This window comes from Microcaecilia unicolor, chromosome 4, assembly GCF_901765095.1.
Source record: "Microcaecilia unicolor chromosome 4, aMicUni1.1, whole genome shotgun sequence".
NCBI classification, from domain to species: domain Eukaryota; kingdom Metazoa; phylum Chordata; class Amphibia; order Gymnophiona; family Siphonopidae; genus Microcaecilia; species Microcaecilia unicolor.
Window position 1 is genome coordinate 286,053,888 of NC_044034.1, and position 130,033 is coordinate 286,183,920.

Here is a 130,033-nt window from a genome sequence, read left to right on the forward strand (position 1 = left end):
TCATAGCTACCTTTCCTTTTTTTTTTTTTCTTATCTCTCCCTGCCTCTCTTCTACTGTATCTTATTTTCTGCCTGCCCCACCCCCTCTTCTCTCTCTGTTCCGGTGCTGCCTTCCCCACAAACACTTCACTCGTCTCACTTACTACTGAGAATAACCTCAAAACCACTTTTTGAAAGTGCTGATTTTCTGGAGCTGGTTCTTGATCTGTGGTCCAGTACTTAGAGTATTGTCATGGTAACTCTCATCTCAATCAATAGAGTGGGAATCACTGTATGAACAATAAGTGAACAGGACAGACAGACCTGGCAGGCTTTCCTCTCATTTCTGTATCTCAGGGGGCTGATGAATTCTATAGTCTTAAGCAGCCAATAAGCTTGAAGAGAGAATGGATTTTAGTTACAACAGGGGGATGTTCCCAGTTTAGGTGCCTCCCAGGATGCTGGGGAGATCCTCAGAAGCTCCCAGTAACTAGCAAAGGAGTCAGCACAGCTCACAGGACACAGCTCACCTTAGCTTCTGTCTTCATATTCTTCCATACATTTGCTAGATGAGACTGCAATTCTGAAGGAGTGAGTGTCGCCTGGGGTGCATGGGCATGGCTTGAAACATCTCCATAAAATCTAGCCAGCACTTCCAGCAGTCGGGGATCCTAGGATTTGCCCAGTGTTTCGGACAAGACTGTGAAGACCTTGGGGTGAGATTTCTGAGCCAGCTCTGGAGATGTGATCTCCCTGCAGCACACTGACAGGATACAGCAGAGTTCCGCTGCTTGGGCAGCCCGCAGCACGGTGTCTCACATGCCCACACCCAGGGACACCGGTCGGCCATGGGAATCCAGGGCATGGAACTGTTTGCCGTGGCCGTGGTCATTGTGCTTTTCATAGCTGTGCTTAAGCAGTTTGGAATTCTGGAGCCCATGTCCATGGAAGGTAACAATCTCACTTTTCCTCCTTTCTGCCCTCCACCCCATCTTTGTCTCTGTTAGAATTATCAATCATATAGCTCAACTGCTTTCTATAGGGAGTGATTGAGCCATTCCTGGTTTTCATCTCTAAGCATGTTGGGTCTTGTAGTCCTGCATTTGTGCTATGAGCAGCTTCATACATCCCAGCACGCTTAGGAAAGGTGTTCCCTAGTCTGCACGGGCTCAGAGCTAGAGGGCAGGTTAAGTGGGTCTGACAGAGAGAGAGATTCTGTTCTGGCTTCCTTTCTGTGTCCTTATGGAGCTCAGTGATCCTTCCTCATTCATTTTATTCAGCTTTGCTTAGTTACCCAGTTCCAGGAGTGTGATGCTAAGCCAGTCCTGAATTTCTGACAACCATATCCAGATGCATTGTGGGCCCTGCAGCATTGATTTCCATTAGTAGAATCATACACTTCAAAGACTTCAAGTGCCATACTATATTAGAACTTGTTTAAAACTTGGACTGGCCAAAAAGTTTCCTTTTTAGAACTGAGTAGCTTGGTGGCTCTGCTTGATTCTAAATAAGAATAAATCACTCATCCTAAACCCACCCACTCCTCACTATAAAGCCCTGCTTTCCATAGCAGTGTGTGACTTATTTTAAATCTCTGCTCTTTCTATAACTCAGTCTCACCTTCCAGTACACCAGGGCTTCCATATTATCCAGTTCAAGGAGAGAGATCGTAAGCTAATCCAGGATTTCTTACAATCTTATCCTGGTGCATTATTGGACTGGCAGCACTGATTTCAATGGATGGAATCAGGGACTACAAATCCCACACTGCTTGGAGATGTATAAGTAAAACCAGGACTGGTCAAAAAGTCTCCCGACCTGAACTTGGTGACTTGGCAGCTCCAGTCTCTGTAGTACAGGGATTCTCAGCCCAGTCCAGAGGACACACCCAGCCAGTTTGGATTTCAGGATATCTGCAAGGAATAAGCTTTAGATAGATTTGCATACAATGGCTTCATTTTCTTAGGGCAGTTTTTCCAGGCCTGGTTTTATTCTATTGCTTGGACATGTAGTTCTGATTTTATTAAAAAATATTAAAAGTGCAGGTTTATGTATTCAGTGTGGTAAAACCCAGCCTGGATTAAGTTGTTTTGAAGAAATGGAGCCTGTTAATCCTGTTTTTTACTCTCTGCATGTGAGCTCTTCATGTAAAGCAGGAGTTCTCAATTCAGTTCTCAGGACATACCTAGTCAGTCAGGTTTTCAGGATCTCCACAATGGATATGTATGAGATAAATTATCTCATGCATAGTCATTGCAGGTAACCTGAAAACTTGACTGGTTAGATGTATCCCAAAGACTGGGTTAAGAACCACTGGTATGAAGCGATGCCCTTTGCAACAGCATTTGACTTCTTAACATAAAGCCAGGCTTTCTACAAAAGGGACAGTCCCAGTACCTGTAAAATGAAACTGTAAACTGCTTAGGTTTAAGCAGTATATAAATACTTGAATGAATGAAAAGTCCCTCATCCTCAAGTATAAATCTATTATCTGTATAACAGCACTTCTGTTTTAATAATGCAGAAGTTGTCCTGACACCTATAAAACATGAAAGCTTCCTGGAGATGATTTACGTCAGGTACAGCGTGGTGCTGACTAATATAAAGCATGTGGCAGACTAGTGTCAGCAACGTTTCTAAGGTACCCAGTTCCAGAGGTCAGGCCAGCCCTGGATTTCTGACAACCCTGTCATGATGCATTAGAGAAACTGCAGCAGTGATTTCAAGAATCTGGGGCTATAAATACCACATAGCAATGGCATAGCCACGGAAGGGCCTTAGAGGCACTCCAAAATTGAAACGCTGTCTGCTGCTTTGGCTGGTGGGGGTCACCAAGCCCCACCAGATAAAGCCCTCCTCTATCCAAAGCCTAGAATTGGCAAAGCTTTTCCTAGGCTGCTGCTGCTACTACAACGCCCCCTCCGCGCATAAACTTGTTTTTTGTGTAACTGAGCATGTGCAAAAACTGAGCATGCACAGGGGGCAGGCCTATCCCATGTATGCTCAGTTTTTTGAAACCCAAGTATGTGCAGGGATGGGAGGTCATTGTGTGAGAGCCCAGAAATAGCACCACCAACCACCAGGCTTTTGGCTAGAGGAGGGCTTCCGCTGGTAGGGCATGAGGCCTCCTACCATCTCAGGTATGTGGGGGTCGCAGAGGGGCAAAGAGCAGGGACAGGGCAAAAGTTTGTGTCTCCCCCCCCCCCCCACATTTCTGACACAAATGAAATGGGTGCTAGCAAGGTTTTCCTCGGCTCCCCTGCAGCCACCCATGTCCAGCGACCCTCCTCTCCCCCTGTGCCCACTGCAGCTACCCATGTCCAGTGACCCTCCTCTCTCCCTGCGCCCACTGCAGCCACCCATGTCCAGCGAGCCTCCTCTCTCTCCTGCCACCCATGTCCAGTGACCCTCCTCTCTCCCCTGCCCCCCTCCAGCCACTATGTCCAGTGACCCCTTGCTCCCCCTGCAGCTGCCCATGTCCAGCGACCCTCCTCTCTCCCCTGCCCCCCCTCCAGCCACCCATGTCCAGTGACCCTCCTCTCTCCCCTGCCCCCCTCCAGCTACCCATGTCCAGCGACCCTCCTCTGGACATGGATCAGCTGTGAGGCATGTCTCCCCCCCCCCCCCCCCCCCCGGGTTCTGAAGTTGACATCATAATGGCTACGGTGATGTCAGCCTGATCTACAGAGCCTAGCAGACCAACTCGAACTGAGCCACGGTCCCAGGCAAGTCAGAACACTGGAGGTGAGAATTATTATATAGGATAGTATAGTCCAAGGATGTGATCTTGCCTTTCCCTGGCTAAGTACTGCACTAGAATCTTTAGTAAAGGAAAACATTCTTTTATAAAAAAAAAAAGGAACATCAGAACTTTAAGACAAGAAATATAGCTAAACAGTAAAATCTGAAATGAAAACACTTTGCACTTCTTTATATTACTTGGGTGTTTCACAGTAGTCTTCACTACATTCTTTAGGCTGACTATGCCAAAACTCTACATGGATCAATATTTAAACTTTGCAGTCGGCATATTTTTAAATGCCAACTGTGGCATTTAAATTAATAATAGATATGTAAAACCTGAGGCTGCCAACTGAATCCAGATTTGCAGGACAAGGTTGGTCCAGTCTTAGGTTTACCCCAGTGCATGCTGGGATTTGCTTTTCTTGGGGAATGTAATGGGGAAATCAGAACTACAATTCCCTGCATGCAACAAGGTAAACCCAGGACTGGATCAACCCTGTCCAAATCTGTATCCAGTTGGCAGCCTTCCAAAACCACTATCTGGCTAACGGTAATTATTTGGACAGCAGGTTGAGTATTGCCGCTCTCCAGATAACTTCCTTTACCCAAACTTCACCCCTGTACCACTCCATACCTAGGCAGAATGGAGAATACTGAGCAGCTCTATCCATACAGTGTCACTGATCACAAATATCCAGATAACAATCACTGTTATCTGGATATTTGCTTTTGAATATTGGGTAGCAGTGTTGAGTAAGAGGATAAAGAAGGCCTCTGGAGAAGAAGGAGAAAGAGTTCTTTTGATTCTAACACAGAAGCTGAGGATCCAAAATAAATTTCCTGAATCCAGAAGCTCCAGAGTCCTAGAGAGAGAGGTGTCTGAATCCCATCTCCAGGTTAAAGGTAATTCAATGGCGTTAAATGCTTCTTTTCCTAAGCCGCGCTTGCAATTCCAGGCAGGGCAAATGAGAGGAAGTTCATTCAATTCCTATGGGCTTCTTTTCATTTGCAGCAAGGGAAACGCTAGTGCAGCTTAGTAAAAGAAGCCTTAACTGAGGAGGCAGAGAGTTTTTCTCAACAAGTTCTCAGGAAGTGGCCCTGGGAGATGGGGAGAAAAGAGGCCTAATAGGCAGAGGTGGTGGCAAAGGAGAATTAAATTGTATTTCTTTTATTTTAGATTGTACCTTTTTTGTCTAATTTTCAACCTGCACTGGTATTTAGGGGGGAAGTTATCAATGTGGGCTACCGTTAAGACAGGTTATTTTACCACAAGTTGTGCTATTTTAGCACATGATCCCATTTTATGCAATGAAACCCTGTGTGACAATAGCATGGATTGTGGTAAAATTAAATGTCTTAATGGCAGTCAATGTTGATAACTTCCTCCCTTAAATACTAAGGGGGACCTTTTACTAAAAGTGTGCTATGTTTTTGCACTTACCATGCTTTAACAGCACAAATTATCATGTGGTAAGTGCAAAGGCTGCATGGTAATTGTTGGGTTACTGCATGGAAATGTTCATTAGCACATGTTTAACCTGGTTTCAATTAGCCAAGGTGCACCTCAGTCCTTATTCTATAAAGGTTGTGTTCCTAAATTTACACTCCTAATATTTATGCTCCTAATTTATGAGCATAATTTATGCACCTAAATTTATGCTCCTAAATTACAAACAATCTATTTTGAAGCATAAAGTATGCTCGTAATTTAGGAGCATAAATTTTAGGAGCGTAAATTTAGGAGCATAACCTTTATAGAATAAGGCCTTTAGTGCCTCCCCTTGAGGAGACAGTACGCGAATCCACGTTAACTGCACAAGTTATAGTCAACATGCAGTAAGTACCGCACTCCATGCCCATTCTCCGACCATGATCCATCTAGCTCCTGCCCCTTAACACAACATGCAGGTAACGCATGTCAAGTCACTGCAATAGTAGTTAGTGTGCTTGTCCAGTAACAATCACCATACACCAATTTACTCATTAATCCCCGGATCCTATATAGTGCAACTTGAGTTGTGTACACAAATCAAAATTGGCCTGCATCCATTTTGGGTCTGAGACCTTACCGCCACCCATTCACTTAGTGGTAAGGTCTCACATGTTAACGAGCAGTAAGGTCTCACATGTTAACGGGCGGTAATCATCAGCATACGTACAATGCCGATTACCGCTCGGTTAGCGCCTCACACTGGAAAATAAAATCTATTTTGCAGCACTTGTAGTGGACATGCATAAAAAATGAAATTATCGCCCAGTAGTTCCGAATTGGTGCACATTGGGTGCATGTAGGCTCCTACATGGCTTAGTAAAAGAGCCTCTAAAAGTCTGCTTTACCTTTGAACCCTGTCTGCTTTCAGGTGCTTTTACCAAACCTGGTAATGGAGGCACCCCAGCTAGTTAGGTTTTTAGGATACTCAGAAAGAATATTTATGAGAGAGATTTGCATGCACTGCCTCCAGTTGGTGTAAATTTTTGCACCCAAAGTTGGGCATGCAAATCTCTGCTACGCACTATTCTATAAAGGGCATTGATCCTGGATCACCCTGTATAGAATAGCAAGGAGCGCTTGACTTTTTCCAGTGCCTATTTTTTTTGGTGCAATTTACTTAATCCAGCCCTAAGTCTGTACTTTCTCCTCACAGACAACGGTGATCCTGACTTTGAATTATGCACGGTTCGACATCAGCCAGAGGGGCTGGAACAACTCCGATCCCTAACCAAGTTCACCAAAAAGGAGCTCCAGTCTCTGTACAGAGGCTTCAAAACTGTGAGTATAGCAGATGTTTGCCTTCCTCCTCCCCCACCCCCTCCATCTTAGCATCATCACTCCATTTCCTCTCTATCCAGACTCTCAAAGTGAGTGATGATGGTGGTGGGAGTTAGGGGTAGTGATGACCAGAGTTCGGGTCACTGGCTGATGTAAACTAAGAGGGGAAAGAGATCACTGAGGGTGTCTTTTACTAAGGCATGTTAGCGTTTTTAGCATGTGCTAAAAATAGTCACACGCTAAACGCTAGAGACGCCCATAGGAATTGGTGTCTCTAGCACTTAGCGCATGCCTATTTTTAGCGCACGCTAAAAACGCTAGCACGCCTTAGTAAAAGACCTCCTGACAGTGGTAATGATGAAGTTAAGGGGGGGGGGGGCTGATCCTGGGAAGAGGAGCTATAATGGTGGAAGGGGTTTGGGGGATGGTGATGTTTGTTGGCAAGGCTGATACCAGCAACTGTAGTAATTGGTGTGACTAGGCAGCATTGCTATTTCCTGATTTCTTATAATTCTTTCTCAATACATTGATACCTTTCACGTACACATTTTTATTGCCCCTTTAAGGGTGTTTTCATACCTGTATGCACTGCTACTCTTATTGACAATAGTACTACTTGTTAAATGTAGCACTTTAACAAATTACACTGAAATGACAGGCCCTGCATGACAGAGTTTACAGTCTAATCAAGACAAACATACAAGACATTTTGGAAAATTGTGTACTTAAAAAAAATTGCTTTGAGCAAGTGAATTAGGGATTGAGCCTGCAAAGAGATGGGAAAAATGTGGGATACAAATGCAACAAATAAATAAATTAAGAATTAGGAGAATTGAAAAGGTAGGTTTCTAACCTGGATTTGAATATGGTTAAAGAAGGTGCAGAACACATTGTTTTAGGAGGTGAATTCCAGGTATATTGTATAGAAAGGTGAACGGCACAAAATCAGGAATTGGTGGTGGAAGTAGGGTTACCACAGTTGCCATGACATAAAATAAATTTCAGCCCCTCCCCCTGCCATGTCCCACCCACACTTTTCAACTTTCTTGTACTATTAACAAGCTGTGGATGTTAATAGTACAATAAAGTTGAAAAGTGTTTTGGATCCACAAAATGTTAACTTTTGGGGGGAGGTTTTTCTGACCCATGATTATAGATGGACCAACCACGTTTATGGAATGCTGGAATTTGAGTCAGCAAGGAGTGTGGGTTTGGGGCGTTATGAGGTCTTTTCCTACCAATTTTTTAAATAAATTGTATTTTTGAGAAACAGTATTTTTGAAATCATACTTGTTTCCTGCAATTGTGCAATAAGATTATATCGTATATACACATACCATTGGTGAGTTTAGATAGGTTCTACTACATTTTTGGTATACTGATCTTGAAGATCGTTGTTGTGAATTGGATAGGAAGCCAATGATTGAGAAAAGAGGTTACATGAGTAATGACATTGGTGAAAAATGAGTCACTCTTGAATTTGGATAGATAAGAGTGGAGAGTCTGAATTTAGTGGGAGATCTATGAGGAACAGTTTGCAATATTCTATGCAGAAGATGATGAGAGAGTAGATAAGATGCCACTAAATATAAAGGTAAGAGAAATGTAGCTAATTCTCTCAATTGAGGAAAAAACGCTACCAGGGCCCTCTATTAAGATGATGGAGCATTAGGTGAGTTGTCTGTCTCTCTCAAAGCAGAACTTTCACCTCCAATAAACATACTAACATAGTAGATGACAGCAGACCTGTCTGCCTAACAAGATAAAATCATTACATATGGTATGATGTGATACTTCATATGTCTACCTGATCTTGATTTATTCTTGCCATGTTTAGGGCGTAGACTGTAGAAGTCTGCCCGGCACGTTGCACAGGGTAGGGTGAAAAGGTCAGCTGTGGGTTACATGGGATTTGAACCCACTACCCATGCACATCAGATCAACTGTTCTAACCACTAGGCCACTTTATTTTTTTGATAGAGCCATGGTAGTGGGGGGGGGGGGGGGTTTCCCTCAATTGAGAGAAGTGGCTACATTGCTCTTACCTTTTATATGTGGTGGCACTGATTTTGAAAGAACAGAAGATATTATCCAGACTATATTACTGACATAATGCTGTCAACCCACTTTTGGAGGCCCATTGTGCTCTTTTGGCTTGAATATCTACCCTGACACGTTTTAGCAATATTTTGGATGTGTGTAGATGCGGAAAGAGAAAAGTCAAAGATAATCCCAATGTTGCAGGCTGAGAGGACAGGGAGGATGGTAGTATTTTTCATTCAATTAGAGAAGTGGAGAAAATGGAAAGCGAGTTTCAGGATGAAAGATAAGGGAGCTGTGTCCTGGCCAAGTTCCATTTAAAGTGAGAGTGGGACATCCAAGCAGAAATGATAGACAAGCAGGCGGAGATTTGGGGCTGGATTGCTGCCAACATTTCTAGTGTACTGGGGTACATATGATAGTCACGAGCATAAAAATAGTACTGAAAAACATGGGAGGAGATTAAAGCACCTAGAGAGAGAATGAATCCTGGATAGAGCCCTGAGGTGCACCAATTGGTAGTGGGATAGCGGTAGAGGAGATCTACTAGAAAACGCATGTGAAGGGAAAGTCTATAAACCAGGTGCTTAAATGTACACAATGCTGACAATTACATGCAAATGACATATCCAGGACAGATAAATATCAATAACTGGCCTTAGCACTATTCTGTAAATACCCAAAGCAAAAAAGTGCATACTATAGGACGCACTCAGACACTCGATGGTCATTTTTGCATGTGTGCGTGCTACCCACATCCTAAAAAATAAATTTTATTTTTTAGTGCTGGGGCGGGGCAGAGAATAGGTGTGTTCCTTGCTAATCTGTTAGCACAGTTACATCGCAGTGCGCTAACTGATTAGCACATGGTTAACGCATGAGCCCTTACTGCCTACAAAAGAGGTGATGGTAGGGGCTCACGCACTAATGGGAAAATTAGGGCATAGCCATAAATTTAAAAAAAAATAGAAAAATCATCCATTTTACCCATGTAGTAAAAATGGCCATAGCGCCTGGGAATGGCCTGCATATCCATGCACTAAGGTCACTTTTTACCGCAGTTTGGTAAAAGGGACTCATAGTGGGTATTTGCAGTGGGACATACACATGGGAGGAGCATGGGCTTTAGATTGTAAACTCCTTTGAGCAGGGACTGTCCTTCTTTGTGAAATTGTACAGCGCTGCGTAACCCTAGTAGCGCTTTAGCAATGTTAAGTAGTAGTAGCATACCTAGCTTGGTTGCCACCTGGGATGGAGCACCTCCCTCCTGCAGGCACTTCACTCACATCCCCCATGCCACCCCACTGACAGTTGCATGGCTGTCGACTCTGCAAGTCCCCTGTCATGGAACAGGTCACTACATTTCTTTATAGAATAATCTCCTATGAGGCTCCCAGTTATAGAATTGCCCTCAAAGTGCAGTGGGAGAGGTAAAGAAGAACCAAGACAAGACAGATCCTCAAAATTCCACAGAAAACAGAGCTTCATTAAGTAGGTGTTGATTAAGAGTGTCAAAAGCAGCAGATAGGTTAAGGAGGATAAGGACAGAGTAAAGGCCTTTGCTTTAGCCATGAACAAGTCATTGAAGATTTTGCAAGGGCTGTTTCTGTGGAATTTAGAGGAGGGAAGTGAATGTGGCAGAGTGAGGTGAAAGTTTTTGAGAGGTGGACATTGTCATATTTAGTAAATGCAAGAGAAGAGTGGAATGAGGTCAGCATGAAAATGAAATGTATAAGAACAGCATGGGTGTGGAAATTTTAGTCAGACACTCTGCAGTGCTCACAAAAGCATGGGGGTAAACCAATGTTGGAGTTTGGTGAAGCTTACATAGCGGATAAAGGAAGGAGCAAGAGTGTTCAAAAATAGGAGAGTATAGTGTTCCAAGAAGAAATCAGACAATATAGTAAAGGGAAGGATGTATGAGATAGCAGTGGAAAGGATGTGTGAGGGTTAATAGTCGGGAGATTCCAGGAGGTATGAGTAGTGATTGGACAAGATTGTGAAGGAGATTATTAAATTATCAAAAGTATCAGAAGACGATCCAGAGCAAGAAAGAATTGAAGTGGAGATATCTGAGAGACAGCAGTTAGGAGAAAGGACTAGGTCAAGCAGTAGCCATAGTGATGAGTAGAAGCAGTAGAACAGAGTTGAAGGTCAGGTTAGGAGGTTAAAGCAAGGAGCTTTGAGAAATAAGAGCCAAGGGATCATCAGCATGGAATTTAAAGTTTTCCAGAATTAGGGAAAGTAAAAATGAGTTAAAGAAAAATTAAAACCAGGAGTCAAATTCCCTTATTCCTCTCTCATCAATTTTATCAGGGAGTCAATAAAAGGAGTTGAAATCCATAGGAGGGGAGCAGCAGTCCAACACCACCACTGTGTAGCCTAAAGAGCGAGTACCATCATTTATACTACAATGCTCCTTCATTGGAAGCCAATGTAACTTAAATAATAAAAGTTAACTGCTCTCCAATCTCTTCTTCCCAGTAACTACCTAGCAGTCATATTTTGGAAGAATTGGCATTTCTTCATAAATAATAAACTTGATGGCATCATTCTGCAATAACTTGTCATTTTATTATAATAGCAGGCAAATCATGATATAGGGAATTACAATAACTTAGTCTGGTTAACACTAGAGAATATACCAACAAGACACAATGATCCTGGTCCAGAAAAGTACACAACCGACAGAATAGTCTAAAATAATTAAAAACACAATCTCACTACAGATAAGATATGTACATAAGTACATAAGTAATGCCACACTGGGAAAAGACCAAAGGTCCATCGAGCCCAGCATCCTGTCCACGACAGCGGCCAATCCAGGCCAAGGGCACCTGGCAAGCTTCCCAAAAGTACAAACATTCTATACATGTTATGCCTGGAATTGTGGATTTTTCCCATTTAGTAGTGGTTTATGGACTTGTCCTTTAAGAAACTGTCTAACCCCTTTTTACACTCTGCTAAGCTAACCGCCTTCACCATGTTCTCTGGCAACGAATTCCAGAGTTTAATTACGTGTTGGGTGAAGAAAACTTTTCTCCGATTTGTTTTAAATTTACTACACTGTAGTTTCATTGCATGCTCCCTAGTCCTAGTATTTTTGGAAAGACGCTTCACATCCACCTGTTCCACTCCACTCAATATTTTATACCTGCCGTACACCACCTTCAGTGAATCTTGTCATAAAGGTGGTTAACAAATCTCAACAAATAAGCATCTGCACCAAACTCACAACTCATCAACTGATTGGATAAACCCACTGGGTGACCTGATGTAGTTGGAAGAATTCTCAATTCTGTTTTCATTTCTGAAATTCAAATGGCTAGAGATTTCCTTGGATTTCTTTTCAAGTAGTTCTGCCACAGCCATGATGCAATCAGATCCAAACAATTATTTAATGTGATACCCACTAGGAATGAATCATAAGATATGTACATCCCAAGTTGAGTATCATCTACAAAACTTGAGTAGCAGTATGATTATGCTGCAACCAAAATTATAAAGCCACTCTTTATGTGACTGCTCTATCTGTGATGCCAGTATGTCATCCTAAAAGAGTGACAGGTGCAGCTCTGGCTGCCTTATTGGACAAAGTGGATGGGGGTCTTTATCTGCCATCATATGCTATGTTACTATGTTAAAAATGTGTTTTGCAATCTCAAAAAACAGAGAAGCCAGATAGAAATTGAATAAAATCAGGCCAAAAAGAAAGCCCCTAGCTATTTCTTCCTTATACAACTTATCTCTACAGATTGAACACTATTCTGGTCACAAGTAGAGTGACAGTAGTATTGAGGCTGTAGAGCTGGGAGTTAGAGGACCTAATACTAGAGCTGAAGAGGTAGTTGGCACCACCAACAATGGGAGTTAGATTTTTTTTTTACACTGGGTGTCAGGGGTCTGAAGCTAGAAGTTGGTAGGCCTGACGAAGTTCAGAAATGCCAAGTGGCTTGGTTCAGAAAGGACACTCTAGGTCAGTCCCAGATTTCTATCACCTGTAAACTCTTGCATAACTCCTACACTTGTTATACCAGCACAATACAAAGTCTGTAAATTTCTGGGTCTGTCTGACTTGAGTTTTAAGCTTGAAGGCTCTCCCCTTGTAGATATGTTTAGTGACCGGGGAGGCAAAGAACCAAAGACAGTTATTCTGGTACATGATGGATTTTATACTCGGAGGAATTTTCTACAAAATCTGTTCCCTCCCTTTGATTGTAATATAAAACACTGCTATATCAGACATACTGATGACTTTACCGTCTACCTGTATCTTGCTGTAGTTGCTTTCAACCGTATACCTCAAGTCAATCAAACAGTTCTAAGTGGCAGTGTACAATTAAGCTATCTAAGTTCTCACCATTCAAAACAAACCTATCTTGAAAAAGCAGAGCCAGCTGGCAACTGTAATTGTGGTCACTAGCACTGAGAGTTGTAGGCCACTGGTGGGATCTGCTACCACTGATGGTGGGAGTTGCTGAGAGTCCTGGTCACTGACTGTGGAAGTTCTCTAGGCTGACACTGAGAGATACTAGCATGTACATTGACTGTGGAACTTGCTAAGTGCATAATGTCTCCTTACAGGAGTGCCCCAGTGGTCTTGTGGATGAAGAAACTTTCAAGCTCATCTATTCTCAGTTTTTTCCTCAGGGAGGTGAGTGGTCATGATTTTGATGTTTTTGTTTTATTAGAATCCCGCAGTACTCTGAAGGCCTGATTAAAGTTCAATAAAATGTAACTTTTAGTCTTTGAATCTGTCCATTGACACTCTGTCTATGAGTTTTTTTTAAGAATTTTGACATTTATTGTTCTGTAATCAAAAAGGAATTATGGGATTTCTTTGCCATTATCAGGAGGCAATAACTGAAGGTAATAATTTAGAAAAATTGTGCTAATAACAGTGAATCTTTCTTTGTAGAAAAAGGTAAATATGATACCACCCTATTCTTCTATCTGTGGACATAGGACTCTGATCCCCCAAACATTTAGGGGGCCAGTTTTGAAGAGCCTGCAATGTCAGGTCTATGGGTACCCTAACAGTGGGCCTTGTAATTACATTTCAGAGGAAGACTACCCGGGTGAAAAATACCCACAGACTTTGCACCTGCATTTTGTGTGGGCAAAAGTTCATTCAAAACAACATATATAGATTTAAAAATCAAATCTTCAAACGTTGTTTCCCTAACATGCCACCTCCCCTCCCCCCCCCCCCCAAAGTATACCTCCTTTCTGCTTAGCTGAAAGTGCACATACTGACAAAGTCCACAGTAGTTTCAGCCATACAGAGAAGCATATCTATCACAGCAACTAATTTAGGGCTTTTACTAAACTGCATTAGCAATTCCTGGTGTGGCAAATGAGAGGACGCCCATAGGACTTGAATAGGCTTCCTCTCATTTGCCACTCAGGAATCGCTAGCGCGGTTTAATAAAAGAAGCCCTTAGAAGCCTATTTACTGAGCTTCATTGGGAGTTATTCGTTTGATATATCACATTACACCATAGGACACCAAAGTGGTTTACAGTGTAACAAACCATAATATAAAACACATCATAACTAAATACAATAAAATGCTAAAAAAAATAGCTTAATACATTAAAATAGTTCAATTTAAATTAATACAACATAAAGAACAAAAAACATTGGGCAGCTAAAAAATGAACAATTACCTAGATAAATCATAACAGTTAACAGATGGAAGACATGAAAAGTTTGGTCTTCAAAACTTTGCGAAACTGTGATTAGTCCTCTATATTCTTCAGATTATCAGGTAACTGATTCCAAAGAGCAGGACCAAAATGGCAAAAGGCACACTTCATCATAGTGGTTATTTTAACTAAAGACAAGGAAGGAAGTTTCAAAATAGTTCGCTGGGAAGATCGTAGCTGTCTTGTAGGAATATACCTATTATTAAGGGCAGCAAGATAACCAGGTACCTTTAGACTAAAAGTTTTAAAAACAAGGCATAGAATTTTAAACTCTATCCTTGTAGACACTGGCAACCATTGCAGACTAGCCAATACTGGTGTTATAGGCTCAAATTTCTTTGTGCCCGTAATTAACTGGGCAGCGCTGTTTTGCACTGACTGCAATCTCTTTAAGCTGACTTGGGTCAAACCCTGAAAAGTGAATTACAATAATCCAGTCTGCTAGTTACCAGTGCGCGCATAGCCTTTGTCAAATTTGCTCAGCTTAAAATGGGCCACAGCTGACGTATCAGCCTGATGTGAAAATAGCAAGATTTAACCACCTTGCTGACCTGAGGAGTAAATTTCAGTTGATCGTTGCAATGAAAACCCAATGTTGCCAGATCATGAACAACGAGAAACTCCTTACCCTGAAGAGAAGGTTTTAAAATTTAATGGATTGGATTTATGAGAGATCCACATTGCTACTGACTTATCTCTGTTCATGACAAGTTCCTGCTTATCTAACCATTCTCCCAAAACTACCAACTTCTGATTGAGATTAGCAATGACCTCCTGCTGATCATCTTTCATGAAGATTAACAACTGAATGTCATCAGCAAAAAAATTAAAATTTAAGTCTAAACTTTCCAATAGCCTAGCCAGTGGAACCAAATACAAATTAAAACAAAAGAAGAGATAGCAAAGATCCCTGATGGACACCTCAAACTAATCTCATGGGTTCAGGATTAACATACTTTCAGCTCACTAACTGAGAACATTCAGACAAATAGGAAGAAAAACAATTTAAAACTGTAGAGCCCAAGCCAAAACTCTTTCAGTAAACCCAGAAGTTTAGTAATAGACACAGTTCAGGTTAATACCTGGCAGTAACCACATGCACTAATTTCTATGTTAAATACCTACAGGGTAATTCCATAACTGCTGAGATGATTGGCTTTTAAGCTCGTATGTTCACTGCGCTCTATTCTATAAAATACCTGCAAGTGCATTAATGCACAACTGCAAAAGGGGCTTATTCTTAGTGATGCATAGGTAGGACATCCAAGTTAGGCATGGACTGCATCTAACACTGTGAGCATATCTTTGGACTTATGCCTGTATTCTAGAATGGGATCTGTGTGCATAGATACCATTGTATAATTGGCAGTCTGTGCCTCCTATCATGGTGCCTAACATGTGATGCCCAGTTATAGAATTACCCCCTAATGTGGCAATTCATATTAGTCTATAGGGAAGGAGTAGGGAGTGTGCCTTCCAGTTAAATGTGGGTGTTGTTGATGCCTGCTAACTGCTAATACAGCAGTTAATTCATAATATTAAACTGAGTGGAGGAGTTGCTTAGTAGTTAGAGCTCTGCGCTTGATATTCTGGCATGCCCAGTTCAAATCCCACTGTTGCTCTTTGTGATTTTGGGCAAGTCACTTAACCTTCGTTACCTCAGCTAAAAAAGATTGTGAATCCACCAGGGACAGGGAGATACCTAGTGTACCTGAATATAACTCACATTGAGCTACTACTGGAAAAAGGTGTGAGCAAAATCCATATAAATAAATAACTGCATTCTGCTTTAGCTACTGTTGTCTTTAAAGCATGGTAGAGACCATGGCCTTGAATCAGCAAGAGGGCTGCTTTCCCTAAAGTACCAGGAAGGCCTGAAAAACTTACTGTGGGACCTTTGCTTTTAACATGTTTAACTGCAAAACCTTAATGCAGTTTAGTAATGACCCCTTGCCTGGGTAAATGACTGAGAATTGCTCATTGTACTGTTAAGCAAACATACTGTGCATGCATGCAATGTACACACTGACCACAAGATGTCCCCATAAGATCATGTTCCCCATACTCTTCCTCCTCCTCCTCCTCATCAAGGGAAGAAGAGTTTTTGGATTTAGCCCATGCCTTTCTCAGTAGCTCAAGGTGAATTAGATTTCACTAGGTATTTTCCATCCCGAAAAGTAAGTTGGTACCTGAAGCAATGGAAGGATAAGAGATGTGTGCCCAAAAATACTAACATTCCAAAATTTATTTTGCTTGTGTGACACTTTTTTTCTGGCTTTAATACCTTTTTGATGATAAGGATGGTGACAGTCTGGAATAAGTGTCTTGCCCAAGATCACAATGAACAGCAGTGAAACCTGAACCTGACTTCCCTGGTTCTCAATCCACTACCCCAATCATTAGGTTGGAAACCAGTGTGTTATTTCCCTCTGTGCTCAACTTTTCTCTTTGCTTAGTCCATGTTTGCAGACTGAGACCATTTTTAATATTTACTAAACCAGCTGTAGGCATACAGTTTCTCCTTTTTATTACTTAACTGAGCACTATATCAAAAAATAGTAACCATAGTGGCCCTTGTCAGTAAAGTTCAGGAGAGACAAACTAACCACACTCCTATATTTCATAATAAATTTAATAGCCATCTCCATTATCCAAGATGCCCAGACACCCTATTCTGTTGCACTTGTAATACTACAGAATAGACCTTTTTAAACTAATAACCACACTCTCTTTGCACATAGTGCACACTCTTTAAGAAGAGTGCATGTTATTTTTGAAAAATGACAGCCCATCCCTAATGCCAGTGTCCTATGTCTATATAACCTGAGACATCCAGATTCTAAATACCAAAACCTCTGTATTCTGAAAGTTAGTTCATGGTTATACCAATTAATCATGCCTGCCCAGACTGGACACCAATATTACACCCACATACATATAGAAAACCACATAACAGTAAAATACAGAACAATATTCAGCAGGAGCTATGCTTGTGGAGGAGTGGCCTAGTGGTTAGGGTGGTGGACTTTGGTCCTGGGGAACTGAGGAACTGAGTTCAATTCCCACTTCAGGCACAGGCAGCTCATTGTGACTCTAGGCAAGTCACTTAACCCTCCATTGCCCCATGTAAGCTGCATTGAGCCTGCCATGAGTGGGAAAGCGTGGGATACAAATGTAACAAAAATAAATAAATACATTTACCACATGGCTTCCCTATTCATAGATGTTTTACAAATATATGGATAATGTTGGACCATTTAAATCACTAAATAGTAGGATATTGGCAGATTAACGTGATTGATTCAATTCTGTCTTCTCAATAATGTACTCAGAGAATCTGATTGTGACTTATTTCCACCTCCAAAAAATGGCTTGCCACCCCTCCGTCACTCCAGGTTCAGTATGTGTTTACTTGTTCAGCATCCCTCCCCCCCTCCCCCTCAGGTGGTCTGATATTTCTCACCATTCTCTCCCCTCCTCCCTCCCCTGTGCTACAGTCCTCCAACCTTTTGACAGCACAGTAATCAAGGCAGCCTTGCCTCCACTGGCACTAGGAGCCTTCTCTAGCCTGCAGCTTCCTGTTCCTACATAAGAAGGATGCAGCAAAGTGAAGACTTCTGGAGCAGGGCAAAAGCAAGGCTGCCTTGATCGCTGACACTGCCAGAAGGTTGGAGAATGACTGTGTAGAGTGGGGGGCAAAAAAGGAACTGAGATGCCACACTTGCAGGTGGGGGGGGGGAGAGGAAGGGAAGGGGAAAATGTCAGATTGAGGGGGGAGTTGGGGAGAAATGCCACATCATGAGGGATGGCGAGAGATGCCAGATCATGACAGGGGAGAGAGAAAAATGCCAGATCACAGAGGGGGAGATGCTAGTTCTTAAGGAAGAGAGATGCCAGTTCACAGGGAATGTGGGAGGGAAAGGCAAAAGAGCTTGGATGAGGGGGTAAGGAAGAGATGGGGGAGAGATGCTAGACCCATAGAGCGCTAGGCCGGTGTTATGGAGTGGTAAACAGGGAACCTCAAACCTGCTGCAAGCTAAAGGAGATATAGGGTGAAGGCCAGCTTTTGAGCTCCCTCCCTGGTTTCTGCCCTGGGCCTCTGAATGTCACACCAGCCCTGACATAGAGAGAGAGAGACATGCTGAGGGGTGAGCAGAGGGAAAAGAACAAGAGACTGGACCAGAGGGGAGCATGGACACAGGGGGAGGGACAGGGACATAGAGGAGAGATGAATGGAGAAATAGGGACACAGAATGATGATAGGCACAAAAAAAGAAACAAATATCAAATGGACATTAGACCCTGGAAAGAGCAGAAGCTGGATTGGACTAGAAGGTGGGGGAGAAGAGGGAACAGAGTAGAAGATGAATGGGACTAGGGGTGGGGGGAGAAGGGGACCTGAGCAGATGGATGGGACTGGAGGGGAGAAAGGGAACACTGAAGAAGATGAATAGGACTTGGGGAGCGGGGTGGAAACAGAGCAGAAGATGAGTCGAACTTGGCAATTTAATGGGAGAGTTTTGTGGAGCAGAGCAGGGAATTATGGATAGGAGAAATGGAGTTGGAATTGAGTGGGGGGTATGTTAATGGACTGGAAGAATAAGTGAGGGTTTGTAATGGGGGGTAAGGTTCAGACACAGTGACCTAGAAGAATGGACAGAGGATGAGTGACACAGAAAAGTGATGGAGGTACTGGGGAGGGATATGTGAGGAAGAGGATTGGTCTCTGAAGGAGGTAAGTGAAGGCAGAAATGTGGTTAAAATGATAGTGAAATAGAGTCAATAGGACATTGGGTAGACAGAGATGAATGGCCTGACTGCAAGGGAAAAAGGAGAGGCAGAGGTAGAGATTGTGAGGGGATGAGAAGCAGTGGAGGGTAGGTAAGGGCTGAGAGGATGAGTACAAAGGTTGGAAATGGGGGGCGGGGTGGGTGAAAGATGAGAGGAATACGAGTGGGGAAGGAGAGAGGCAATGCAGTGCTAGACAGGAGATGAGGGAAATGGGAAAACCCAATAGGTAGATGAGATATGAAAAGAAGGAAACTAAGGACTAGAGTGTGAGAGAAAGGGAGAATAAATGTAAAATCAAAAGGGCAGATATAAATGAAGAGAAAGGAAAAGGAAAAAAAACATAAAAAGAAGGATCGTTGGCAAAGAGAAGGAAAAGAAGAGGAGAGAGAAAAATGGAAATGCAAACCTGGAAAAGAGTTTAGAAGACTGACACAAGAAAAGTGGAAAAGAGACTGGAACCAGCCCCAATTAGAAAAATAGAATGCCCAGACAGCAAAGGTAGAAAAGAAAATGTTGTTCATTATTTTTTAAGGACCAGGATGTGTCTGCTTTTGGAAATGCATGTTTCGCTCAAATAAGAGCTGTCTCAAGGACCTCCCCTGCAAACAAAAGCAAGAAAGCAGACATAAAATTCTCTCCTTGCTCCCAAAAATCACCCTTAACATCTTCAGCAGCAAAGAGCATTTGAAAAAACAATTTTATCCCATTCTCTTACCTATGATCTAATCTAGCGCCAGCTCTGACAATTAAATTCTCATTCAAAGATGGCGCCAGCGTTTTTTCACCCTCCTTAAATATCCTCATCATCGATGACGATTTAGTACCACCCCCTGACTCCTATTGGGCGAAGAAAAAATCTTCAAACCAGCAATGTCCACTCCAGCTTGGCATTTAAACCTGCTGGCATCACTGTCTGTAAGGTGAAAATATAGAACTGTTCCCTATAGTTTAGAAGGTTTTTTATTGCTTTTGGAAATGGACATCTTTTCCGATTTTGTATTTTGCAGAGCCCAGGAGAAAATGCATTTCTGTTTCTCTTTTATCAGTATTGCACTGCTTATAGAGTCTGGCTTTGTTGGGTGAGGGTTGATGGTCTCTAATTTTTCTCTGCATGTTTTTTTTTGGGGGGGGGATGGGTTGTGGTTCCCTATTTTGTTTCAGGTGAGGGTCTGTCCCCATGTTCTGCATGTGCAACTGAGGTGAAGGATTTTGCTAGCATGTAGTGTCTGTGTAGGAATCTGGAATCTGTAACAGTACAGTTTGTTCTAGTTTCCCTGTACTATGTATATTGGTGCTCTACAGCCCAGTGTAATATTTATAGCAGTGTCTTTTCATAGGTGGGTTAGGGCTGTTATGGCTTGGTAAATTTGCTATTTAGGTTTTGAATGTCTTTTTGCAGGATTTTCTGTTATTTTGCACAGTGTCTGGCCCTATTTGAAAGCAGACTCCAGGACAAGGGCCACCAAAGGCAGTCCTCGTCACCCAACATTAAAAATGCTCAAGACTAGTTGTCTCCATATCCTGTAGAGCTGTGTTTCCCAAGTCTCTCCTGGAGTACCCCCTTGCCAGTAAAGTTTTCAGGATATCTACAATGAATATGCCTCCATTATATGCAACATCTCTTTCATGTATATACATTGTGGATATCCTAAAAACCTGACTGGCAAGGGGGTACTCCGGGACTGGCTTGGGAAACATTGCTGTATAGCAGCCATTCCCAATCCAGTCCTCAGGGCACACTTAGCCCCTTTGATCTTTTCAAGATATCCACAATAAATATTCATGAGTCAGATTTGCATGCAATTGAGGCAGGATATCCTGAAAACCCGATAGGACTAGGTGTGCCCTGAAGACTGGGTTGGGGTGACTGTCCTGTACAAGTTGTTGATGAGGCCCCACTTGGAATATTATGTTCAGTTTTGGAGGCTGTATCTCACTAAGGACATTAAAAGACTTGAAGCAGTTGAGAAAAGTGACAAAAAATGGTACAAGGTTTGTACCACAAGACATATGAGAAGAGACTGGAAGACCTGAATATGTATAATCTTGAAGAAAGAAGGGATGGGGTGATATGATACAGACATTTAAATATTTGAAATATATTAATATACAAGCAAACCTTTCCCAGAGGCAGGAATGCAGTAGAACTAGAGGACATGAATAGAGGTTGGGGGGAGGGTTAATTTAGTAGTAATGTCAGGAAGTATTTTTCACGGAAAAGTTCTTCGAAACCTGGAATGGCCTCCCACAGGAGGTGACGGAGATGAAAATGGCAACGGAATTGGGGAAATAAGGCCAGAGCCGGGCAGACTTCTATGGTCTGTGCCCTGATTATGCCTAGACAGATCTAGATGGGCTGAAATGAGGCTTTGATGGCAAGTCTAGTAGTTGGGGAATAAGGCAAGTGCCAGGCAGACTTCTACTTCTGTGCCCCGAAAATGGCAAAGACAGTTCAAAATCCGATATGCATATGTTAAACTCAAGCATATGGTATGATGTGATATATCTTGGGCAGACTAGATGGACAGTGCAAGTCTTTATCTGCTGTCATCTACTATGGTGACACATCTAAAAAAAAATAGTAATTCTGGACTCACTGAATTGGGGGATCTTTTGAATTGCAACTGGAGAAATATCTTTAGAATACTTGGAATATTTAAAGAGGAGAAATATCCCAAAACGATTGCTTATTTAGAGTTTACAGTTTACAACATCATTGAGATTGGGCACATGGGCTTCCCTAATATCCCTTACAGGAAGGATAATTTCATGGACTAGCGGTTATGAAATGTCTTTGTTAGCTGCAAGTTCTTTAAATCTTGCCTGTAGCTAAAAGAAAACATCTTTGATGTTGGGACAAAGTTTACTGCCATTTTGGCTTTTGAAGGACTAGTGTAGAGAACTGGATGCTCAATATAATATGCTACATCCAGGTCACATGTGAGTAATTATTTTTGCAACCCAACAGAAGTTGGAATGAATTACATATAAGGGATGAGAATGGCTGGTTGTCTGTCAGGGGCCAAAATAATTTCCAAGAATTTAAAATAATGGAAAAAAAATAGTATAAAGATGCATCAAATTCAAAAATGAGCCAGATTTTACTATAGGTTTCAGAAAAATAAGACCTCACCCCCATAAAAAAAGAATGTCCCAATACATTTCTCTGGGAGAAACAGCTTCAAATTATGAAGCATAGAAATTAGGGAATTTCCGTTCAAACTACTCAAAGTTCTTGCCCCCCTCCAAACAAAACTAGCCCAGAATCAACCCCAACTACCTGCCACACCCAAAACTAACTCCAAGCAACTACCTCACCACACCACAACTACACCACCACTTTCCCAAATACCCCACCTCCCAGCTACTGCCCCACCACAATTCCTCCACCCACAACTATGCTTCACCCTCCAAAACTATCCGCTGCAACTACTCTACCACTCAACTACCCCTAAAACTATACCCTGTATCTACCCCTACCCCAATCTCTTCTTACTAGAATTGCATTTTGATTACATTTTTCCCTCACGATTAATCACATAATTAAAGGTATGATATTTATTAATTAATCTGTTTCTTATTTATTTATTTATTCCTGCTGCAGCTCCTTGTGACTGGACAAGTCACTTAACTCTCCATTGCCCCAGGTACAAAATACGTACCTGTATATAATATGTAAACCACTATGATTTGTAACTACAGAAAGGTGGCATATCAAATCCCATCCCCCTTCCATTTCCTAAAGACTAATAATCTCCCTCCCTCCCACCCCCAAATTCAACATCTCTCCCTTCCTCTTCCCTCCCTTCCTCTCTTCTTCCTGCACGTCCATTATCTCTTTCTTTCTTGGGGTCCATCAGATCTCTCTTTCCCCCCCCCCCCTCCTCTCTCCTCCACCCCATGAGCAGCAACACAAACTTAGTGGTGGCTGCTGGAGCTCACCACCTCAGCAATAGCCTCCACCAATGGCCTCTACAGTTCTGCTCATGAGTCTGCAGCTCGAGCAGGCTGCAGGCAGCATATGTGCAATGCTGCCACTACCTTGGACCAACAGAAGACCACCTTTAAGGTAGACTGGTACACTGGGGGGGGGTGATGTTCAGTCACAGGAGGGGGGAGGGAAAGATGCTAGAGTGTGCTGATAGCAAGGGTTGGGGTTGGAAGAGAGCAGAAGAGATATTTGGAGGAGACAGGAGATTCTGCAAAATGATTAATTTTGTAATCACAATTAAACATTAATTCATTAATCAGTTAAATACAATTAACTTGCAGCCCTACTTCTTTACCCCCTATATATGCCCCAATCCCCATTTTGCAACTGCTCCTTTCCTTGCCCAAAACTATCCCTGCAACTACCTCACAATTATCCTACCACAGCATCATCTCCAACCACCCCCACCCTGCAAATTTACCCCTGCAACTACTCCCAGAAGTGCTGCACTACAACTCCCTACCCCCTAACTACCACATCACCCCCTAGCTATGCCTACCCCCAAAAGTACTCCCTGCAACTACCTCTACCCATCAAACAGTACTCTCTCTTTCCCCCATTTATGCCACCTTACCTCATCCCATGTATCCCTTATCCGCTACCTACAGTCACCCTGAAGTTACACCCAACTTGCAATAACAAAATTATATCCATTTCCCTGTCCTCTAAGGCCCAAATGCAAAAAAACTTAGCGAGTCAGTAAAGTGGTTTTTATGCCAGTTCTAGCTGGTTTGGTAAGCAAGGAGTAAAACGAGACATGCACAAAGGGGTTCTCCGAATTCTTTTCCTATCATGGTAGCAGCTAACAAAAAACTGAATGCAAAGCTATTATAACAAGCTTATTACTACTACACAAATTTGCATGCAAGGCGATGCACAGCCATTTTCCGACCCAATGCACAGAAGCATCCCTAGCTTTACTGTGGAAAAGTTAACGGGAGGTCTGGAGCTGTTGGTCCTGACAACTCCTGATCTCCTATTAAATTTGAGTGAGCTTCACACAACAAAATATCAGGGCAGAGGGACTGCTTTTAACCAAAACACAAACTGTGACAAAAATCCAACTTGAAAGGCTGTGGGGAGCTGGTGAGTCCCTATGGTAGGAGGAAAGAATCCTGCTTCAGCTGTCCAGGGCTAGACAGAGATGAGGGAGAGCTGCAGGAGTTCTTGTGCTACCGCTGCCCTGTCATGCCCCTGGCAAGGAATTGGGGACGGCAGAAGAGAGAACCCAGGAGCCCATGGCTCCTGGCGTCTGCGGACCCCCCCCCCCCCCCCGGCAAGAGAGTACAGGCTTCCAGCTTGTTTTTAAAGAAAAAAAAGTTACACGCTTGGCAATGGGCTGCTCTGTGCATGCTCAGCTGGCCGACTGGCTTCCCCCCTATTGCATGCAAATGAGCTGGGTTGCAAAAGCAACAAGCAGCTTATATGTATGTGATTCTCTTTGGAAATCCACTGTATTTCCACATTGGTAATTTTTACCGATTTGAAAATATGAATAGATTCTTAACAGGAATCTTAGTGCATCTGGGACTAAGTCAGATACCCCTCCTTCCCCCTGCCCCCCCCCCCCACCCCCCCACACACACACTCTCTATATGCTTTTTCTGCTTATCTCACTAGATACCTTCACTGCCCAAAGAGGTTTTCTTGAAATGTAGACAGATAATCATGGAATTTGTGCTTTTCTATAGTAGCATTGCTATAATAGCCTGTGAATGAGTTTGCTTAATATTTTTTCCCAAAAAGGTGTGGAGAAATCTGTCTGTCTGGAAGCAAAATAACTATGCAAAAATTTAAGAGAATGGGATCAAATTTGATATGCAGGATAAAACAGTGAAAAGATACTTCAAGTTTAAAAATGAGCTATATCAGATTTGGAGTTCTAGAGAGAGAAAAATGGTCCAGTGCCATAGAAACTTAGATACAGTCAAATACAGCAGTTAGGGAACTGATGCTTTCAAACTGCCTACTACTACCCGCACAATACGAACACACACTCACACACTTCTATGAGCTATGTTCAGTATGTTTTCCCTACTTGCTATTTATTTTTTGGTAGGCGTTCCATTGCCGGTCTTTTGCTATTTTCCCCCCACTTAAAGCAGTAGGCACCCTATAAAATTATTTTGTGCAGTGCCTCCAGGGATATCTTCACCTGCTTAGCAAGAAAACAACTACATATGTCATTTATGTTGTTTCTGTTACAATCAATTGGGTGGAGAACTGCATCCTATTTTTGACTATAACACTGAGGTATTCTATTCAAGTTCCATGCAACTTGTAGGCAGCATAGTAACATAGTAAATGATGGCAGATAAAAACCTAAAGACCCATCAGATCCTCCCAGCTAAGAATCAACCTCTTTTGATAGATGTACATATGAAATTCCCAAATGTATTCCAACATCAACTCATCACCCATGCTGTCCTCATGACCTCTCAACCCCTCTCTTATTTCTGTCCTAAGGAAACCCAAAATCCATCACAACACAAGAATCCCCATGCTTTCTTGGAATCCCAGTACAATTGTACCACTGCTACTTAGAGTTGTGGCTGCTGCTCCGTGCAGGTTATCTCCATGCTTTATTGATAACTACTGCTCCATGCTGGTTACCCCAATGTGCTTCATTTCCATCCTCTTGCAACAGCACCCCCAAGACACAGAGTGAGGGTCAAAGGCAGAAGGAACGAGGAACAAACACCACAAGGCACCAAGACAGGGGCAAAGCAGCAGAAATGATTGTACAAACACTGCAAAGCACTGAGAGAGGAGGAGGGAAACAGGAGTGGAATCATCAAGGCCCCAAGACAGAGTAAGGACCCAGGCAGACGAGCAGGGTGGATGATGGAGGATGATACGACTTAGGCTGAGCTGAGTGATGTTAGAACTTATGATCCTCTTTCTCTTATTTTGCACAGATGCTACTACATATGCACATTTCCTGTTTAACGCATTTGATTTGGATCGAAATGGAGAAATCCGCTTTGAGGTATAGTCCATTTTTTTAATTTATCTTTGATGTGGAAATTGTCTTTTATGTTGTAAAGTTGACTCAGCCTCGCTGTTCTGGTACCGTCTGCAGTATTACTATCATCCCTTCCCCTCTGGCAGTGTCTAGGGCAGTGCTGCTTAAATTTATCCAGCCATGACCCCATGATCACAGCAGCACCAATGCCCACAACCCTGTTGAGGTGTATCATAATGATACATCTACAATGGTGGAAATAAGTATTTGATCCCTTGCTGATTTTGTAAGTTTGCCCACTGACAAAGACATGAGCAGCCCATAATTAAAGGGTAGGTTATTGGTAACAGTGAGAGATAGCACATCACAAATTAAATCCGGAAAATCACATTGTGGAAAGTATATGAATTTATTTGCATTCTGCAGAGGGAAATAAGTATTTGATCCCCCACCAACCAGTAAGAGATCTGGCCCCTACAGACCAGGTAGATGCTCCAAATCAACTCGTTACCTGCATGACAGACAGCTGTCGGCAATGGTCACCTGTATGAAAGACACCTGTCCACAGACTCAGTGAATCAGTCAGACTCTAACCTCTACAAAATGGCCAAGAGCAAGGAGCTGTCTAAGGATGTCAGGGACAAGATCATACACCTGCACAAGGCTGGAATGGGCTACAAAACCATCAGTAAGACGCTGGGCGAGAAGGAGACAACTGTTGGTGCCATAGTAAGAAAATGGAAGAAGTACAAAATGACTGTCAATCGACAAAGATCTGGGGCTCCACGCAAAATCTCACCTCGTGGGGTATCCTTGATCATGAGGAAGGTTAGAAATCAGCCTACAACTACAAGGGGGGAACTTGTCAATGATCTCAAGGCAGCTGGGACCACTGTCACCACGAAAACCATTGGTAACACATTACGACATAACGGATTGCAATCCTGCAGTGCCCGCAAGGTCCCCCTGCTCCGGAAGGCACATGTGACGGCCCGTCTGAAGTTTGCCAGTGAACACCTGGATGATGCCGAGAGTGATTGGGAGAAGGTGCTGTGGTCAGATGAGACAAAAATTGAGCTCTTTGGCATGAACTCAACTCGCCGTGTTTGGAGGAAGAGAAATGCTGCCTAGGACCCAAAGAACACCGTCCCCACTGTCAAGCATGGAGGTGGAAATGTTATGTTTTGGGGGTGTTTCTCTGCTAAGGGCACAGGACTACTTCACCGCATCAATGGGAGAATGGATGGGGCCATGTACCATACAATTCTGAGTGACAACCTCCTTCCCTCCGCCAGGGCCTTAAAAATGGGTCGTGGCTGGGTCTTCCAGCACGACAATGACCCAAAACATACAGCCAAGGCAACAAAGGAGTGGCTCAGGAAGAAGCACATTAGGGTCATGGAGTGGCCTAGCCAGTCACCAGACCTTAATCCCATTGAAAACTTATGGAGGGAGCTGAAGCTGCGAGTTGCCAAGCGACAGCCCAGAACTCTTAATGATTTAGAGATGATCTGCAAAGAGGAGTGGACCAAAATTCCTCCTGACATGTGTGCAAACCTCATCATCAACTACAGAAGACGTCTGACCGCTGTGCTTGCCAACAAGGGTTTTGCCACCAAGTATTAAGTCTTGTTTGCCAGAGGGATTAAATACTTATTTCCCTCTGCAGAATGCAAATAAATTCATATACTTTCCACAATGTGATTTTCCGGATTTAATTTGTGATGTGCTATCTCTCACTGTTACCAATAACCTACCCTTCAATTATGGGCTGCTCATGTCTTTGTCAGTGGGCAAACTTACAAAATCAGCAAGGGATCAAATACTTATTTCCACCACTGTATGTAATGTCCACCCAGGTCGCGACCTTAAATGCTACATATCCAACACCGTTCAGGGTCACGACCCACATTGTGGGAAGCATTGGTCTAGGAGATCATTGGCAAAGCTTGCTTTCTGCCAGAATGGTGTTAGGGAACACTCCTTTCTCTGAACCAGTATAGTGGTAATGGATGTTATTCCTTGTCGGTACAACCCAGCCCCGGTATGGTGTTTGTGGCACTTTCCCATGCAGTTCTGAACCAGTAATCCAGTTGTTAGGCTGCTAATGCAATGTACTTCATTGCAAGGCCTGGGGGCCAGTGGCAGCCCCCATTGACCCTAAGCATGGCCCCTCTTTCCCCAGTACAAAATCTCCCCCCACCTTTTCTTCAGACGCACTGCAGACATATTTCTATAACAGTTAATCCTTTATTTATTTTGACTTAATGTACCGCCAATCATACAAGGATTATGTCTAAGCGGTTCACACATACAGGTTTAATAACATTATAAGTTTGGAAATAAATAGGGAAAAGCCAGAGGAAGAGGATCTAGAAACACAAATTTGTATATTATATTATATGACATGATATATGATATGATATGCTGCCAAATTACTTAACAGAAGCATAGGTGGAGTAGAATAGCCAAGTCTTGATCAATTTCTTAAATTTGAGAAGAGAGGGTTTGTGTCTCTGTTCAGGTGGTAAAAGTGTTCCAGAGGCATAGTCCAGAATAATAGAAGGCAGTGTCATGTAATAATGTCCAGGCAGAGGTGAGATGGTTGGAAAAGAGACAGTAAAGCTTGCTGAGAGGATCACAAATTGTAGGATGGGGTGTAGAGGTAATCTTGGGCTGAAGGACATAACCCCTTATACTGTACTTAATATTTGAACCACGCAGCTCTTGGTGAGTTTGAGCTATGTTCTTCCAAAATCCCACTCTGACAGCACCATGCAGTTCAAACAAACTTAATGTGTGATGATGGAAGAAAATAGAGTAGCTGTTCAAAAGGTGGCACCACAAATTAGCCTGCAGAAAAAGTATAGGTGGAGATTAATAACTGGAGGGGGGAGAGAGTCAGCTTTAAGGGGATGCGGGTGGAATTGGGATGGTGAAAGTTAACAGGATGTCTGCTGCTTTATTTGATGATGGTCTTGGTTCTCACATGCAAGATTTTTATGACAAACTGGCTCCCATTTGAAAAATAGCGAAGATCTCTGTGCTAGTGTGTTGTTTTTCAGACAAGATGGTCACCCAAGACCCTTTCAATTGAATAGGAAGCTAAAATTTCTAGGGAGGTTTAGGGATGTTATAGTACAACAGGTATCAGGATAAAATCACTGTACATATCCCTTATAAAAACAACTCAATAATACATCACATAGAAGCAAAGACTGGTGTCTTGGAATTAGACACCTCGATTGTTACCTTTAAAGATCTGTCTAGAATTGAGATGGCAATTCTGTGAAAGTTAGGTGCCAGTCGCATGCCCAACATCAATATCTGGCTTCCCAAAAGCCAGGAACATACTGAGCAGTATTCTATGGCAAAAAACAGAAGAACAGCTACCCTTGCAGTCAACACAGACAAGTCAAATACGCGAGGGTGACACACGATGGGAACTGCAGACAATGTGCACTGTATTAGAGCTTTATTACAACGTCCAAGACTCTACACGAGTTGTGTTTCGGCCAAAAAAGGCCTTCCTGAGGAGTCTTTAAGTGGATGTATCAAATTCTTAGATATCCTTTATAAAATACATATAATATCGTATACCTTGTTGTTAGAACTTCTCAAAAAAATCGTGAGCATAAACCGTGTCGAGTCTTAGACATTGTAATAAAAGCTCTAATACAGTACACATTGTCTGCAGTTCCCCATCATTTGTCACCCTTGCTGTGTCAGACTTGAGCAGTATTCTACAACAGCAAAGCAGACGCGTGCATGTGCAGCATGTCACATACAGGTACATGCCCTGAAAAGGGGGTATGTTAGGCTCTGAAAGTGGATGTGTGCTGGGTGAGACCAGCAGTCACGTGCGCTGGATGTATTCCATAAACATCAGGTACGTGAATGGTGCATATAAGATGCACCCAAATGTACGCCTAAATGGCGGAGTTGACCTACTGGTTGGCATCTCAGTGCATGGTCAGGCCTCACTCATCCTCAGACTAGCAATCTCATTGTCCTCACCTAATCCTCTACAACCCCATTAACACCCACTTAGTTCCATTTTGTCTCTTTCTACCAAACATTCTCTTCAACCCTCTAAATACCTGCCCTCCACCCCATCTTGCTGTGCAACAGCCAGTGTGTGTGTGTCTCTATGTTTGTGTGTGTGCACATTTGGTTGTGCATCTACCACTGTATCTGGCTGTGTCTGTTTAACCGTGTGTGTATGTAGTGTGGTACCACAACTGGTGGTGGGTTTAAGCATGAGTGGAAGCAAAATGTTAATTTGTAGGCCCCTTTAAGCAGGAGGGAGAGGCAAAAGAGAAGGAGGGCCTCTGTACCGAGGATATACAAGCCCTGAATGTAGGTCATGGACATGACAGAGAAGACATGCATGTACAGGTTCTGGTTTGATAAGAAAACTATAGTGTACCTGTCTAATCAGCTTGAGGAGGACCTAGAGCTCAATGCATGGAGGAGACAAGCTCTGCTAATGCACCTGAAGGTCATCACAGCCTAGCATTCTTTGTCACTCAAACCATTTAGCCACCCCATGGGACAATAGCAGGCATCAGCCAGACTTCAACCTGATGCTGCATAGCTTAACCTTGACAGGCCTTTCTCAGGGGAGACACTCAATACATTCTCTTCCCTGAACACAAGCAGCAGCAACACCAAACTATGATAAAATTCTTGAACTGGCACACTTACCTTTGATGCTAGGAGTCATTCTCTGCACATACATTGCCATTAGACCACCTGCTGAAAGGATTTCATTTATAGGAACCACAAGTCAAACCATTTCTTTAATATGCAGATAATCTGCAATGCCTTCAGCATAATAACTGATGTGTGTGCCGGATATCCAGGCTTCTATTTGGAACAACCTGCTTTGCAAGCCTCTGGGATCATCAATGCTGTGATATACCAACCCCCATGACACTAGGTACTAGAGCACTCATGTAGCCTATTCTTTCTCGCTTGCAGGTGACAATTGCCTAAACCTTGTCTCCCAGTGGAAGAGTGGCCTAGTGGTTAGGGTGGTGGACTTTGGTCCTGGGGAACTGAGGAACTGAGTTCGATTCCCACTTCAGGCACAAGCAGCTCCTTGTGACTCTGGGCAAGTCACTTAACCCTCCATTGCCCCATGTAAGCTGCATTGAGCCTACCATGAGTGGGAAAGCGCGGGGTACAAGTGTAACAAAAATAACAAAAAATTGAACATAAAGAAGATTAAGGATTTCCCCTGTAACTTTTCATCCCCTCCCAGGACATGGATGATAATGTCCATAGTCCACCCCGAGGATCCAGCTGAAGAGGCACACAGGAAAACCAAGCTTGTCATTGCATGGACATTTGGCATGTTGAAATTCCACTTCAGGTGCCTTGTCAGGTCAGGGAGAGATCTTCTCTGTACCCTTGGCAAAGCATGTGACGTCTTCCAGCTCCACAACCTCACCATCAACTGGCAGATGCCTAAACCGGAGGCACCAAAGCTGTCATAATCCAAAAGCAATAATGAGGGGGATGCTGTGCAGCTTAAAGTACAACATCTCCACAGGCCCACCACTGTGTAATGGCAGCAAGGAATGAACTCAACTTGCATAAGTGAAAAGTTTATTACAAGTACCCCAGCGTATATTAAAAAAGATCAAATAATAGCCCCCACCCATGTAGGTCACTTTGTACATGTGTATTTGGTGCCCCAATTCCTCAACCATCTCTGTGACCCATGCATATTTTCTGAGCCCATCTCAGTTCCTAGCTTTTTCCCTTATCACAGCCATGCTTTGGGGGAGCTGGTTGCAGGTGAGTGCTGCAGCACAAAGACTGTTGTGAGTCAGAGTCACACCTGGCTTCCTCACTGAAGTTGGGGAAAATCAAGCATTGATGACTCACACAGTCAGGCCAAGTCAGATTCAGGGGTGTGGGTGAGTTGAACTGAAGATGTTCAGAGAGTGCACAGGCAATGAGGTGTCAGGTGAGAGTGTACTAGAGGTTGTATGACACTCAACTAGCTGAGGAAACAAGGAGGCCAGGGTATGATTCAGGGTATGGAGCTCACCACTAATGACTAGCAGTTCTGATGCAATCCACCCATTTCCTCCTCCATAGTGACTTGCAGACCCTGAACATCCATATAAAGGCAACCGTTCTTTGCCCTGAACAGGGTATCATCCTGACAAATGTGGCTAGCTAGTTTTGATATTATATTATCTTCTTGCCCAGGGCCGCTGATCTCATGAGTGTGTATGTCATCCACTCTGACCGCCTCGGGCTGATGAAAAATGTCTTCTGATGACCTTGCCCTCCACCTCCTCCTCATCTGATACCATTTCTGCAAGTTCACATCAACTGATGTGCCCTCCTCACCCTCTTCAGAGTGGTGGTTCTCCTCTTTAGGCTCCTCTGCAGGGCCCACACATGCCAGTTCCTCCTGGTCTGGGACATTAAGGTGTTGTGCTGATGTATTCTGTTGAGCACTAATCTCTAATATGTTGGAAGGGCTAGCCCTCTACCCTCTTTCACTACCTGATGGCCCACCCCAGCAATTGTAGGATGGGCCAAAAAAATGCTTAGCCATGGACTGAAAAGAGACTTTGCTAAGTTATAGTTATGATGCCTCATGGATGTCAAGAACTGGCAGGAGTTGTGCACTACAAGAATAGGTAATAGACTCGTGGAAATAAATGAATAAATAAAACCAGAGCACTTGCATACTATGCAGACTTTAGACATAGTATATAAGTGCTCTGGACATGTGACATCCTTGTCCCAAAGGATATATAGCAGCTGGTGCTCAGGTCATGAAATACTAGCCATGTATGGGCATTTAAAACTTTGTTCTGTATACATGGTGAATGCACTCTGCTACACAGACTGTATTTGTAAATATTGAGTCAATGTGATACCTTCACTTGATAGATTTTGAAGGAGGTGAGGTGGATAGAATGCATGAAAAACCTTACCCCAATGTGTAGAGATATATGAAATGGCTTATAGAGAGGCTGGTGTCTGTGGCAAGGGGCATGTCCAAAGTGCAGTAGAATCACTAGGTGCCCCAGCTCTTAAGTGTAGAGGGGCATATGAGGGCATGAACTAGAGGGATGTGCATGTCAGGACCAAAAGCATGAGTGTTTGCAAATGCATACCTCATATGTGCATAGTGGAGGATAACACAGAGCAACTCTTAGCTGATCTCCCTCATTCTGTCTCTCATTGGTTGACCCCTGAGATGGTTTCTTGGTCATAAGTGGCTAGCACTTCCCTCTCTATGGAGGTGGGGATATGTTGTTTCCAGTGCCTTCACGATGTTGAGAAGCCTGCTTCTTGCGGGCATGGTCTTGCAGTCTCAACATTCTTTCTTCAAATCCTCAGCATCACAGTTCTAGTGGTAAACACCATTGAGGTGGTGATATACTGTATGCCTCACCAGATGGAAATGTTTTGATCAGTGCTGACTCTGGCCCCAGCAGCCCCATATAGCATATAGTGTCTTCTCACCTCCCACACAAGAAGTCTAAGCTCACCCTTACTGAAATTTGACTTCTTCAGTCCAGTTCTCTTTCTCTGTGACATGTTGACACATTCACTCATATTTTATAAGGACATGGCTAAATTAGTGGCAATCATGCATGAATTGCCTGGTGTTCAATTAACTTCTTTACAGAACTCATCTCTGCCCAAATTCACATGGCCCTGTGCATAGAGAGAATGACAAGGAAGCAATTCTGTATTCCCTCTCTATGCACAAGGCCATGTGAACTTGGGCAGAGATGAGTTCTGTAAAGGAGTGGAATGTAGGGTTTGAGTGACCACATTGGAGAGGGCAGGCCTACAGTACATTTAGATTGCTTATGTCCCATAGGTCTGTTTTCAACATTTCTCCTTTGGAGTAGGGGCTGTGTAGCAATGTGAGTGCACGTGGATATTGCAGAGGGAATGGGGAACCACTACATGCAATAAATTCACTTGACAACTGTGATTGTCAACGTTTATAGCTATTTATTTGCAAATTTTTATATGTTTTTTTTTATTATTCATTTTCAAGACATACAGTCCAAATTCAGGTTAGCATCATCATCATATCAAATAAAATCCTCCATATTTGGGAAGGGACTGGTTACAGAGAGAGGAAAGACAGGCACGCCAGGGAGAAGACGACAGGTATCAGGAGCTAATAGAGCTAATGGGCACTAGAGGAGAGCATTCAGAGGATGCCAGTGTGCTTGAAGGCAAATGTGAGGTCCACAAGTGACCCCCAATATGTGCCCTATAGCATGCTGAATCCTTGGTTGTGCTCCTTTATGAACTTTAGCCTCCAGTTCAGAACCTCCTGCTGCAAGGCCACCTCTTGCACCAATGCAGGTAGTGACTCATCTCCTTTAGCACCCAGGGTCGCAGACTAAGCTGCACCCCAGATAGCACAGGGGATGATGCGTTAGTTGCATGAGGAGCAAGAAATGGTGGGGTGATGAGGGACCTGGCCCTCCTTGCTGTCTGAAACAAGAACCACCGCCTAATCCTCATCCTTTTCTTCCAGGAATGGCACAGTGAGATAGCCAGGGATAGGTGGATGGAATGGAGGGATGTAGGATAAAGTGGAGGGAGTAATGAGCAATGGTTGGGAGGGAGGAGGTAGAGGGGCCTCAGCTGTCATTTCCACTTCCTCCACCTCAGGAGTGCTGGGGTTCCTTTTGGTTCCTGACTTCAGTTGTTCCTGTTTCAACTCGGTCGAAGCTTGTCTTGGTATAAGACTATCCCACGTACTCCAGTTGTTCCAGGCTCAGCACAGACGAAGCCTGTCTTGGGATAAGGCTGCCCCACGTACTTCAATTGTTCCAGGCTCAGCACAGACAAAGCCTGTCTTAGGATAAAGCTGTTCCATGTATTTCAGTTGTTCCTGTCTTAGCGCAGCCAAAGTCCGTCTTGGGATAAATCTGCCCCACGTACTTCAGTTGTTCCTATCTCAGTGTAGCCGAAGCCCGTCTTGGGATAAGGCTGCTCCACATACTTCAGTTGTTCTTGTCTCTGGGATAGACTGTTTTCTGGTGCTCCTGCTTGGTGTCCTACATGCAGTGGTGTGCTGGTAAATGTTTAACAACAGGCTCTCTCCCCGGTCCCCCTCTGCACCCCTCCCCCCAAATTGCAGAGCTGGCTATAGCCGGGGAGAGAGCCTGAGGGGGGGTAGCAATGCATTACTCCAGGAAAAAAAATTAAATGATCCCAGGTTCCAATCTAATTCATGTTTAATGTGCGATAAAATGCCATAAATAAGTAAATAAATATAAACTTTTAATGTTGAGCACCTGATTCTCAAAGTGAACATATTCCAAACACTATAATGAAAATAAAATGATTTTTTTCTACCTTTGTTGTCTGGTGACTGTTTTTCTGATCATGCTGGCCCAGTATCCGATTCTGCTGCTATCTGTCCTCTTAACTCCATTTCCAGGGCTTTCTTTCCATTTATTTCTTTACTTTCCTCCTTTCTTCTTCATTTCTGGTCCTCAGCTTCTGCCTATTTTCTTCATCCATGTGCAGTTTTTCTCCTCTCTTCCTTTTTCCTCATCTCATCTCCTTCCTCACTCTTCCCTCCCCTCCATCCATGTCCAGCATTTATTCTCTTTCCCCTCCCCGCCATCCACCCATGTCCAGCGACCCTTCTCTCCCCTGCCCTGCATGCACCCATACCCAGTGACCCTCCTCTCCCCTGCCCTCCATGCACCCATACCCAGCGACCCTCCTCTCCCCTGCCCTGCATACACCCATACCCAGTGACCCTCCTCTCCCCTGCCCTGCATGCACCCATACCCAGTGACCCTCCTTTCCCCTGCCCTCCATCCACCCATACCCAGCGACCCTTCTCTCCCCTCCATCCACCCATGCCCAGCGACTCCCTTCTTTCCCCTGCCACCCCCTCCCGAGTTGTTCAGCGAATTCTCCTCCCTCCCCCCTCCCTCCCTCCCTCCGGATCCGGTCCCTCACCGACTCCTTGTCCTTCGAATTCTTCGGGGCAGGCAGTCTTGCCTGCCCGCTGCCAGCGCTGACTCTCCCCCGCTGCCGGATCACGCTTCAAAATGGCCACAGAAGTCTCGCAAGGCCGCCTCTGGAAGTCTCGGCGGCCATTTTTAAAGCACGAACCAGCAGCGGGGGAGAGTCAGCGCTGGCAGCGGGCATGCAAGACTGCCTGCCCCGAAGAATTCGAAGGACAAGGAATCGATGAGGGACCGGATCCAGAGGGAGGAGGGAGGAGAGCCAGAGCTGGCTCGCGCTTTTTAACAACCGGCTCGCAAGTCAGAAGAAAATTTAACAACCGGCTCTTGCGAGCCGGTGCGAGCCGGCTCCAGCACACCACTGCCTACATGTGACCTCTCTACTGCTGGTTGGAACCCCAGGTCTTTGACTCAGGATGCCTTCCAGCGACCAACGGCTCAACCCCTCCGGTTTATGACATTTTAATTGTAATACTTTAATTTATATGTTAGCCAAATTGAACTGATAATCTTATTTTGGATAAAGTGGGATTTATATACCAATAAATAAATACTGGCCAAAGATAGATCTGCTATTGTTGTGGCCTAATTAGGCCACCAAACTTAGCCAGCGATGCACTGAAAATCGGTGGATAGCCGGTTGTATTGCACAATAGAACCGGCTATCCACTAAGCACTAACTGGGAATATTCAGCGGGAGACAGCCCATATGGGCGTCTCTAGCATTTAGCGCATGCTTATTTTTAGTGTGTGCTATAAATGCTAGTGCACCTTTGTAAAAGGACCCCCACGTGTTTTAGACTTGACCTTCCCTTTAGTAGAGAACAGTTGAAAAGAAAGTGGAACAGTTCGGCCCAGGGTTTCAGGCTCGGTCTTCCCAGACTAAAGACCAGTTACCTTTTTCCTGTAAAGTTTTTGTGCAGGATATCAGCCTTGGGCTTGGATTCTAATGATACGGCTTAGAGAAGAAGGGAAAATTTGTCCAAATTCCTCAGGTTGGTTATTCCCTGGCCCTTTAAATTTGTGGCATCATTGAGGTGTATTTTCAAAGCGCTTATTAAATAATTCCATAGTAACTTATGGAACTTTGTAAGTCTAAGTGCTTTGAAAATGAGCCTCAGTATAGCCTTCTAAGAGGGATCCTTAAGGACAAAGACTAGTTCACTCAAAACTGATACTTTACTACCCAACCAAAAATAGTGAACAACAAGATACCAAGGTACCCTTTTACAAAGACAAGCTAGCATTTTTGGTGCAAGCTAAAAATTCGTCTGCGTTAAATACTAAGATGCTCATTATATTCATGGGGGCACCTTAGTGTTTAGCGTATGTGAATTTTTAATGCACACTAAAAACTCTAGTGCACCTTTGTAAAAGACCTCCTAAGTAAATCATATCTTTGGAAAAAGAGAGGAAAAGGCCTCAGAAGTCTATAGTATGCAATACTTCATACAGCTCCCTACCGACAATATTTCTATCATCAGCCAAAAAAACTGTCATCCATCATCCCTTGACATTGAAACTACTTCCTTATCACTTTTAATTTTAATTCTATATATCAATATCTTTAAAACAGCACACTTATCTTCTTTGAATTTCCCCAGGGGTAATATGTGCTTAATTATTTATCTACAAAACAAAATTCAATCAATTACAATCTTTATCCAAACTCTTCAACTTAGCATCTTACTATGCCAATTAACACTTACTTTTTCCATGTTTATCGGCACCTTAGCCCCATTCAAACTAGTGCTTGCTTTTAACCAGAACACCAATACAACCACCAATCAAATTTGCTCATTTATTTAAAGAGCAGCAACCTAATTCACTACTTATGGAGAACAGCAAATCAATATACAGAGAGCTCTAAATCAACTACAAAAATGCCACTCATTCAACTGCTGCATTTAATCCAGTAGGCTCCAAAGAATTCAACCTAAGAATCCAACTTTGTTCGCGTTGTAATAATTTTCTTGCTCTATCACCTCCCCACTTCGTGGATAAGACCTCTAAGAGGGATGTAACAGGGGGCCATTCCAATTCATCTGGCATCAAGGATGACTGTCTTCCCATATCTGACCTTAATTTTCCCCAGACCCCTTACATCTAGGATTACTGTTTCACTCCAGTAAAGACAGACCTCCTCAAATATATAGACAGCATTTTTCAAAAGCCATTTATGCAGGCAAAAGAGCTGTCTGAAAATTGTCCGCTCCTTAACCCACTTAAAAGTACACGTGGGTTTCCATAAGAAGCATATTTTAGGCACATTAGGAAGACTTTTAGATTGTAAGCTCCTTGAGCAGGGACTGTCCTTCCATGTTAAATTGTACAGCGCTGCGTAACCCTAGTAGCGCTTTAGAAATGTTAAGTAGTAGAAGTTCCCTGGGTCATATTTAGGTTTGGAGAGGACAGTAATGCATATAGACTTGCATTTTCATATCCACATGTGTTCCACTGTAAATATAATTGCAATATCTGCAGGTAGACTGTGCATATATGACTACTGGAGTTGCCGAATTTTCCTAGATCAGCTGAACAAGCTGATTCAGTCCTGGCTGTGCCCCATTGCATGAACAGAGTTGTAGTTTTGTTTGTCCTATTGGTTTCCCTTAGTTAACCAGAACTGGAACATCAGATGTGCAACAGTACAAAATCAAGATTGAATCAGCCTGTACATTCATCCTGGGGTGAGCTGGCAACTCTTAGACTTGTCAATTTTCAAATGAAAACTGATACGAAGAGAGCAGGTAAAAAAATTATTCATGGATTTGCATCAATACAGGTAGTTTCAAAATTGTCTTTGAGTGCAGGGGAAATACTGATTATAATTAACAGTCTTAATCCACTGGATTACTACTTTTGTCTGGAGTAGCCTTGTATTGCCTGGTCTATTCATCCATGCCAAATCAGGAAAAAAGTACAATCTGTGTAGGGACAGTGGTACCCATCCTGTCCCTATTGGTTCTTAATTCTGGGCTTGGCACTGATATGTTGACACACTGGACCAAGCTAAAATCCTGTTTCCCTGGTACTGTGGACTCACCAGTGGGCTGGAATGGGTACTTTTTCTTTCCACTGCTATGGCCTCAGTGATATGGTCATGCCACCTCTTATTTCATTAGATCCATTTACTCTTTTAATATTAGGGTTTTTCTTTTTTAATTATATTCTCTTTGGGCTTTTGTTTCCATTAAATTAAGAGGACAGCACCATTCAGGAGACACTAGTTAAGGGCCACCACTGTCCTACAAGAATACCTGTGTAGACTTTGCATACAGGGAAGAGATATAATCCATTCTGTCATAGCTCTGGAAGTCTAATCTAAGCTCACATGGCTGAATGCATAGGGTCACCCTATGTCCTCTTTTAAGAGAACATGCCCTCTTTTTGGACTTCTTCAGATATGTCCTCCAGGATTTTTAATTTTTAGGGAAATGTCCTGTTTTTCTTTTATGTGCTTACTAGGAAAAAAGGCCCATTTCTCAGCGCAATGAAATGGGCGCTAGCAAGGTTCTATAATGGTAGGGGCCCCCTCCCTCCGAGCTACTTGCCTGCCTCCGTGTGACCGTTGTTCGTGGTTCGCTCTGTGTGGGGAGGGTTTTTTTTTTTTGCTGCACCTCCGTGCCTGTGCCGTTTCTGTTTCGGCCCTCGAGTGTCATTGCTCTGCCCTCGACATCATCACGTTTTGACGCGAGGGCGGTGCAGACACTCAGGGGCACACCGGATATCTCGGGCGCCTCAACTTCCGTGGAGGCTTCATTAGAACATTGGGGTTGCCTTTTATATAGAGAGATAACCAACACACCTATCCACATAATGAAAGAAACCATCTGTGACCTATTAGTCAATGGGGGGTGCTAAAGAGAGAGAAAGGCACTAATGATCTCCTATCCTCTCCATTTTCCTGCTGGTTGAATCTGTCACAGGAATTTTGTTTTGAGCAGCACAACTTTAAGCATATGACATGCAAAGATATCTCAGAAGCCAGCCAAAGTTGTTGAGGGATATGCGCTCTTCTGAAAAGTACACTTGGGCTCAGACTCAGTCAAACTCAAATCCTGACGTTTTGTAAGTCACTGTTTGATGTGTGTTCACTAACTAAAGGTTACAAAGGTAGCATCCATTTTAATTTTTTCTGTCCTCTTTTTTTTGTCTCCGCAAATATGGTAACCCTATGAATGCAGATACAAGGAAAGTACATTATCAGATTCAGCTGCCGTTTCTTATCACTGGTATCACATTCCTGTCCATCATCATCTTCATCATCTTCAAGGGTTTTCAGTGCCTGTTCATCATTAACTGAACTCAAAACAAATCCAGTTGTAACTGTGGGGCAGCCCAATCTGCACTTTCCCTATGTACCATAGTTTTTTCTTCAGGGTGGAACTTATATGCACCCTGTCTAGTCCCTGGAGGCGTTTTATTTGACCCCACTTTCAGATTCTGAAATTATACTCCCACCTAGTCTTTTGAGAAAATGTCCTTTGTATTAAGCTGTTGTCACATTTTTTTTCTCATCATGGAGTGGAAGAAATCACAATATAAACCCAGGCATTTCAGGACTGTTGTGTTTCAGTTTAAAGTGCTCATAAATTTCCTTTGCCTCTTCTCTCTCTTAGGCCCATATACATTCAGGTCATTCCACTTGCAACTTTCAAACTTTTAGAAAATGCTGCTGGATTCTTTCTAGGTTCCATTTTCTTCAACTCTTCATTAGAGTCGGCATTGCTGTTGCTAGAACTTCTTGTGTTTGCTGCCTTAAAGTTTGGGTTTTATCCATGGTAACTCCATGCAGATCACTCTGATGCTTTTGTACCACTTCTGTCTGTGGTAGTAACTACCATTCCATGCAGATAATGTTTTTTGGATGCCTAATACAATCATATCACTACTCTTTAGGATTGTAGCTGCTGCTCCATTCAAGTTACCCAAAGCTTGCTCTTTAGGTTATAACTTCCAGTCCATGAAGGTTACCCTAATGCATTCTTAGAAGCATGTATCAGTCATAGAACTGCTGTTATGGGTTGAGCTGCTTCTCTATTCAGGTCATCCAGTATTTCATTACTATCTTTTTGTCTTCAGGGATACTCTGTGTTTATTCTACAGTTTGTTTGTCTGTTTGTTTTAATTCTATTGCTATTTTTATCTCTGGAAGCATATTCCAAGCATCCACCCTCCTCTCTGGGGAAAAAAATCTCCCCAACATCATTCCTGTCTCTAAACCCTTGAAGCTCGATATTGCCTCTAATTCTACAACTTCTTTTTCCATTGAAAAGGTTGACTTCTTGTGCATTAATAGCTTTCAGGTATTTAAATATCTGTATCATATCCTCCTCATTTCTCCTCTCTTCTAGACTACACATATTGAAGTCTTTTTCTCTGGATCATCTCTAGCCTCTCTATACCTATTCTGAGATTTGGCCTTCAGAATTGAATACAGGTGAGGTCCCATCAATACCTATACAAAGATATTGCTTTTGTTATTTTTACAAGCCATGTCTCTCCCTATTCACACCAGCGCTCTTCAGCTTGGAAAAGAGACGGATGAGGGAAGATATGACTGTGGTCTACAAAATCCTGAGTGGGTGTAGAATGAGAAGAAGTGAATCGATTTTTTTTTTTACTCGTTCCAAAAGTACAGAGACTAGGGGACACTCAAGGAAGTTACATGGAAATACTTTTAAAACAAATAGGAGGAAATATTTTTTCACTCAACGAATAGATAAGCTCTGGAACTCTTTGCTGGAGGATGTAGTAACAGTAGTTAGCGTATCTGGGTTTAAAAAAAGGTTTGGACAAGTTCCAGGAGGAAAAGTCCATAGTCTGCTAATGAGACAGATACGGGGAAGCAACTGCTTGCCCTGTGATTGGTAGCATTGAATGTTTCTGCTATTTGGATTTCTGCCAGGTACTTGGGACCTGGATTGGCCACTGTTGGAAACAGGATACTGGGCTAGATGGACCATTGGTCTGAACCAGTATGGCTATTCTTATGTTCTTTTCCCTCTGGCTACCACTAGTTTGCACCTTTTAAGATCATTAGGCGTTATCTACCTAAGGTCTCTCTTCTGATGATGCCCTTGAGTCTTCACCACCTATTGCATATTACTTCTGCAGATTTCTGTACCGCACGAACATGACACTGCATATTTTGGCACTTAAATTTAACAGCTAAGCAACCCACTACTCCTCAGGTTTCCTTAGAGCAAGAGCAGGAGTAAGCAGAAACACAGTTCTTGAATTATTAATGCAAAATTCAATTCCTGTAAATCAGTTTAATTTTGAATTTCTGGAATGTGATGATGCCGATTTTGAAATTAGAAACACAGTGAACATTTTTCAGTCTGATCAATTGTGTCAGTTGTGTTTTATTCAGTTTGTTTCTAATTTTGAAGTGGGCATCATCACATTGCAGATGGTCAGTTGAAAAGTAAAAATAAATTAATACATGTATAAATTGATTACAGGAAAACAACAGCTAGCCACATGTATCAAGGTCTTTATGTTTGATTTTTAGTAAAACTTTATTTTTAAAAAAATCACATTTTATTTTCACTTCACTTGCTCCTGAATATTTCACTTACAAGAAAGGACTCCCCTGAAAAAAAAGTAAGAATGAAATAGTTTCTCTTAAAATTTCTTTAAGTTTAGTCAAAATATGGAACTTAGGGCTCCTTTCACAAAGCCGAACTAGCAATTCTGGCATGGCAAATTCAACGAGTCCTATAAGCTTTGTCGCATTTGCAGCAGCAGAATCGCTAGCGCAGCTTTGTTAAAGGAGCCCTTAGTCTGGTTGATTATCTTCACATGTGAAAAAGGAATGCTTTTCATCTTGAATTGTTCTTTTGGGAATTTTCTCATTAAACACAATAGAGTCAATATTCAGCCAACGGCACTCACCATTTTGCTGACCACCGCCGGCGTTATACCTGGAAATTCAATGCTGGGCCACGTCCAGACTTTGGTATTGAATTTCTGGGTTTGTGGAGCCGGTCAAAGCATAGCCAGTTAGGTGTGATATTCAGCACTGTCCTCCAAATTCTATATATGGCATCTTAAGTTGTGCACGCTAATTTGGGTGCACGGCCAAATTGTACACACAAGTTAACAAGCTAATCAGTGCCGATAATTGGTACTTAACCAATTAGCGGCACTAATTGGCTTTAATTAGAATTTATATACACAACTTTCTAGGTGTATTCTATAACGCGTGTGCATAAATTCTAATGTGCACAGTTGAAAAGGGAGCATATCCATGGATATGGAATTGATGTGTCATGGGCGTTTCAAAAAACTATACGCACTATTATAGAATACACCCAATCTGTACCTAACTTAGGCTCAGGTATTTAGGCCTGGTTGTAGGTGGCCTAAACGGGTGCACCTAAATTTTAGTTGCAAGAACAGCACATGAGCATATTCTATAACTTTAAGTATAGTTTATAGAACCACGCTAACCACGTGGTTTTACGGTGCCAATTTTTAAGGCACCATATATAGATATTCCCCCTTAAGCAACCAAGGGGCACTGCATAAAGATAAGACTGACTTTTTTGCAGTCCTAATTTATGCAGTTACCTTGGTCGGTTAAGTGCTAAATACCGGCACTTAACTGGCCAAGTGCTGACTCCGCCCCCAGAATGCCCCCCAAATAGTCAGTTTTGTGAATGGCCTAACCAGGCATTTTCAGTGGCACTAACTGGTTAAGAGCTGCTGAAAATGACCATTTAGCCCCAAACAAGCGAATTAACCAGCCAGGAGCCATTTCTGGCAAGTTAAATCACTTTCCAGCTTATTTTCGAAAGAGAAAGACGCCCATATTTTGACCCAAATCGGGAGATGGGCGTCTTTCTCCCATGGGCACTCAAATTGGTATAATCAAAAGCAGATTTTGGGCGTCTCCAACTGCAATCTGTCACGGGAATGGACAAAGTTGACGGGGGGGTGTCGGAGGTGTGGTGAAGGCGGGACTGGGACGTGTTCATCGGCTGAGGAGAGATGGGCGCCCTCGGCCGATAATGGAAAAAGAAGGGCGGCAGAAGTGAGAATTTGGACCGCTTTTTGTGGACCCTTTTTTCTCACAAACAAGTCCCCCAAAAGTGCCCCAACTGCCCAGATGACCACCGGAGGGAATTGGGGATGACCTCCCCTGACTTCCCCAGTAGTGATTAACCACCTCCCACCCCGAAAAAAACAACTTTACAAACTTTTTTTTATTTTTTAAGAGTATATCCTTCTCTATGCCTCTGTCCCTGCGACGGCAGTTAAAGACGTCCTTCCCTGCAATGGCAGTTGAGAACGTCCAAAATGCTTCTAACACCCTCTCTAGTTATTTAGATTGTGGATCACAAGTAGCAGCAGTGGGATTTGAACCAGCCACCTCTGAATTACCAGACCAGTGCTCTAACCACTAGGCCACTCTGTCACTCCTCCATGCCTTGAAATTTGGCCATCACTTTGGGGGGGGGGCAGTATGTAGGTTCCTGGGTAGGGGAGGTATGTGTGTGTCAGCAGAGGCATAACGAAGGCATGGATGTCCTTCTTTCAAACATTTTGGACATCCTGAACTGCCCCCCTACAGGGACAGCCAAATTTTAAGGCAGTGGAATGGAGGGGTGGCAGACTGGCCTAGTGGTTAGAGCACTGGTCTGGCAATCCAGAGGTGGCTGGTTCAAATCCCACTGCTGCTACTTGTGATCCACAGTCCAAATAAATAAATAAAGAGGGAATTGGAGGCATTTTGGATGTTCTCAACTGCCTTTGCAGGGAAGGACATCTTCACCTACCGACAGAGGCATAGCAAAGGACATACTCTAAAAAAAAAAGTTTGAAACATTGTTTTTTCAGGGTGGGAGGTAGTTAATCACCACTGGGGAAGTCAGGGGAGGTCATCCCTGATTCCCTCCGGTGGTCATCTGAGCAGTTCGGGCACCCTCCTTAGGAAGGAAATCGTGTGCAAATGAGCTAACAGCAAGCAGCTCATTTGCATTCAATTTCCTTCATGTATGCCCGTTCCTTTCCAGATTAGTAAGGGAAGGGCTTTTTCCATTCAGTTACTGGAACCAGTGCACTACGAATCCTGGCCCCTCCCACGACCAAATGCCTTGGAGTTATTCGTTTTTGAGCTGGGCGCCTTCGGTTTCCATTATCGCTGAAAAACGATTCCGCCCAGTTCAAATCCGCCCAAATCCGATGCATTTGCCCGGCACCAACCATATTATCGAAACAAAAGATGGACGCCCATCTTTTTCGAAAATATGGTCTGTCCTGCCCCTTCACGTATCCGTCCTCGGAGATAGACGTCCATGGAGATGGGCGTTCGATTATGCCCCTCTTTGAATATCAATCCAAACATTTTTTTGTTTTTATACGTGTGTTGTTTTTTTTCTGACCTATGATTACATAAGCTCAACCTGAACAGAGTTGCATAGTGGTTATGAAATTCTGAGGTCTTTTTTTTCTGTCCTTTTTTTTGTGGCTTATGTTAATTTGGTTAACACCTTGAGAAGATTCCCTAGCTTCGGATTTAAGCTAGTGATAAAGTTGATTTTCTTATTTCTCTACTCACTCTCAATGAACAGCTAACAACTGGGGTTAGTTGGCACTAATTTGGATTACACACAGATCTGCCTATGCACTACTCTATAATGCTGCATCCCAAAGTGTCTCACGTGCAGCCCAAAAGGGGACATGATCATGGGAGGGGTATGAATGGGTCAGAGGCATTCCAAAATTTCTGCAGTGTTTTAGAATACTGGGGTTATGCACCTAACTTAAACGTAAGGATTTACACCAGGTTTTAGCAGGCGTAAATCCTCGTGTCTAAAGTTGAGCTCAGGGATCCTCACTAGGTGCTAGTCTATCAAGGTGCCCAGCATGGTGCTTAGCACAGATTATTCCTGTCACCTAAATTTGAGCACTGTTTACTAAATCTGGCCCATAATGTCTGTTCATTTGCCCAACCTTGATTCAACACCATAGTCTAGCCAGTCTCAGGTGTTACACTCATATCTTCACACTATGGATCCTCTGACTTTATCCCAGGCTTTCTTGAATTCTTCTTGACAGTGTCATGCCCACTAGAGGCTGTTCAAGCATTCATCACCCTTCAAAATGTTACTGCTGAATCGATCCCCTTTAAGCCTCCTATAATAGCTCCATGTTCTAGAATTTTTTTCTAGAACAATGGCTCTTCTACATTATTGATAACTTTGAGGTATTTGAATGTCTCTTCCTCTTCTCTTCTAGTGTATTCAGTACATACATAGGCAAGTTCTTAATTCTCATTTTATACAGGCTTATAGAGCCAGATTCTGTAAATAGCATCTAAAGTCTAGATGCATCTGATTTACGTGCCTAGTGCTATTCTATATAACGCACCTAAAGTTAGGCATGGTGTATAGAATAGTGGATTGGACTGGGGACACACCAACATTTAGACACAGCCCTTTACACTACTGAAAACCTGCTGTAAATACCCATGCCTAAATGTATGTGCATTCCCCCAAATTCTATAACAACGCGTGTAAATTCAAGTAATGCCACCAACACACCCTCACTCCTCCCATGGCCACACCCCCTTTTCAGATACCCACGTTGGAATTCACATGCACCTCTTTTGAAAATACACCTAAAAGGAAGCGTGCATAAATTCCAATTATTACCAATCAGTGATAATTGGTTGTTACTGGCCAATTATCATCACTGATTGGCTCATTACTCAATTGAGTAGCATGGTTAAATTGACCGCATGTACAATTTAAACACGCACTACTCACCACGCCTTATATAGAGCCCGGCCCACAGTGTGTAAAAGATTGAGCGATCCTGTAATGTGTCCTGAGGAATGACTGGGTGTTTCTGCAACATATCTAACACGAAATATCAACATACAGTCAGATTGCTCTAAATTTTATCAAGCAGTCACAGACTTCTCAAAAGGTTAACACTGAGTCGCATACATCTCTAAAAGTAACCAAATGAAGTTAAAGTCTTAAGTTGTGGTTCTTTTAGCACCTTGACTACTTCTAACCCTTCCTCATTATACCCATTAAAGCAACTGACTTCAGCACTGCCTGACTGGTCACAGCAAGCAGCAGTCAGACAGGCCCTCAGTACTAAACGCTTCACTACTACTTTCAACTCTGAAAACTCACGACTGCAAGTGCATACCTGCATTCCTGTCCACAGTGGGCTCCCTCTTCCCCTAACCCTTGCCATGGATCTGTTTGTTCCTCAGTCCTTTTCCTTCCCTTCTATTCTGTCCTTCTAGAGAGCATAGATTCTGGTTCATATTTCTAAGATTTTCCAAGCCAGCTGCCATTCTATTTTAAAGTATATATGAAGTGGAAAATATAGATTCACTAGCACTTACCTGTAGCAATAGTAAAATAGGAGCCCCATTATAATTATCCTAAATAAAACAGTATTTCTCCATCTCTTTCTCCTCCCACTTTCCACCTCTCTTCCTTCCTTCCTTCCTTCTTATCATTCTCTCCTTATCACTCTTCCTACCCCCCATCACATTCTCTCTGTACCCCATTGTCTCTCTCCCTCTCTCTGGCAGGATTTTGTAATGGGTCTTTCTGTTTTGCTGCGTGGAACAGTTCGTGAGAAGTTAAACTGGGCTTTCAACCTATATGATATTAACAAAGATGGATACATCACTAAGGAGGTAAGTGGAAACATGGCACACATTGACAAGCCTTGTGAAGATTCCGGGTGAGAAAATGATACCTAGGGAGAAACCTGGGGATGGTGCAGGGTAACAGAACAAAATACAGTGAGGCTCTTGGCTTCATGGAAACTTGAGTAACAGCCCAGCACACGCTGAGGAACCTGGGAGAGGTGGAAAGCAAAGGCATAGAACACAGTGAGGTAGCTACAAGAGGCAGAATATGACAGCCATAGATCACTGTGAAACACCAAGTGGGGGAACAGGGTGACAGTAGAGCACACCAGTGAGGAAGCTGGGTGAAACACAGTGACAGCGTGCCAAACAGGAAGGAGGGCGCAAGACATAAAGGATAATAAAAAGTATGCCATGCTGGGTCAGACCAAATATCTATGAAGACCCTGTCTCCAATAGTGACCAATCCAAGTAACTGATAGATCCAAAGAATCAGTTTCTTCTATTTCCCTCCCTTTAGGGCCCACACCAAGAGAGGGCACTTAGGTTATTTATGTAATCTCTGTGGAACTGTGTCAAAAGCCTTGACGGAATCTAAGCATACAACATCTAACACTCCCCCCCCCCCCCCCCCACCTCAAAGAAATTGTTCACATTTGTCTGGCATGACCTATTTCTAGTGAAATCATGCTGTCTCAGATCCTGTAATCCATTGGATTCCAGAAACTGCATTATTCTCTGTTTTAGTAGAGTTTCCATTAATTTACTTACCAGAGAGATTAGGCTAACCAGCCTGTAGTACCCAGCCTCCTCCTCACTTACACTTTGGTGGATAGGAACTACATCCACCCATCTCCTGTTCTCTGTGACCACTCCAGATCCTAAAGAAGTACTATAAAGACCAAAGAGCAAGCCTCTAGAACCTCCCTAAGTTCCATCACTTTATCTACTTTATCTCCCCACAAACACATTCATCTGACAATTGTTCAAGATCTACTTTACTTCCATTCCTGTTTGTGTTTGTTCTCTTTGATCCTACTTCCAGTCCTTCGTCTGTGAAACAAAACAGATACATGTGTTAAGCAATTCCACTTTATCTTCATCAGCCTCTACATATTCCTCCCCTTCACCTTTGAGTCTCACAATGCCACTTTTGTACTGCCTCCTGTCACTAAATATAGCTAAACAAAGTGGTGGCTATTTTTTCTTCAGTTGGCATTATTGCTTTCCTGACTACTTTCCCTGCTTCTCTTAGCTTTTCCAGATATTGTTGCTTATCTTTCTTTTTCTGTGATCTCTTGTAGTTTATGAAATCTAACCAGGAGGAGTAGCCTAGCAGTTAGTGCAGTGGACTTTGATCCTTGGGAACTGAGTTTGATTCCCACCGCAGCTCCTTATGACTCTGGGCAAGTCACTTAACCCTCCATTGCCCCTGGTACAAAATAAGTACCTGAATATATGTAAACCGCTTTGAATGTAGTTGCAAAAACCTCAGAAAGGCGGTATATCAAGTCCCATTTCCCCTTTCCCCCTCCCCTTTTCATCTTGCTTTTATTTACTTTCGTAATAAAAAGGTTAACTGTCCTTAAATTATCTCCTTTTTGTTTTTGCCCCTGCTTTTCTGCCCTCCCTTAATGTTCCCATCCTGCTAACAATTCCTTGAGGTATTCACCCATCTTGACAATGTAAGCTTTCCTCTCTTTTGAATGAGCCATCTCTACCCGTGTCCTAGTCAGGGGTGGACTGACCATTGGGATAATTTAGGCACTGTCCAAGGACCCACACCAGTTTGGGACCCACTTTCCCCTACCCTTTATCTAGTGAAATCACTTTTGAAAGGGGTGGTTATAGGCCTATGACCCTTATTGGCCAGGGGCCCAGATTCCTGTCAGTCCACCTCTGGTCCTAGTACTGAACCACATTCTCCAATGATTACTGGATGCTAGATAATAACCAACTCTGACATCAGAAACATTATCCTCATTTGGAAGCATGATGTCCAGTATCACCTCCTCCCGTTTGGGTTCTGTTCCCAGTTGCTGTAATATTCTGCTCTAAACAATCAAGGATCCACCTAATTCTACATAATACTGCAACCACGGTATCCCAATCAGTATCTTACAAATTAAAGTCACCTTTTAATAGCACTTTCCCTTTCACAGCAATGTTGCTGATATCTATTTCGACATAAAACAATACTGACTGTACCTGTATCTGTACCTACAGATATTGCATTCCAGTTCCACAAAATTACAGTTTCCCCATCTGCCTAGCATAGGCCATATCTATTAACAAATCACAAGGACAAAAAAATTCAAAGTTGTAGGAGTACGCTGAGTACGTCTAGTAGCGCTATAGAAATGATAAGAAGTAGTAGTAGTATTAGTGGTAGTAGATTTCACATATAATTGCTTCAGTCATGGTCAACTATAGGTTACTACTTCAAGAGTTGAAATGGATACATTTTTATGCTCTTTTTCAAGGGGAAAAAATTAAAATATTGTTAATTAATTATTAGGCAATAAGTTAGTGAGACCATTTTACAAGGCTTAAGCACTGTTTACACGTGTAAATCAGGCACTGGCCAATTTTTTTGTTTTACTCAACCTTTTTTGAGGAATTAGGAAAAATGTAAAGTACCTTTGACCTTCGCCTTATTGCTCTTTATTAAATTTAAATTCAACATCACTGCTTATTCATGCCAAAGGGGTTTAAGTGTTGCCCTTGTGAACAGAAGATGGTGGCGGCAGCAGTAGCATACATGCAGTTGAATTGCTATCACTGTCATACCCCAGGCACAACACCAACTGCCTACATTGTGGCAGGATGACACCAAGAGTATGAAAAATAAGTGCTCTGAAGCTGGCAATGCTGTGAATCTTAGTATCATGCTCACCCACTACATCCAAAGACACTTTCAGAGCCAAGTCCTTTGGACAAAGCCTTTGGAAAAGTCTATACACAGTTTCAGTATTGTGACTTTTTCCAGTGAAAGGCCTACTCTGGACACACATTCTTTTTTTTGGCAGAGCTGTCCTTCCTTGAGGAAAGGTAGACCCACAAAAACTAGAAGTTTTTCCTCAGATAAGTCTACAATACCTCTTCATCACCTACTCATGTTAGGGTTAAAGGATCTAAATTGTAAAAAATCTACTCTTGATGAATCTAGGCAGGTTTCAGATCCCAATCCTAGACTAATAGTGCACACAGAATCCTTCATGCCAGAAAAGTCAGCACAGAAGCATTTCACACAGATATCTAATACCCTTCAAGTGTGTGCTTGGATATCAGTGCAGAATTCTTTGTTCAAGCCAGTATCAGCATATGAAAAGCACTCTTCTGAACCAAAATGTAATCACTTTGCCTACCTTTATACAGCAGAAATGTTCTCCTTTTGTACAGAAGTCCTCATTTTCTGCACTGAAAGAGATGTCATTACCACAGAAGTTAAGACCATTAGTGTAGTCTCTGGTGTCACTAGTTTTTTAGATGCTCACTTATACAGAAATGCTTTGAAAAGTTAATGAGCACATACTTCAAAAATTTGCCTCATCCCAGACTGAAGCAGAGGGAAGTAACCTTCCTCAAGAAATTTGAAAAATTCTCACCACTTCAATCTCTGAGTCAGAGTTTACCTATCTTATTGGTAAGAATAAAATGTGATGGCTTAGACCCTGCTATCCCTGGAGAAAGTGAACATCAAGCTCTGACTTCCTTAAGGGAAGGGTTATCACATTCTGAAGAACATGAGTATTCTAACCTGTCAAATCTTCAACTCTCTGAATATTCATCAAGCCAATCACCAAAAAGGTCAAATCAAGAAGAGTCCATGGGCTTACCATCAGATCTATCCCCACTTCTTATAAGGAGGGCTTCACCACCTAAGCATCTCTCATAACCTAATTTCATCAGAAAAAGGGCAAAGGATATCCTATTCCAAGTACAAAAACAGAAGGAACCCAGGTCCAAAGTATTTGGGATCTCAGTTTCACTGGTTCATGCTGTTCTGAAAAAGTGCAAACAAGAATATGGATACTTTCCTCTGTCATGTTCACTGGTAGCCAGGAAGTTGGACATCAATATCCTATTCCTGGATCCAACTTGGCTCACCATTCGGTATTTGTTGAGTAATATTCAATAAAGTAAACCAAATCAGGGAATATTCCAGTGTAGCTCCTGGAAAGAAGTTACAGATCTTGGATCACATGAGGAAGAAATTGTTTCAGTCAGCAATGCTAAACTCCAGCTCTGCAAGAGCCTTTTCTTGCATATGTATATGAGAAGTTGAAACCATTTGGAGCACATTAAACCATATATTGGATGTGGTTATAGTATTTAAAATTTTGAAATTAATGAAGATTTATTTCTTTGAGCAATGCTTGCTTGATATCTGTAGATAAAGTAAGCAGCGAATGAGAAAAGGGAGTATGGAGCTTTATGATAGGTTTAGGTTTATTAAGTTGATGTATTGTGTTTTTAATTTATTGTAACTGTTTTGGTGCTAGTTTCAATAAAAAAGTGGGGTATGAAGCATTTAAAATAAGAGACTGGCATACCTAAGGACTTCTGACTTGTAAGAAGATGCTCATATTAGATTGGCAAGCATTCCTCTCAAGAGGAAAAAATCTGGTCAGAGCAAAGGAGAGACAATTGATCTCATAAAAGATCACTGTGTCACTCTATAGAAACTATCACAACAATCTTCCCAACCAAGTGAAAAAGTATATAACAAAGGAAATAATGCTTCTTCTCCAGGAAAACTTACCAACACTTCCCTAGAAAAGTATAACAACAGAAGCGTGAACATTCATAGAGCCAATCACAAAAATGATCAGAAGCCCTCAGATGGGTCAGTAGAACCTCAGAAAATGAACACAAATAGGAATGGAAGAGAGGTAGACCTTGAATGATTTTCACAAGACTTTGTTCGTGAGGAACTGGCTAAACTGAAAGTACACAAGGCAGTGGGGCCAGACCAGATATATCAAACTGTATTCAAGGAACTTAGGGAAGTTCTGTCTGGTCTGCTCAGCTGACTGACTTTTTCAATGTTTCTTTAGAGTTGGGAATGGTCTCAGAGGCCTGGATATGGGCATATGTGGTTGCTGTCCACAAAAACAGAAATAAGGAGGAGGTTGGGAACTACAGGCCAGTTAGTCTGACCTCTGTGATGAGTACATTTAAATTAAGGGAGACACTACTAAAACAGAGGATAGTGCAATTTCTGAAATCCAGTGGCAGTACGACTTTACTAGAGGTAGGTCTTTTCAGATAAATCTGATCAATTTCTTTGAGTGATCAGAAAGTTAAATTGGGAGAAAACACTGTGATACCCTTAGATTTCAGCATGGGCTTTAATACAGTTCCTCATTGGCAACTTATAAATAAACTGAAAGCCGTTGGTATGGTTCCTAAGTTGACTGACTGATTTAGAAACTGGTTGAGTGGGAGGCAAAATGGATTTCACTCTGAAGATAGGGTCATTACCAGTGGCGTGCTACAAGGATCGGTCCTTAGTCCTGTTTGTTTTTGTTCTTTTTACATTTTCGTAAGTGGTATTGTGGAAGAGCTATTGGAAAAGGTTTACCTCTTTGATGACAATACCAAAATCTGCAACAGGGTAAATACCCTGAATAATGTGAATAACATGAAGAGGGATCTACTGAAGCGTGCCATGGACAGTACGACAAAAATGACCAAGCCAGGTGGTACTTTATAGACTAACCAGATGCATCTGGACTCTGGTCCTGGAAAGCTCATGCCTCAATAAATTGATTAATCTATAAGGTGTCATTTTTGTTACACCAGACTAACACGGATACACCTTTTAAAGTTTTTATGGTACAGTATAGTTGGGTAAAGTACTTCTGTACACATAAAAAGAACGGAACCTGGCAGGTGATCATATCTGATGATGATAAGAAGGCCAAACAGGTAGAAAAAGCAATAGTGTAGAGAGAGAAATGGCCACAGGAAAAAGGAGGTAATAGCTCCATATTCTAGAATATATCGTTATAAGTCTCTGGTGAGGGCTCATTTGAACATGAATATGCCTTCAAAAGGTCATAAACAGGATGGAATCAGTACAGAGGGTAGCTACTAAAATGGTCATTGGTCTTCATTATAAAGCATATGGGGACAGATTTAAAGATCTCAATCCCCCTCATTTTATAAACCTGCACGTTTAGCAAGCAAATATGTGCACGCAGGTTATAGAATGGTTCTAGTTACGCATGTACTGTAATTGATAAACTAGGCATTAATTAACACTAACTACCAATAATCAGCTATAGTTGGTGCTAATTGGCACTAATGCACAGTTATGAGCGTAACGGCACTTAGTCATAATTCTAAACCTTAGCGCATAACTGCCAAGGGTGGATATGGGTGGGTCAGGGGTGCACCCAGCGCTTATCTGCTAAGGTTCTAGAATGCTGTCACTTGGTGCATGTAGCTGACAGCATTTAGGTGCGAGCATTTACACCAGTCTTTGACATGGCATAACTGTTGATGCCTAAAGTTAAGCACATAAATGCAGACTTACAGTATGCTAGTATTCTATAATGGCAATTATGCGCATATTTGCTGTTGTAGAATTTGCACTTATCGCATATACTTTATGCGACCTGAACAGAACTACTCCCAATATAAATACTTTGAAAGAAAGGCAGGCAAGGGGAGCTATGCCAGCAGACATTCAGCGCTATTTGAACAGTCAGGAATGGCTCCTGGCCAGTTAAATAGCACTTAACTGGCTAAGTGCTAATATTCAGTGCGAGATAGCTAAATATCTCCGCTGAATATTACTGCTTAGTGCATAGTGGCTAACTAGCTATATTGCGCGATAGAACCAACTAGCAGCAAATATTCAGTGCAATGCCAGCTAAATTTAGCGCCCAAATAGGACCACCTAAATAGCAGTCCTATCTTTGGCCACTATAAACTTAACCGGCCAGCGCTGAATTTTAACTTGGCCGGATAAGTTTAAACTGGCTAAAAAAATGGATATTCAGTGCCAGTCAGTGGAAATGGCCTGGCAGAATATCTGGGCTCAGCATTGATCTCGGGACTTGGCCTAAAGTTATAAGCATTTACCTAGTTCTAGGAGAGTAATTTATAAGCCTAGTACTGAAAATCGGTGCTTGTTGTCACCATGTATCTTACAGCATCATTTAACTCTTCCTTGCAGGAAATGATGGCCATCATGAAATCCATCTATGATATGATGGGTCGCTACACCTATCCCATTGTGACAGACGATGCACCCCTAGAACATGTGGAAAGATTCTTCCAGGTGAGGCTATACCTGAACAACTGAGCAGTCTCAAAGATGAATCTTCTAAATGGTCAGGCAAAGAGATATCAGAGAGAAGGATCAGACTTGCAGACCTGAGAGAAATACCAGGAAAAGTAAGAGTTACAAACAGCAGTAAGATGTTGAGGGAGGGGTCAGTGTTACAAACTGCAAAAAGATACCAGAGAAGGATCAGTTACAAACTGGAAGTTGCTGAGGAATGGATGAGATTACGAAAGGATTCTGTTTGAAGGATCAGAGAGACTTTGAAGAGATGCTGTAAGGATCTCTGCTATAGATTGCAAAGACATCAGTGATATCCCATTTTCAGGTACTTATTTATACCAGGCGCAATGGAGGGTTAAGTGATGAGCCCAGAGTCACAAGGAGCTGCAGTGGGAATCGAACTCAGTTCCCCAGGATCAAAGTCCACTGCACTAATCACTAGGTTACTCCTCCGCTCCAAAGTGCATACATACTGGAGGTCTCAGCTACAGAGTACAGAGAGATGCTTTGGGAGGGGGAGGGTTCAGTTACACTGCAGACAGATCTCAGTTATACAATGGAGTATATCAGGGGATAAGGTTGGTCAGTCTTAGTTACAGGCTGTGGAGAAATACTGAGGAGAGGGTTCCTTAGCAGTAGACAGTAGAGAGATGCTGCACATTGTAGAGAGATGCTGAGGGAAGAGGGAGGGAGAGTGATAGGCAGTGGTGTGCTGGTAAATGTTTAACAACAGGCTCTCTCCCCCATCCCCCTCTGCCCCCCCCCCCCAAATTGCAGAGCTGGATATAGCCAGGGAGAGAGGCTGGGGGGGGGGGGTGGCAATGCATAACTCCAGGAAAAAAAAATTAAATGATCCCAGGTTCCAATCTAATTCATGTTTAATATGCAATAAAATGCCATAAATAAGAAAATAAATAAATATAAACTTTTAATGTTGAGCACCTGATTCTCAAAGTGAACATATTCCAAACACTATAATGAAAATAAAATTATTTTTTTTCTACCTTTGTTGTCTGGTGACTGTTTTTCTGATCATGTTGGCCCAGTATCCGATTCTGCTGCTATCTGTCCTCTTAACTCCATTTCCAGGGCTTCCTTTCCATTTATTTCTTTCCTTTCCTCCTTTCTTCAGTATTTCTGGTCCTCAGCTTCGCCTATTTTCTTCATCCATGTGCAGTTTTTCTCCTCTCTTCCTTTACCCTCATCTCATCTCCTTCCTCACTCTTCCCTCCCCAGTCCCCGCCATCCATGTCCAGCATTTCTTCTCTCTCCCCTCCTCTCCCCTGCCCTCCATCCACCCATGTCCAGCGACCCTTCTCTCCCCCTGCCCTGCATGCACCCATACCCAGTGACCCTCCTCTCCCTGCTCTGCATGCACCCATACCCAATGACCCTCCTTTTCCCTGCCCTCCATCCACCCATGTCCAGTGACCCTCCTCTCCCCTGCCCTGCATGCACCCATACCCAGCGACCCTCCTCTCCCCTGCATGCACCCATACCCAGTGAACCTCCTTTCCCCTGCCTTCCATCCACCCATGTCCAGTGACCAGGGCTGTGCCAACACGGTAAGCGGGGTAAGCACCACAGGGGGGCGCCGACCTCTGGAGGGTGCCGCCACAGTGCTTGCCCTACCGGCACCTTTTTCCTGAGGTCAGCTCACTTGCAAAATGTTTTACCTGAAGCTGTGATTCTCCTCTCCCCCCTGCCCTCCTCTCTTCGACTGCAGTGCTCACTGAGGCAGGCAGGCTCTGCTAAAGTTGTTTGAAAGAATACAACCAGTGCTATATATGTCTTTGGTGTGGGAAGAACGCCTCATTCAGGGTGAGCTTGAACAACATTCAAATTAAAGAGAACAGCCAGGTTTGGAGGGAGGTGTGCAAGTGAGACTGGGGAGAAATAAAAACTAAATAGTGTAATTGTTAAAATCTGTAAGTGGTTCAAAGTTTTTTGGGGGGTTTTTTTTGTGAGCATGTACACCGAGAGGAGGGCATGACTGCAACGATGTGTGCATAATTATCAGGTAACCGGATATCTACAGCTAAATGCCATTTCATTGGCTGGTGGTTCCAACAGTAGTTTCAAAAGAGGAAGTTTAGCTGACGTGTAGTGTAGAAGAGCTGGTAAGTGAAAATCTGATTGTTTTTTTTGGTGTTTGTTTTTTATATAAAAGATTCTCCTTGGATAGGAAGAGTCTGTGATATGTGAAAATATATTTTGCTTTAATGAAATTGCTAAACTTTAGAGTCAGAGACTTATCAATGATCAGAAAAAGAAAGTCACCAGACAACAAAGGTAGTGAAAAATCATTTTATTTTCATTTTAGTGTTTGGAATATGTCCACTTTGAGAATTTACATCTGCTATCTTATTTTGCAATGTATAGTAATTTGTTTCTAAGAATATTGCTGACAATTCCTGTCAGTGTGGCAAGTGGTGAGCGATCATTTTCACGGTTAAAAATCATAAAAAACTAGTAAAAATGCCCGTTTCAAAAGGGAAGGAAACGGGCTCTAGCAAGGCCATCCCCCACCCTCCCTCCCTCGCTGTTCTAGACTCTGCTGTCCCTCCGTTTTCACCCCCCCTTTCTGCAACCCAGTCGACCCCCCCTTCTCAGCGAAAACCGTCCCCTGCCGCCGTCCAGTACCTGTGCTGACGGGGGACCCCAACCCACATCAGCAGAAGTCCTGTGCTGACCTTCGAGGCGTTGCTTCTTCAGTGATTTTGTGTTCAAGTTGCTCTGCGTGTGTCTGACGTCAGACGCACGCAGAGGAACTTGAACCGAAGATCATTGAAGAAGTAACGGTGTGAAGGCCAGCACAGGACTTCGGCTGATGGGGGTTGGGGTCCCCGTCAGCACAGGTAGTAGACGGCGGCGGGGGACGGTTTTCGCCGAGAAGGGGGTCGACTGGGTCGCGGAAGGGGGGTGCAGTGGGCTGTAACACAGGGGGAGGAGTAGGGAAACACGCTCCACCTGTTTCCCTACTCCTCCCCTTGCTTTGGTATCAGCTGTCACTGACGTCAGTGCATGCCTGCCTAGCAGACCACCTCCGAGGGAGGCACGGTCCCAGGCACATCCTGTTGGAGGTGAGAATTATTATATAGGATTATTTGCGATCAAGTATTTTGCAAGAAAGGCTTGTAAGCCTTGCCATGATTGCTATTGAGAATGATATATGTGCCCAGTTAGATATCAAAGATTTAATTACTAATTTCATGAACATGAAAGCACGAAAAGCTAAACTCTTTTTCTTGATTATAGAATAGTTTATTTCTCAGGGGTACAACTTGCTTTTGTATAGGATTCAGTGTTCCCCTCCTTTAAACATCTGGGTATCACATCACTCCAATGCACTTATTTGAAGCATCAGGTTGGAGAATACTTCCATATTAAGGTCCGCCTGTTAACTGGGTTGTGGCCTAACACATCTTTCAGATCAATAAAGGATGTATTGCTCTACTTGGTCAATGTTGTATGTCTCAACACAAGGGTCTGTGTCTGCAGATTACAGATTAAAAAAAAAAAAACTCTGAACCACTCAGTGGATGGTGACCATCACACCACACACTGAGCTTGAGAATCTCACCATGCTGCCACCAAAAAAGAAGGACAAAGGTCTGTCATGAAATGCCTAGCACCCACCTGGGGCTAACCCTGCGGCCACCTGGAGGGTCTATGCCCAACACTGCTCAGGCCCGCCTGCACCTGGGCATGTGCTCTACACTGGTACCTCCTCCCACTGACTGGGCCCCCCTTGCCTCTGGGCTAGTCTCCCACTCATTCCCCAGTGATTCCTAGGACACTGGGGCCACACACCCAAAAACACAAACCAGATTCTTAGTCAGTCCAGGACAACAGAACTAATAAACTTTAGGTTTATTATCATGAAAAAGATGAACACTGAATGTTTGAAAAAAATCAGATGGAAAAGTAAAGCAAGCAATGACATAACCAAAACAAGGATTAACATTAAAACTATCTAACACTTGTTACTACCTGGTAGCACCTGAGGAGTTCTGGAACTTAACTGTTCACAAGCCTTGATCAGGATCTCAGGACAGAGATGTTTCTCCTCTGTACCCCCACATTAAGATTAAAGAAAAATCTAGTACCTACTGGCTAGATTTGAAGTCCAGGGCCGATGAGAGCCCCAGGGCATCAACTTTGAAAGTATCTGACCATTTGTACTACAGATTTCCTTTCTATAAGTTTAAACTGGAATAGAGAAAGTCTTTTTCTGCAACAGCTTTAAAACTCAAAACACATGCCATCTGCTGGCCAATTAGGAGAAATACAATTCATGAAGTAATTAACACAGTTTTCAGACTTAGAAACCCACTGTTTTGTCACAATGACCATACCCATTTCTTATTCTTGGTGTTAGCACATAAGAATAGCCATACTGGGTCATACCAATGGTCCATCTAGCCCAGTATCCTGTTTCCAACAGTGGCCAATCCAGATCACAAGTACCAGGCAGAAACCCAATTAGTAGCAACATTCCATACTACCAATCCCAGGGCAAGTAGTGGCTTCCCCCATGTCCATCTCAATAACAGACTATAGACTTTTCCTCCAGGAACTTATCCAAACTTTCTCCGATATGTTAATCACTGTTACCACATCCTCCAGCAGTGAGTTCTAGAACATAACTAGTCTTTGAATCAGGGGCGTAGCTGCAATGGGGCCACGGGGGCCTGGGCCCCCTTAGATTTGGCCCTGGACCCCCGTGCCAGCGACCCTCTCAACCCCCCTCCCGCCGCCACCCCGCCCACCTGCTACCTTTGCTGGCGGGGACCCCAACCCCCGCCAGCCGAAGTCTTCGGCTGGTGGGGGTTGGGGTCCCCTGCCAGCAAAGGTGGTAAGCGACGGCGGGCGGGGGGGGGTCAAAGTTGTTGGAGGTGTCAGCAATGGCGGGCGTGGTCGACAATGGGGGGGGGGGTCGGCGGCGCCTGGGGGGGGGGCTAAAATGTGCCCCCTCACCTCAGCTCTGGACCCCCCTACAGTTGAAGTCTGTCTACACACCTGCTTTGAATGAAAAAATATTTCCTCCTATTTGTTTTAAAAGTATTTCCATGTAATTTAATTTCGTGTTCCCTGGTCTTTGTACTTTTTGAGAGTGAAAAATCGATTCACTTCTACCCCTTCTACACCACTCATGATTTTACAGACTTCAATCATACTCCCGTCAGTTGTCTGTTTTCCAAGCTGAGAAGCCCTAACCTCTTTAGGCTTTCTGCATATGGGAGGAGTTCCATCCTATCATTTTGGTTGCTCTTCTCTGAACCTTTTCTAATTCCGCTATATCGTTTTTGACACCTATGTCAACAGTGAAGGAATAATGGGACAGTTTTGAACAAAGCAAGGAAGGAGCTCTTCACTGTGTAGCTGTGGTGCAGCTACACCAACCGTCTCCTCCCAGTACCTGTTACCAATGGTAATATGCATACTGAATACACTCCAAGAATTATGTGCCAAGAAAAATCTAAAATTATTCACCAACATAATACAACATATTAAACAGAATAATATTTGCAGTATTCTGGAAATATACACAGGTACTTTAACACGTAGAAAGAAACATAGAAACATGACAGCAGATAAGGGCCAAATGGCCCATCCAGTCTGCCCTTCCTCAGTAACCACTAACTCCTCCTTTTCCTAAGGGATCCCACATGCCTGTCCCATATTTCCTTAAATTCTGACAGTCTTCATCTCCACTACCTCCACCAGGAGGCCATTCCACACATCCACCACCCTTTCCATGAAGGAGTGTTTTCTTAGATTCCTCCTAAGCATATTTTCTCTCAACTTCTTCCTAAGCCTTCTCATTCCAGCATTTTCCTTCATTTGAAAAACGCTCACCTGCTGTACATTGATGCCACTGAGGTATTTAAACGTATCTATCATATCCCTTCTCTCCCGCCTCTCTTCCAGCGTATACATGTTGAGGTTTATAAGCCTGTCCCCATATGTTTTATGATGGAGACCGCTTACCAATTTTGTAGCCGTCCTCTGGACTGACTCCTTCCTGTTTATATCTTTCCATAGGTGTGGTCTCCAGAATTACACACAGTACTCTAAATGGGGCCTCACCAGAGGAGGAGCACTATCATCTCTTTTTTCCTGCTGGTCATCCCTCTCCTTATGCACTCAAGCATCCTCCTAGCTTTGACCGTCGCCTTTTCTACCTGTTTGGCCACCTTAAGGTCATCAGACACAATCACTCCCAAGTCCCACTCTTCTTTCGTACACAGAAGCACTTCACCCCCGATATGGTACCGTGCCTTTGGATTCTTCCAACTCAACTGCATGACCTTGCATTTCTTAGCATTAAATTTTAGTTGCCAATTATAGGACCATTCTTCAAGTTTTGCCAGATCTTTCCTCATGTCATCCACACCATCTGGGGTATCAACCCTATTACAGAGTTTGGTATCATCTGCAAAGAGATAAACCTTACCAGACAGTCCTTCCGCAATATCACTCACAAAGATGTTAAAAAGAGTCAGGCCAAGGACCGATCCCTGCAGTGCACCACTGATAACATCCCTATCCTAAGAGCAAGCTCTATTTACCACTACCTTCTGTTCCCTTCCATTTAACCAGTTTCTAATCCAGTCAGTCACTTTAGTTCCCATACTGAGAGAGCACTCAGTTTATTAATCAGTCGCCTATGCAGAACTGTGTCAAAGGCTTTAATAAAATTCAAGTACACCACATTTAGTGCCAATCCAAACAGTTTTGCTATTCTTTGTAGCATAGAATTGATACCCCTGATGCAGGCATCTGCCAAAATGTGGCCACATCAGTTACTTCAATGACAATAAATTTTCTTTCTACCATACTGGTGTTGGTTTGCTGTTTGTTCCTTTAGACTCCCTGGTGTCTCCAGACCAGGTTGGACTTATTCATCCTACAGATGGATTTGCTGCCTCTCTAATATTCTACCTAGGAAAATCAATGGTCCTCCCAGAGCAAACATCTATGAGAGAGAATAGGGTAGGGGACTTCCCACTTTGCTGGGCTAATTCTTCAATAAAGATACCTACTTTGTGCAATGTCTTGTTTTGGTTCTGTACTGGGACAGATTCTTCCAAATGAAATTTCTGTAAATGCTTCCAGGTCAATTGGACAGCCATATGGCCTGTGAAGAAGAAATGCATTTGCTGTTTATTTATCAAAAATGTTTTAGAAATCTTCATACTTTTCTAATACTTCTCTCTCTCACTGCCTGCTATAATTGTAGACATTTTCCTATGTCTGGTGTAGCCCCTAATATTCAGGACCTTCTGTCCAGGGTTTGGTAAATAGTTCTTTTGACAAAAGCTTGAAGAGAACATCATTTTCTGTTCCTTCCAACTAATCCAGGGATCATGCTACTTTAACTATGCAAATCTCAAAATTACTGCAAGGTGTATATGTGTGAGAGGAAGGGGGGCTCAGATAAAGTCAAACTGTATGACTTCCTTATGCTTCTGGGTGTCAATAATAATCAGCCAACGCATCTCAGGAGTAACTGTTCCCGAAATCAGTGAGATTCCATCAGTGGTTTCTTGGGTCTAATGGGAATGTTGTCTCTTATTTATCCTTCCTTCTTCTTGGGTAGGCCACAGGGAATATCAACTACAGATTATGGAGAGATGCTGAGAGACCTCTGTTACAGAAAGATCCTGGGGAGGATTTGAGTCACAGTCTGTGAGGGAATCTTAGATGCAGACTGCGGAGAGATTCTGTAAATGATATTTGAGATCCCTTCCAGTGAGATGCTGAAGGAGTCTCATTTATAAACTGTGGAGTTTTGCTGGTGGGGGGGATCTTAGCTACAGACAACAGAGAGCTGCTGGGGGTGACTCACTTAGAGACTATGGAGAAATGCTACTACTACTACTACTATTACTATTTAGCATTTCTATATGCTGTGGGAGATCTCAGACTATTTAGAGATGCCGGGGAGGTATGCTTAATGTATTGGTTCTGAGTTGATTTGAAATGAGGTTCTGGGGTTCTGAGTGGAGGGATATTAGAATGGTCTTGGTTACAGAGTGTAGACAGACATGTTTATGGTGTCAGGACGTTCTGAGTTACAGAACTAGATCTTTGCCAGGCATGGCAGACACTGCCTGTCTCAGAAATAGCTTTTTGTTTACAACTCCTTGTTTGAACCAGTGATTTTTCTTTCAGATAATGGATCGGAACCGGGATGGGGTTGTCACCATGGATGAATTTTTGGAGACTTGTCAGAAGGTGGGAGAAGTTCTTAGTTTCTTCTTTTTCTCCTAAGCCACATCTTTCTGGTTCTAGATTCATCTTTTCTCTCTTCTATTCTGTCTTCCCTCACTCCTTAATCTCACATTCTCTTTCCCCCATCCCTCTATCCCTCTTCTGCCTCATATTGTCTTTAGCCATCACAGTCTCTCTGCTATTTGTGTCCTTTTACTCTTTTGACCTGCTTGTTTCGCTCTTTTACATTCACCTTCAACCTACATGCCTTTCCCAACTAACACCCATGTACCATTTGTCTGTACCTGGAAATGTAGAAGAGAAATGGAGACAGAAAAGAAGGGAGGAAATAATAGAGATACAGGAAATAAATATGGGAAAGAAAGTGTACAGTAAAAGAGATGAAGCAAAGTGAGAGGGTGTCTAGGATAGTAAGAGAAGAGGAATGCAAGTGGAAATCAGCACAGAGGAGACAATGTAGGAGGGGAGGAGAAATGAAAAAAAAAGTAAGGAGGGATAGAGGAGGACATAGAGGTTCTGCAATATTAATATCTATTTATTCATAAAAAATTGATTTACCATCATTCCATTTTGAGATCACAGTAGATTATATAAGGAAAAAAACACAATATCCTATCCCATGCTCCATAAACGACCAGTATAAAAGACTTGGAAAGACTAAGCCTTTACAAAACCTAGGCTGACAGGCAGGAGCTGGATCATACCACACTGACATTTAGTGTGAGAACTGGGCTGGCACTAGGACAGTGATCAATGCAGGAAGCTGAAAGAAACTACATGCTGTAACTGCTAATTCCTCATCTCCTGCCTCTTATTAATCCTGTCTAGCACAGTGGCGTAGCCAGAAGGCAATTTATGGGCAGGCCAACAGGTAGGTTGGGTGGGCATGCATTCCTTCCCCTCCCCTCCCCAGATCTGTGGCTGTCGTACATTACACACATGTATTTGTGCTGCTATTTCTTTTACAGAACAGGCTGTAGTTAGGTGGATGTTTATGGAATTGCCCTTATGAAAGGTATCTGGTAGGAGTCTATTCTATAAAGTAACATTAGTACCTACTTTATAGAATATGAGCCTAAATGGAGGGGGAGGGGTCCTTTATCAAGGTGTAGTAAAAGTTGGACTTTTACTGCACCTTGATTTACCACAGGAGTCGCCAACCAGTGTTAGCCTAATGCCACAGGTTCTTGTGTCCCATGTTAAATGATTAATGCTGCTTGCAAGCCACCTCACAAGCAGCATTTTTCCACCATCCTGGGAGCAAAGGGGCCACAAACCATGGCCCAGTGTTCCCAGGCTGCATCTTAATTGGTTTGCTATGCTGCCATAAAGGTGCCTCTTGAGTGCCCCCCTCAATTATAAAGTCCACTCCCAAAGATCCCCACTGATGCCATAATCAATCCTGAGAGTGCCCACCTGTCCAAGGCAAGTACCCCACACTCCAAGACCCCCAAACAGATGACCCCTCCCCTTCTCAGAAGGTCCCACAGCACCCAATAGGATCCTCGGTTTCCTCCCCTCCAGAAATACCCCTAAATGTGATGGAGACCCCCTCCCCAACTCCAAAGTGGTACCAGTGACCCCTAGCACTGGTCTACTGGTACTAAGGCTAGGTGTCAGGTTTCCCTATAAAGGCATTATGCAGCCTTGCCTTTGCAGCCTGATACTCCTGGGTGGTAAAATAACTCCAGCTTTTTGCTGGGGTTATTGTAGCAGCTATAATGCTGCTTGCAGTGTGTGCTTGGTCACTGCAAGCTGCATTATAATTTTTAAAAAGTAATGAGCTGCTTCACATACATTTGCATGTTTTGCCTCTCATTAATATGTATTGTGTAGTAAGCTAAATAATGCTGCATTGGGGCTCCGAAACCAGTGAGCAAATTTAATCTGTGTTAAGGGACAAATAACATGTTAGTGCTGTATCGCACCCCTTAGGTGTGAGTACTTATGCCAGCCGTACTGCTAGCTTAAATGTTAGCACCTAACTGCTGTAGGTAATATTCTGTAATTTACATATGTAAGTTTGAGCCCTGGCCATGTTCTGTCCAAATTTTGCCCTTGTGTACACCCACCTTACAAATATATGCTATGTAAGGTAAGCAGGTATTTAAAAAAGCGCATATCGACAGTTACACGTGCACACAAATGTGTGATAATGACACTTTTTAAAACATTTATACAATGGGTGTGTAAATGCTAGCGTCATAATTGAGAGTCTCACTCAATACACCTCCTTTCATTACACACTGTCTAAGGTAGATGCGCTATTAAAGAATAGCTTTTAGGTGCCCTGCTGGCACTTTTGCAGGTAGGTGTACACTTACATGTGTTAGTGCTAATACTCTATACATTTATGTACACAAGAAGCATGTAAATGTAGGCACCTAGATTACAGAATTGCTTTTTGTGTTCTGGGCTATGAATGCACATAGAGAATCCAAGTCTATGTGTGTCAATCATGGCCGGGCAGACTTCTACGGTCTGGGTCCTGTAAATGTCAAAAAACAGATCAGGCTGGAGTGGGCTTCGATGGCAACTCCAGTAATTGAGAAGTAGGACAGGTACCAAGCAGACTTCTACACTCTTTGCCCCAAAATTGGCAGGGAGAGACAGAGATTAATTATACCAGTGTTTAAATCACGAAGAAGTGGAACCTGTGCAGAGTGCCAGATTCAACTCTGGCCACCTTGCTGGGCAGATTGGATGGACCGTGCAGGTCTTTATCTATTGCCATATACTATGTTATGTTTATCTACAATGGTATGCTAATCTTGGTGACCAAAAACTTCTCTCTCTCTCTCTCTCCTTGCAGGATGAGAGTATCATGAACTCCATGCAGCTCTTTGAGAATGTGATCTAAGATAGCATGGCACTTAACCTCCCCGGCTTGCACTTGGAAGGATGCTTGGATCAACTTCTCCTTTTCTCTCTTTTGCACTTGGAAAGACTCCTGAAAAGTTTGCAGTCTTTCCTCTGTTAAGACTGCACTTGGAAGGATGTCACATCTTCAAGCACAACTGTGATTACAAACTTTTTTTATATAAAATAGAAGGAATGAACTGTGCCTCTCTTTAGAACCTGGCATCAGAACATCAAAACAGCAGTGGACAGAGCAATGAAACATGAGCTAGCAGTCTGTCCCTTGTCTCTAACCCAGAGAGAATGAAAGAGGAGCAATCAAAAGGGAGAGAGAGCACAAGAGAAAGTGCATGAGGGAGCATGATAAAAAAAAAATGTGAGAGAGAGAGCACTCAATGCGTATATTTTTCTCTCCTATTTTTAGTCACTTTGGGAGCAGTTTTCGTTAAGGCACCTGATTAACTGGTGCTTTTGTACACGGGTACAGAAGCACTTGCATTTCTGCTATATGTGCAGGAAAATATGCACATATATTTAAAAGTTTTATATATATGTGTGTATATTCCTTTCCAGACCATACATGCCTTGTACAACAAATTTTGAGCAGCTAAATATAGCTGAGAACTTGGCAGCTATATATAAAGTAGCTGCTCTGCAGAGGACTGTTTTCACCCCAATAGATCTATACAGCTAATTTCGTGGTTCAGCTGGCAGTAGAAAATTTAGTCATTGCCAAAGAGATGATGCTGAAAGTAATCTTGGAGTGTAGCTTGAGTTTAGCCAGGTAGCACTGAATATAAGCACTATCTGCCAAAGTTTATCTGAACAACTTTGGTTGTGTCATAGGACTGTCCTAAAGTTAATTACATAGTAGATGATGGCAGAAAAAGACCTGCACGGTCCATCCAGTCTGCCCAACAAGATAACTCATATTTGCTGCTTTTTAGATAGTTTTATTTGGTTAACTTTATCCAGATACACTATATTGAGTGCACTTCAGTACCGCTGAATATCCTGATAAAGTTAACCAGATAAAGACAGTCACCGCAGCACTGAATATAGTTTTGGTAGAAAAATTTCAAACTTGCTAGCCAGGATGACTGAAGCACATTTAGATATTTTGTTATCACAAAAACATGGCTCAATGAGAGAAGACCACAGAGGGCTACAATGGAGGCGGTGCTCAAAATTTTGGCTAAGTTGCAGGTCCATATAGTTTCCCTTTGAAAATTTATTTCCACAAAGTCTGTGGGTACAAAGTATCTGTGGGCTTTCCCCTGTATTACCTATAGGTAGAGTCCATGAGTGAAAAGATACATGGGGATTTGAAAAACAAATCTATATGCATAATTTGCCACCTTATCCTCTTACTGCTCCTCCCTTTTTCCCTTGGCTAAATCTAGCTGTCTTATGAAGTTAAAGGGAACAATTTTTTGTTCCCACTTATGGTATTTATCCAGGTATGAAAGCAGGAGAAGAGTGGGAACAGAAGCAGGCTCTTCACAAACAGACCAAAGATGTTCAATGTGGATATAAAATGTATTAAAGGATGACTCAACACGGTACCATGTTTCGGCACAAGGAAGTGCCTTCTTCAGGAGTCTTGGTAAACATGTCTAACGATCCATATGATAATGCCTTCAAAATTGAATCCTAAAAAACACTGTGGCCTTTAAAAAGACCTTTGTTGGGCGTTATAAAAAAAATATATCGCTAATGGTGTCACTTCTAGGATTTTTTAGGATTCAATTTTGAAGACATTATCATATGGATCATTAGACATGTTTACCAAGACTCCTGAAGAAGTCACTTCCTAGTGCCGAAACATGGTACCGTGTTGAGTCAATTTAATAAATTTTATATCCACATCAAACGTCTTTGGTCTGTTTGTGACGAGCTTGATTCTGTTCCCACTCTTCTCCTGCTCTTGTAACTTTTCATAGGACATTGTTGTTCTCTCCACTCCTGTGGTTTTGTTGCATTTATCCAGGTATGGTCAGATCTTCGTGTCAGCTACCAAAAGGAATCTGTGTTCGGTTTCTTTTTGAATGATATTGCAGAGAGGATAGTGAGAAATATTTTCTCTTTTTTTTGCATAAGTCATTAAGACCTACAACAGAGTGCCTCCCCCGCACCCCCACCCCGGGTTTGCCTAGGATGGGAATTGATCTACAAATGTTTGAAGAGTGGTTGCCTACTTTGCATCTGTGTTAAAAGGGTAACCATTCATGCTGGGTTTAAAAGTCCAAAGAAACAGTACATGAGGGGGAAGGATGGCGGTAAGATACTGATGTGTGCATCAACTAGGACAGAGACCTTGGGATGATCTTGTCTGATGATTTCTAGGTCACAACAGTGTGATCGTCAAAGCCAGAGATATGCTATGTGCAAAGTGAGAGGCATGGTATGTAGAAAAAAGGTCACAATAATGGCTCTGTTCTGGTCTCTGGCAAAAACTCACCCAGAATATTGTTTCCAGTTCTGGAAGCTTGATATCTGAAAGACTTTAGACAGGATGGAGTTGGTCCAGAAAAAGGTTACCAATATGGGGCCAGATCTATCAAAATCCTATATGAAGTTAAACTTAAGTAAATAGGTATACATACCCTATAGGAGAGGAAATATGGTAAAAAGACATTCAAATAGATAAAAGGTATAAATACGCAAGAAGCAAACATTTTTCAGAGGGAAGAATGATCTAGAACAGGGTTGTCCAACCTCAGTTCTCGAGGGCCGCAATCAAATCAGGTTTTCAGGATTTCCCCAATGAATAGGCATGATATCTATTTGCATGCACTGCCTCTATTTTATACAAATAGATCTTATGCCTATTCATTGGGGAATCCTGAAAACCCAACCTGGTGAGGGCCAAGGTTAGACACCCCTGCTCTAGAATAAAAAGTTACAGTGTGAGGCATTAAGGACAAGACCAGTGCTAAAGGGGGGTCAAACAGGGCCCTGCCCAGTGGTGTGCTGGAGCCAGCTCGCACCGGCTCGCAAGAGCCACTTGTTAAATTTACTGGCATCTTGCGAGCCGGTTGTTGGGCAGTGCGAGCTGGCTCACCTCTGCTCCCCCGTTGCCCCGGTCGTCCATCATCCATCTGCCCTCTGCTCCCACCCCGACAGACCTGGTTTCCTTCCTGCGGCGCTGCTTGCCTTTAAAAATTGTATTTTCCCTCGAGGCGTGCCGCTGTTAAAGCGAAGGCAGCAGGCTCAGCTGAGTTCCAGCCTTCTGTTCCGTTCCGTTCTCTTCCCTCGCATCATGGCTCCGCCCTTGTGCAAACAGGAAATACGTCTGAAGAGGGCGGAGCCATGATGCGAGGGAAGAGAACGGAATGGAACAGAAGGCTGGAACTCAGCTGAGCCTGCTGCCTTCGCTTCAACAGCGGCGCGCCTCGAGGGAAAATAAAATTTTTAAAGGCAAGCAGTGGCGCAGGAAGGAACCCAGGTCTGTCGGGGTGGGAGCAGAGGGCAGATGGATGATGGACGACCGGGGCAGTGGGGGGGGGGGCTTGAAGAAGGCAGATGAAGGGGAGGAGGGCAGGGGGGAGACGAGGGTTGCTGGACATGGGTGGATCATGGAGGGGATGGCAGGGGGAGAGGAGGGTTGCTGGACATGGGTGGATGGAGGGGAGAGGAGGGTTGCTGGACATGGGTGGATGTAGTGCAGGGGGGAGAGGAGGGTCGCTGGACATGGGTGGATGGAGCATGGAGGGCGGGGGAGAGGAGGGTTACTGTACATGGTGGATGGAGGGCAGGGGAGAGGAGGGTTGCTGGACATGGGTGGATGGAGGGCAGGGGAGGGGAGGGGAGGGTTGCTGGACATGGGTGGATGCAGTGCAGGGGGGAGAGGAGGGTCGCTGGACATGGGTGGATGGAGCATGGAGGGCAGGGGGGAGAGGAGGGTTGCTGGACATGGTGGATGGAGGGCAGGGGGGAGAGGAGGGTTGCTGGACATGGTGGATGGAGGGCAGGGGAGAGGAGGGTTGCTGGACATGGGTGGATGCAGTGCAGGGGGGAGAGGAGGGTCGCTGGACATGGTGGATGGAGGGCAGGGGGGAGAGGAGGGTTGCTGTACATGGTGGATGGAGGGCAAGGGGAGAGGAGGTTTGCTGGACATGGGTGGATGCAGTGCAGGGGGGAGAGGAGGGTCGCTGAACATGGGTGGATGGAGGGCAAGGGGGAGGAGGGTTGCTGGACATGGATGGAGGGGAGGGAAGAGTGAGGAATGAGATGAGAAGAGGGAAAAGAAAGAGAGAAGAATAATTGCACATGGATGGAGAAAATAGGCTGAAGCTGGATCCACTGGACAGTCAAGTCTGCGGAGGACCCAGCTTTTACTTACAGATGTAGGGCAAGAAATTAAGAAGAAAGGCGGAAAGTAAAGAAATAAATGGAAAGAAAGCCCTGGAAATGGAGTTAAGAGGACAGATAGCAGAATCAGATACTGGGCCGGCATGATCAGAAAAACAAAGTCACCAGACAACAAAGGTAGAAAAAATCATTTTATTTTCATTATAGTGTTTGGAATATGTCCACTTTGAGAATCAGGTGCTCAACATTAAAAGTTTATTTTTATTTACTTATTTATGGCATTTTATCCCACGTTAAACATGAATTAGATTGCCCCCCCCCCCCCCCCAGGCTCTCTCCCCGGCTATAACCAGCTCTGCAATTGGGGGGGGGGGGGGCGCAGAGGTGGACCGGGGAGAGAGCCTGTTGTTAAACATTTACCAGCACACCACTGGCCCTGCCCTCCCCCATGTAATAGCCTGCCCATAGCTGAAGAAGTTACTGCTTGATGACCATTTTGGAGGCATCCTTCCACATTTCTGCCCTGGTTGCAACATGTCTAGAACTGGTCCTGATTAAGGGGATAGACTCAGGAGTAACATCCAAAAATATTTATTCATGTAAAGAACAGTGAATGCTTGTAATGATCCAGGGCTAGCTCAAGGGACTGTGGTGCCCTAAGCCAACTTTTGCTTTAGCGCTCCCTCCCACATCACTGCACACCCCTGCTCACCTCAGTGCTCTCCCACATCAGTTCCTTCTAGCCAACCAGTCCACCTGCATAAACCTGACTCACCCCACCCCTGCTCACCTCAGTGCTCTCCCACATCAGTTCCTTCTAGCCAACCAGTCCACCTGCATAAACCTGACTCACCCCAGTGATCCCAGGGAAGGTGGGGGCCGGATCAATCCCTACTTGCTCTTGCCCTGGTGGCTGCCTTCTTCAAAATGGCACTGCTAGGGGGTTCAAGCTGCCATATAAGAGATAAAAGCCCTTATATAGCAGCTTGAAAACCCGAGTTATAGTACTGCAAGACTGCCACTAGGGGTCAGTGGCACCATTTCAAAGAAGGCTCTAGAACAACAATACACCTACTGGGAAAATTAAACAAGTCAGTTTACTCCCTATATAGAATTTCTATGCTAACAGAATACCTGGTCTCAGTCACACAGAATGTAGCTAGACCTTCAGAGAGTACAGAATAAGTGACCACAACTTAAAAATAGAAATATATACACAAAAATTAAACAACCTCCAAGAAGCCACAATCTGCATGTAATACAACACCAGAGAAAAAGGAGATGCCACTCCCCTGTACTGTGCAAAATATAAAATTAGCAGATTTAAATTCCAAAAATCAGCGTATTCAAATCACCAAATTGAAATATTTTTTCTACTTTGTCGTGTGGCCATTTTAGTTTTCTAATTATGTTGATCTGAGTCACTTGTTTTGTTTTCTTCAGTCTTCTCTTAACTGTCCTTCCAGGGTCTCCAGTCCATCTGATATTTCTTCTCTCCCCTTATGTGTTCCTCATTTTCTCTCCTACATCCATTTCAGACATTGTTTAGATTTAACTTCTGAGTATTCCAAGATGTAAGCAGGGCCACTGAGAGACAAGGCCACCACAGCCACTGCGCCCCCCCCCCAATTGGGCTGCAATGACCCCACCCCCTTACCTTCCTGAGTCTGCTCCTACCTCGATCTATCACTCTCCTGCTCCTGTATGCCGGGACCCAGGTTATCACGTTAACGCAATCATCCGAGTCCCGACACACAGGAGCAGGAGAGAGACAGACCGAGAGAGCAGAACCTTCTGCCTGCCTCTGGATGCCTTGCCAGCGTCAGGCCCCCCTTGGAGGCTGGGTCCAGGGAACCTTGCCCCCACCCCACCCCTCGGCAGCCCTGGATGTAAGGCAATTGCTAGGTAAAGACAGAATTTCAGTTAGGCTTTCAGAATTTTCATTAAATGATTTATAATTCAAACAATTTTAAATTCAACTCTCTTGTTAACTGGAAGCCAATGCAATGTGGCCAGCAGTGGAGAGGCTGCTCAAACTTGCCAAATGAAAATATTAACCTGGCAGTGATATTCTGCAAATGTTGGAGCCTTCCCTGCAATTTAGAAGATATAGCTCTATATAGTGAGTTGTAGTAGTCCAATTGCGGAAGAAGTATAGATTGAGTAATAACTCTAAAACTAAAATAACTCTTTCCCATGCCCAGCATTCCTCTCTCTCTCTTTCACTCTCTCTTCTCCCTTTGTCCACCATCTCATCTGTCTCTCAGTTCCCACCTCCCATGTCGAGCATATCTTGTCCATTTTCCTGTATCACCCGTATTGTAAGGTCTCCACCACCGGGAGACTCTTGGAAAAGTCTCCTGTACCGGGAGACTCTTGAGTCCCTTGGCCCTTTAGCTGAGCTGTGTGCTGTAATCCACTGCTAAAGAGCACACGGCAATCTACAAGATCAGATCATTATACTTTATTGTAATCCCTTTGTGTCAACTGCTCCTCCAAAGGTAGTTCCCACCACAGCATTTCTGAAGAAGCATAGCAGTTTCACAGCGTAGTATTCAAAACAAAAAACCAAACGGTTCCAAAATCTCAGCAGTTCATATAAAGCAGTTATGCAAAGCAATTCTTCACTACGGGCATAACAATTCCCCAAACACAGCAGTTCAGAAAGGTTTCAAACTCCCAGCAGTTCATGTATAGCAGTTATGTAAAGTAATTCTCCAAACACGGTAGATCAAAAAAGGTTCAAACTCCCCAGCAGTTCATGTAAGCAATTATGCAGAACAATTCCCCAAACACAGCAGCTCAGAAAGAGTTCAAACTCCCAGCAGTTCATGTATAGCAGTTATGCCCAAAAAACACCACTCCTCCTCTCTCCCTTTCAAAATAAATCAACCTAGGGAGCATGGCAAGGGTCCCTCCCCAACCAGGCCAGCATTATACCCTGACCACCACCTGCACGACCCTTCAATGGTAAACCTGTTTTCTCAGCTCCCCTCATGGGATAGCCACCTTTTCCCTTCTTCTACCAGGCTCTTCTCCCAGGCAGCCCTCTGCTGTTTCACCTCCTCTCCTTCCAGTTTAGTCAGAGCAGCAACTCCATTGGCTCCTCTTGCTCTAATTCTTCCTCCTTTTCTTCCCCTTGCCAGTCCATAGGTTCCTCCCCCAACCCATTGCTCAGCTGCTCTTCATTTGCTTGATTGGGCAGGTTCAGAACTCCTTCCCTCATCCTGGCTCTCTGGGACAGGTTTTTCCAACTCCCTTCTTTTGCCCTTCTCCTGACCTCCTCTGGGGGCTGTTGGGGATTGAAGTCCCTGTTTCTACTCAGGGGCTGCTGAGATTTGTATCCTTTTCCTTTTCTCCAGTCCCCCAGGGGAAAAGACTCCTTCCTTTCTCTACCCAGTCTCCCTCCCTCTCAAGCCTCCTCATTCCTCCATGTGCCTTCATTCTCCCTCTCACCTTCATATTTCTCACAATATCCAATATCTCCCCTCCATATATGTGCCCATCTACTTTGCCCCCGTGTTCAACATCTCCCTATATCGTTGATCATTTATGTCAGTTTTGTTATACCACCACATTTGTGACACAAGTCAAGGCAGTTTTTACAATAATCAACATAAAAGGGAAAAGAAAACCCCCCAAAAAAGCAGACAAAAATGCAGGTCAAATGTTCAAGCTCTGAGACAGTGATCCCAGTCTCTCTCGTTGACAGCAAACTTTCCAAAAAAAGAGACAAAGGTGACTGGACCACCCATCTAAACCCCATGCTACTCTGCAAAGGCAATACCAAAACGTTGTGTCGTCAAAGCTGTTCTAAACTGAGGCCTCTGCTTGTATATAAAGGAGCAAAGCATTCCAAAGCGAAGGCTCTTTGAAAAAAAAAGCACTGTGCCCCCCTCATGTATGGCACCTCCCCTCCATTCCATCTTCATATGCCCCCTACCATGTCCCATATCTTTCTTCCATCTCTCTATATCAGCCAATGTCCAAAATTTTCTCTCTGTCTTCCAACTCTCACCTCTCATGTGTCCGCAATTTGCATTTTCTCTCCTGAATTTTCTCCATATCCAGCATCTACACTCCCATTTTTCCCCATATCCAGCTTCTCCCTATTTCCCTCTCTATATTCAATACCTTCCCTCCATGTCCCAATCTCCTCATCATGTCTAACATCTCACTTTACAACCTCCCCCCCCCCCATCCAGCATTTGCCCCCTCCCAATGTCAAACATCTCCCTTTGGTCTTCTTATGTTCCCCTCATGTCCGGCATCTTTCCTCCCTCCCCTGTAACCTCAGGTCTAGAAGGCAACCAAATTTTGGTTTAAGATTCAGCACCAAAACTGACTTGCTCAGGCATTTTTTACCAGAACCGAAAGCATGGCCCTACCACCGCTGCTGCAAGACTGAACCCCCTCCTTGAGCCATCTTCCCACCTCCCCTGAGAAAAAAGCTATTCCCTCATCCACCAGCTCCACCACACTCCCCCACCTCGGGCCTACCTTCTGAAGGCCCTGGTGGTCTACTGGCTTCCTCTGAGCAGGAGCATCCGGTGTTGCTCCTGCTCCTGGTGACTCCATGTTCAAAATAGTAGCCAAGACTGCCATGGGAGGTCGCAGCCACAATTTTTAAATTGGGAATAGCATAAGCAGGAATAAGTGAGGACGGCTTGGTGTCCTGAGCCAATGCTCACATGGTCTATGCCTTGAGCCAGCCCTGGAATAAACTCTTAGTGGCGACTGTAGAGTAAAAAACGGTAACCATATTTTAGAAATTAAAGAAAAAAATGAACAGGGTGTATGATGGCCCTACCAACCACGAAAAACAGGAGACTTAAGTCCAAAACAAGGTGTTTATTGTAGCAATTGCACCATTAAGACTCAACACGGTGAGAGAGGACAGACCTGTACATCAAATGACAAAATCACCATAAACATACATACACAGTTGCAGTGGCATTACTAGGGGGGCTGACACCCGGGGCGGATCACTGATGCGCCCCGCCCCTGGGTGCAGCACGACCCCCCCCCCCCCCGGCGAAAGAAACCGCCCCAGGTGCACGCCGCTGGGGGGGGTGCTGTGCGCCTGTCCGCTTTGTTCATTTCCATGCTCCCTCTGCCCCGGAACAGGAAGTAACCTGTTCCGGGGCAGAGGGAGCACAGAACGAATGTAGCGGACAGGCGCGCGACACCCCCCCCCCCAGCGGCGTGCACCCAGGGCAGACCGTCCCCACCGCCCCCCCCCCTTGGTACGCCACTGCACAGTTGTGTCACAAATAAATCTATATAAAATATGAGCAGCTGTATAGTACAATTAGAGATAAAAATGGGAAAAAAACTAAATATTGTTAACAGAATATACATATGTTGTATGGTGCTTTTAAGAGAAAACTAAAAAAGGAGGAACTAAAAAATAAATATGCATTACACTTACAATATATTAAGATGAGAACTAAAAGCCAAACAACTATACTGTGATGGGAATCTAACTAAAAGGATAAGCAAACGTGAATGTGCTGTGGGGAGAAAATACAAGTGCATGCTAGCTAACTGTGTGTGGTATGTTTTTAAAAAGAAAACAAATTGTGTTAGGGAAGAGACTGTAAATATGATGCAAGAAAGCAGAGGGGCAGGAGGCATAAGGGTTTCTTGGTTGGAGCCATTGCCTGAGACAATGGGTCTTACAGGTGGATTAATGACAGATTTATGAATTTTTGGAAGTATATACCATGTTGGAATCACCAGATTCAATACCTTCAAAAAAACACTCTCTTTGGGTGTAAGAAGATTTTTGTGCTATGTTGACAATTTCAGCAATTTCATTTTGCAATGTGGATGTTAGATTGAAGAGTAATAAAGAATACTATTGTTTATCATACAATTGACTCTGTACTTCTTTTATATAGTGGTCATGGTTAAGAACGATGATCTCCCTCCTCTTGTCAGCGGGCTTGATCATAATCTGGCTATTGTTCGCTAAAGCATTCATAAATCTGTCACTAATCCACCTGGAAGACCCATTGTCCTGGGCAATGGCTCCGTCAGATTTCATTGATTTCTTTCTGTGCCCATATATTCCACTAATTCCGTCATACATCAGGTATATTACACATATGCTAAGTATATTACAACAGTTCGACAGTGATCTAACTAATACCATTTTGGTGACTTTAGACATTGATGCTCTCTACACTAATATCCCACAAAGCCTTGTTCATCATAGAAGAAACCCTGAAAGGCCAGACCCAACATAGACACATTCCGAATCATCTGATCTTAACAATGGGTAGTATTGTTCTCACTTATAACTATTTTTATTTCCAGGACCATTTTTACCAGTGGATCAAAGGAACTGCAATGGGGCCTCTATGGCCCACAATTTAGCAAACTTATGTTGCCAATTTCGAGAAAGCATTCCTGACTGACCATCCTTTCAAGGATAACATCCGCCTATATAAATGTTATATAGAAGACATCTTCATTCTGTGATAAGGAGAAGCACACCTATTGGACACCTTCTTCACATTGCTGAATAGTAGAGATCAGAATTTGAAATTTAAGATCCAGTATGACACTGAAGAAATCAATTTCCCAGATCTCAGCATACAGAAAAATGATTATCAATTCACCATCTCTATTTATCGCAAACCCATGGACCGCAATGCATTTCTACACTTCAGTAGTTACCACCAGCACAATCTTAAGAAGAATTTACCTCTCTGTCAATTCCTCAGACTTAGGAAGATTTGTTCTGACTATGAAGACTTTGAAAGCAACCATGTTGTCCCATAGGTTCAAGAGTATAGGATATCTGGCAAAATTAGTTATGCTTGGATACACCCAGGCAAACCTAACAGATTGAGATGACCTTCTCATTGCATACAGAGACCGATCCACTCCAGATATAGTAGGGATGTTTAGATTTTCACATTTAGCACCCAGATCCAAAAATCCATCCGTCAACATTGCCATATTCTAGAAGGGTGCGAGTGTTTCAGAGATAAAAGGCTAGTCATTGCCTACTCACAAGAGAAGAATTGGAAAGAGAAGCTGGTGCCTTCTGCATTGCCTCTTGCTCCTCTGACATCTGTACCAAGCCTTACCTTTTGGCACAGGAAGTGCAGTTCCTGCAGTGTATGTAGACACGCTTTGGAAATAGATACATTTGTGCATCCTCAGATAAAGAGGACATTCACTTTGCATCATTACATTGATTACAACAGTTCACAAGTTCTATACATTATACAATGTCCATGTCCACTATTCTGCATTGGCAAAACAAAAAGTTTCATCAAAACACGCATCATCAGATATCAAAGCTGTATAAACAGGAATATTGAATCAGCACCATTAGTCACCCATTGGAATATGGAAGGTCACTACATAGACGGTCTAAAGTTTTTTATTTAGAAAATTTTTCACTCTAGTTGGAGAGGTGGTGACACTGATATAAAAAAAAAACTCCAAGAAAAACAGAAACTGATTTTTCACTTTAACACAATTACTCCATTCAGTCTTAATTTTGATGTTGATTACAGGTCATTCTTGTGACTTATTTTGACACCCAATACATCATCCTTATGCCACCTGCACCTCAACTGTCTTTTCCCCATCTAACACAATTTGTTTTATTTTTTTTTAAACATATACGCACAGTTAGCTAGCATGCACTAGTAGTTTCTCCTCACATCACATTCACGTTTGCTTATCCCCAAGCAAGGGTTGAGGTTGGTCTGCCAAATAATACAGCCAAACAAAGGTATATAAATGAAAAACAAGTGTTTTATTAGCTGAATCCTGAGGCCTATTACGTCACAGGGCCAGGAACTCAAGATGAAATCCCTCTGTAGTTCAGTAAATACAGTCTTAAGCAGGTCTCTGGCTGGCAGGCCCAAAACACAGTCTGTGGCTAATGGGACTGCCATGCCCCAAACACAGCCTGTAAGTTCTTCTCAGTTCTTCTCTGAGTTCCAGACATGACATAATGCTACTTCATCGTTTGTTGTCTTTTTTTGCGTGTTCTCATTCCTCCACTCTTGGGTGGTCCCTTCCCAGAAAAAAAAATAAATCAATGCCCCAGAACAATAATCAGATTGCATATAGGCAGTAGGCACCTTTATCTCAATCATTGCACTTTAAGTATCATGGAAACAGGATGCTGGGCTTGATGGACCTTTGTTCTTTTCCAGTATGGCAATACTTACGTAATAATTGCTTATGGATTTTTCTGTTAGGAAGCTATCCAAACCTTTTTTAAACCCCACTAATTTGTACTTCAGAGCACAGGTCGGGGCTGGAGCTGTCTCTAGTAGGTCAGAAAGGCATCATACCCTCTGCTGTATCTGGAACGGTATTTATTTATTGGGATTTATTAACCCCTTTATGAAGGGATTCACCCAAGATAAGTAATCCACTCCACCCTAAGCATATATGCAGAAATGCTGATTTTACTGAACAATTAAACAAAATCCTCATAAACAGTTTCACAAGCTCAACTTTGCACATACACTCAACTACAATTTGACAGTGCCGATATTTTACTTTATCATGTCCTTGTTTTGATGTTCACACTCTCAGCTCTGTCCTCAAAGGAATCGCAAAGTCCCGTTCCAGACCTCAGGAGCCCTCCTGACTCTAGTTCCAGGACCCTCTACTATTATTCACTCATGTCCTTTCCCCAAGTCCTGTTAGGGGAATCCCTTCTGCCCTCACCGCATGCCTCTTTCAATCCACAAGAACAGAGCTCTCCTGTTCGCCATCCCGGAGTGTCTTTTCCCTCCAGGATATCTCACCACATTTACTCCCTCTCCCTTTTGTGGGAAAGAGGTTTGGAAATTCACTTCTGTTGTGAGGCAGAAGTCTGTTGCCACATTCTCTCATTTACTTCCACTTCGTGAGGTCTGGGACCCTCCTTTACTTCCCTGGATCTTGGCAGGAGGTTGGTGAACCAAAGACCTGTTTACTCTCTCACTCTCCCTTCTTATTCCCCTCCAGCCCCATTCGTTTGGCTGAGGCTGTCAAGACCATTTTCCCCCAGACTCCCCTCAGCAACAATGGGCATCACCCAAAGCCGTCTTATCCCTTACACCTGCTTAGTAGTCCTGGGGGAATTTCCACACCCGAGAACCAGCAAAGGGAAAACTCCCTACTATGGCTACATCTATTTCAGAAAGCACGAGAGATAAGGCATCAAAGAGTACAACAGAAAGCAAAAAGCAAGAACTGACAGTACCAGAGTAAAAAAAAAAAAGAGAGAGAGAGAGAACGAACACCAGAGTAAGAAGGGAGAATGGAAAACTACAAAAGAGTACAAGACAAGACAAAGAAAGAGAGAAAAAGAGAGAGCACAACAAAAGACAGCATAGGTATGAACAGTAAGACCAGCCTGATCACTAGGTGGAATGTGTCCACATAGGTCGGCACAATTTTGGGGGTGGCACCAACATGGAAGTCAGCATGGTGGTGGAAGACATTGCGGCCGGCAAAAGGACTTGAAAATCCGCACATGCTCAAGGCCCACCATGTCCCACCCTCTACTAATTTCCTGTATCATAAGGGGTGGGATCCAGTAGGCCTAAAGCTTGTGCAGGTGCTCAAGGCCCCATGGTGGCTATGATGTCTTCTGTTGACTCACACCTGCTTTCCCAGGATGAGTGGATGGTGTTGAGGAAAATGTTGGTTTCTCAGCTATTGGAGTGGAGGAGTGGCCTAGTGGTTAGGGTGGTGGACTTTGGTCCTGAGGAACTGAGTTCAATTCCCACTTCAGGCACAGGCAGCTCCTTGTGACTCTGGGCAAGTCACTTAACCCTCCATTGCCACATTGAGCCTGCCATGAGTGGGAAAGTGAGGGGTACAAATGAAATAAAATTGCAGAAGTTTTTTTTTTTTTTTTTACTGATGCACCTTCCCTATGCTAGGACCCATGAAGTTCAAGTAACACAGAGAGCTCCACCTGAACATACATCCCTGGGGCGCCTACTGCTAGACCAAGGTATCTCTTAACAATCTCAGGAAGCCATCCACAGCCAAACAAACAAACAAACACATGTATAAGTGTTCTATTCACAGTTCATATGCTTCAATGATGTTCTGTGTTCCTAATAAATCACACTGGGCACACCACAATCACACCCTCACCCCTAGCCAAACCCCAATATCATCTTGTGTTACTTAATCACAACCTGTCTTCCAATTGCATCCCAATCACATTCATCCCCCCCCCCCCCCCATCATACTGTGTGCTTTGTGCCCTGTAGTCCATCACAACCTGCAGCCCAAATACACTAATTACACCATGCGCCCCTTAATCACATTTCAACCACAGCTGTACTTGATCATGATCTGCAACCCCAGTTGCACTGTGTATCCACCTAGTTACTTATGTACCCATCCCAGCCTCTGTCATAGACTCTGCCACTCAGTCATATAACATTCACATTCTCTGCTTCCTATTAACCCCATTCTATGGCACTCTACAAACCTGGTCATATTTCTCCACCACTGAATATACCTACACTCCCAGTCACATCCCATCTACTCTGAAATAATATTATGCTCTGCCATCACATTTCACAAACTGTGTTACATCCTGTTAACACCAATCAAAAAATTCATTTTTGCCTTAGGCTTTAATAAAATCATTAAGCCAATTAATTATACCAAAGAACCCTGGCCAGAGGCTGAAGTTTCTTAGGATGCAGTTTGTTTGCAATAGATACTTTTTAAAATAGATTTATATGGAATGGATGCATGTTTTTATGAACAAAATCATTCATGCTAGTCTCTATCTTTGCACTGGTCACAAGGAGCATCCATGTTTCTGTTCTTACTAGCTGATGTTAATTCATTGTATATTCATTGTATATTTTAATAAAATAAAAGTGAAAAGCAAAGACCTCTGTGATCTATTATTACATGGAATAGGTGGTGCAAATGAAAAGAGAGCAGGAGAAAGCGGGTGCTCCATAGTGGAGTGGAGACAGGAGATGATAGAACCTCTTTGGGAGGAGAAAACTCACTGAATTCTCAAGCCGGAGACAACAGCATGATAGCTTATAAGTAACTTCAACATGTAGAACATTTTACATGCTCAAGAAGGTGTTTATAAAATTGCCCTGGTATATATATTCATAAAAGTAGACACTAGGAAAGCAAATATATATATATATATATATATATATATATATATATATATATATATATATATATATATTTGTTGCATTTGTACCCCACATTTTCCCACCTATTTGCAGGCCACAGTACTGTCAATCCAAATCCCAAAGGGTTGTATGGAGTGATCATACAACAATTAACAAGAATGTGGGTTTTACCCTCAGAAACCTAGGCTTCCACCAAGGTCTGACCTACAGGACACTGTTATCTATATAAGATTTTTGTGTCTGTGGTCTAGTCTCTTTCATTATGGGTTAAAATTCCCACTTGCTTTCTACTGAAACTGTTCTTATTCAAACATTAGTTTCAAAATGTTACTGAGTAAACACAAATTCTCAAGCTACAGTTTAGCATAGATGAACTTAGCTTTCATTTGGCTGGCTTGGTAACCCCATATCCCAACTGCTGATTTTCATTCAACGGGGCCCAAATCGTTTCACCCACTTCAGGGCTTCATCAGGAACCACCCAGTTTGAACATAATTATAGGGGTATTAATCTGAAGATAAAAACATATATTAAACTCAGCAAAATCAAAACTATTAAATGATTCACACATAATCAAACATACTAACAAACCACTTCAAAAATACAAAATATATACAAAATCTAAAACCCACCCAGCTTTCAAGCACTTACTTTGCTGACTAGACTTCTCTAGGAACTTGCAGACATCATTGCTTACACTCTTCCGTTCTTTAATATAAGAGTGTTCTAAAGTAACAACGCCCAACATCAACATAACATTACTGCCAGCAATTCAATGTTATGTTGATGTTGGGGCAGCGAATTGATTTGTATTGAAATGTTATCAATAACAAAATGTTAAAAAGTAAAGTAACAACGCCCAAGCATAATCTCTGGCGTCTCCTAGATCACAGCTGCATCATATTCAAGCTTAAGGATTAATTAACCAATGAAAATTCAGTCTCCGTCTGATGAAACACAAACCACACTGCCACAAATAACATTAACTAAAAAAATGTTTCAGATCTAAAAGCACTTATAGAACCATATATCTTTCACAAATTCAAACCACAAAGAGCCAAATGAACAGATTTGTTGAAGGATGACAAATTCAAACACGATCATCTCACGATCATCTTGACCATGCAAAGCTCAGTAGTTATATATTGTGGTTAATCTATCGATCTCATAATGTTACCTGCTCATATGCAAATATAGATTTTTTAAAAGTGCTTGTCCATGCTGTTTATTTTTTCAACATGTATAATTTGTAAACTAGCAGCTCCTGCTACATGTGCAAGAATGTATGTTTATATTTATTATAATTTAATATCCGCCTCATAATCGAAAGTGAAAGACACCCATATTTCAACCCAAATCGGGAGATGGGTGTCCTTTTCCCATGGGCGCCCAAATCGGTATAATCGAAACCCGATTTTTGGCGTCCTCAATTGCAGTCCATCGCTGAGACGAACAAAGCTCACAGGGGCATGTCAGAGGCGTGGCGAAGGCGGGACTGGGGTGTGGTTATCAGCCGAGGAGAGATGGGCGTCTTTAGCTGATAATCGAAACAAGAAGGGCATTTTTGATGAGAATTGGGTCCGCTTTATTTGGACCCTTTTTTTCAGGTCCAAGTCCCAAAAAAGTGCCCCAACTGACCAGATGACCACCAGAGGGAATTGGGGATCACCTCCCCTGACTCCCCCAGTGGTCACTAACCCCCTCCCACCCAAAAAAACCCACTTTAAAAACTTTTTTCCCAGCCTCTATGCCAGCCTCAAATGCCGTACCCACCTCCATGACAGCAGAATGTGTTCTATCCTCTGACAGCCTTTCCCTGGTTCTGATGTGGCTCTCGGGTGAGTGTGACACCTTTTCTGTTATGCGCACTGCAGAGTCACATCAGCAATGCATTGTGTAGGGTATTGGGCTCCGTGATTCCACTAGCTTGTGTTAAATGCTCACGATGTTGGTAGTTGGTAGGCTCTACTCCTATGGTGCTTTCCCCCCTGCTTACTGGGTCAGAGTGTGCCCTGTTGTGTTTCCGGTAGTCCATGAGGTAGTGGCCATTTTTGTAAGACAGTTTTAGATCCCTTTCATGTGTTACCCACGTTACTGAAAGAGGGCATTGTACACCATTCTGCCAGCTCTGACCTACTGCTAATCTCAGTACCAGGGCGACTCATTGCCAGTGGGGCACAACCTGTGATCTGCACTTAACTGTGAGTAAGCGTGGTTATTCAAATAAAGGACTTTTTCAGAGAGATTAGTCTTCAGGTGTCAACTGGTGTGCCAAGGTTATACAGCAGCAACAACTCCTGTCCCTGGAGCACTTTTAGTGGGTACTGCAGTGCACTTCAGGCAGGCAGACCCAGGCCCATCCCCCGCTCCCTGTAACACTTGTGATGGTAAATGGGAGGCCTCTAAAACCCACATGTAGTTGCCCCCTTCACCCCTAAGAGCTATGGTACTGTTGTACAGTTGTCCCTCTCACGACCAAATGGCTTGGATTAGGACGTTTCTGACCTGGGCGTTTTTAGTTTCCATTATCGCTAAAAAAAAAAAACGCCCATCTCAGAAAGGACCAAATCCATGGGATTTGGTCCTTACAAACCGTATTTTCTAAACGAAAGATGGACGCCCATCTTTTTCGAAAATACGGTTCGGACCACCTCTTCTCGTAGACGTTCCCAGAGATGGGCGTCCTTAGAGATGGGCGGCCCGTTTCGATTATGCCCCTCTATATCATCTTTTCTGGCCTCAGGTGAAGGCGGTTTACAGACTACAAAAGAAGGAAAAGAATTACAAAAGCATGACAGGAAAGGAACTGACGCCCAGATTCACTCAATGCTAAAATAAACTGAAATCAAAGTAAAATCATTAATTAAAATAATCAAAACTAAGATAAACAAAAAACTTCAATTAATCAAAGAGATCAAAATTAATAATTTTCTAAAACTACACATTAAAAATAAAAATAAACATAAACAGGTATTTTAGAAAAGGCTTTACGTGAGTGCCTACAATTTAGGTACTATTAAGGGTAGCAGAAATTATCTTTCAGAACACAGAAAAAGGTCACGTCATACCAAAAAAACTAATTTCAAGTAGTCTAGATCTATATATTTAATTGAATCATTTGTCCTTCTGGTGATGATATAAACACGTAACACTGTCATTCATATTCATGTAACAAATATTCATAGGATAAATACTTTATCTCTTCAACAAAAGTATGAAAAAGTAAAATATTCATCTGTTCATTTATGTGTCCAATCACTCTTTATAAAATATCCATCTGCCCATTAATGTGTTCCATACCCTTTATGAAAACATCCAAAAATAAATACAGAAATATTCAAATGCCAATGTTTCCAACGAATCCAATGCCAAATGGCATATACTCAAAAAGAGATTTTTATTTATCCATTCACAGCGTAGTATGGAAACACCATCTCCTATGTAGCACAAGCTGTGCCCATGATCTCCCCACATGTACATGCCCCCTTGAAAATACATACTAAGGGATCCTTTACAAAGCTGCGGTAGAAAGTGTCCTTAGGACGCCCTTACATGGGCCTTTCCTGCGTGCTAAGGCCATTTTTACCACTGCTGGAAAATGGCCGATTTTTCATTTTCCAAATTAATGGCCATATGCTAATGCTCATACTGAAAGTCAATTGCTGCTATAGTAAATCAACACAACATTCATACAGAGAGGTATCTTTGGACCGAGGCGGTACGCCACTATTATAGAGTGCTGCAGTAGTCATTTCCACCTTTATTGTCATTGGTCCATTTTTTTAAAAGAAACATTTAAATAGCACTTCCAAATTTCTCAAAAATGCAATATGTATTTACTTATCTTAAATAGTGATTTCAGGGGACTTAAAATCCAAACACACCTGTGTCCATTACCAAAAACTTAGCATGTGAGCCCTTACCGTCACCTATTTTAAAGGCTGTAAGGGCTCACGCACTACCACCACATTAAGCGTGTGACAGTATAGTAACATACATAGTAGATGACAGCAGAAAAAGACCTGCACAGTCCATCTAGTCTGCCCAACAAGATAAACTCATATGTGCTACTTCTTGTGTATACCTTACCTTGATTTGTATCTGCCATTTTCAGGACACAGACCGTAGAAGTCTTGCCCAGAACTAGCCCCATTTTCAGGACACAGACCGTAGAAGTCTTGCCCAGATCTAGCCCCGCCTCCCAATCTCGGCTAAGCTTCTGAGGATCCATTCCTTCTGCACAGGATTCCTTTATGTTTATCCCACGCATGCTTGAATTCCGCTACGTTTTCATCTCCACCACCTCCCGCGGGAGGGCATTCTAAGTATCTACCACTCTCTCCATGAAAAAATACTTCCTGACATTTTTCTTGAGTCTGCCCCCCTTCACTCTCATATCATGTCCTCTCGTTCTACCGCCCTCCCATCTCCGGAAAAGGTTCGTTTGCGGATTAATACCTTTCAAATATTTGAACATCTGTATTATATCACCCCTGTTTCTCCTTCCCTCCAGGGTATACATGTTCAGGTCCGCAAGTCTCTCCTCATACGTTTTGTAACGCAAATCCCATACCATTCTCGTAGCTTTTCTTTGCACCGCTTCCATTTTTTTTACATCCTTAGCAAGGTACGGCCTCCAGAACTACTACTACTACTACTACTAATTAACATTTCTAAAACGCTACTAGGGTTACGCAGCGCTGTACAATTGAACTGAACACAATACTCCAGGTGGGGCCTCACCAACGACTTATACAGGGGCATCAACACCTCTTTTCTTCTGCTGGTCACATCTCTCTCTATACACTACTACTACTACTTAACATTTCTAGAGTGCTACTAGACGAGGGCGGGCCCAGGAGGGAGGAGACAGAAGAATGAATATTTTCACTAATGGGTGACGTCACCAATGGAGCCCAGGCACAGAAATGCTCCCCAGAATTCTATATTTTTCAGAAGCTCTTGGAAGCACCTCTCTGTACGTGCATGCATGCATCTTCCTGCTTGCTGAATCATACCGGGCCAAGTCCGTCTAATAAAATAGCTGGTAGAATACAACTCCAAGGGAAGGAGGGCAGGGTAGTGAGAATATTCACCCTGCTGTCCTCAGAAAACACCTGCTACAGGTATCCTGTGTGTCCTTGGAGAAAGCAAAGTTGAGGGTGTTCTCACTAATCGGAATCCCTAGCTACCAGGCTGTCCAAACAAAAAATGGAGGGGGGTGGGTGGAATTGAGGCCTGCAATAGGCAAGGTTTCATGAAGAAATTACAAACTGGACCTCAAATAAATGCTGAAGGACCGTCTGACAACTAGCTATCACACTGAGAATCTTGCTCTACACCAGATGTGAACAACCATGGTCCTCGAGGGCCACAACCCATTCAGGTTTTCAAGATTTCCACAATGAATATGAATGAGATCTATTTGCATACAATGGAAATAGTACATGTCGAGGTAGGCGGAGGCCTCCTTGATGTTGATGCATCCCCTGTGTTCAAAGCAGCTCCCAGAGCCATTGAGACCAATACCTCCAATGCAGAAGTCAATGGACTGGACTTGCTGTTACGAAAAATTATTTTGCTCTTCTTCCAGCAATCTTTATTCCTTCTTTTGAACATTTGTAAACAGAGTTTACAAAGAAAGGGATTATGGTTGGGCAACTTGGGCCCCAGCATTGCAGGTACCAATTATGGGTGTCCATAAGGGACATGGTCCTGCTGCACCTGGTGTACTACTTAAAACCACTGGGAGTTTTAAAGGACATGTCCAGCAAAATGGCTGAGACAAAATCAAATCACTCAAGGGCCCTTTTACTAAGGCGCGCCCAAAAGTGGCCTGCGCTGGTGTAGCTGCATGTTTTGGACGCTCGCCAGTCCACTTCCTGAGCGCGCCTGGAAAAAAGGGGATTTTTTTTAAGTGCTGGAAAATGGATGTGCAGCAAAATGAAAACCAGCGCGCATCCATTTTTGGCCTGAGACCTTAATGCCACCCACTGACTCAGGTGGTAAGCATGCAGCGCGTGCCAACTGCCGATTACTACCAGGTAAGGGCCCCAAGGTAGAATCCTCATCTATTTTCAGCTTATTACCGACTATATTTAAGATCATGTAATGACTATATCATAATAACACTCTGTAAGCCACATTGAGCCTGCAAAAAGGTGGGATAATGTGGGGTACAAATGCAATAAATAATAATAATAATACCGCATGTTTTGGGTGCACGCCAAAAATGGAATTACCTTCCGGGGCACGTGGTAGCCGGGCGATAGTACCAATTTGACGTGCGTAGGAGCCTGTGCATCTTTGTAAAAGGGCCCCACAGTGTTGATAAAGAAACCCTGACTGGGAAGCTCTAGGACTAAGGAGACCTGGTGAGCCACAAAAAATAAAGGAAAGTTTAAAAAATGTTGAAAACCTGTCTAAGGAAAAATAAGGGAGGAAGTTCTGGCTCTGTGTGACACACAAATTGAAAAAGAAAAGGGAAATTAGAGGCAAACCAATGCAGAAAGTTTGACACAACTTGAGGAGAGAGACAAACAAGTGTCTCCACTGCTCCACAGAAATCTGAAGACTGATCTGATGGGGAGAAACACACATATGTAGAGAGGAGCTTCCAAAATCTTTTGTAAAATATAGAACACTGGGGAGTATCACCATGCTTAAGCTCCATCAGTGACATCACTTGCTAGTAAGAATATCCTCATCCTGCGCTGCTTGACCTCGGAGAAAAGGACCAACTGCAATATCTACATTGTCTACAGATCTAAATTCAGTTAGGCACAATAATTCTCTCATACACCTATCTCTAGGGGGCAGTGTCTCCAAAGGGGTTAATTGTGCACACACTATGACAGAAATGAACCTCACTCCTACACCAGGGTATACTTTACATTATAGTTCATTTCTTTTCAGAAAAGCAAGGATGTACAGACAGAAACTGCCAATAATAGAGGAAATTTTATTAGAAAAGGCTGAATATTGTAGCACACCTAAACTTCATCAGTGTCAGGACATTTAAAGGAGCAAATTTAGATTATTTTAAAAAATGTTCCCTTATAAGCTGTAATTGGATAACCATGGGATTTTTGTTTAGCTTAATTACTACGGGGTCCTTTTATTAAGTTGTGGTAAAAGGGAACCTGCGCTAGCGTTAGCTTGTGTTTTTGATATGCGCTGAGGCCCCCTTTTACCGCAGTGGGGTTCTTTTTTTTTTTTTTTTTTAAAGAAATGGCCATGCAGTAAGTGAACCACTTGCCACACAGCCATTTCGGGAGGGGGGGAGCACTTACCACCACCCATTGCGGTTGCGGTAAGGGCTCCCACGCCAACCTGGCAGTAACCAGGCTGCACACAGTGCTGCCCGATTGCCACTAGGTAAGCCCTGGCACTACAAAAATAGGGGCCATTTTACTAAAGGGTTAGCATGTGGCAATGGGCTTGCCATGCACCAATCCGGAATTACCGCAGGAACCTGGCAGTAGTTCCCACCCCCAGCGTGCGCCATTTCCAGCACTACAAAATAAAATAACTCCCTGTGCATTAGTTAACATTTATGTCTTTGGTGGCAAACAGCACTGTGCAACAAGTTCTACCAGTCTTCGCTTCAATAATTCAGCCCAGCCACACTTGCGCTTTCTGAACAAGCAGCTGACATGCCAAACTCCACGTAGCGTAGCGCTCTGGCTGCAGGTGGAGATCGCCACACTCAAGTGCCAGTAATGCTTGCTGACACGTGGATGTGTTAGTGTGCCCCGATCATAAATCTCCTTGGTATAAGCCAAGGTTCTCAATCAAAACTCCTTGGTATAAGCCTCGCTGAAAGTAAGTGTGGCTGAGCTGAATATATCACATGGAAAAAGCTTTTTGATTACAATCAATCACAGCAGCTCGCCCTATTGGCGAGATTCAAGCGGTGGTACACTATAAGCCATATACTCGAATATTGCATAATAAGATACTCCTTCGATCACACCCCAAATTTCTACTTAAAGTGGTGTCTCCATTTCATTTAAATCAATCCTTAATACCAGTATTTTTCGGTCATGCGTTCCGCGCTCTCCTCTGATGCAACTTCCTGTTTTGTTTCTGGCAAAGCAGGATACAGAGGGAGAGAGTGAAGAAGTTGTGTATATATAGGGACGGGGTAACGGAGAAGGAAAGCTGTAGGATTATTAGTGGGCGACCTCAGGTATGTGTTTGAGGAAGAGGTGCAGTATTGCGGATGAGAAGGAGAGTGGAAGACAGGGGGAGAGATGCAGGGATCATGGGGAGGGGAGACAGGTCCCCTGATCCCTGTGAGGAGACCGGTCTCCCAATCCCGGAAAGAGCGTGAGTGCAGCCGAATACGTGTGTCACATGCCTAACGAGTGTGACTTGGTATCTTTGATAATATAGTAGAAGTGATCCAAAGAAATCTGAATAATTATAAATAAACCAAATTCTAGGAACAACAATGAAATATGTTTTTTCTCTCTTCCCCCCCCCCCCCCCCCTCGATGGGGGCCTCTGTCTGCGGGGTGAGTGGGAGGCATTGGATGAAGAGGAGGAAGAAGATCTCCGACGTTTCCTGCGCTCCGTGTGCCTGAGTGGGCTTCTGGAGGGAACACTGCTTGCCTGTACCCCTGATGTGCTGTGCCTAGTGGTGTCTCTGTTTTTGGTGCGCTGGCCCTTTAAGGGGGCGGCGTCTTGAGTCACAGCCTGTGCAGGGAGAGAAGCCAGAGACTGGGAGTCTGAAGCTGTGCCCTTTGTGTTTTGCAGCCTGAGTAGGAGGCTGTTTTGAGCTGTGCCTGACATCTGGGGAGGAATGGCAGCTCAGACAGAGGTAAGGGGGCTGGTTCAGACAGCAGAGGCAGGTTGAGGTGCTGGGAGGGCAGAGATCTTGCTGTAGTCTGCAGGGCAGGGTCAGAGAGCAAGGAGGAAGGTGTTGTTTGTTTTTTCTCTGCTGCTGATGTGCTGGGCTCCATCCCTGTGGGAGTTGGGGAGGGCGGCATGGCAGTCCCGCTAGGAGTGGGGGCGGGAAGCATGGACGCTTCTAGTGAAGTGGAAGGGTGCTCCTGGTCTGTGGAGAGAACCAGAGCCCTTTTACCTTTCTTCCTTTGTTTTTGTGGAAGCTGCTTCCTTTGCTCAACCAGGAAGTCTTTGAGAGCATGGAGTCTGTGCTGAGGAGCCCTTGGGGACATCTGGAGACACGGGGTAGGCACAGGCAGCCATGAGGTGGGCTGTGCCCAAACAAGGGACACATACCTCGTGTGCATCTGCTGTGCTCATTTTCTTCTTGCAGCCTGGGCATTTTTTTTAAAACTGGTTTCTTTTGAGCAGGGTCTGCCATGTTGTAGAGAGAGAGCAAGAAAATCCGACCGTTTGCAGGGCGGATAAGGTAAACTGAGGCAAGACGCTCAAGCAGGGACATATATAGTGCACACTGCAAATGCTCAGAGGGACCTGCGCAAAAGGTTCAAAGGTTCCTTTGAGCACTGGGAGAGCAAATCCGTTTCCGGCTCATCAGATGACTTCACCAGTGTGTGGCTGACTCATCCTGCTTGTCCATGGAGAAAGGCAGATTCTTTCCCTGGTAGCAGAGCTGCTATTAGACATAATGGGGCCCAGGGTAAACATTAGGTAGGAGGCCCCAAAACAAAACCTACCAGAAGGCTGTTTGACATTCAACTTCAGGTAACTTTGGGGCCTCCTGTGACTTAGGGGCCCAGGTTGCCCATCTAACACCAGCTCTGCCTAATAGTACCTCAGTATAAATCCACAGAGAAAGTTATTTTCAAATAGACACTTCAAATTCAAACTCTATAAGGAAATGTGAATTTTTTATTTATTTTTTGTGCTCATATATTTTCAAAGGACACTCACAGACCAGAACGGTCTAAACTGTAGTCCCACAGTTTTTAATCATTGCACTTCCTTTTTGTAAGACCTTTTTCAAACATTTACCATGTATGGTCAGAAACAAAAGCACTTAGCTTTGAAGTTCTTTGAATTGCAGTGGAGCAGTTCAAGGAACCCAATTAGCAAATGCTCCTTCTGTGCTGTATCCTTTACAACTTGCTTCACACACTTACTTACACAGCCAGGCTAGGAATTTTACCTTCCTAGTGCCAAGTCACTTAACCCTCCATTGCCTGAGGCACAAACTTAGGTTGTGAGCCCTCCTGGGACAGAGAAATATCCAGTGTACCAGAATGTAACTCACCTTGAGCTACTACTGAAAAAGGTGTAAGCAAAATCTAAATAAATAAATATATTGGTGGCTCACATAATCAGTCATAAAAAAAAAAGACTCCACTGATATATGGACCTAAACAGTCCTCAGTATAGCAAAAACACTTACTGATACAGAATAAAATAAAATTATACAGAATTCCCAGTTGCTACGTTCATGTTATCACACAGTACTTATCTTGGAATAATCCAAAATTGTCAATTAAGTTCTATGGAACTGTAAGTCTAAGTGCTTTGAAAATGTACCTCATAGTAACCTATGAAGCTCATTTTCAAACGAGAAAAACATCCAAAAAGTGGCATAAATCTGCATTTGGACATTTTTCTCACAAAAACGTCCAAATTGGTATTTTCAAAACCAATTTTTAGATGTTTTTCTATGAAGTCCATCAGAAGTGCATTCAAATCACAAGGGGGTGTGTCAAGGATGGGATCTGGGCATTCCTAACATTTGGATGGTTTGATTTTGTGCATTTTGCATTTGGACATTTTTTTTTTCAAAAATGTACCTAAAAACAAAATGTCCAAATCACAAAACCTTGTTCAAAACAGTATTTTCTGAATAAAAAAAGACATTTTCTTTTTTGAAAATGGCCTTTCCTGTTCAGATTTTGGGTGTTTTTTGCAAAACGTCCAAAGTCAGACTTAGATGTCATATCAAAAATGCCCTTCCACATGATTTTATAAGTCTGTGCTTTGAAAATGAGCTTCCAGGGCTCCTAACTGTAGTCTCATAGACAGTAAAAGGGCAATTCTATAATCCAGGCACCCACATTTATAGCCCCTTGCATAAATGTCTAGAAAACTAGCACTTGCATGTAAAGTGTATACTGACCCACAAAAGTGCCAGCAGGGTACTTAAGTGAGTGCTATTCTGTAATATTGCCCCTAACTTACAGATCACATAAATGCAAGGGGGGTTTACACACATAGCAGAACACTGAGAGATGCACTTCTACTGTATTTAAATGCCTGCAGTTATACAGGTCTGTTGCTGATGTAATTGCAGGCACATTTGCCCAATTATGGAATTACTCCCTAGATGGCAGTAGTGTGTAAGATAAAGTGATTGGGGTTGTAACTTCTGCTCCCTGTATGTGTCCCCCCCCCCCCCCCCCAAGTCACCTGAGAAGCATAGAAAGCCATTTCACTGCTGTTTTGAGATGAAGCACTCAGTGCTTGCCTTCCATTTTCATATGGGTATCTCCTCTGTATATCCCACTCCTGTCTGAATTCCATCACCATTTTAGTCTTGACCTCCTCTGGGAAAGCAATTCAGACATCATTCATGAATTGCATGAAAAAATATTTCCAAATGTTACACCTGAGACTTTTTCCTTGCAGTTTCATAAATCTCCTAGTTCTATAGCTTCCTTTCCTATGAAAGGGGCTCATTTCTTGTGTGTTGATACCTTTCATGTGTTTAAACATCTGTATGTTATCGCCTGTGTCACTCCTCTCGGTTATACAATACATATTTAAATCCTTAAGACCTATCTCTTACGTCTTCATTTAGCTTGCTTTCCTCTGGGCTGCCTCTAGCCTTTTCACATCTTTATGGTCTCCAAACTTAATACAGTATGCCAGTTGAGGCCTTACCAATGACCTGTACAGGTGTTATTGCTTCCTTTTTTTTTTTTTTGCTGTTTATATCTCTTTCAAAATGTCAGGAAGTATTTTTTCACGGAGAGGGTGGTAGATACTTGGAATGCCCTCCCGCGGGAGGTGGTGGAGATGAAAACAGTAGCGGAATTCAAGCATGCATGGGATAAACATAAAGGAATCCTGTTAAGAAGGAATGGATCCTCAGAAGCTTAGCTGAGATTGGGAGGCGGGGCTGGTGTTTGGGAGGCAGGGCTAGTGCTGGGCAAGACTTCTACGGTCTGTGCCCTGAAATTGGCAGATACAAATCAAGGTAAGGTATACACAAAAAGTAGCACATATGAGTTTATCTTGTTGGGTAGACTAGATGGACCATGCAGGTCTTTTTCTGCCGTCATCTACTATGTTACTATGTTTCAATGCAGCCTAGCATCTCTTATCTTTGACCTTTGCCTTATCACATTGTTTTGCTACATAAACTCATCAGACACCTTTGCTCTGAAATCGCTCAGTCTGTGTACCTCCACCCACCCCTCCCTCCCTCATCGCACCAGAGGCGTTTCTGAACTTCAGCGGTAGGGGGGGGCCAGAGCCAGAGTGAGGGGGCACATTATAGCCCCCTCCCCCGCCGCTGCCATTGCCGACCCCCCCCCCGCCACCGTCACCTACCTTTGCTGGCGGGGGACCCCAACCCCCGCCAGCCGAGGTCTGCTTCCTCCTGCTGCTGCCTTTAAAAATATTCCTTCAACTGGCGGGGGACCCCAACCCCCACCAGCCGAGCCCTTTTAAGTTCTTCGTCCTCCGTGCTGTTCAAAGCTGCTGAATCCAGTTTCGGAGTCTGACGTCGCAGCACGTTGTACGTGCAGGACGTCAGACTCATAGAAACAGAGTCTGTGAGTCTGACGTCCTGCACGTACAGCGACATTAGACTCCGAAACTGGATTCAGCAGCTTTGAACAGCACGGAGGACGAAGAAGAACTTAAAAGACTTGGCTCGCAGCAAAGGTAGCCCACGGCGGGAGGGGGGTCCAGGGTGAAATCTGCGGGGGCCCAGGCCCCCGTGGCCCCATGCAGATACGCCCCTGCATCGCACACACAAATCTCATAGACATCTGTAACTAGCATAGTTAGTTACAATAGAGATTGGAAAAATCTCAGCTGTCTGAGCAACAAAAATTCAGTTCTAAGATTTTTCCATCCCTGACGCACATTGCACATACAGTACTTCCCTTCCTCCAGCCTAATCCTGCCTATTTTTACTCCTATATGGGCCATCTTTTCCTTTACTTTTCTATTTAAAATGGAGCCTTTCTTTTCTTTCTTTTTTGTTAATTTGTGACTTTGTAAACTGCCTTGCTGCATCTGCTGAGAAGCAGTATATCAGATAGAATAAACTTAAATTGCAATTTCATGTGGGTAATGTTTACCCATGAAAAGTTTATACTGCCCTTGCATGCAACTATCACTGTGTTACATTCCCCCATAGATATTGTATGTAACTGCTGCTGTCAGCGTGTGTGTGTGTGTTTCATATTTTAGACAGTTCTAGAATTTTCAGTGTAACTCGCATATTGTACTTTGAAGGCTTGCATTAAGAAATGTGATGAGTGTGGGTAGAGTCCATTGTGGATATTTGTTACAATAGTGTAGAAAACTACAGGAATCAGCTACACCATAACCACATCCTATATTCATTTTGCACAGTCACATAATATGCCTCTTCCTCTACCATCTCTGGACAGTGCCAGTACCTGTAAGAAATTTGTAAACCACTTAGGTATAGGTGATATATAAATGTTTAAAAATGTCCTCCCTGTGATATGCAGCCTCTCAGCAAGAACCAAGACAGACAAACCTCAGATGTGTAAAAAAAAAAAAGTGGATAATTCTGTTCCTTCTTTCCATTCCTTCTCATCCCATCTCCACAGTAATCTGAGGTTGCTGAGATTTGAATTCATGTGTTAGCCGTGAATTACCTTTTATAGTAGTAATAATAATACTCTTTCCTACTAAGTGTTCAGTGCATGGTGCAACAGCAAATACAGTGCTTTGCCCTAAAAAAGATCAGTTTCTGGTAAGAGGGCCAAGCTATAATATGCTACTACTTATCATTTCTATAGCGCTACTAGACATACGCAGCGCTGTACACTTGAACATGAAGAGACAGTCCCTGCTCGACAGAGCTTACAATCTAATTAGGACAAACAAGAGATAAGGGAATATTAAAGTCAAGATGATAAAATAAGGGTTCAAGTAATATCTACGGTTTATCACTGTATAGTTGTCTCACTGTTATTTTCTTAATTTTCTGCAGGGTCCATGTGCTTTTTGCTCAAGTCGGTGTATCAGGCTGCTGTAATTCAGAGCTGCAGACTCCACTGTTGTTTGCAATCAAGGGGGATAGCCTTCAGTGCCAAAGCCAGAATGAGACTGGTCCAGTTCCAGACCCAGGGCACAAAGGACTCTAGAATCGGACTGGAAGAGAAGGATGGGGGGAATGTGATTGATTTAAATGCCTTTGACCCTTCACTACCACGACAGATGCGGCAGTTCCTGGAGGAAGGAGATACAGCTTTGAGCATAGCAAGGAGGTACCAAAATCCAACTAAGTATCTGTGGATTAAAAAGCAAAACGTTTTCTGCTCCCAATAAGTGGCATCTGCCCCATGTATTCTCTACCTGGCTTTCTGTGCACCTGGAGAAGTATACCATATACCTTCAAATGGTCTTATTCTTAATTATTTGTTTTTCAATATTTGTATAATTATTCTTTCACATTGAAAGTATAAAATATGGAGGAGTGGCCTAGCGGTTACAGCATTAGTCTTGACATCCAGAGGTGCCCAGTTCAGATCCCACTGCTGCTCCTTGTGATCTTGGGAAAGTCTCTTAATCCTCCATTGCCTCAGGTACAAACTTAGATTGTAAGCCCTCCAGGGACAGGGAAATACCCAGTGTACCTGAACGTAACTCACCTTGAGCCACTACTGAAAAAGATGTGAGCAAATCCAAATAAATAATGTTGTTAGATAAGTGAAACAACCTATAAGGCATATTGAGCTGTTCTTTCCAGACAGCAGAATATGAAAAGGGGCATGCAGACTTTTACAAGGCATTGCATTTGCGTAATAAATGAGGATAGAAAAAGACTATCTGACCTCTCCAGGCTGCCATATTTATTCTTTATTGATCGGTAAGGATACCGTCCAACTATCTGCAACAGAGCGTGAACACCTGCGAGATTTCATCTCTATTCAAAATAGATACAGCTGCTAACTTGATTTTAACATCCCATTATGAATTAAATAGCTACCATTACTAGTGAAACCTCAAGATTCTTTTTGTAACCTGCCTGCCTGGAGCATTTATATTTGTGATAGGATGTTTGCTTAACTATAGAACCTGCAGCCATCCAGTCACAGTCTGTCAGACAGCCCAGCTATGAAGATACCTATGTACCTCCTAGGACAGTGGTTCGCAGCCCAGTCCTTGGGACCCACCTAGCTCCTGTCAGCTTAAACCATGCTGCATATCAAACCTTTTTTTTAAATTAGGTTATATCCATCTTTATGCACTCTAGCATCTTTTAGGCTCTGGTCACCAACTTCACACACTGCTTTCATGCCTTGAAGTAATCAGATTTAATCTTCCTGAGGTCTCTTCCTGCTTTAGCACATGTATCATGTAGTTTCTTGCCATATTATTGGTCTCCAAGTGCAATATGATGTCTGCTTCAGAAGCCTTTGTTTATTTGCCTGTAATACTAAGAATGTGTTCAGTATCCTGCTAGCTGATTATCATGGTTGGCAAGCATTGTACCTTTTTTGTTTCCTTATAAAATTGTCCTTAAGCTAAAGTCTTTTATCAAAGCGTTTCCCAGATGGAGAGTTTGCAAATATGGGATCTTTTCACACAGAGTATCATTCTCCTGCTTTGGAAGACAGCAGTATACAAGCTGAAGAATAGAATAAATTTTAATTGCCTCTTCAGATTTCAAGTGCTTTTTCTCAAATATGTATTCTCCAAGGACAAGCAGGATATCATTGTCCTCGCACCTGGGTGACATTCAATGAAATCTGTACTTTTTTCTCATACAACATATTCCATTGCAATACTTTCTCTTTAGTTATAGAATAGATAAGCGTGTTACAAGTAGACAATTATGAGGTCATAAAAAGATTAGAAAGGAATAGGAGGAGGGTAGAGATGTATGAAGCAGTGCAGGTCAAGGGTTAAGTATGGCAAAATAGATTGGATAATTTGGAATAACCAGGATCTGGAATAACTTTTTGAATTTTAATAAAGGATATTTGAGTCCGAGTTTGTTCTGCAATGTATTCTATAGAAATGGTTTTGTGTAGGGAAGGCAGTATCACGAGACGGGTGAAGGCAAGGACGAGAGGGAGATGGAAGAGTCAAGAGTCTCCTGTTGAGAAGTTGATCTCTGAGGGGCATAAATGCACATTCCCCTTCCAAAATGGGGAATGTATATGCATATTTAAGTCCCATCCTAGTCCTGCCAAAAACCTATCTAGGCCCTGTCCTCTTGCAATTTGCATATATTTGTAATTTAGACAAATGTATATTGGCTTTCTAAAATCGGGCTTTAGATGTGTATGCAATATATATTTTCTAAATGCTGGTTTATTCACATCCAAATTGTGAATAATGGTTCTAAAATAACCAGCTTAATGTGTAGTTTTTGCTCCCTTGTATGAATAAGCATAATAAATTAATATTTCTTACAACTTAGTGTGCAGTGTCTCAGGAATTCTCTTTTAGTTGGGAAATTCAGTTCTCAAGGTTTCCTTTTTCTAATGGGAAGCCTTTCTACAAAATCTTGGTATCAAATTCAGTGAAAAAGCACAAGAGAACTAAAGGGGATTGTGGATTTGATATACCGCCTTTCTGTGGTACAACCGAAGTGGCTTACATATATTATGTACAAGGTACTGTTTCTGACCCTAGTAGGCTCAATCTAAGCATTTTGTACCTGGGGCAACAGAGGGTTGGGTCACTTGCCCAGGGTCACAAGGAGTTGCAGTGGGAACTCAGAGTGGCAGTCATTTACCGCCCCCCTAATAAATCCCTCTCTTCCTTCCTCACCGACATTCTCGGTGACTTTAACATACATGCTGATGACCCATCCGACCCTCACACCTCTCAGTTCCTCACTCTGACATCCTCCTTCAACCTCCAGCTGTGCTCCACCACCCCTACTCACCATGATGGCCATTGTCTTGACCTTGTCCTCTCCTCCTCTGGCTCACCCTCCAATTTCCACGCCTCGGCTCTTCCTCTCTCCGATCATCACCTGATCACCTTCACACTTCTTCACCCCCCCTCAGCCCCGTCCAACTTTAACCACTACCTTCAGGAATCTCCAGGCTATTGACCCCCCCACGTTATCCTCTTGTATCTCTAATCTCCTCCCTTCCATCATGTCCTCCGAGACTGTCGACAAGGCTGTCTCCGCTTATAATACCACTCTCTCCTCTGCTCTCGACACCCTCGCACCATCCACCTCCCGTCCTACAAGGCGTACTAATCCCCAGCCTTGGCTGACCCCTTGTATCCGTTACCTTCGCTCCTGCGCCCGATCTGCTGAACGCCTCTGGAGGAAATCTCGTACCCACTCGGACTTCCTTCACTACAAATTCATGCTATCCTCCTTCCATTCCTCCCTATTCCTTGCAAAACAGGACTATTACACCCAATTGACCAATTCTCTCAGCTCCAACCCTCGTCGTCTCTTCGCCACCCTTAACTCCCTCCTCAAAGTGCCCCCTGCTCCCACTCCCCCCTCACTCTCTCCTCAATCACTGGCTGATTACTTCCGCGACAAGGTGCAAAAAATCAACCTTGAGTTCACTACCAAGCCACCTCCTCCTCTTCACCCTTTAACCCTCTCCCTCAACCAACCAACCCAGGCCTCTTTCTCCTCCTTTCCTGACATCACCGAGGAGGAAACCGCCTGCCTTCTTTCCTCCTCGAAATGCACCACCTGTTCTTCTGATCCCATCCCCACCAACTTACTCAACACCATCTCTCATACCGTCAACCCCTCCATCTGTCACATTCTTAACCTCTCTCTCTCTCCACTTCAACCGTCCCTGACACCTTCAAGCACGCCGTAGTCACACCTCTCCTCAAAAAACCATCACTTGACCCTACCTGTCCCTCCAACTACCGCCCCATCTCCCTCCTACCCTTCCTCTCCAAAATACTTGAGCATGCTGTTCACAGCCGCTGTCTTGATTTTCTCTCCTCTCATGCCATCCTCGCCCCACTTCAATCCGGCTTTCGCCCTCTACACTCGACAGAAACAGCACTCTCTAGAGTCTGTAATGACCTGCTCCTGGCCAGATCCAGAGGCCACTACTCCATCCTCATCCTCCTCGATCTATCCGCCGCTTTTGACACTGTCAATCATGATTTACTTCTTGCCACACTGTCCTCGCTTGGGTTCCGGGGCTCTGTCCTCTCCTGGTTCTCCTCCTATCTCTCCCACCGCACCTTCAGAGTGCACTCTCATGGATCTTCATCCACCCCCATCCCGCTATCTGTTGGAGTTCCCCAGGGATCTGTCCTTGGTCCCCTTCTCCTTTCAGTGTACACCTCTTCCCTAGGCTCCCTGATCTCATCTCATGGTTTTCAGTATCATCTTTATGCTGACGACACCCAGCTTTATCTATCCACACCTGACATCACCGCGGAGACCCAGACCAAGGTATCGGCCTGCTTATCCGACATTGCTGCCTGGATGTCCAACCGCCACCTGAAGCTGAACATGTCCAAGACCGAGCTCATCGTCTTTCCACCTAAACCCACCTCTCCTCTTCCCCCACTCTATCTCAGTTGATAACATCCTCATCCTCCCCGTCTCATCTGCCCGCAACCTCGGGGTCATCTTCGACTTCTCCCTCTCCTTCTCAGCGCATATCCAGCAAATTGCCAAGACCTGTCGCTTCTTCCTCTTTAACATCAGAAAAATTCGCCCTTTCCTTTCTGAGCACACCACCCGAACTCTCGTCCACGCTCTCATTACCTCTCGCCTTGACTATTGCAACCTACTCCTCACTGGCCTCCCACTTAGCCATCTATCCCCCCTCCAATCCGTTCAGAACTCTGCCGCACATCTTATATTCCGCCAGAACCGATATACTCATATCACCCCTCTCCTCAGGTCACTTCACTGGCTTCCGATCAGATACCGTATACAAGCTTCTCCTCCTTACCTACAAATGCATTCAGTCTGCTGCTCCTCACTACCTCTCTACCCTCATCTCCCCCTACGTTCCCGCCCGTAACCTCCGCTCGCAGGACAAATCCCTCCTCTCAATACCCTTCTCCACCACTGCCAACTCCAGGCTCCGCTCTTTCTGCCTCGCCTCACCCTATGCCTGGAACAAACTTCCTGAACCCCTACGCCAAGCCCCCTCCCTACCTATCTTCAAATCTTTGCTCAAAGCTCACCTCTTCAATGCTGCCTTCGGCACCTAACCTTTTGGAAATCTAGACTGCCCCACTTTGTCTTTACACTTGTCTTTTAGATTGTAAACTCGTTGAGCAGGGACTGTCCTTCTATGTTAAATTGTACAGCACTGCGTAACCCTAGTAGCGCTTTAGAAATGTTAAGTAGTAGTAGTAGTAGAATTGAGCCCAATTTCCCAGTCCACTGTATTAACCATTAGGCTACTTCTCCATCTACAGGAGATTTTGATTTTAGGTAACTGCAATTGGCTATGGGGAGTGTCCATTTAGTCTTTTGACTACAGATGGACTATATATAAGAAACTGGAAATCACCACATCTCTTATTGAAACTGAGTATATAGAAGACTGCTGTAGTTATTTATTTGCAAGCTTTTATAGCCTGCTCTTTCTCTCTTGACCCCTCACGTTGTTATTTAAACACTGTTAGGAATACCTTTTGGTGGTTAATAAGCTTTAGGTTTTACCCAAGTTTTATATATGAATCATATTTTATATACAGTGGCTGTAGAAAGCCTGCACCCTCTTCCAAAATGTTCATTTTTGTTATCCTGATAACTTGAAAATAAAGGGGCTCTTTAAGCTTAGCGCACACTATCAGAATCTACGAAATTAGTAAGCTTTCTTGAAAGCAAAAATTATAGGGACAGGCTTATGAACCTCAACATGTATATGCTGGAAGAGAGGAGGGAGAGAGGAGACATGATAGAAATGTTTAAATATCTCTAGGGCATTTATGTACAGGAAGAGAGCCTTTTTCAAATGAAGGAGAGCCCTGGAATGAGGGGGCATACGACAAAGTTAAGAGGGAATAGGCTTAGGAGTAACCTAAGGGAGTATTATTTCACAGAAAGGGTGGTGGAGGCATGGAATGGCCTCCTGGTGGAGGTGGTGGAGTCGAGGACTGTTTTAGAATTTAAAAAGGCATGGGATAAGCATGTGGGATCGCTTAGGAACAGGAAGAATTAGGGGTTACAGAGGATAGGCAGACTGGATGGGTCATATGGCCTTTATCTGCAATCATGTTTCTATGTTTAATGTTGCATTTCTACCTACAGGCCATGTGGCGCTTAGAGCACATTAATGTCCAATAGCACATCCTAAGCTTTCGTAAAAGGGCCCCAAAGTGCATTAAATCAGAGGTTGTTCCACTTATCCACACATCCTACTCCATAACAGCCAAGTGAAAAATGCATTTCAGAAATTCTTCAAAAATAAAATAGAAAACCCCATGGCATGCTCTTTGTAACCTAATGAAAGTTGGAAAGAATTTATACAAAGGGGGTCAAGAATGTCTGGGAAAGAAATAACACTCTGAAAATGGAATGGGATGAAACCTGGCAAGTTGGAAAGCACTGTAAAACAAAAATCAGACTAGGGGGTTCCACAAAAATAAGCCCCCTCCCCCCTCAATAAATAAAATGGCCCAGTGCGTTTCTATGAGAGGAGTTTCAGCTTCTGTAGCATAGAAGCTTAGAGTGTATATAGTGAAACATAGCAGTTAGAGACTGGCTCCTTTCAAACTACCTTTTCTTGTTTTCTACTTTTCCCCAACTGCCCCAATTTGAAAAACTATTCTCTCCGCAACTGCACCACCATCCTGCAAACTGCAACACCTCAAAACTATCCTCGCAATTGCCCTATTACTCTGCAAGCTGTCCTCACCCCCCAGGAATATCTCCCTCAATTGCAACTGTCCTATCACCCCACAAACTGCCCCACTCTAAAAACTACCTCCACAACTGTACCACTAGCAATGCCTATCTCTCCCAAAACCTAACCACCCCACAACTGCTCCTTCACCATCACAGATACAACACATGCAGAGAGACACACAACAGAATATACACACACACAGGGATTATATTAATTCTCTAGTTGTGATATATTTCATTTTGTTATTTTTACGGTGAAACTTTGAATCATACTGCTTTCTTACTGGTTACTGGGTGTAGTATGAACTAATATCTGTTGAAACAGGCAGGCTAGATTAAGATTTAGGCAGACTGGAGAAGCCCTTTCAGATGTGCTCAGAACTCAAGAGGTTAGGATTGATATTTAACAGATGTTTTTTTTAATTGATATCAGCAAGCTACAAGGTTGGGTAATGTGTCTGGACATATTTTCAGATTTTAAAACCGGTATCTGCAGTTTTTCAATCCTCCCCCTTATGTGGTTGAACCTGCCCTACCTTATTCCAGTGTAACTTACTGCAAGGAGTTTGGGTAGGATCCAGCCAACTGGATGGCACTGGAGGTGGGAATAATGAAAGGCAGTTGTAGTCACAGGAAGGGTGGAGATGAGCTGGGATAAGTTCCTGTGCTGTACAAGTTAAGCTTCTGCATGTTGTCGGGGCAAAAAAGAAATGGGACACTTTTTTTAGGAGGGGGTTTCAATACATTTCTATGGGAGAAGCAGTTCCAACAGTGCACAGCATATGTAGACTTTCACTATAACACCGATTAAGAAATTGCTCCTTTCCAATGGCCCTCCTCTTCCAATTATAGAGACACAGAAAACCAACACAAATATATATACACACAGTAGTAGTCCATTAAACATGTCTTCATTTGTTCAGTTGATATCGGGACATTCTAATCTATCAGTTCTTATAAATATTTTTTTAATTTTCCACCAACTTCTAGACTAAAATCGTCTTGTAAGAAGTTGCCTCAGGTTGTTATTCCAATTTTATGGCATTTCATTTTTTACCCCCATAGGCCAGATTGGACTATAACTATTTACTGTAAGATTCCATAAACTTGGCTTTTTCAGAAATATTTAAACTGAATGGTTAATACTTTAACAGTGCCTCAGGTATATAGAGGTTTGCTGGATCAGAATAACTCTGCAAACATTGCAATAATATTAGGTAAGTTTTATGTACAGGTTAGTAGGGTTTATAATAATTTTGTTTTTAATTCTACTGATTGTGAACCATTCTAAGCCATAGGTTGTTATAGTTATACAGTATAGTTGTTATATAGTTATAGTAGTTACTACTATAGTTATATAGTATAACTGTATAAAACTCCTATGTTATGTTAAATGCCCATGCAGGTATGTACAGACACAACAAGAGCACTTTTCCAAAACTCAGTCCATTATTTTTGTCAGTTTTGAGCTATGTGATTAATTTTGTTCATCAAGGCAAGATACAAATATACGCAGACAGAAACAGATGGGTGGAAAGGCTGGGAAGAAATCCATGAGCAATGCTCTACATGCTTGCCCCATTTGTTTAATCCTCTGCACATGACATGGAAAGAAATCCATGCTTGTACCATTTGTTTAATCCTCTTTTTCAATCTCTCATTTACATATTTCAATTTTACTTTCTCCATTTCTAGGGCCCTGGAGTCTGGGCAAAACATTTTGAGTCGTTCACAGGTATCCTTGCTGTCACCAATAACCAGCCCTGACAAGGTAATCTGTGTTGGAATGAACTACGTGGATCACTGCCAGGAGCAAAACGTACCTGTTCCCAAAGAGCCGATAATCTTTAGCAAGTTCCCAAGTGCCATTGTAGGGCCATATGCAGACATTCTGTATCCTACAGAAAGCCAGGTATGAGTTTCTCCACTCCACATATATGCATATTCTCAAAACATCTTCCGTCCCCCAAAGCACTCCAGTATCTTTAGGGAGCTGACTACAGATACCCTGCACCCAGGTATAGGGGCTCTCAACCCACACATACACCCAGAAACCCCAACCCAAAGCTTATATTTACTCTGTCATCTTCAGCAAGTTCCCTTGGAGCACTCCTGGAAGTCCCAGAATCCTCAGCCTCTACTTCATTCCTTCAATCATCTGCCTTCCCTCCTACACCACATCTATCTCAGGCCAGCAGCTTTCCTCCCCAGTGCCTGCTTTCAGCTTGTATCCCCACTCCAGCTTCTACCTTAGGCCTCCAGCCCTTTTCCTCATGCAGCCTTCACCTTTGGACCGCCCTTCTCCTAACATCTACCTTCAGCCTCTGACCCTTTCTCTATAGCTTCTGGTTTGGGGCCCACCTCTCCACCCAGCCTCCACCTCAAATCCCCCAAACCTCTCCTCCCTCGTATCTTTCTTAGCCAAGGTCCTGCCTTGGGCCTGTGGTTCTTTGAGGACAAACAGAACAACAGCTCCCACCAATGGATGCTGTCATCAGTCATCTCTGGATGGACACTTTTCTTGAAGTTACTTAAGCTCTTAAATGTTCAAACTGAGAACATATAGGATGTTCTGCATCACCCTTTGCATTTGTGGTTCCCAAAAGATATGCTGCTTTTTCTGTAATGGCTCATTTTAGTTCTTTGTTGAGGCTTGGTGTCCATTCAGTTAAAGATGTACACTTTAAGCTTTTTCGTGATAGCTTGTTTGCATATCAGTCTTGTAAGATCTGGAATATTATACTTGTTTCTGTTCGGATTATCCCTATCTATTTAATATTCAGGCTCTGAAGTATTATTTGTTTGACAAATATCTAGGTTCTGTTTAAAATGATGTAACATCTTTTATGAAACCCGCTTTGATTCCCTGGTTGATTTAAGCGGGATATAAGCAATGGAATGGAATGAAAAATGTGTTTTTCTTGTGTTTTTGAGCATGTTTCCTTAGTTGATTGATTGATTTTATTTATTCATTCTTGTATCCCACTATTATCCAAAAACAAATTTTGGTTCAAAGTGGCTCTCAATTTACATGTTGGTGGAGTGTTGTGAAATGTGGAGAGGACATCTATAGACTTTTTGAAGAGATAGATTTGAAGAGGAAAAGTTAGTGGTAGTTTTTGTGTTCAGTTGTAGACTTTTGGTGATGTTTATTCATATAGTTTTTTAAGAGATAGATTTGTTTGCCTTTCTGGCCTTTTCTGAGCTTCTATAATATCTGTAGTTAGATTTTGAGACACTTCAGAAGTTTTATTTCTTTCTGTTATGCTGCGGTGCCCCAGGCATCTCTACCTCAGTGTGGCCTATTAGAGGATGAGTTAGAATGGGGATGGGGTTTGTATGTAAAATTGAGTCATTTAATTTTGCTTCATCCATTTTTCCCACAATGTCACAGAAGTGTGCCAGTGACTTTTAAGTTTCTCTTCTCTGAAAGTGGTCTGCAAAGTAGCACACATAGGCTTTTCAAAATGAAGTCCCAGTGTAACCCCTGCCTTCCTTTGACTTAACCATACTCTTTTATTTTCTGTGTGGTTGTTCCCATCCCTTCCTCTCTCTCTCTGGCCTGCAGATGTGCTTTTACTCACAATGAGTGTGGCAGTGTTCAAAGGAACATTTTATGTGAGTACAGACTGTTCACAAGCGTAAAAGACTTTTAAAATCTCTCCTTGGAGCTTAGGAAGCTTTGAGAAAGTGCTCCATACTGGGCTGCCAGTGATGACATCACCATCGCATGTGAACCATTATCCTAATGTCTTCAAAAACACCAGTTACAAGAAACCAGCCTGCCTGCTTCCCCCTTTCTCCAGCCTTGGGCTTGCCATCCACCCTCCTGACCTCAGCCTTGTTCTTGTACACCTGCTTGCAGCCCTCCTCTCCCAGCATTAGTCTTGGGCCTACAACTTTCCTTCCATACCCCATCATTATCCTTGGCCTTCAGTTTTAGTCTTGGGAATTAGACCTTCATCCTTTTTTTTTCTTTTCCCCCCCATCTCCATCCATGGCCCTCCCTCTCAACCTTGGACCAGCGTCTCTCTTGATGGGTATTATAGGGTTAGTGTGGCCTCTTATTATATTAGTTTTTCTAACATCAGTATCACTTTCTTTGCTGTTTAGCAGGTAGACTGGGAAGTGGAGCTGGCTTTCATTATTGGGAAGAAAGGGAAACACATCAAGGTAAATCCTTTATATGCAGCCCTCCCCTATACCCTCTCTGAGCTATCTTCTCATACCTTTCTCCCCTCTTCCTCTGGTGAATGAGTGTGTACACTTCCTCCCTCTTATAACGCTATTTCTTGGGGTATAAGTGCTTTTTCCTTTTCTCAGAGCTGTTTGAGAGTGTGCGAAAATGAAGGAAGAGTGTGTTCTTGGACTTGTTTTTGTATTTTCTGTTTGTAAATGGCATCACTTACTTTAAGACTCCCAATTCTCTGCAGCATTTTGTGGTGTGACTCCAAAAGTTAAAACATTCTTGGGCACTGAGTTTGAGAGTCATTGGCAACATTTCCCATTTATGTTTCTTCCTCCTGTTTTCTTTCTCCCTGTTAAATCTCTTATATTCCTACAGCTTGTATCTCTGCCTTCCAAAGTTGCCTTTTCTCTTCTTACTGACTTCTATCCCGTCTCTTCTTTTGTCTCACTCTTTTTCCAGTCATCCTTTCATTTTTTGACTTCCTGTCCCTCACCCTTCTTCTCTTCTCACGTCATATCCCTCATTTTCTGTGTTCTTGTCTCTCGACCTTCCATCTCTTCCTTTCCTTTCTAGGCTCTCATCCCTCTGGCCTCTTGCCAAATCTCCAATCCAGTCTCTTATCCTTTCTTCTCTCCCTTTCTCTGCACTCTATGATCCCTCCACCTCTTCACTTCCCTCGTCTCCATCTTTCCATCCCCTATCTTCATGTCTTGCCTTCCTGTAGTTTCTCCTCTCTTGCTCCCTGACTGTTCTTCTTTAGACCCCCTCCCTTGCTGCTCCCTGCTCATGCCTGTTTACTGTGAGCTGTGCAATATTGTCAGCAGTAGCTGGTGGAAAGTTTGCTTCTAAGCTCCAATGATTAGTGCAGCGGACTTTGATCCTGGGGAACTGGGTTCAGTTCCCACTGCAGCTCCTTGTGACTCTGGGCAAGTCGCTTAATCCTCTATTGCCACAGGTACAAATAAGTACCTTTATATATACTGTGTAAACCACTTTGAATGTAGTTGCAAAAACCATAGCTGGTATATCAAGTCCCATTTCCCTTTCTTTCCTCTAGTTGTGGCATGCAAGTGGATGTAAATAAACAAAATCTGTAGTAAAAGGCAAATTCAGTGTCAGTTGCCATGGTCATGGAATTACAGTAAACAGGTGGCCTCACCCTCCTCCTACACTCTTTTATTCTGAGCACTCAATGATAATGTTTGTGCCACACCTATTGCAGTTTATTGAACCAGGTCCTGTCTGTCCTTCCTGTAGACCTGTGCTCAAGAACTTTTCTGGTCCCTTGATTGTAAGGCGCTCACTGAGCTCTGCTCTGTCCTGCAGGCAGAAGAAGCTATGGATCATGTAATTGGCTTCACAGTGGCTCATGATGTCAGTGCCAGAGACTGGCAGATAAGTAAAAATGGAAATCAGTGGCTTCTAGGCAAAACCTTTGACACGTTTTGCCCTCTCGGCCCAGCCATTGTCACCAAAGATTCCTTAACAGGTACAGTAAAGGCTGAACTAAGTAGGTCCATGGTAAAGTGTGTATAGGAAAAGCACACATCAGCATATGTATATCAGATTTTCATTTGTGCCCCAAAATTGATTGTCCCATAGTATATCCAGTTAGATAGGTTGAATAGTCCACAGTAATTGCTAGGTCTGCATAGACATATCAGATATTTAAAAAAAAATAGCCAATGTAATGAAAATGTCCCTTCACCCATTCTTCTTTGTAACACCTCAGTTCCTCGGGTAGATAGCACACGGATCCTGGGGGGTCATCATTGACAGTGAACTCAATTTTAAGTTGTAAGTTTCACAAGTGGTTAGATGCTCTTTCCACAAGCTTTGCCTAATTCGTTCTATCCCTCCACTACTACTCATTTCTGCTCTCAATGTACTGGTGCACTTGCTTGTTATCAGCCAAATAGTCTACTGTAATTCATTATATAAGGAACTTAGGATGAAGGACCTCTGTTGCTTACTGCTGATCCAAAACTCATCGATTAGGCACATCTTCAAAGCTGGGACATATCACATTACCCCACTTCTAAAAAATGCCCACTGGCTGCTTCTGTCATATCATCTCACCTACAAACTTCTCCTTTTAGTTTTCAAAATCCATTTTTCTGGCGAGCCAGAGTATCTCTGTCAGTACATGATACCCTATAATCCATTTAGAATTGCTTAGATCAGCAGAGCAGAATCACCTAGTGATACTGACTCACAGGGAAACAGACTACGCAACCAATAGATGATTCACTTGTTGTACAGGGCCCAGAATTATGGAACAAACTGCCTACTGACCTGAGGCTCCAACCTTCCTCGGATGCCTTCAAAGCTAGCCTCAAGACCTTTTTGTTCAAAGATGCTTTTGCATAGTAATCTTTTGCATACCTTAGCGGTGAGTCTTAATAACACAAACATATACCTTGTGTATCCCCCCCAACACACACTCTTTCCTATCTATATTGTAGTTCATCTCCTGTTCCCTTCTGTCTTGTCTAATTGTATGTATAATTTCTCTGTCTCTTATTAGATCCTAAACCGCCTAGATGGTTCGCCCGATAAACAGGGCAGAAAGTTCTAAATAAACTTGAATCTTCTTATGTTACATCATGTCTTGTAGTCTGCCAAACACCTATTCAGTTCGAGGAGGATCACACTAGAGACCAGATCCAGTATATCTGGGAATTGGACTGGCTGAAATAGTTTTTAGGACTACCCAAGATTTAAGAAGCATTGGACAATAGTGATGAGCAATTCATGGATGTAGAGTGGAGAATTAATATCAGGAATATCAGCAGCGTTGCCCATCAAGATTTATGGTGAATTACATATAAACTACAAGAATTAGGGTCCATGGTGGTGGTTTATTATATTATTATTTTTGCCGATTAGTTCATTTTCTAAACTTAGAAAAATGAACATAACAGCCATACTGGGTCAGACCAAAGGTCCATTAAGCCTAGTTTCCTGATTCTAGCATTGACCAGTCCAGGTCACAAGTCCCTGGCCTAGACTTATACTGCATCCAAGATGATGGTGGGCTAGGAACACTGACCTGCAGGGGCTTATCCCTTTTTTATTTTTTTTCCTCCTTTCTTGCGAGTCTTCATCTAGCAATGATGGAGTCTTTTCTCCAGAGCTATCAGAATGTTCTCCCTACTGCACAATCTTCAGTAGTTTCCTTTAGCAAAGGGACATCATGGTTAGCTCCATAGTCTGGTGACACCTTTGTGGCATTTGCTGAGTTATAATATATATATATATATATATATATATATATATATATATATATATTTTATAACTCAGCAAAATGCCTTTAAAATGTTCATCTGCTAAAAAAACATCCAAATCCTGTTTTTGGCAAGTCAGAATTTGGACTTTACACACTACAGTTCATCAAAATAATAAGGGAGTGTGTTTTGGGTGGGACTAGGGAGGTTTCAAAAGTAGGATGTCCAACTGCAATTTTTGAACAGGAACCTCCATGTCTAAAAAGGACTTAAAAACAAATCTGGACCTGTTTCAGTCTGCAGGTATTATGGCCATTCTGAACAAAGCAGTGAGCAGGTCAGAGTAGCCTAGTGGTTAGTGCAGTGGCCTATAAAACAAGGGATCTGAGTTCAAATCCCAATGTAACTCTTAATTTTTTTTTCCTGAGGTTTCCTCCAGAAACAGAAAAATATTTACTGTACCTAAAAGATATGACACCTGCAAGCCTGAAGGCTATTGAAATGGTGTTTATTCAGGTACAGTAGCCATGTTTATGTTCCTGGAGGGATCATATTTACACACTTCCAAAAAACAAAATAGTTACCCTGGTATTTGAACCTGTGTCCCTTGGTTTACGCCACTGTCTGTTTTACCAGTTTGTAATTTCCTGGATCACCCCTAGAACCCTTATTAAAAATTGGCATCACATTAGCCACCATTCAGTCTTCAGGTACTATGGACGATTTGAACGACAGGTTACATATTACGAACAGCAGATCAGCAATTTCATGCTTGAGTTCTTTTGAGTACCTTGGATGTATGCCATCCAGTCCCGGTGATATACTACTCTTTTTAATTTGTCGATTTGACTCAGTACATCTTCAAGTTCACCAAGATTTATTTCAATTCCTCCACATCATCGCCTTTGAAAACTATTTCTGGTACAGGCAGAGCTCTTATATCTTCTTCCATAAAGATGCAAGCAAACCATTCATTTAGTTTCTCCGCTATGGCCGTGTCTTCCCTGAGTGCCCCTTTTTGCTCCTTTGTGATTTAATAGTTCCACAGCTTCCCTTGCAGACTTTCTGCTTCTGATGTACCTGAAAAAGTTGTCACAGTGAGTTTTAGCCTGTGCAGCAAGTTTCTCCTCATTTCTCTTTTAGCCTTATGTTGTTTTTTCATTTTCATTCTTTTTCCATTCTTGGAAGGACATTTTTTTTGGCTGTAATATTCTCTTTCGCTTCACCTTTTAACCATGTTGGCTGTTGTTTTCTCTTCTTTCCACCTTTGAAAATATGTGGAATGCATCTGGTCTAGGCTTCTAAGATAGTATTTTTGAATAACGTTCAGGCCTGATTAGGGCCCTGTTTATTAAGCCGCGCTGTAAGCTTGCTAACTTTTTAGCATGCGCGCTAACGATAAAGACACTCATAGGAATATAATGGGTGTTTCTATCATTAGCGTGCACTTTTTAGCACACACTAAAAATTTTGCTCGCCTACAGTGCTGCATAGTAAACAGGGCCCTAAGTGTCCTAAGCTTTGTAGTCGATAACCATTTTCCTCATTTTATTATAGTTGCCATTTTGAAAATGAAATGCAGCTACAGTAGATTTCCTTTGTGGGTTCATCCCAGATAGTAGCTCAGACTTGATCAAGTTATGACCACTGTTTCTCAATGGACCCAACACCGCTACCTCTCGCACTATGCCCTGCACTCCACCAGGGACCAGATCCAAAATGGCTTCCCCTCTTGTCAAATCCTGGACCAGTTGTTCCAAGAAGCAGTCATTTGTTACATCTAGAAATTTTATCTCCCTGGCACTCCCTAATGTAATATTTATCTAGTCTTTTCAAACCACTAGATGTACCTGGTGAGACTTCATCTTGAAAACTGTGTTCAGTTCTGACAAGGGAGAGCAAATCCAAAAGAGGGCCTAAATCAAGGCATATACAGAGAGACCGAAGGCCTAAACGTTTGGTGTTCTGAAGGAAAAGGGAAGATATGATGCAAAGATAAGAGCCAAGGGGATAGAGTGAGTGGGAGGGATATACGAAAAGCTTGGAGCTCTGTGTAAATGTTGCATGTGATTTAAATTTTTTATTTATAACCATTTAAATTTTTACAAGCGATAAAACAACTTGCTGGAAATACAGAGAAAGTAATATGTAGGAATTATTTCAGTCAGGTAATTCTATTCTCTTCCTTAGACCACTAAATAGGGAGAGTGAAACAAGATAAGGAGATCAATTAAACAGTAAACAGAAAAAAAAAACCGTGGTATTAACCTGATTATCCCCAGATATTACTCGTCTAGTTCATTATTCCACATTGATCATCTGGTTGGCTTCTTCAAGGCCAATACGGTGTATAGTCAAATCATTTCATTGAAAACATACTTATTGTCCAATATCTGTTAGAATGTAATCAGATGTATTATTTCTTTCTCTTTTAAAAACCAGAAGTTATGTTGCATGTGATTTAATCTGTGGAAAGCTGTGTGTGTCATAGTAGTGTACATTAAAATGTTTTAGTGTGGATTATTGGGGAAATGGTATACATAAATAAATGAAAGGGAATTTAAAAAAATGAAATGAAATACCCCACCAATGAAATAAAAGCTAAAACAAAAATGGAAAAATAAATCCCTGCACATCCCTAGTGAAAAGTACCTGCAGACTTTGCACTACAGTTTGAGAATTGCCTCCTGTACATCTATGACTGTTTTCTTCAAATTTCAGACCCTCACAATCTGGGAATCCGCTGTCGCGTGAATGGGGAACTGGTCCAGAACAGTAACACAAACCAAATGATCTTCAAAACTGCAGCTCTCATCTCCTGGGTTTCCAAGTGAGTTATTATAAGGCTAAGAGCCCACTACAGGCAGGAGTTGCAGTGTTTTAATTCAGTATTCCTTTTACTTCCTAGATGTAATGCTTTGATTTATTGGATTTTGTTGCTAGGTTTGCTACACTGTATCCAGGGGATGTTTTCCTTACAGGAACCCCCCCAGGAGTTGGAGTTTTTCGGAAGCCACCTGTCTTTCTTCAGGTATGATATGCCATGACTCTACATCTTCCAATCCCTTAAGAATATAATTTAGGAAGGATTCCAGTCCTTTGGTCTTTCTAGGCAAGGAGAAATCCTTGCCCAACAAACAGAAAATCTCCAGAACTCTCTGGATTCCCACTTATGGCACCCTTGAGGAACTTTCAAGCTCCGAGTTCCAGAACTTAGGGGTCCTTTTACTAAGTTGCACCAAAAAATGGTCCCCGCTTGTGTAGGTGCATGTTTTGGGCACACACAGATCCATTTTTCAGCGCACCTGCAAAAAATGCCTTTTTTTAATTTTTGCCAAAAATGGATGTGCAGCAAAATCAAAATTGGCACACATTCATTTTGGGTCTGAGATGTTACTGCCAGCGATTAACTTAGTGGTAAGGTCTCACGCGTTAACCGTGCGGTAATCGTCTACATGCGTAGAATGACGCATACCGCACGGTTTCTGCCGCACACCAGAAAATAAAAATTATTTTCCGGCTCATATAGCGGATGCGCGTCAAAAATGAAATTACCACAAGGGCCATGTGGTAGCCGGGCGGTAACTCCAAATTGACACGAGTTGGGTGCACGTAAGCCCCGACACAGCTTAGTAAAAGGGCCCCTTAGGGTCTGCAGCGTTAAAAACATAGCATCCATAGCCATTCATTCTGTTCGCCAGTCCCTTTTCTGTGAGATTGTTAGAAGACTACTATATTTGCTCCTGGTTCCTAACATCCTAACATGTTTCCGCTTTCCTGGCTCTCACAAAGGTTTTCTTCCAAGCTGGGTCTGATGTTTGTTAGGGACAGTACCCTTGGTTTTGTTCTTTAAGCTTGTTAGGGACAGTACCCTTAGCTTTGTTCTTCAAGCATTTTGTCTTATTCCTTGAACTTTCACTGTAGGCTGCTGTTCATTTGTGAGTTGCTTTTGGACTGGAGTTTCTCCTCTTTTTTTTTTTTTTTGCTTTTGTGATTGCATTTGAGAAATTAGGGGTCAGTATTCAAAGTGAACAGAGGCTTTGACATATCAAGACATGCAGTGCTCACTAAGGCTACCCCAAAACCCTGTCCAACTTGTTCTTTTATATATGTCAGTTTCTTGCTGCTGGCACAAACTCTTCCAAATTGATAAGGGTCAGAGTGTATTGCAGAGCTTTGTGTCTTAGCCATAGCTAAAATGTCTTGTTTCTTGCTAAAGGTCTTACTCTTTTAAATCTAATATACTTTTGTGAGAAGATTTTAATTTGTACTGTGCAACCTATTTTGTGATGCTTTGGAATTATTTAAGTATTGCCATTGTTGTGCTCTTAAGACTTGTTATTTTAATTTATCTCTGCATTTGTGACATTTTATCTGGATCCCTGAACCTCCTTTTATGGCCGGCACCTATCATTCCTTCCCATAACTGGGAATTTATCTGCACTAAGCTCTAGTGTTTGTTTATTCTTCTGTTCAATGTGCATCACGATTCCTAAGAAGCCAGGCACATCCTAGGAGATACATAAAGTAAAATAACATAATTATTCCTTAATACATCATATGTTGTATCAGCAATTCTGAACTATGAAAAATTTCTGAAATAAGAAAGTCTTTAAAAACTTTGGTCCTGTATCCCTTTGTCTTAGTTCCTGCTATGAAATTAGTCGTTCAGGCCTGCTTGTAGAAGATTGTACCACCTGCAAGCAAAGAAGACTACCCACTTTTGAAGTTTGTTTCCCTCTTGAATTTTGAGCTGCTTATTTCCAGTTCTGTTGGACTAAATCCAGAAAACTAGGGAGACATTAAAGGAGTTTAGTGTGTTGCTTCTTCAGAGCCTTTTCTATGATATTTCATAATGTGTTCAATTTTTCTCATCTGGGCCCATATTTTAGTACAGAGAGGTGTTTTGGGCTGCTTCCTAGTTCAAGATAAACATCTTTTTTCTAATTCCTGGCCATGCTAATCTATAGAAAATAGTTACCTTTAATGTTTTTATATATTGTCACTACTGCCATGTTGAGAGCTGTACCCTCGGGACTAGAAACACTAGGAAGGGAATGATGAAATGTTAAGCTGTAGCTGGAGCACAACAGGTGTAAGATCCAGATGTAAAGTCTAGACATTTCTGTATGCCATTTCACTGTAACACCCATGATCATTTCAGCAAACAATGTGAAGGTGAGTACTAATCAGGTTTCCCTTTTCTGTACCAAGCAAGCAGAATTTTCTACGATAACAGAAGATTCTGGTCCATGAAAGTTCGATTTGGCAATGCAGCAGTGCTTAAGTCCCCAACCCTTGGGACTCCATCTTTCTCTTATAGTGACTATCCCAGTAAGATTACATAAAATAATAATCTGCCATGATGTAATACACATAGGGTGAATCCAAACATTTGCACCTCTCACAGACATATATCGGGGTAACCCTACAAGTGGCAATCTTTATCTACGTGTCCCAAAGGCACACAGTAGGAGCCTAGGTTCTGGTATACGCTTACCCAGTTATCAGCACACCTAACATTTAGGCTGGTGTAAGTATGGGTAACTAAATGCAGCAAGGATGTGTATAACTTACAATATGCCTTAAGTTGCACATGTAAGTGGGAGCCCCATCTGTGTCCGGCCCATTCTTCACTCAAGAACACTACCTTGCAATTTCCCTCTTTGTAAGCAGGTAGTTATAGAATAGGAGTTAGGGTGATTACCAACAGCAAGTTATGTGTACACATGCCCTTGCATATCAGTATTCTGTATCTTGAACACAGGCGTAAATGTAGGCACCTGCTTTATACAATTGCTCTTCATGTGTTTTTTCATTACCCCTGCCCCATATGCATGCCAACCCTGTTACCTTCTACTTTAGATATTATGACTTAACTGCTCCCATGTATGACTATGATGTTATCTGATCACAGATGAAATAATTTGACACATTCTCTCTTGCAGGTAGGTGATGTGGTACAATGCGAAATCGATGAACTGGGAACCATCACCAATAGGGTAGTTGCAGTATAATTATGAACTCGAAGAAAAGAAAAAAGTAAAATTTTTGAAGTTCTTTTCCACCTTCCTCTAAATTTCCTAGAATAGGAAGTGACTTTTGTGTGTTAAATCACAAGACTATGCCACTACTATGCTGAGCTCAGTCAACTGGAGCCATTTAACTGGCAAATCCTTTTCTGTAATCAGTATAAATCGGTGTTTGATTAACTGGGACTAACTTTGCTTTCTCACCACTGAAATTATTCTCCTTCAGCCCTCTTCTCTGCCTAGCACGGCAAACGCCACTGCCATGTGGTGATAAAGACTGGTATTCCAAATATTTACCTAGTTAAAATGGGCCTAACTGTGTAAATGTAACCAGTTAAAAAAAAAAATTCCCTCCACTACCTGACCAAATGTGTGTGCATAACTTACTGTGCACAGATTTAGCTGGACAGTAAAGTGTCCAGATTGGGGTGTGCCGAGGATGGGCTCTCCACAGAAATTTTTAAAAAATTGGTCAGACTGTGTACAGGTATCATGTACTGCCATTTCATGCATACAGTTACCCAAAATGAACAGAAGGGGTTTTTTTTTTCTGGTGTTGGAGGAGTTGGAGAGCTGTTTGGACATACAAGTAAACATGGATTTTCAAAAGTATGTGAATAAAGTTTGTGTATTCTAAACAGCAGCTGTAACTTGGTGCAAGTATTTTTTTTTGTGTGGTGCTATTTTCAGAGGGAATCTATATACATATTTTCCCTTTGAAGGTTGGTATAAGTTATGAATACACTTGCTGTATAAAGTTAGGAAGCCTGTTACAAAATAACCTTCAATATTGTTTAATCTGTGTTCAATTCGCCACTGCTGAATAGCCACTTAAAGATCTGTGGCCTCCAGCTAATCTACATCAGTCATTTTGTATTGGTCAAACTGTATCTGGTGATTGCTGTAATCCAGGGGTTTAAAGCAGGTTTGCAAGTAGCCACAGCCACTTTGATTTTCCAGGGTACTAGCAATGAATATGCCCAAGATACCTTTTTTTTTTTTTTTACACAATGGTGCAGTGCATGCAAAGCTCTCTGTATTCATTGTGGATTTGTGAAAACCAACAGACCAGGGCTAGTGAGGACTGGATTGAAAACCCCTGTTCGCTTCCTCATTCTCTTGTGCCCACAAGCTTGTACTTTTAATTGAGCTCTGGAAAACATTTTTTAGATTTCAACGTTTTTTATTGAAAACAGTACAAGAGATAAATCCTTCAATGCACTATTTCTCAGTTCAATATCATCCATTAACATATCTGTGTTGCATTACAAAACTTTTTTCTAACTGTCTCCATGTTTTCCCTTTTCTCCCCCCCCCCCACCCCCTCATCCCCCCCCCTCCCACTTATTATTCCAGTAATTTTTATTGAAGACTTTCCCAAAAGTACAATTCCACCTTACCATAGTAGTCTCAAAATATTTATACAGAGCTCAGTGGACTATTATTGCAAATATTCAACTTTATATACAGCCATCAACTTGTAACGTAACCCTTATCCCTCCCTCCCCCCACATCTTCTTCTGTATGTAACAGTTATGCATTATTCACTGTTATGTATAAATAAATATTCATTTCTAGTAGTTCTTATTTAACCAATAAAATTCTGATAACAGATGGCTTTATTTTAACCCATAAACTTCCCTCTTGTCTCCAGTCATTAAGAATGTCTAGGTTTGTATTTGTATTGTATTCAATAATAAACTTCGAGCCTTATGTCCTAGGGACTGTATATATGGCTCCCATATTGCCCAAAATTCTCTTTTTCGCTTTATCGTATTTCTGGCATCTTTAGCTTCCCATGTAGCTAGGGTATGTATGCTGTTCCGCCAATGCCAAAATGTGGGTGCTTCTTCCTGTATCCATAATTGCATTATACATTGCTTCCCTATAACACAAGCTTTATAGACAAACTGACGTTCAGCATTTCTTAAATTATGTCTGCTCCCTCTGTACCCTAACAGGCAATGGTGAGATGTCAATCTAATCTGTTTATTTAATATTTGTTCACAAAATCTCTGTATCACATTCCAGAACCGCTTCACAGAATGACATTCCCAAAGCATATGTATTAGAGACGCCTCCACTGTCTCACATTTAGGACAGGCACTCGTTGGTATCCGCCCCGCATAGTACGCCTGTTTCGGTGTAAAGTAAGCTCTCATGATTACTCTATATTGAGTTTCCCTGTGTCTCGCACTGTGTATGTTATCCTTAATCTCTTTGATATGTGCTAATAGATTCTCTACTGTAACCAGCATTCCCAAATCAATCGTCCATCTTTGCGCTATCATATCAAGCTTCTTAGGTTGTGTCTTTGTTGCTATTATCTCATAGAGTCCTGATACTGTCACCCTCTGTTGTTCCCTGGGTAATAGTAAAGTTTCCAAAAGTGGGATCATTCCCCTAGAGCATCCTAATCTCAGTAACCTGGTCACATAGACTTTCACTTGTAGATATGAGTACCAATCTATGTTATTATCCCCCACTATCCCCTTTATGTCTTCCTGTGTTCTTAGTTGTCCTGTATCATGAAACAGATCTGCCGCCACCACCACCAACCCTTTTTTGGCCCATGTTTCATACCTATCTGAACTTAGGCCAGGTACAAATTCCGCATTTCCCCTCAAAGGTAACAAGTCCGTGTATCTTGGGTTTTTCCCCAGTAGCCGTACCAGGTACTGCCACACTCGCCTCATGGGTCCCAGCAATACATGTTGCCTCCACTGTTGTGGTATCCGTGTAGTATTTGTGTGCATTAAATAATACGGATGATATGGTTTAAATATTTCTCTCTCTAGCTCCCACGGGGTATATTCTTCAGTTCCCAGAGCCCAATCAGCCATATGTCTCATCAAACAGGCCCAGTTGTACTCTTTCAAATTTGGCAATCCCAACCCACCATACCGCAGCCCTCTATATAATTGTTCCAATTTTACTTTAGGCTTTTTCCCTCCCCAGCAGAATTTTGATATCAATTTTCGTAATTTTCTCATGTCAGTATTTAGTATTATGAGTGGGAGTTGTCGAAGTACATACAGCCACCTCGGGAAGATGACCATACCATATAGCCCAATCCTCCCACTTAGTGTCAGCGGTAGTCCCTGCCAACTTTCCATAGTTTGCCCGGTTTGTTGCAGCAGTTTATCTATATTTTTCTTATAAAGTTTTTGCAGATCTGCTGTTAACACAATTCCCAAATATTTAAATTCTCCCACAGTCCAACGAAGTGGAAATTCTCCTTCCCATCTACTCTGAATATTTTCATTGGTGGGCATGCTTTCTGATTTTTGCATGTTTAATTTAAAGCCTGAAAAGGACCCATATTCTTTAAATCTTTCTAATAGCACCGGTAAAGCTATGTCTGGTTTAGTTAAATGAACTAAGAGATCATCAGCAAAGGCCGAAATTTTAAATTCCTGTTTCCCCATACACACTCCCGTGATTTCTGGGTCATCCATTATTGTCCGTATTAACGGATCTAGTGTCAAAGCGAACAACAGGGGCGACAGTGGACAGCCTTGTCGCGTCCCCCTACCAATGTCAAACGATGCAGTGTAACTTCCATTAACATATATTTTGGCTTGTGGTTCTTTATATAATGCTGCAATGGCCTTCACAAATGTTCCTTCAAATCCATACGCTCCTAACACACTAAACATAAACCCCCAATCCACTCGATCAAACGCCTTTTCAGCGTCAAAGCTAATCAGTAGTGAATCCAGCTGTTTCAGTTTTACCCATTCTAAGGAAGCTAATATCTTCCTCATGTTTTTGACTGTTTGTCTGCCTGTTATAAATCCCACCTGGGGCGATGCAATCAGATCCGGTAATATTCTTGCCATTCTTCTAGCATATATCCCTGCCAGCAGTTTGGCTTCATAATTTATGAGTGATATTGGTCGGTACGATTCCGGTTTAACCGGATCTTTCCCTGGTTTTGGGAATACCACAATATCGGCCATCTTTAGTGTTGTTGATAGTGCCTCTCTTCCCACCATCTGCTGCAATGAATTCAGAATGGGCTGTATTATATCAGGTTCTAACAGCTTATAGAACTCTGCCCTATACCCATCTGGTCCCGGTGCCTTATGTAGCCTGCTACTTTTAATTACACTGGTGAGTTCTTCTAGTTCTATGGATTTATTTATCATCGTCTTTTGGGCTTCTGTTATCTGGGGCAGTTCTATATTACACAAATATAGCCCCGGGTCTAGCTGATCTTCGGCATCTGGATTATATAGCTTGTTATAATATGATGAAAATATTTGTCTTATTTTATCATCGTTATGCATCAGTCCTCCTGTATCATTTTGTAAAGATAAAATTTTCTGAGGGCCTTTCTTTCGCTTAATCATCCCTGCTAGCATCTTACCTTGCTTATTTCCATATTTGTATAATTGGTATTGGTAATATATCGCTGACTTATGTGCTTTTTGGTGTATTAGCGTGTTTAGATGTGTTTGCGTGGCCATTAATTGTTCCCTTATTGCCCTTTGATTGGTGTTTCCATATTCCCTTCGTAATCTAATCAGTTGTTTCCCTAGTCTTAGTATATCCTTATCCCTACTTTTTTTCTTATGACTACTATAGGCTATTATGTCCCCTCTAAGTACAGCTTTGGCTGCTTCCCAGTATAATATAGGATCCTGTCTGTGTGTCTCATTATGTATTTTGTAGTCCATCCACTTCCCTCTGATGTATTCCAGAAAGTTTTTATCATAGTATAGTTCTATTGGGAATATCCATTTATATTGTTGGTTCCGAGTCCTCTGTGTATGAATCATAATAAAGATTGGCGCATGGTCTGATATTATAGTGGGATCTATTCCTGTATCCCTGTTGCTTCCCCTTCGCTCACTAATATGTAGTCTATCCTAGCCTGCGTTTGGTGTGCCCTAGACAAGTGAGTGTAATCTCTAAGATCTGGGTGTAATATTCGCCATATATCTACTACTTCTAAGGCATCACATAGTAGGGGAATTCCTTTCATTTGTTTGTCTGTTTTACTTCCCGAATTATATGTTCTATCCATGTTTGGGTCTGCCACTGTGTTGAAATCTCCCCCTATTATTATTCTGATATGTGGTTCTTGAGTTTTAACATGTTGAATCTTTGTGATTAGTGTGCTATAAAATTTCTTGCTATATACATTGGGGGCATAGACATTGACTATGAGTATCTTTTCTCCATCCACTTTCACTTTAGTTATTACATATCTTCCTTCAGGGTCTCTAAACGTATATTCTTTGTCAACCTTTAATCCTTTATGGAACAATATCACCACTCCCGCTTTTTTCCCCATTGCTGGGGCCTCTATCAATGTGCCTACCCACCAACTTCTAAGTTTCTCATGCTCCTGTGATGTTAAATGGGTTTCTTGTAACATTGCTATAGTTGCCCCTTTCTTTTTCAAAGCCCCCAGGATTTTCTTTCTTTCAATAGGCGACCCAATGCCTCCCACATTCCAGGAGTATATCATCATTCCCTTCATGTGATCCCTCTTACTTTGTTTTGTACTAACAAGATATATCTTCTCTTAAGTGCGGGCCACTGTCCCAGCTGCAGTAGTCCCGCTCCTCTTAGTATCTTACCATACATCATTACTACATACTTATTTATAATATCTTCTTGCATTCTGTCCCTCTGTATCACAAATATCCCCCCCCAGCCCCCCCTCCCCTCTCTTCCCCTCCCCCTTCCATTGTCCCACCAAACCATTCTCCCTTTTGGCTAGTCACCTCTTATCGCCACCACCCCCCCTCACATATAGACTTTCTTATTTTTAGTATTGCCTTTCCCCTTTAATTGGTCTTATTTTATTATATACTTTCCCTTCTCCCCAATCATTCTGGTTGGCCTGTATCCCTTTGTAACATACCCTTTCCCTTGTATAGTATTTAGTCCATATCAGTCTGTCCCAATATTCAAGTTTCGGCTCTATTCTCCTCCGTCTGTAACACATGCAGGGATTGCAGATATTCTCTTGCTTCAGCCACCCGATCAAAGGTCTTTGTTGTACCATTTTCTGTGACTTTTAGTTTAGCTGGGTATAGCAGTGCAAACTTGATTTTTTTTATTATAGAGTTCCGTGCACAGTGGCGAAAATGCTTTCCTTAATTGCTGCACGTGGTGCGAGTAATCCTGGAAACATAATATTTTTTGTCCTTGGTAGTGCAGTTGCCTCCCTTTTCGAATCTCTGCTAGTATTCGATGTTTATGTCGAAAGTTCATACTTTTGAATATGACTACCCTTGATCGCGTCGTGCTGCTTCTCTGTGGCCCCATCCGATGTGCTCTCTCTATACAGAAGTTTGTCAGGCTGTTCTCTAATTGTAGTTCTTTAGGGATCCACTCTTCCAGGAACAATATTAAATCTTTGTCCAAGATTCCCTCCGGAAGTCCAACCAATCTTAGGTTGTTTCGCCGACTTCTGTTTTCAAGATCGTCAATGTGAGTTTCCATATCTTTTATTTTCTTCTCCAGAGCGCTGTGCTCCGACCGCATGTTTTCCACCTGGTCTTCCAAGTCAGAGGTGCGTTGCAGTCCGGCATCCATTTCTAAATTCATCGAATCTAGCCGTTCATGTGCTTCCTCCGTGCGATCATAGAGCTGCTGCAGCTTGCTGTCCAAGGCCGCTTCCACTGCCGCTTTAATCTCTGCAGCTATTTCAGCAACCCAAGCTGACCCGGCCGGTGGTTCTCCGGGGCTTTCTGGGTCGGCCATTTTGTTTGCCACCAACTTCTGTTTCTCTCGTTCCTTACGGACCGTTTTTGTCGCCATTCCAGCTTTCTTCCCTTATCGCTTTCTATTAAATTCGCCTCAACCGCGCTTTCTTATTCTTCTAAGTTATGTTCCTGTGTTCGATTCTTGCTATTGATCCCTGTTTGCGGGTTTTCAGGGGGGGTGAGCACGGAGCTTAGTCTTTCAGCGTCTGCTCCGTAGCATGGCAACACGTGACTCCCTGGAAAACATTTTTTATAACAAGCTCTATAGTTTGCTGTCCCTTACTTAGCAGGAGAGGAACAGCTTGTGTCAGATGGGACCACTCTCAGCTGAGAACAGACAGGCATAGCAGATCAGGGACCATTTATATGCAGCAGGGCATTTAATGTGTTAATAATGCCATTAATGGAGATTTTTTTTTAAACTGGCCCTTTTCCCTATTCATTTACCTATACTGCTGGATTTTCAGTTTCTCAGCACAGAGATGCAGGAAGTAGGGGGTCTTGTGGTTTCAAGCCCTGCAAGGCATTCCCACCTCACAGGAAGAGTCCTCCTGACCTTTCTGAGAGGTGTTCCCTGCGACTCCTCCAGCACTGCTTTCTAGTCTCTCCCATACTGGTGCACTTTGGCGCAGCTTCTGAGGCTTCCTCCCACCACACACATATGGTATATCTTGGTACAACCTCTGAGTCTCTCTTCCACTGCCACACACACGCTGCATTTTGGCTTTTGGAGCACATCCCTGAAAAAAAATCAGCCGAGTACAGCTGTTGAGGTAAACGAGGGGGAAGAGGGAGGGCATGAGAGTATTTATTTTTCTGGCTGGTGCCATTTTGAAGTATGGTAGTCTAGACTGAGGTGGGTGTTTCCTTAGGTTTAAAAAGGGCATCAGAAGCAATGGTGTCCAGACAAAAATATTTGGGATGGCAACAGGAGGGGAAGCCAAAGTGACATTTCCATATCACACACCCCTCCTCCCAACCCCCCCTTTTTTTTTTTTTTAAGTTACCATGGCCTTCTATGCATAAAGACATCCTCCCACTCCAGCTAGTCTCAGCTACTGGGTAAAACCACCATTATAACTGACAGTAACATTCAACAAATTCTTCTGTGTGGAGTGAAGTTTGGATTCTCTACAAGATTGGACAGAATCTCAATATAAACCCTCAACCTCCACTTCTATATCACATATTCCTGAACAATAGAGCTATTTCTCTTACAACTCACCACAAAAAAAACAACAAAATATTCAAATTGTGATCACCACCTCAAGAACAACACATGTGCCTTCAGTGCCAGACACTTTGCTTCAAGCAGGTGGGCTTTGTTTGTGTGGTGACTCTACAGGATGCTAGGCCTGAGCATTTTCATTTTAGGTGCCAAAGATTTACTTTTAAGTAGGTAACTGAAAAAGTAGGAGAGGAATGTAGGCAGTGCTGTGCTGGGAAATTTTTAACAGGCTCTATCTCTGGGTGAAGCCAGGCCTGCCATTTTTTTTTGGGGGGGGGGGGTGCATTCCCCCCCCCCCTCCCCCCGATGCACTAGGCATACTTTTGCTGGCAGGGATGCAAAGCCCCCCACCAGCCCAATAAATGGACTGCTGCTGCTCCCCACTAATTGTTTCTAGCTCCAAGCAGCATGCCAGGACTTACTCCCAAATATTTGGGTCAGCCCTAGTGTGTACTGCTTCTTTGAACAATCTTCAAAGTATTTTCCATTTGAAAACTATTTTAAGGACTACAGCTAACAAACACTCACTGGTTTTGCACCAGTGCAGACAGGTGGCAAATTGCCCTCCAAAAGCACAATTAAGTATCATAAATACTGTTCTTCAACAAGCCTTCTAATCCCCTAAACTTCCTGCAGTCTTTTAAGCACAAATCATGCAGTACATCACGAGTCCAGCGATACACACATTTCAAAAGTAAACAACAACTTTTACAGAGTACATCCAAAATGTTATTTTTATTTTCTAATTTTCATCTTCCAAAATTTCAGACAGCAGTTTTATGCTGGTCCTTAAGAATACTTATGAGCACATAAAAAATATTTAGTGGAGGCGTGGCCTAGTGGTTAGGGTGGTGGACTTTGGTCCTGGGGAACTGAGTTTGATTCCCACTTCAGGCACAGGCAGCTCCTTGTGACTCTGGGCAAGTCACTTAACCCTCCATTGCCCCATGTAAGCCGCATTGAGCCTGCCATGAGTGGGAAAGCGCGGGGTACAAATGTAACAAAAAAAATAAATATTAACCAATTTTTATTTTTTCACATTACTGTTGGAACAGATGGGATTTGTGTATCTGCTATAGCTTTATCCCACAAGTTCAACTGTTTTCCCATTGTTTTGTGATGAATTAACATCTAATTGTTAGTGTCCAATTATTGGTGTTAAATTGGCTCCTTATTCAATTAGGTTATGCGTGCTTACACAGTAATGCACTTTAGTAAATCTAGCCCTAAATTTGTACCTACAGAGCAATGAACCTTGGAAAATACTATTTTTGTTGGCTCATACAGGAAAAAAAGATGCTGCTGAGAATGAGGGGAAAATTTATAGAGCATGGTAAAATTATGTATAATCATACCTGATAATTTTCTTTCCATTAATCATAGCTGATCAATCCATAGACTGGTGGGTTGTGTCCATCTACCAGCAGGTGGAGATAGAGAGCAAACTTTGCCTCCCTATATGTGGTCATGTGCTGCCGGAAACTCCTCAGTATGTCGATATCAAAGCTCCATCCGCAGGACTCAGCACTTAGAGAATTACACCCACGAAGGGACACTCTGCCCAGCTCACCACCGCCGAAACGGGGGAGGGGAATTAACCCAGCTCATCCCCACACAAGTGGGGGAGGGGAATCCGTCCAGCTCATCCCCGCGGAGCGGGGGAGGGACACCACACCCGCCGATGCGGGGGGATCTGGCTTATCCTGCAACCGCAACCGCGGGAGGAGCTGACTGACCCTAACACCGCCGAAGCGGGAGGGGTACAAAGCTGCCCTACAGCCGCACGAAGCGGGAGGGAGTGCCGGCAGAATTTATGTCTCAATCCAGCCCCGTAAAACGGAGGGGAGAGGAATGCAGCAGCTCGCTGTAACACAAACTCGTCTCAACTCTTGAAGAATCCAAGTGAAAGAAGAACTTGAACACGAAGTCCTCCTGAAGTAACTGAAGGCTAAACTTGAACCTAAAATTCAACCAGAATATAAACAGTACAGATATCTGGGAGGGGCTACGGATTGATCAGCTATGATTAATGGAAAGAAAATTATCAGGTATGATTATACATAATTTTACCTTCCATATCATCAAGCTGATCAATCCATAGACTGGTGGGATGTACCGAAGCAGTACTCACCCAGGGCGGGACATAGAAATCCCTGACCTCAACACTGAAGCTCCAAACCGGGCCTCCGCCCGTGCAGCCACAGTCAAACGGTAATGCTTGGAGAATGTATGAGCCGAAGCCCAAGTTGCCGCCTTGCATATCTCTTCCAAGGAGACGGATCCGGCCTCTGCCATCGAGGCCGCCTGAGCTCTCGTGGAATGAGCCTTCAGCTGGATAGGCGGCACCTTCCCCGCGGCCACATAAGCCGCTGCAATGGCTTCCTTGACCCATCTTGCCACTGTAGGCTTAGCAGCCTGCAGACCCTTACGAGGACCTGCAAACAGGACAAACAGATGATCCGATTTCCGGAAATCATTGGTCACTTCCAAGTATCTGGTGATGACTCGTCTCACATCCAGATATTTAAGAGCAGAGTACTCCTCTGGGTAGTCCTCCCTACGAAAGGAAGGGAGACAGAGCTGCTGATTCACATGGAAGCGAGAACCAATCTTGGGCAGGAAGGAAGGCACTGTGCGAATAGTCACTCCTGCCTCAGTGAACTGCAGAAAAGGCTCTCGACATGAGAGCGCCTGGAGCTCGGAAACTCTTCTGGCTGAAGTGATAGCCACCAAAAAGACTGCTTTCAACGTCAGGTCTTTCAGAGATGCCCTCGACAAGGGTTCAACAGGCGGCTTCTGCAATGCTCTTATCACCAGGTTGAGATTCCACGCAGGCACCACTGAGTGCAGAGGAGGGCGCAGGTGATTAACTCCCTTGAGAAAGCGCACCACATCTGGCTGCGAAGCCAGGGAAGCACCCTTCAGGCGGCCCCTGAAGCAAGCCAGAGCCGCTACCTGGACTTTAAGGGAACTGAGCGACAGGCCTTTCTCCAGACCTTCTTGCAGGAACGCCAACACTGAAGAAATTGGAGCAGTGAAGGGAGAAAGTGAGCCTGCTTCACACCATGCTGCAAAGATACGCCAAACCCTGGCGTAAGCAGTAGAAGTAGAGCGCTTCCTCGCTCTCAGCATAGTGGCGATGACCTTGTCTGAGAAGCCCTTCTTCCTCAGACGCTGCCGCTCAATAGCCAGGCCGTAAGACCAAAGGGAGAGGGATCCTCCATCACCACGGGACCCTGATGTAACAGGCCCTGCTCCACTGACAGCCGCAGAGGATTGTCGACTGAGAGCCTGAACAAGTCCGCATACCAGGGACGTCTGGGCCAATCCGGACCCACCAGGATTACCCTGCCGGGATGCTTTGCCACCCGGTCTAGCACCCTGCCCAACATGGGCCAGGGCGGGAACACATAGAGAAGCTCTTGTGTCGGCCACTGTTGGAGAAGAGCATCTACTCCCAGGGATCGAGGGTCCCGTCCTCTGCTGAAAAAGCGCGGCACTTGGCCATTGGCCGATGACGCCATCAGATCTAGGCTCGGCTGGCCCCAGCGCTTCGTGATGTCCAAGAACGCCTGAGCAGATAGTTGCCACTCTCCGGGCTCCAAGGTATGGCGACTGAGAAAGTCCGCCTTGACATTCATGACTCCGGCAATGTGGGCCGCTGAAAGCTGCTCCAGGTTCGCTTCCGCCCACTGGCAAAGACTCATAGCCTCCTTGGCTAGAGGGGCGCTCTTGGTACCCTCCCTGGCGGTTGATATAGGCCACAGCCGTGGCATTGTCCGACAGGACCCGTACAGGCTTCAACACCAGTACCGGGATGAACTCCAATAACACCAACCGAATGGCTCTGAGTTCCAGGAGGTTGATAGACCACTTGCTTCTGCAGGAGACTAGAGCCCCTGCGCTGTCCTTCCCAAGCAGTGGGCTCCCCAGCCCATCAAAGAGGCGTCTGGCGTGACGACAATCCACTCCGGGGTCACCAGAGGCAATCCTGCAGACAACTTGTCTGTCTGCGTCCACCAGCTCAGCGCCTTGCGCACTGCTGGGTCCACGGGAAGGCGCACAGCATAATCCTCCGACATCGGAGTCCAGCGCAGCAGCAGAGATAGCTGTAGTGGTCTCATATGAGCCCTGGCCCAGGGCACTACTTCCATCGTGGCCGACATAGAGCCCAACAGCTGCACGTAGTCCCAAGCCCGAATAGGAGAGGCTACTAGGAACTAGTCCACCTGAGCCTGAAGCTTGACAATCCGATTGTCTGGCAGGAACACTCTGCCCACTTGGGTGTCGAATCGAACTCCCAGATACACCAGGGACTGAGTCGGGCGCAGCTGGCTCTTCTTCCAGTTGATGATCCATCCCAGGGAGCTCAAAAGAGCAATTACCCGGTCCATAGCTTTGCCGCACTCTGCATAAGAGGGGGCTCGGATCAACCAGTCGTCCAGATAAGGATGGACTTGTACTCCTTCCTTTAGCAGGAAGGCCGCTATGACCCCCATTACTTTGGAAAAGGTCCGCGGAGCAGTAGCCAACCCGAAAGGGAGGGCTCTGAACTGGAAGTGTCGTCTCAGGACTGTAAAACGCAGAAAGCGTTGGAGAGGAGGCCAGATGGGAATATGCAGGTACGCTTCCTTGATGTCCAAGGAAGCCAAGAACTCTCCTGCCTTCACTGCCGCTATAACAGAGCAGAGAGTCTCCATGCGAAAGTGCCTCACTTTCCAGGCCCGATTGACCCCTTTGAGGTCGAGGATAGGCCGGACAGAACCTCCTTTCTTTGGAACCACAAAGTAAATGGAGTAACGTCCCTTGCCAATCTGATTTTTTGGCACCGGAACGACCGCACCCAGGCGGATCAGGTTGTCCAAGGTCTGCTGCACTACCACAGCTTGACCGGAGACTTGCAGGGAGAGAGTACAAACCCGTCTCTTAAGGGTTGGCAGAACTCTAGCTTGTAGCCGTCTCTGATGACTTCCAGCACCCACGCGTCTGAAGTTATAGTGGTCCACTCGCCCAGAAACGAGGACAGCCGTCCTCCAATCTGCACTGGGGCGTGGACCAAGGCCCCGTCATTGGGTACGAGACCCTGGGGGAGGACCGGAGGGAGCACCTCCGGGACGGCGGTCTCTGCGAAAGGAATGCTGCTTGGGGGAGAAATTCCTCTTGAAGGAAGAGGGGGCAGAGGAACCCGACTTGCCCGGGCGGTACCGATGGGCTTCCTGCAACCGTCCTCTGGAGGTATCGGGACGAGTACTAACCCGAGCCCTGACCTCTGGTAATTTCTTGCCCTTAGACGTGCCGAGATCAGTCACGATTTTGTCCAGCTCGACCCCAAAGAGCAGCTTGCCTTTAAAAGGCAATCTAGCCAGGCGGGATTTAGAGGCGTGGTCAGCAGACCAATGTTTCAGCCAAAGCCACCGCCGCGCAGAGACTGTCTGAGCCATGCCTTTAGCTGAGGCTCTCCAGACATCATACAGCAAGTCTGCCAAATAGGCTAAGCCCGATTCCAGGGCCGGCCAATCAGCCCTCAAGGAAAGATCCGAGGGGGAAGCCCGCTGCACCATAGTCCGGCACGCCCTGGCCACATAGGAGCCGCAAACTGAGGCCTGCAAACTTAAAGCAGCTGCCTCAAAGGACGACCTTAAGGCCGCCTCCAATCTTCTGTCTTGGGCGTCCTTTAGGGCCGTGCCACCTTCCACCGGCAACGCCGTTTTCTTAGTCACCGCAGTGATTAAAGAATCCACGGTAGGCCACAGATAGGCCTCACGTTCACTCACAGCCAAAGGATAGAGGCGGGACATAGCCCTAGCCACTTTAAGGCTCGTTTCCGGGACATCCCATTGAGCCGCAATTAAGGTGTGCATGGCATCATGCACGTGGAAGGTTCTAGGCGGGTGCTTCGTCCCCAGCATAATGGCAGAGCCAACAGGGGCTGAGGGAGAGACGTCCTCCGGAGAGGAAATCTTCAAAGTGTCCATGGCCTGTAACAACAGGTTGGGCAAATCCTCTGGGCTAAAAAGCCGCGCTGCAGAGGGGTCATCCGCTCCAGCCGAGCGGGGATCTATCTCCTCCAAGGAATCCGCAAAGGATCGTTGGGAGACCTCAGACACGCTGCCCTCATCTACATCGGAGGAGACAAAAGTCCTCCAAGGCCTGGAAATCAACCCGAG

General features: G+C 43.3%; 2 protein-coding genes across 3 annotated transcripts; both read left to right on the top strand.

Annotated features, from left to right (window-relative positions):
- The first annotated feature begins 827 nt into the window (after positions 1 to 827).
- KCNIP3 (potassium voltage-gated channel interacting protein 3) lies at positions 828 to 66,159 on the top strand. Its single transcript, XM_030199592.1, has 8 exons — positions 828 to 930; positions 6,369 to 6,493; positions 13,118 to 13,187; positions 25,942 to 26,012; positions 47,550 to 47,657; positions 54,802 to 54,906; positions 63,094 to 63,156; positions 65,966 to 66,159. The coding sequence occupies exons 1-8, from the start codon at positions 828 to 830 to the stop codon at positions 66,011 to 66,013; spliced, it is 693 nt and encodes a 230-aa protein (XP_030055452.1). The 3' UTR covers positions 66,014 to 66,159.
- A 23,428-nt stretch (positions 66,160 to 89,587) lies between these two features.
- On the top strand, positions 89,588 to 116,556 carry LOC115469213 (fumarylacetoacetate hydrolase domain-containing protein 2-like). Of its 2 annotated transcripts, none has more exons than XM_030201638.1 (8): positions 89,588 to 89,673; positions 95,632 to 95,908; positions 104,161 to 104,377; positions 106,579 to 106,638; positions 107,981 to 108,143; positions 112,603 to 112,711; positions 112,825 to 112,912; positions 115,830 to 116,556. In XM_030201638.1, exons 2-8 carry the CDS (start codon positions 95,637 to 95,639, stop codon positions 115,896 to 115,898), a joined length of 978 nt encoding a protein of 325 aa, XP_030057498.1. In that variant the 5' UTR covers positions 89,588 to 89,673; positions 95,632 to 95,636; the 3' UTR covers positions 115,899 to 116,556. The 2 variants fall into 2 exon arrangements, with proteins under 2 accessions (XP_030057498.1, XP_030057497.1); XM_030201637.1 differs by lacking the exon at positions 89,588 to 89,673 and adding an exon at positions 90,183 to 90,306.
- Positions 116,557 to 130,033: the final 13,477 nt, after the last annotated feature.

Bases quoted from the DNA above. Each gene is read 5' to 3' on its own strand.
- KCNIP3 (XM_030199592.1), top strand. From the start codon at position 828: ATGGGAATCCAGGGCATGGAACTGTTTGCCGTGGCCGTGGTCATTGTG. The intron at 6,494-13,117 runs GTGAGTATAGCA...GTCTCCTTACAG, and splicing joins TGTACAGAGGCTTCAAAACT to GAGTGCCCCAGTGGTCTTGT. The intron at 47,658-54,801 runs GTAAGTGGAAAC...TCTTCCTTGCAG, and splicing joins ATGGATACATCACTAAGGAG to GAAATGATGGCCATCATGAA.
- LOC115469213 (XM_030201638.1), top strand. From the start codon at position 95,637: ATGTGCTTTTTGCTCAAGTCGGTGTATCAGGCTGCTGTAATTCAGAGC. The intron at 106,639-107,980 runs GTAAATCCTTTA...TCTGTCCTGCAG, and splicing joins AGAAAGGGAAACACATCAAG to GCAGAAGAAGCTATGGATCA. The intron at 112,913-115,829 runs GTATGATATGCC...TCTCTCTTGCAG, and splicing joins AGCCACCTGTCTTTCTTCAG to GTAGGTGATGTGGTACAATG.